Source organism: Apteryx mantelli, chromosome 4, assembly GCF_036417845.1.
Source record: "Apteryx mantelli isolate bAptMan1 chromosome 4, bAptMan1.hap1, whole genome shotgun sequence".
Classification (NCBI taxonomy): domain Eukaryota; kingdom Metazoa; phylum Chordata; class Aves; order Apterygiformes; family Apterygidae; genus Apteryx; species Apteryx mantelli.
In genome coordinates, this window is record NC_089981.1 from 33,772,323 (window position 1) to 33,916,501 (window position 144,179).

The following is a 144,179-nucleotide window of genomic DNA, read 5'->3' on the forward strand; positions in this document are numbered from 1 at the left end:
AATGCCTTTAAAAATTATCATAGTTTTATGCATATGACATGAACCTTTGATAGTCTTCAAGACATTATTGAGCAATTAAATAAAATTAACTACTGCACATGTCCTGCAGGTAGGTGTGTTACCATATATCATGTGTATGTTTCAGTTCATAATTTAGTCAGTCATTCAAGATGAATTTTATGGCTTTCTCAGCCTTTGATATTGTTCCTAATTACTTGAATGAAAACATTTTCACAGCTATATAGATATTTTTCTTGTCTACTAAGACGTGATTTTGAGAGCTTCAGAAATACTGTTTTTCTAATTGAAGTACACTATAATTCAGTGAAATAGTGTAGAGGGTTTTTTGTTTGTTTGTTTTGGGGGGAATTTTTGTTTTGGTTTTAAGAGCAATACTTACTTGGCAACCTGTATTGGAAGCTTAGATATTTATCACAGAGATAATGGCTATCTCATCATTTTTATGTTATTTGTATATTTCTCAAAAAAAATTAAATGCATTCTTCAGAATACTTCGGAGGATTGCTGTCTTCAGTGTACCTCCAGCTTTACACCTGGGCCGAGTATGGAGTGAACATTTTTTACAATGATTTTTATTAACAATTTTTGTTAGAAAGTAGGCCTTTATGTCAAGAGGGGTACTTGTTATGGTTTTAGTTTCTGAACAGCAAAAGGAGAGTCACTGTCAAGAGTTTACTTCAGCAGACAAAAAAGTTTTCTTCCATTTTTTTCCATGAACCATTTCAGTCTTGAGGACGCTTGATCTTGATTTTTTTAATTTTTGTTATTGATCGATTCAAGCAAAATTCTGATAGCTGTTTAAGGATTGTACTCTATTGAGGTACTTATGTTTGGATACCTTGTAATATGCATAATGTGAGAATATATCTTAGCATAAGATAAATATATTCCACATGGACATGAGCAATATCCAGACTAATTTATTCATAGATAACAGTAGAATTCTGCCATTGACTTACGTATGAGCGAGAACAAGGTCTGAATAGCATTTGCTTGAAACGTATATGCTTGTGTTCAGTAAAAACTGCATTTAAAGGTACTTCATTCTAAATCATCTCTTCCAATAGACTTGTATGTTGTAACAATCAATTTCAATATGCACTTTTTTTCCAATACACTCTTTCTGACCAGAATTTTTTTCCCCCACTTCCTCCTTACCAATTAGTAGCGCTTCACCACAGTTCTCATGTAGGGACTATTCACGAGATTAAGAGCTTGCAGGGTCTATCGCTTAACTTAGGAAAAAAATCAGGAGAAAATGTAGTTATATTTAGAGCTGAGTTGCTAAGTGCTTATTGTCCTTTTTGGTACAATTTTGATTTCTAATTTATGGTTACTTCTTACTTCCTTGTAAAATGGATATAGGGTAATATTTGTTGCATTATGTTTGTTTGTTCATTTGTTTTTCAGTATCCAGTAAATGCTTGTCTGTCCATTTCCAAAATGATGGCATGTCTTGGTATCAATATTAAATTGTTATTGAATAAAGTATTGTACACTTGCAAACTGATACCTAAGTCATATATGACCAAATCATATACTTTAACTAAAGAAGCATATTCCTTGGTCTTAGAAAAATCGTCATCCTGAGATGGATGAAAAGTACAACACACAATGCATTCCTAACGTAAGTGCTGTGCAACATAGTCTGCTTTAATCTTTCCCTGCTTGCACCCACAGGTGGGCTGAGACTGTGTTTAGCACTGACTTGTGTACAAGGCATTTTCTTTTGTATATGACATTAAATTTTTTATTATTTTCTGTTCTAATAATGACCTGTACATTTTCAAACAAGTTGGACTTATGAGTCTTAAGTTGCACTTCCCAAAATTATTTAGAAACCTGAGCATCTGAAGGTCAATCAGAAATGCTTTGATTCTCTAAACGCTAGATGAGATCACAGCGTAAGATGGCCAGTTTAGCTTTTTATGCATACAGAAATACAAGGTATGACACAATTAATCGTATTCTGCTGTTTTATGTGAATCCTAAACACCAAAGTGTCACCTTATAATATAGTACCAAAGTTTCTTTTATCTATCATTTGTGTAGCAAATTTTGCACTGGTTATCTTTGTTTGCCACTTTTTCTCAAGAAGTGACTTCATTTCATTGATAAAATAGTACATTGACTGTACATCTGGATCAGTGTTTCTCGCCAGTGGCTTGATTGTGTTCTCATAGATTTTACTTGAAAAGTTCAGCTTAGTGCATACAGCTGGAAAAATCTAGACTTTCAGTTAAAAGCAGTGCTCAGTTATTTTTCTTATTTATTACTTAGCTAAAACACAAATACATATATATAAAATGTATATATGCATTTCTTTGTGTGAGGTGTACTTAATTAAAATGCCAAACAAGAAACCCACTGCATCCCAGTTCCGTATTAGCTACTACTTAAATATGTTTAAAGTTTCTCTTTGTAAACTGCTCTTCAGCCTTGAATTTTTCTCTTATTCTTTAGAACATACAGAACTAAACTTTCTGAATGGTCTGCATAGTTGTTTTGAATTGTATTGTGTCAAATATGGAAGACTTCTGTTCCACCTGTTCTAGATAATTTAAGCGTGCTCAAAGTATTAAAAGCTGAATAAAGATCTGTGAGAACTGGAAGCTGTAGATGGCAGCTTCCATATTGGTTCATAACTACTAGGTGGATTGATTTATTTGAGCTGATTGAAGTTAGTATTTATTTAATATCTAAAACATGAATTGTAAGACTTAGATTTGTTGGCTGTGGTAATTACATAGCTTTCAGGGTTTCTTTGTGATGTACATGCAGACCTTTCTAAGGGAACTATCCCAGTCTGGCCCTTAAAAATGTTTTACTTATGTTCCGTAAGAATGGGTTTAAACACACAGATATGCTTAAGTACTTTCTGGGTTAGAGATGTTTTTAAAAGTGTGTTAAGTATATGTATGAATCAAGAAGAACAAATACAGAAAATACCTGGGATTTTTTTTGTACAGTGCAGTAATAATGAGAAGAGTAAGAGAAATGAATAATGAGAAATCACTTCTGAATAGATTAAGATCTGACTGAAATGGATTCATTTTTATCTAATTTTTGTTATTTCCTGATGCTGTAATATGAAAGGAAAAACAGAGATGTGCTAAGGAAAGATCAGTCAGTGGGGAGAAGTTTGTTTCCAATCTGTTAAAAGAATCATCTTAACTCAAATTCTGAACACCTGTTATGGGTTCTTTGCATGTGAATCATTGTAGCAGTGACATACAGCCATATATGACTCAAGTGGTTTGTTTTAAGTTGCCCAGATATCTTCTGCATCTAGTTTTTCAGAGCTTATCTTAGCATTTGTTATACAAAGAGCAGTAAACCAAAGGTTCAGCTCTCTTCCTTTTTTTCCCTCCATCTTTTGAGTTATACCTCTCTATGCTTCTCTGCACCTGGGAAGAAAGTTGTTTTGGCTGTAATATAGGAAATAGGTACTTTTCAATGCCTGTTAGTGTAACACCTACTGTGAGATTTAACAGAACTTTTAACAGTTTATTTAGTGGTGATGGAAGGAACTAATGTGTGCTGTGTGTGTTGTCCAATAGTATCACTCAGTTGCCTCTGGTTTAGCAGGTGTCATGAACATCCTGCCGTTCTTTAGAGATGCTTTGTCCTACTGTACAACCGCGTTTGGAGGCATACTAGTAAGAGTTGAGAGCGATACCAATAGGCCATCCTTCAACTTCACAACAGCCAGTGATCCTGGACTTAGTTTTTCAGAAAAGAAAATTTCTTTAAAAGTGTGTGGCATTAAATTTTTTTTAATGTCATCTTTGTGATTACTTTCATCATTAGTTGCACTGTTTTCCTTTTTATATATTTTTGCATCTATTATTCTATTTATCCTATTGTAGGAGACTGTAACAATGCATTCTCTTTATTACTCAGAAAGAATAAAGAATGAAAAAGATGTTCCAATTAACATTCAGCCTATCAGATCATTGGTTCTTTTTTGTTTTTCTTCTTTAGCAATAAGTCATAAAGTACAAATTGTTCTTCCTTTGTTACTAACGGTTTGCTGTGATCCAAGCCTATTATTCATATCTTTATTGTCCTTTACTCCTGTAAGGGTTAAAGGACTGGATTAAAGGGAAATTTGCTTTCTGCTGTGGCAGACATCAAGAACTTTTGTCCTCATTACTTAGGTGTTTTGAAGAGACATTTTCCTTAAGTTCTCTTCAAACTCTGTTCTTACCAAGCATGTTGTGGTGCTGACCACCTGCTACTTTCCAACCCACTCCATCCACAGGTTGTAAAGGACAGACTGAAAGACCCTTTCTATTCAAACCAAATTAGATCTGTGGGGAAAATTTCATTCCCAGCCTCAGAAGAAAGGACTGTTCTTCATCTTTTATCTCCTCCTTAGGAGTCATCAGGGTTAGATGGTTGCCTAGGAAGTATCTTCTCTCCAGTGAGGTTTCCTTGGCTCATCTTTTCTCAGTTACAAAAGTTCCTGGATAGGGACAGACTTAAGGGTGAACACCCTTGTTTTTCAACCAGAACCCTTTCAAGCTTTTTTAATAAAGCAAGGAGAAGAAGAGAATGAGCATTGCAGTTATGAAAGTCCTCCAGTCCCATACGCACAAGAAATCAACATGAAATAAACAGCAGAATCAACTTTTTTTTACCTGTTGAGGTTCTTGTATTCTTTTCTTCCTTTTCTATGCAGTCCTAGACCAGCCTCTATAAATGGAATTTAGAGACATTTGTTGAAACACCAAATACCACACCAAATAACTCTTAATCCTTTGTAATTAACTCTGTAAACAGACTAATGCATATGTTATACATCCCAGTAAAATTCTTCCTCTTTTTTTTTTCTTTTTTTGCCTCTGAGCATATTGGAGGTAAAAATTAAATGCTATAATGACAATCAAGGCACAAAGAAGAGTCTTTACAAAAAAGGAAACACTTTAAATAACTCACTTGGCTTCTTTCTCCTCTCTTCTTGTCGCATGATTAGTGTATCTTTTGCAAATCTCCAGAGTGAGGAGTAGTGTTGCATTCCACTTGAGTGGATCAATCCATTAAGAATTGTCTACTTTTCTTCTGAACATAAAATGGTGACACCTTTCAGGACAGCTGTGCAGTCCACTCTGTGCTGTAATGCTACATTATATACTTGCTTTTACTTTGAACAGTGAAATAAACTAAAATGAAATGGTTGTTTGCAAATGACTTACCTATTTAAGATAGATAGGCCTAAACTACTATAACTACCATTTAAAAACACAAGAAAATAGCGGTAGATAACAGAGTTTCTTACTGGCACTTAAAATAGCTGTCGGTATTTAATGAATGATTTTGCAGTGTTACCAGAGTCCACCTGGAATAGGTCTCACAGGAGATCCCTTACCTATAGGACAAATAAAGATACTGAGGGTGTCAGCATTTATATGCTGATGTATGAAGCTCATATAGAGAAAGTTCTGAATTTCATATTGGCCTTGCATTGCTTCAGTGGTTATGCTGGCAACACCATGATGAAATTTTTTCATATTAAAGAAAAATAGTATAAAAAGTACCTCAGCTGTGAAATATAGAAGTTAAAATCTGCAGAATATCTGTTTGATTTAGTGTTAGGCTTTAAATCGCTGAGATACTTTAGAAAATTTTGTTCAGGACTGTGGATAACAATAGACTATGTCTGGTTTATAAAACAGGAAGCCCCTTTATAGTAGATATTTTATTCATTTATTAGTACAGTGCTCTGGAAGTGAACTAAATTTTCAGAAGACTTTGGTGCTACCATTTGCATTATATACTGATAGTTATTGAGTTGTCGCATCCCTCCTTGCTTTCATTTAAGGCAAAGTACTGTGACACAGAGGATCTGTACAGCAAAACAGTAAATGCTGAGGGCCCTCCATCTGCACTAGATGCAGTCAGAACTCAAATCAAAGTCTGGTCTGTGCACTGAATGCCCATTTGACTGGAGCACATTAGCTGTGTTCCTGGAATGCAACTTTCTGTTTGTCTTTGTATGAAAAGAATCCAGTTCATTCATTCCAAGCCTGAGTCATGTGAAATAAAGTGGGCAAAGTGGGAGTGACTGGGAGATTGTCTTCAAAGGTATTTCTCTAGATCTGAATTAAAATTCTAAGGTAGATGCACCTAAATAATGCTTGAGACTTGATTGTTGTTTTATTTCACATATTTAACTTAAATATGTGTGGTTTTTTAGGTATATGAAAACGGCAAAGACACAGGGAAAGCACTTTATATTAATAAAAAATAACTGGAAGATAATTCTGAGAATCAGCCCAGAGCAATGACAGAAAGAGTAAGTAAATGGCCACTTTAATTCAAGTATTAGATTGTTCAGAATTAAATGATTTTTGGTCTTCACTCAGGAACGTCTGACTTTTAAGGTTTTGGTTGTTGACCACTGACATTGCCACAGGGGCATGTAACATAGGGTCTTTCCTCCATTAGAGACTTAACAATATTCTTTGTGCAGTTGGACATTTCCCAAGTAAAGATACACAACTAACTGCACACAGAATTTTGAGATGCAGTCATGACACTGATGAACACAAGTGACAATAGAGTTCAAGCCCTGGTACAAGCTTGCACTGGCATTTCTAGTCTGTAGTTAATGAATATAAGGGCTTATCTTCTATCAATGTGACTTTGACTGAGAAAGCAGTTGATTTATCTCCTGCCGTGTTATCTTAGCTCATTCCTTACATAGCCGACATATTTTTGGCAGGAATAACATGTACAGAATCTTTTTATTTTATTCTTTGTCTAACAAAATTGTTATATAGTATTTTGTTAATTAATTTGAATTTTATGTCCAAATGAGCACATCTGGTTTTGAAAACTGACCGGATTTTATTTCTTCTTCCTGCTAGCAACTGCTTTTACAAAGCTAACAAGTGATTTATGCTTGCGTGATTACTTTAATATTTTCCTCTAAAGTAATGGGAAAATTAACTTATAGGGTGGTTCTGATAGTACTTGCTATTCCGTGTCCCAGCTGTTCTCATGCAGAGAGGTCTTTGTGCAATCTTTGAAACTGCCACTTTGATCAAAACTACAGATTCATTGTCAATAAAGTCTCAAAGCTGGCCAGACTGCATTTTCTGTGTAAATCTCCAGTATTTTGCATGAACAGGTATCTTTCTTTAATCCAGAGTTCATTGTTATGTCTGTAAAATACTCTGACTCCTGGGAAGCTTGACAAAATCTGACTGCCAGTGTGATCTATGCTTAAGTATGGCTTCAAAAAAAAAAAAAATCCAATTTCAATCCAATTACTTTGGAGTTACTGAAACAGCATCATCCACTGAGGATCACTACCTAGCCTAGTGATCGTTCCAGTGATACGACAAAAGTTCGTCCCCTTTGAAAACAGCTGGTTGAAGCTTGGCCTGTTCCTGGAACTCCTTACTGAACATCTCCTTGAGTTAATGACTAACTTATCTTTTTTTTCTGATAGATTTTTTTCAGTGGCAGTCATTCTGGCAAATCACAAAAATTTGTCTAAAACTACTTTTTAAATTGCATTCAGGATTATCTCCAAGGTTCTGTGTAAACTAGTTCTAAATGCCATTTTAATCAGTCATTCTGTTTCACTCAAAGTTTCTGTTCTTCAGCATCAGATGTTTTTGGGTGTCTATAAGGCTAATTTTTAGCCAGAACAAAATACTTGCTTGTTTCTGTAGCTGACAAAAAGTCCAGATAACCTGAAAATTAAATGAAATGTGAAGACTTGCTACTTCAAATATGAACAAAGTACACTCAACAAGATCTGCCTGCATCTCTTTGGAGGGGAAAAAGTAATAAATACACACTCTAGGATATTTCAAGCCTGTCAGTGAATTCAACAAACATTTAGTAACACCAGAAAGAACATGTATCTGCTGCTTCTTACTCTGTAAGAACTCTGTACTCTGTAATCCTTCCCTACTAGGGCATTTTGGTTCATTCTGCTCTTCCTTTCATTTCTTTTTACAGGAGGATGCTGCTTCTTCCTAGTGGAGATCCAGGCACAGATCCCCCCAGTGTCTTTGTAGGAGAATAATCAATTGATAGTTTCCATAAATGTCTCATAGTAGAAGAATCTTGTTTTAATGTGACTTATTTCTGTAGTTTAATTTTATTTCCCCAGTAAATTGAAAGCTCCTCAACTGGTGCTATCATTTATGTCCAAAGTTTATATAAGAACCACCCATGTGAGGTGAAACAGTTCCATCCACAGGTAATGCCTTTTTATAAATGAGTAGGCTAATCCAACAATTGCTTCAGAGAAAATACGTATCTGTGATAAATTCAGGTTGTCTAATCCACAGTTGTTTTTCTGTGAGTGTTTCACTGTTGTTCAGTTCCTGTTACTATTCTTCAATTCTATTTTGCAGCATATTTTCTCCTAGGTTATTTTAAGACTTTCACTAAAGAAATTCTTTAAAATTTTCCCACTGTTATTAGTATCAGTTCTGCCCTATCAATATTGAAAACAGTGAAAATCTATTCTTGCAAGTTATTACTGTCAGGCTTCTTTTAAGTAGATCTGCTCAAAGTCATGTTGCATGACACAAAATACGACATTGTAGATTGTTACCACTATTGACTGCCAAGAGCAGCTGGGTTCACTAGGGCTAATGATAACATTGCTAAGGTCTGCTCATTTAGGCAAACCTGTTTCACACTGAAGAGAAACCCACAACAACCTCTCAAACAACTATCATAACGCAGTTGAAGGGCAGTGACAAATAGCTTAGACTATATAAATCTTAAATTACCCTATCTCTTTGGATAGGGTTTGTAAGTACCTCCTTACAGTGTGTCCATGATGTGAAATTGTTAAGGTATGTTTGTGGATAGAGATATCTTTCACTTGGACACATTGGGATGCTTTTTAAGATACCGTTCTTCATTGTCAGATGTTCATTTCACAGGCTAGAAAAGCAAGAAAGATGCTTAGAATTTATCCAGTAATTCCTGTATAATTCTTTATGGCTGCCTGAAGTGCAATCTTTCTCTTAGAAAGACACCAATCACTTTATAGTTGCGTATTGAAGAATCCCTCATTTTACTGGATAGTTGTTTAAAACAAATAAATATATGCTGCTTTGTTTTTCAAATTATGCCTGATTAGTTCTGCTTTTGTCTGCTAGATTAAACATTCCTTTATATGGGGAGTCAATGCACTACTCAATGTCAATGACGCCCACATTATCTGTAGATGAATGAACCCACGTTTTTACTGTAGGGGTCTTGGGATGAAACCTTTGTTTCTGTTGTTAAAATAACAGGGATTGCTACCTATAAGCCCTTTCGTTCCTGGAATCTGAGAGCTGATTAAAGTTCAAACAAGAGATTGTTTATTTATTTCCTCCACACATAAAAGGCACATAAAACAAGTTGTAAAAATAGAAAAGAACCCCTATGATCTTACTTACACTTTGATCTTTTCTTGATGGTTTCTTGAAGTTCATGTCAGCTTCTTCACTATTCTGTATGTAACATGCTCTATCTTTCCCTGTAAATTTCCTTGCCAGTACGTTTGCTTTTATTGACATACCCATGATTTTCTCTCACTGTTTGCTCAAACCCTTTCCTTTTTTTTACCATTTTAATGCTTAGGATCATCTTCAATTCTAGCTTCAGGGTGGAAAAAAGTAAGCTTTGTTGAGCAGGGGGACAAGGAGTATTTGGGAATCCCATACCTCCTCCCATTGGGGAATTATGTATTTCTCCTCCGATATATATCATTAGGGAATCTGCTATTTCTCATTCCTATTTGTTGCCTCTTTTCAATCATCTTATTCAGGAATATAATAATGAATTGGATGTACCTTTAGAGGTTTAAATGACCTGCCTGGCATTCTAGTCTTCTTCCTCTCAGGTATCATTGCCAATCTTGCTAAGCTACCTGCTAGGTTTGAGAAAATATGGTTTCATTCCCAACTCAGTCAAGGTATACCAGGTTGCTAGTCCCTGCCCATTCCTATTGACTAATAAGGCTTCAGCATTTTCATGCTCACTGGTTCTACAATTCCAAAGAGATTGCTTCTCCATCACTGCTTAAATATTTAAAGATTTTCATGGTCCCAATCTTTGGGCCCATGGCCACTACTGGTGACATGTTTCTTGTTTCAAATGCTAGTGAAAATGTTTGTATTTGACCAGTGTTGACTAAGAGGGTGAAAGGTCTTTTGGCAGATCTTTCTTACACAGTGTTTTTTTATTTTGGGGGTTGTTTGTTTGTTTGCTGTAAAGCATAGTGTTTCTACTCTCCTACTTGGTTCCTGATTTCAGTTTAACCCAAAAAGCCTACCTGTTTTTTTTTTTCCCCTTTAGCCATATATCTCTCAGAAATAATCCTTCAAAATATTGACATAAGAAAGGGTATTTCTATCTGTCTTCCCTGTAGTCTCTTAAATTATTCATGTTTGTTTTGGGACATCTGCAGTCATGGCCATCTCCATGTAGAGCCTGTCAAAACGGATTACAGGATACATTAGGGCCTGTCATGTGATCCCTAAAAGCTGGGAGGAGCGGGGAACTTGAATGTTGCCAGGTAGGCCTCCACTGGTGGAACAAAGACAGCGACAGTCATGGATATACCTTACATGGATACTTCAAAGCCAAAAGCTCCTCTTTGTCAAATAACCAGATGTGTTGGCAACTGTGATTGTGGCCTCTGCACTTAATGTATGTAGCATATATATTTTATTATTTCAGTACTTCCATTGTAACCAAAACAGTCTAATATCCTTGTGCAAAAATATATTTTTCACTGAAATTCATGTAATCCTCCTTACTTGAGAGACTGTGAAGGTTGTGTTTCATCTTTGGTCATCACAACTAAGTATCTAATATAAGCTAGTTGTCTAAGCTGTTTATGTTGTCAAGGAGAGAGATAGGTAACTATGAGAAGGGATTTGTTCCATCCTAAAAACCAATTGCCCTTGGTAGGTGCCTATCTCATTCTGTAGATTATAGGGGAATCCTAAACAACTAGAATATCCTGGGTAACTTAACTTTTAAAATCTCATCATTTCTTCTAAATAAAGCAACAACTTACCTTAAAAGGGTGGCTGAAATAACTTAAATTTGAGTAACCACTAAACTTGTCATGCCTGTAATCCTTCCAGTTCTGAACAGGAGAAAATGCACTATCCCTAGTCCTTTAATCTCTTCCTAGAGATAGATGATATGTAAATTAATGATTCAGCTAAATTTAGAAATGTGCTTATGGAACGAATTCAGGTTTCAAATGTTACTAAAATGCCTTTTTTCTTTATGGTTATAGATTGTTGAACAAGCATGTAAGATGAAGTGGACAATGAACATAATTTCAACTATCAGAGTGTTATCTTTTCATGAATGATTGTTAGACTTCTATCCAAAGATTGATTTGAAGTGATTAATATTCATTAATTCACCAGTATCAGGATACCAAGGCAATTGATGTAACAGTCTGTAAAACATGATTTGGTGTCTAGGGTTCACTTTCAGGATTTGCTTTTCCTCGTATCAACCACAGCCAATGTGTAATTGGATTATTTAAAAATATGGAAGCATATATGTAAAAGAGAAAATGCTTAGGTTTAAATGAGAAGTTTAGTATAAAAAAGCCCTTTTATCTATCAGTCTGCCTAACCCTCCTTTCCCCTTCCCAGATGTATGCTTCTAATGTGCCTCCAGCAGGTGTGATGAAGGCAACTTAAAGAAGTGCTCATCTGCAGTATGTAACAAGTAATATAGAGTGTGGACAGGTAAGATGGGCATGATTACATATACATTTCTTTTGGTGTCAAATCTGCTTAAGCAGTCCCAGTCCTCAGCATTTCATCCGCTCTTTCCTACCCCATCGTATTAGTTGTGCCAATAAAGCCGCTTGTGGGACCATTCAGTTAAAAACAACAAAGAAACCTACCCAAAACCCCCCGCTATTTCTAATTTGGATCAGTTTTCTGGCTTGGTTCATCACATGGCTGCACAAACAGTTATATCATCACAATTGAAGATGTGAAGAGTTTGGGAACAAATATGGGAGAGTATATAGAGCAGAAGAAAGAGGTGAGATGTTACACCAGAACTGTGTAAAGCAGAGGAAAGACAGATGAGAAGTTAAAACAGAACTGAAAAAAAACCCCAAAGTATATGCAACCGTGCTTTGTGAGTTAGTTGTATTTGCAGAGAAAGTGCTTTTTAGTCAGAGTGGCAAAAGGAAGAGGAGTTAACTTTCAGAATAATCTTTACTGTGTGATGAAATGGCAAATTGCAGATCAGTACTACATACTGCACAACTAGATACCATATATTTCTGAAGATTTTCTGACAATAGGTTAAAATCCTGCAAATCAAAAACTTTGCAATGATGTTATGAATCAGCTTCTGAAAAAGAAACAATACAATACACAAATGCCTTATGTTCACAGGCATGCTAATAAAGGCTACTCTGGTTAGGGCAAGTTAAGAGACACCCTTGGAAATTGTTAAATGAGGCTTGCAATATTATTGTTCAGCTATTGATCACTTACGGCTTGGCAGGATGGAGAGGAGCTGTCCTGGTAAAAGTTGAACAAGCTCAGTAAAAACACTAGCAAAATACAGTTTCCAGTGTGGACACGAAAAATATAGCCTTTATAAACACAACTGTTACAGTATGTAGAAGCTAAATGCTTATTCTGTACAACTGTCACGTCTGCTTTCAGTCTCTGTGCCAAAGGGTCAGAGCTCAATCATAATCCTGTTGCACCCCCTGCTGGTTAAAAGCCTGTGCTCATTTTGTTACTTTACACTGAGATAAACATTGCAGTCATTTCACACTTCTTTTAACATTCGATATGAATTTAATTATCATTTGTTTGGACTTCATTTGTTATGAAGTAAAAACAGTTTATTACAGATGTTCACATTGTTAGTTTATTCTTTCTTCATTTTCAGTTATTGCACATGATTAAACAAAGACTTCGATATTCAGCATACTTCAAACCATGAGGCCTCAATCTCCCTACATGGCTTTTTGATTAAAAAAAGGACAAGATATTAAAAACCCACTGTTACTGAAGAATAAGCGAAAAACTTGAGATTCTTATGGTAGAGATTACAGGTGGAAGCTAAGTGTTTGTGACTATGACTGTCAGCAATCTCTTCATTGTCAAACTAACATGAGAGGAAGTTTGATAACCTCCAGGTAAAAGCCCTTTGATTTTTTTTTATTTTAAATTCCAATAAAATTTCAGAGGTCTTGTTTGAGGCAGTATTGTTTGTGGAATATGACATCTCTGTCTCTACTTTCTGTCTTAATGCCTTGTCATAGTTCTTGATGTCTGCCTGTCAGCACAGCAAGAGGGATTTTTTCATGTCTGAGTAGTCACCTTAATGATAGCAGATGGAAACACCACAGGGGGTCCAAGCCCATCACACTGTCATTGTCACAGACTGCCCTGACCTGTTTCCACTCCTCTATTTTTTGTCGCTTTTTAAAGGAGAAATGGATGGTAATTGAAAAGGATCTTAAGCAAGACTTATGAAGCTGCAGACATCATGCATCCCTGCTAACTCTCTGTTTTCACAAATAAAGTCTTAACCTCTTAAGCACCAATGACAGTAGAAAGAAAGCTAAATTGGTAAAGCTTTATAATTTATATTAGCCTACCAAAGCTTTTTCTTTATTTCCCCTCAAGATGCATCCAAGCTGTTACATCCTCATCATGGGTGAAGGTTGCTTAATTTTTTAGACTTATCCTTTCCTGAATGGAATTACTTTCCTAAAGAAAAATGTGTGTGCATTGCTTATTCGCTGCGATGCTATCTGTTGAAACATCATGAAGTTATGTGTATTGACAGGAAACTTCTAGAATCCTGTCTAAAGCTAGTTCTGCAGACTGTTAAATTCATTATTTGTATTAGTGTTTTAGCATTTTTTCATTAAGATACTATAATCTGTTTTATAAAAACTGGGAAATTTTTATCAAGTAGAATTTAAGATTTTGTTTTGTAATTTTTTTATTAAAAAAAAACAGTCATTATAATTGTAAAATTAGAAAGTGATATCACAATGGAATAGTGAAAGAGAATTTTAGCTGTATGTGAACTTTTTGCTTACTACAATATAATATTTTAAATACTTAATATTACCCTAGAAGAAAAACCAAAAGCTGCAACATAACTGGCTTATAACTAACTTAAGAAAGTTTGAAGATTGTGATGCATAACAGTGAAATAATGACTTCCAAAGGTTTAAGAAACCTTTGTATGGTGATTTGAATGTCCTTTCTGCCATGTAGAATTTCTGTTCCTTTTTGATATATTTTAAGAAAAGGTTCTAAATATTTTTTAGCCTGAATACTTTTCATAATTGTAGCTTTTTAGATGTATGTTTTAGCTGCTTCAAAACTATTTACCTATATGTTGGCCAGAATACATAGAATGCATTCCTAACTACTAACAGCTACTGTAGTCTGTTCTAAATATCTTCATTGTTAGTCAAGCTACATAAAAATGAAGAATAGGATCAAGGGTGGGTTAACTTTTAAAATCTTGAATGGAAACAAATTCAGGATGCAGAAGAAATAGAGACGAAAATTATTTCATTTTGTAGTGTGTTCTATTTAAATGGAAATGCCACACTATCAGAACTATAAAGGTTTTTAGGTACTACAAGGTAAGATCAGATACTTACTGTTTTTACAGAATCACCTTGAGATGCCTACATCCCATTAAATTAAATAGATTAAGTGACTAGGCACTGCTGAAAATGCTACTAGGCACCTATCTGAATCTTTAGGTAATGAGTTACATTTAAAAATCTGGCTGCGATCGGACTGTTTGATCATGCCAGTGATCAAAGAAATTGATTTTGAAGATGCCTATGCTAAATCTGTATTCTGTAATATTCTAGGCAAATTCAGAATCCATTGAAGTAGGAAAATAAGCTAAAAACAAAGGCATATCTTGTCTTTGATCAGAAAAGATTCTGACTGAAACATTATTATTTCATTTATTTTACTCACATCTTTATTACTTTATCTATGCTGAATGTGACTCTACATAACGTATCATAAAATTACAGCTTTGGTTAGTCTTATGTTCAGATAACCAGCTTTAAGCCAATAAAACATACTATTTTATAATTTAATTTAGAGGGGAATATGATCTGTTACTGATTATTAATAATGAATATTTATAGTAATCTGATTTCAGAAGCAATTTTACTCTTTTTCTCTGTCAATCTTCTGATTTCCTTAGCAGGGCATTAAGCAGTTGTGCAAATAACATGTTTTATTCTGTACACTTGGGCTGGTGTGTGTTTTTTACTGTGTTATGAAGGTCTATTTTGGTCTGTTAGAGAATTCTTAGTATAAAATGAAACTGACAACTTATAATGTCTAATTTCACCAGAGTTAATTAAAAGTGTTTTACTGAAGTTGATCTGCCTGCTCAATACCCCTACAGTAAAAAACAAACAGACAAACCAAGCAAACCCAGGGAGAAAAAAACAGGAATAAGAAAAATTGACAATGGGAAAATAAATGTCTGTGCAGTGGAAATCAGTTATGCACAAAATACTGAAAAACATACGCAATCAAAAAGTTGAGGGAAAAAGACATATACAAAATTACATTTTTTATAACTTATTTGAGTAATAATTATCCTAGGTGTGATTTGTATCTGAAAATAATCATGTGTTCTTTAAGATGTCTCTTAGAATATTCCTTTTGAATAAGAGACTATTTTGTTCATATTTTTATGATTTTCTAATAAATTGAATGCTTTTAGATATATAATAAGTGTATAATAGATATTCTACCAGTAACAGTTTTCAGTGGATATCTTGGCATTGTAGTTCAGTCAAATAATATCAAAATGTGCTGACAGAAATGCATAATTTGTTAACATTTTATCTAAAGATACCTATAATGGTTAGTTTGCAGTTCATGAACAGTAACCATCACCTTTATTTTCCATGTCACGATGATTATATAGTTCTGATATCTTTCTCTCCAGATAGGTCTTATTTGTGCCAATAGAAAAGTTAGTACTAAAGGAATAATGCAATGTGGTTGGTATCTATAACCTATAGTTTAATAAAGATAAAAAGCTGTCTGCCAAGAGAATTAGTATCTGAGGTGGAAGTATGAGACCTAATACCAGCAATTGGCTGTTAGATTGCTAATTTTCTTTCTAACATACAAAAATGCAATATAGGTGTTAGTATTTCCTCTCTTAATTCATTCTGCAGAACTTATATTGTTATGTTTACTGCCTGTGTACATATGATCTCATTATTGGTTTTGCAGCTGTTTGATTTTACTCAAGAAAGGTCAACTTTGATGTTATTTCCATTTTCAGATCTCCCTTAAATTGTGTTCTGGATTTGACCTTTGACTAAGTGACTGCAGCTGAAAAGGATGGTATCACAGTTATTTATAAAACTTTTCTGTATCCTAATGTTTATCTGCAGATTGGATGTGACAAGTATATTAGCTGCTGCTTTGTCTAAGTTCTATGGAATAATACAATCAGGCTAACAGAAAAAGAGGGGGTGGGGAAATTAAAAAAAAAAAAAAGTTGAAAATCTAGTCATGCAAATTTCCCTAGGTCTATAATAATTCCATTTCACAATATGGCACATCATTACTTTATAATCAGTTCTTCATAAGGTTTCAGTAGGTTCAAAAATTAATATGACTATATCGCATCCTTCTTATATAACAGAATGTGTCCTAAAATAAATAGAAGCACTATCTCCATTCCTGTCTGCAAAAGTTTAATAGATAATTTCAATTCAGTGCTTATGGGAAACTAATATAAAAATGAAGTACCTCTGTTGTAACACTTGTTAAAATATATCTTAATGCATACTTTGTTAAAATTGTCAACATACTAAAACAGAAGCTGTTTATGTTTCTTAATGCTTTATGTACACTCTGTCCTTATATAATCTTGATTCTGCAAGAGTTTGCACATCCAGGTTCCAAGTAGTCAACATTAAATACGTGAGTAACTTCATTTAATTTAAGGAGACTGCATATGTGGCCAGTCTGTGGATTTGTAAATTGTATGTGTTTGCAGAATTAGGATCTGTATTTCCACTATTACATAGACATATTAATTCTAAAATACTAGTGAAGAAAGTCACTGATCCACCAACAGTGGCCTTTTCAATTGATTTCTCTTAAGTCTTTCATTGCTATTGCGCACTGGCTTATTTTTTGAAGGATAATTGAGGTTTGACCAACCAAGTTCTGTACAGCAGCTGTTACACAAGTATTTAATATAATGTTGTACGTATCTGTAACAAAAAGTCACAACTTCCACTTAACTGTAGCCTCTTTCTTTTTTTCCTTATCTCTTCCATGCCCAGTTTTGGTGAGATAAGAGAGAAGATTTGCAATACTTCACTGTGAATGCACAGCTTTTCCTGTGCAATGGCTCACCTGTGAATACAGAATCCGAAATGATTCCATAACAATGAAGACTTTAAAAATGTATCTATCAGGGCAGATTTAATTTATGATTTTATATTGGTATGGGATAACATTCATTTTTCACATGGAAAAAGTAGTAACTTAAAAAATGAAACATACACTATTTGATGTCTATTAAAAAATACTGGGGAAATCCTGCCCTCATTGAAGTTCATGGCCAAATTCCAAGCTTGCAGGGAAACCTTCTAGTTCCCTGGAGATATAGTGCTAGAAAACTGGTTCACCATCATTCTTTCTTCCTCCCTAGAGCTTGTAATTTAGGGGTCATGCTGGAATTATGGCTGAGAGAGAAAACATGTCTGGAACATTGCTATACTCCTATAATCCCTGGAGTCATTATCACTGTGATTATTTGGAACAGCTGGGGGACTGTTTTATGCTACACTTGTGGTCACAGCAAAAATGGAATTAGATAATCTTTTCTTTCATTCCAGTTTAACTGGAATAAAGACATGAAATACAGGTGTCCAGTTTTTGTGGTTTGAGTTAAATTTGGCTTTATGCTGATTATCAATGATGATACTTAATAAAACACTTCTCAATTTCATGTTACAGATATATGTTCATTCTGTTTCTACTTAGTAATAAAATGCCAAAATGAAATTATTATATGAGAAAACATTTGTTTAAAATTTATCCTTGCCAAAGTTTTAAAAGTCAATCTCTTGATGTCTTTGTTTACTCTTAGTTGGGAAGCTTGTACAAGACTCCCAGAAAATTTTTGGTGTACAAACTAACATACACTTCAGAGCTTGACCAGCACTGACATGAGTAGCCATTTTATAAATACAAGGTCAGTATATTCATTTTTGTTTCAGCATAGCGAAACTTCAGTGTTACATAAGGATTATTTTACTACGTATCTGATTCTCACTTCCTATTTTTGCAAGTTAAGATCTTGAATGTTTCTTGTGTGGTTCTGTGAACCATCATCGTGCTATTCCATGTTCTGTTGATTTTTACAAGTGTGCTGTAAATTCTTATCCTGCAAGGTTTAAACACATGCAGCATTTTTTTTCACAAAAGATTTGGAAATGAAAGAAAAACAAAGATATTTATAGAAAAGGGTAACTGGAGCATATCTTTGTATTGTATGTATATTAAATGTGAGTTTAGAATATTATTCTGATACTATAATTTTCTACATAAAGTACCTTAATGTACAATCAATTAACTTATAAAATCAAGTACATTAATAACTGAGTGTTTAGGTATTTAGATGCAGTTCTGAACTTTCTTACTAATGTAAAATAAATAGGCGTTTTATCCCAAAGAGTAAAGTACTGAACTAAGATTCATAGCACATACAGGTTAAGATAGATATCTATATCTGAACTAGTTATCTAGACTCCCCTTATAGTTAACTGAGGGTAATACACATTTCTAAAGAACTATTCATTTCATTCCTAAGTAAATTTCTACATAGATTTGCTGAATCACACTCCATTGGTGCTTACTTCTCTTCATTGGCTATAGAGGTTGATTAGCTCAGATGTGGATACTTAAACTGAGCTCACGTGAACCTCATCCCTGCAGCTATATGACTCAACAATGGACAAACCAGTTTTCAACTTCTTTTTTTGTGTGACTTGTCTGTATTGGAATTTAAGTAATTTTGGCTAAAGGGTCATTACACAGTGCTTTGCCACTGCAGTTGGTCACTGCAATTAGCTTATAAACCTCAGCAGAAAGTGCTGGAACTGCTAGTTCCTGTTTCTGGTGGAACACAGGAATGTTTCACAGAGAAGAATCTGAGAACTGGTTAGCACTCCTGTGACATGAACACTTGATTTGTGCACGACTTTTGGTAGTAGGATAGCAATATGATTAACAATTGTTTCATAACAGAGTTAACTTAAACATTATTTATTCATCACAGAGTGTTTTTTATGTATTATCAGCTTGCAGTGATTAGGCTTCTTTTCCTGGCATATTCATGTTGCAGATATCATCTAATGTCTCTCAAAGCCATTTTATGATCAGAAACATTTGAATATTGCTAGCAATTGTCCTAGTATATTGTGGCTTTGAAGTTTGAAAACAGGATGAAAGAATCCAACAATTAAACATTTGGAATGTACACTATATTGTAAGTTGTAATGTGATACCTTGTATCACATTAATGTAAGTGATAATGTGATATCTTCAAGAGGGACTCTTTAAAGCTGAATTCAGGGTAAAGGTACCAGATACAGTATTTTTGTTTTCAGAAACTTAAAGCTCAGTGAGGTACAAAAAACACTAAGAGGATTACGCACTAAAGAGGGAAGAGGCTCACATGCATGTTCTGGATGCATGTACTTTGAAAATGTCTTCAGATTTAGGTATTAGAGCTCAGCCACTGGCTGTTATTTTTAATCTTTTATTGACAAGTAAAACCTTTCCAGCAGAGTGGAATTCAGGATATATAATCCTTGTGCATAAGCCTGGGATTGTAGCTAACCTTGACAATTACAACCTGTTGTTCTTTTATTACTGTTGAGAAAGATTGGCTATAAACCCACAGGTTGGGATAGATAACCATCAATTGATATCATCTCTTGGCATTTTATCAGGTCAGGTCTTTTGACTAGCCAGTATTGCCATTGTAGAGTTCATCATAGTGTACTTTTGTGAAGGGAGGTTTAGAAGACTTATAATTTTATACCCTTCTGTCTTTTTGAACTTTTGCAGAATATGTGGAGCAATTTAAATTTTTCTGCAAAGGTTACTAATTTTTTTTCCATTCATAATGAGAAATTTTCAGTGCTTTATGGGGAATCCAGATCTCACTTTCCATTCATGTTGTATGTTGTGCATAACCACCCAGTGAAGGCATTTTGAATAGAAGAAAGCACAACAGATAAAAATAATTCTGAGAGCCACTTATGAACTAAACATTTTAAATAGCATTTTAGCCCTTTACTACAAATATTGTTAAACTATAGTTATTTAAGCAAAGTATTCTCAATATTCAAAAAATTATTAGAGGGAAAACTCATACTACATTACAATATTGATTTCACTACGTTGGCATTCTTTATTGAAGCTTTTTCCCCTGATATTTAATTTTGACAAACCTTCATTTAGATAACTAAAATAAATGAACAAAATCCTTTTTAGTCTATAATTTACTTTACACTTTTCCTTTCATTGTGTATGCTTTCACTAGATACATTATATTCTTATTTGGATTTTAAGTTTTATAATTTTATTAAAGGAAAAATTGATATTTTGTTTGTTTTATGTGTATACTTAAAGAAAACTGTTTAATGATAAGTGCAGTAACATGCCATATCTGTAATATATGTGATATAATAGTTTAGTGCGGTGCAATAAAACTATCAGTATAATTTCCTACTGCAATTTGCAAAACTTTGAGTGCTCTAGCTCAGTTATTATCTCTCCAACTGGCTCTCATAGGCTGATAGTCTTGAAGAAAATTGTGAAATATACTGAAAAAGATTATGTTACAGAAAAGAAAGTTAATGGCCACTGTCGCTTCTAAAGATGCAATTTCTTCTGGTTCTGCGTTTTTAACATCATTTTAATGTGAATAAGAAGAGGATGCTGTTGATTCTTTATCTACTGTCACAACTGTACTGTCTTGTATTCCTGGGAGTCGGTCTGTGACAAACCACTAAACTAAATATTAGAAGATCAAAACCTGCAAAAGTAGTAAGAGGAATATATGGATTTGTCATACATACTATACAAAGAGTCACAAGGCAAGAAGTTACTTTTCTAATTCCAGTCAGAAAAAGTTTCTGCTTGACTGTAATGAAACCGCATACAGGCACTTAAAATAGCAAGGCCGGATAAGAGTTCAACCTTTACCTCCAAGTCTCTGGAAGTGGACTAGTATTTGTTGTTTTCATACAGTAACTGTGGGAATTCTCATATATGGTCTGCTTACTGCTGACTAACAGATAATTTGAAATCAAATACATCTATACCATACATCGTGTTTATGTTCTTCTGTTGCTACCTTGCCAGTTTACCTCACTCCATTTGCTTTCAGTGTATGTCTTTGTATTTTACATCTGTGTATTCAAATATTAAATGAATCATGACAAACAAAAAATGTAATTCCAAAGTCTTAATCATTAACCTACTCTATCCTGGATCTTTTAAAGTCAATTCTGTGTTTTATTTTAGTAGATTAACTGCATTTAGGTGATACAAAATTAATTGCTATTTAATCAATAGTATGCCTAAAATAATTTTCGGTCTCCCCCTCTCTTGCAAGGACTAACATACAGGTCATTCACTACAATGGGGCTACTCCCTAATATCCCGTCCTTCATGGTAGCAGCACCGGCATGCTGAGAGGAGAATTGTCCTGCACTGCACAGGTATCCTGCACTCTTAAAGGTATTTCTCTTTCAGATTAAAAGCAGACAAGTGATGGTCTGCTCTGCCCTTGCTTGGGATTCTTGGACAAAACATTGTCAAACCTTTATTATGGTGAAACTATTATATATTCTATTCTAATTAATTAATCTACATTAAAAGGAATCACAGGTATTTCTGCACCTATTTTGCAAATTCAGTAACTCTACTGTATAAAATAGCACATACATAGAAACATAGCTTGCATTGTAAGTCTAGAGTGTTCTTTTTACCAGTTGATGTACTTTATTAATGGAGTAAAATAGTAAGTATAACATTAATTTCTTTTGATGTGTTCAGGCTGATCCCAAGGTCTTTTGTGTCTTTGTTGCCACTGAGAAAATGAACATACCGCTTCCTAGAAGAAGGGCCATTAGAAGCTGTCGGTACCATCAGTGTTATGGCCTCTGGCTAATATATGGCCGATCACTAGATACTGTATTTATAGGGCATGATCCTGATGTCTGCGATTGTGTGAAAAATAGGTCATGAATATGAAGACATGAGATTCTGAACTGGACTTTGCAGTCTGTTGACTGTTTTGAGCTAATTATAAGTTTTATATTTAGTAGGATGATGGTATCACATTAAAAAAGCTTTATGTTTGTCAAAGATTTAGAAGATCTGTATTTGGTATTTTTGCTTGGTTTCCTCAAGGAAGAAAGTGTATTTCTGTTTGTCTCTGTATTCTTGTGGTTTTGCATTCACAAACTGAGTTCAGTGAAATTTAACAGGTGAGATATCGTAAAGTCTTTCAAGTTTCATGAAAATAGATTGGGGTTTTTTTGGTAGAAGGAAAGAATATAACATAAGTACAAGTCTAATTAGATGCTAAAGAATCCACAAAGGGATGGATTCAGTGTCTCAGTAACAGCCGAGCTGTTGAACTGCAGCTTTTACACCTTGCCTACTTGCACCCCAAGAATCCACCCATCCAATCCAAGTCATAAACCCATAGGAAACTAAGCTTCATTAATTTTGGTTTCCCCTAAATATTTGCTGTTTCCTTTCAAAATCTGAATTCTCACCATTAAATAAACATTGCTCCAACATGCAAGTGTAGCAAAGATTTGGCTACATTTAGGACAGTGAACAGGAAACTAGCAACTTGAACAGAAATAGTCTGTTGCATCAGTCTTACAAAGCTGATTAATTCCACAAGCAGATACAATGAAACATCTCATGTTACAATTACATCTTTGCACAAGTGTGTAATGAAGAATTACCCTCTCTGAAGAGGACTCTAATCTTGCATCACAAGGCTGTGGGAGCTGTACCTTCAGGCAGCCCTGCCCTCAGCAAGTATGGAGGAGCAAATGAGAAGGACAGTCATTCTGATGCTTCTGTTGGATGTGGGCTGTAGAAGGTTTGAAAATGCCCGTGAAAGGAGAATAAGGAGAGCTGACTCTTCTTTTCCCTGTGTTTGCACTCTCACTAAATTTTAAGTATGTACCTTATGACAAGAACAGTGCTTTTGGTACTTTTAAAATTGAGAAGGCTAGACTGAGTTGAATTTCAAAGAGAGTTGAATTTCATACCCTGGGAATCAATACCATTCAGATACAATAACCTCTTTGGCTAAAACACGAGCGCTATTATAGAAAAGATATCTTTTAGTTTAATTGTTGTGATCCTTATTTTTTTGAATGTTGCCAGTGTGCAAGTCACCATGAAGAAAAACTCCTCTTAAAAGGCTTCTAATTTAAGTCTGTCATTTTTTCAGATAAGAATATTACTAAGAACTCTGAGACACTGAAACGTATTAACCAGGGGGAGGGGTTGGTTGGGTTTTGTTGTTTGTTTGTTTGTTTTCCCTGTACTCTGATCAAGTGGCAGAGAAGCTTTACTGTGCTTGGAGAGAATTATAGTGTCTAAGCCTTGTGGTCATTAGAGCATAGGCTAATGACACAAGGCAGCCATAAGATAAGTAGACACAGCTGAAAACTGTTTTAACTGATCTATCCTTGGAAAAAGCATGGTTCAAAATAATACCAAAATTTAACGCAGCTCATGAGGAATAGAAAAATATCTGAATATCAAATAATTCTAGAGCTTCAGGAATAACCTATCTGAGAATGCTTGAAAATATCTTATGAATGTTATGTTTGAAAGTTTTATATCTAACTTTAAACTACTTTCATTTCAAATATATTTTTTCAACTATTGAGATACTCAGGGAAATTACTGAGGTTAGTGAGTTTGCATTGATAAAGAGTAAGTCAGTGCAAATTTTATTTGTTTCTCCAACCATCTCAATTTTGGTCAAAATCAGGATTTGATAATTAGGTTTCATTTTTAAGTTTTTTTTTTTCCTGTGTAACTCATCTGTAGATTGATATCAGATGAATTATAATCCTCATATATTTCTTTGGAAAACAAAATACAGATTAGATCTTTTAGACATAATTCTCGCATCATTTAATAGGTATTTTAATAGGTAATGGCTGTTAGCAGTTCCTTATTTGCAGTCTGGAATTTTCCTAAATATCAAGGTGATATTTGGGAACTCCAGTAATAATCTTTGTTGTCAGGAATAAACAAGTTATAATAACCGTGTAGTTTTAATCAGCCATTTTATAGTATGAAGATCAGCTAGTAGAGAGCAATAAATAATTTGAACTTTATAGAAGTCCATAAAGGTTTAGAAAAACACAATATAAGCTATGTAGTTGACATTTAAGTTTTTTTTGGTTATTGAATTGAATTATCTTTATTTTTTTTCTCACTTCCTGACATATTTATTAACTCTACTTCCATTAACTGTTAAATGATTTAAACAAGTCCTCCTAATTGATTTAAAAATACACCATTTCACTGCAGAGCTGTGTGGGAGTGTTATTGACTGTAGAAACTGCCAAATGCAAACTTTGTGCAGAAAGGAACAATAAAGGAAAGGTGTTGATGAAGTTGAGAGACTACTGGCAGGCCACCAGAACAGTCAGGGGGCTGGAGTACGTGCCCTGTGAGGAGAGGCTGTGGGGACTGTGTTTGTTTAGCCTGGAGGAGAGGCAGTTTTGGGCAGACCTAATAGCAGCCTTACCATACTAAGAGTTTACTAGAAGACAGATCCAGGCTCCAGGCTGAGGTCCATAGTGGGAGAATGGGAGACAATGGTCATAAATTGAAACAGAGGAGGTTTAATGATATAAGGGAATCCTCCCTTTGAGGATAACTAAGCTTTGAAATGGGTTGCCAAAAGAGGTTGTGGAATCTCTGTCCTGGGATCTGAATGGACAAAGCCCTAGCAACTAGGTCTGAATTCAGTGTTGACCCTGCTCCGACCAGGATGTCGGACTAGATGAACTCCTAAAGTCCCTTCCAACATGAGTCATTCTGTGATTCTGTGATTTACTCATTTTGTCACCAAAGCCTTACAACAGTATTTTCTTAATGAAATATTTCTTAGAAACAATGGAGTTGATTTGATTCTCCATTTCACCGCAGTCTTCCTACTTTTCTCCAACAAGGCAAAGAGGGGTAAAACAGTTCTTTATGATATATCTTTAATATTAGACTGCTTTTGGTAGTGAAGGGTTATTCCTGTTTTTCTGTTCTCTTAATTGACAGCAGAGGGAGCATATTCAAATGGTAGTTCATATTCATATTCTGGATAGAAGGATAGAGACAGGATCTTTGATATAGCCAAAACCAATTTAACGGCTAGCCCAAAGTAATAGAATCCTGGAAAGGAATAAAACTGTTGGAGACCACGGAAACTGTGGAAAACTATTACCAATTTTTTGTTGCTGTCCTGTTTTAACTTACTCTCACTTAACAATACAATATAATCTAATGCCATAAACTGCAAATGCTAAGCTTTCCAAAGTAATTCCTGAAGGAAGGGAGAAAAATGCCATTTGTACTTTAATGAAAATAAATGAAAACAAATGTATTTAAACTTCTAAAAAGTTTTTAAATGCTTTAGAATATGTATATGTGAAGAACAGTGCAGCTTGAATTAAATAAAATATATATATTTTAAAATACTTCTAGCATGAAATATAGATGCTATTTTAGTATAACATTTAGATAGTTTTGCAATATGCCTTTTTAAAGCCTGTTACATACCAGATATCATTAAAGCCTTGCTTAGACCACATTCGCATGCCAATGACCTATTGATGTTCTGAATAATAATTGCTTCCACCACATTATCTTTGTTGTGAAGCTTCACCTCTTGATGAATGTAACTAGTTGCTGAATGCCAAATCAGCCCTATCAATTTCCAGCCAAAGATCTGACAAGAGAGCCATTACACGCTCATCAAGCATGTGCACGTATTGCTGACTTTATTGCTAAATATGAACTACTTGTACTGTGCAGTACATCTCTAAAAGGAGATGGTGATACTTTAAGTAGCACATCATTCAGTCAGCATAAGGAGTATTTATCCAGTTAGCTGTTTTAACCTGGATATCAAAATTAGTATCAAACTAACAATAGTATTTAAAGTTTTGATTTCTGTCAAGAATTACAGGACAAGTTTAAAAACAAAAGCTAATTCTGTCAGTTAACATATTAAATAAGCCATGTGTATAAAAGTGATTTATAGTGTGAAGTTAAATTCATAAACATAGTTATTTCTGCTATTCATAGATCGGTTTTCTTGCTGATACACCTAAATGGTAACATTCTCCTTGTTCATCCCACATAACTTGTAGCATCTAAAGTCCACTCCTGAAATCTCTGTATGATATGCCTTATCTAAGTTTATTCTTTTTAGTAATATTTTTCCTATGGCTTCCAGGAGAAAGGTTAACAGTACATTTGAAAAAGATAAAAACAAGCTGGATTAGTTCTTAATAAAAAATAAAATTCTTTAATAAAAAGTAAAAAAAGTCTGATAGTAAATCTTACCAAATCTGAATATTGGTAGACTTCTGAGTTGACCTCAGGTAAATCTCTCTTTATTTTACTGCAAAGAAATAAGCATATCCTGAAGCATCTAATTTTATTATCTGGCCAAAATGAATTGAAGATAAATAAAATAAAACGTTTATCATATTATAAACCTGTTGGCGTAAAATTTTGTCTCATAATGCAGTTCTTGTTATAATTCCAAGATATGTGATAAACTATGTAATAACTGTGTAATCTTTATCATAATGGAATATGGACCAGTGGTCTTTGTATAATGGAAGTACTAATTTATGTGATTTAAAAGCCTTTTCTGTTTTTTTTTTTTTCCAAGTCATTTATGTCTCCTTTGCATCTTAATGTTCTGCATAACATGAGGTTCTTCTAATTTTTTTGCATAAAAACTATTTCTTTGAGTTGAGAAAAGCGAAATCTATACTTGAAGCGTAGAACTGGGAACGAAGGTTGAACCTAAGTTGCTCAGAAGCTCAGTTAAGCATAAGGAGGTCTAGAAGCTCCTGTGAATCTGCCTCAAAATGCTTTTGTATGCATTTGTATGAAAAAGGCATTCTTGTAAGACTTCTGGTATTTTCTGCTGTAGTCAAGCTAGCAATACAGTAAAGATGGCTTTTCATACGGTGTTTCAGTTTCTGGTCTCAGGTAGCAGAAGAAACTGCAATGGCCTGTGAAATCTCAAATGCAAAAATTTACCTGACCTTTATCAGACCTTACAACATCATTTAGTCCAATATATGCATATACTGCTGACGTATTTATTTCAATACTTAATTGAGCCAAATAATGTTTTAATGAAATTCTAGTATATGCAGGTAAATCTCAATTATAGTTTGTTTATCTTTTGTTGTTGTGGAGCGTACCATTAGCTAAAACATTTCTGGGTTTTAAGCTTTTGTCATACAGAAGGTTTTTCTTAGAAATTAGAGGAAATAAAACCATTCAAAAATATTCAGTATATTAATCTGAAGTATTCTTAAAAGATACAAGAAAGATGTATGTTTGATCATCAGGATCTTTTTTTGGTGGTAAAGGAGGAATAAGTAGGTTTGAGTTGCCTATTTTCTTTTATCTTGCTTTTTGCCAGCATCCAGGAAAATTTCTATAGTAATTTTCCAAACCAGAGGAAAGGTAGATGAACTGATCTTCTCATACTATAAACCATCTTTACAGACTGATATTTTTATATAGATACATCTGAACCACTGATTAAGAGGTATTATTTAGGTGGTATTGTATTGTACTGTGCAGGAAGATGTGCAACCACAGAATGTTCAGAGAAATATATATGGAAAGACTATCATTATTCTAATATCCCCAAGGCTGTGGAATGTGATCCTAGAAGCCGTAGTGACATTTCCTATAGAGGCTTTTTAAGTAGGGCTGAAATCTGCAATGAGAAAGTACTGACAGTATCTTTTATGGAGCAATTCTTTCCATTCCTAATTTTTTCTTATACCACAATGGCTGGTATAATTAAATGTTAAAAACAAAATACAAGTAAGAATGGATTTATTAATACTATTAAAGTAAATGGAATTTAATGAAAAAAATTTTGAGCTCTTATTTCTAACAAAGCTTTAAGTGATCTGGATTCTGTAGTAAATGCACATGTTTAAAAACAAAAGCAGCTCAAACTACACTTTCGGTAGGTTTAAACTAGCAATGTTTCAGAGTTGGAATAAAACTTTATATTGGCTCAAAGACTACAGATTTGTTGCAATCTTTGCAGTTCACTGAACTTTTTTTCTGTGCATACATATTTCAAGTAAATTCTGTGGTTATAAGTATAACAAGTGACACGTTATGGACCCTAAATCGTTGCACTGTGAAATATGCACAGAAAAAGGACAAATGAAGATATCAAGGGTCTGTTCTATTTTGCACTGAACTGTAAAATGCCACCCTTGTTGTACAGAAGATCACTGGTTCTGAGCAGGGCTCATTGACTGCTAAGTTGTGGATAGTGTTTCACTTTCTGCAACTCTTAATATCCTGGGTTATCCAGGCATAATGACCTCTCTATTTGTGACACATTGTTGAATTTTCTGGTTCTTTTAACTTATTCAACCCCCTTTTTTTTTCTCTCTCTCCATTCATTGGAAGGCTGGAGTGATTCTGAATTGAGCTGTGGTACAGAGCTGCCTAGCTGTTGGTCAGCCAATTACATTTGAAATCAGTGGTGGCATGTCTGTAGATAAATATAAATACAGAAAAGGTATTCATCTATGCTAAATTTTGTATATATAAGATTATATAGATATTTTGGGTAATACTGGAAAATCTGCAATATTGTTTGATTTCAGTAGTTGTTGAATCTGATATAAGAAGTAATGCATGTTGTAACAACCCTTATGTTATAGCTGACATTTGACATTCAAATTCTAACTGGAAGTAAATTCAAATTTTATAACTAGCCATTAAAATGCAATTGAATCATAATACCTGATCTGTTAAATATTTTAAATGCTAACAAAGTTTTGAGTAGTGTAAGAACACTGCCACTTTAAAATATGAAAAAAATAAAGGAGTTGCATATAGTGTATAGCATTTGGTTTCTGGGCCTGAAGGCTATCTCTAATCCTGATCCGAAATTAGTGCAAGTGTATCTCAGGTTATGATCTGTCCCTTTATTTCTTTTCTTCTCTCTTTGTTCCCCATCAAAAGAGCTTGTTTTGTTTTTATTTGCACAGTTCTGGATAGGCACAAGTTTTTTCTGGCCATATTGTGAGTAAGTTACATTTTGGGTGTAGTTTTAGTTGCCTCCAACCATAAGCAGAGTGAGTTTGTGCATTCCTGGAAGATGCCAGATATATAAATATTTTGCTCATCTTCTTCAACATTACTATCTGCCTCTCTTCTGGTATGTGTTTTCTCTGACATACTCCCCAATAGGATCTGTAAATCTTACCAAATTCCACTGAAACAGTGGAAAAATAATTGTTAATTTCAGAGGGTTCTGAAGCCCAGGACCAGTGTAATGAATAGTATGGTGAATCTGTTCTTCAGTACTGCAGCCTTTTGTCCCAATATGCATCTGTAACTGCCTCAAGATAGGACTCAAGGCCTCAAATTTAGACTGACTGTAGTGGCTGTATTGTGTTGGAGAAATATAAAAATATAAAGAATATATCAATATTCTTTAGCAGTATAAAGAATGTAACAAAAACATAAGCAATATAAAGACTATACAAGAATTATCAATGAATAAAGCAAATTGTTAGGTCTTTGGGCTTTTTGAGCTTTACCTGTCTGAGGATAACAGATTTATGAAGTTATAGTTTTTTGATGAAATATGAATCATATTTCATTAGGGAGTGACTGCTAGGAACATCATTATGTAATATTGAGTGAAGCCAGCTTACTTAGAAAATTGGGGAAAAGACTGCTTGAGTTCAAGCAGGTATCTGGAGAACAAAGTGGAAGACTTAAAAATTGCTGACAGCATTTAATGAGCCTACACTGTACTATTTTATATACTACTGTATTGCAATACCCCAAGGCTGATTCTGTGCTTTGTTCTGATTCCTTTCATATCATTTTAATGTTGTAAGGGGCAGCAAGTACAAAGGCAATGAAGCAACGTATCAGCAGCATGAGCTTTCTTGGAGGATACAGAACTGGCTATAAGGACTGTGCTCATTCACTTCAAAGTACATAGTACTGAGTGGATGGGGTAGGAAACTTCTGCAGTCCCATCACACCTCAAGGTGTGATTACTGGCTCTGGAGGTAGCTGTGATTTAAACTGAAGGTTAAAATGTTCCCTGCCTGAGTGGGTCTGGAAATATGGAGAAAAGCAAATCTGATTCAATTTTGTCATTTAATTGAGTGGACAACTCAAAGAGGGTGAAAAATGAAGGTTCTTGCTAGGCTATAGATAGGTGAAGTACACACAATAAAAGATGTAACTATTTGCACTATTAGTTTCTTTCTTTTTTTTTACATCAGCTACTTCAACCAAGAATGACTGTATTCATCTTTTAAAATCCAGGTTTTGAAATTTTTGTGTGAAAATGAACCACTTTCTAATGTGATATGTTTACATGCCTTTCCAGATTCTGTACAACTAATGAATGAGCAGTGGTATGTGCAGAAAAGGGTTTTGTTAGGTGCTACATATAAAGCCGGAGAAGGGACATCTGAAGTTAATAAACTTAAAAGAGCCACTGGTTCCTTTAATTATAGTCAGTGCATTTTCTTTCACCTGAAGTTCTTACAGTTCTTGTAGCTGACACGTAATAGTTTGAAAATTCATTCATGTACATATTTTTAATAAGCTATTGCTTGTGGGTATTGGGTTCATAAATACACAGGTATGATTAATTATGTAATTTGATAAATACAGCTATGTTGTATTACCAAAAAATTACAAGTTAACCTATATTTATGAAACAGAGAAAAAACTATTAAAAACCTTTGAAAAACTTTTTCCCATTACACATTAACAAACAAAGCAGTCTAATTTGGGGGACAATTATTCACTTAATTACATCTATAAATAGGCCATAGTTAAAAGAGCAGGAAAGTCTTATTTTCCAGCTAGTATTAAGAACATTCTGAAGCAAATTCTCCATTGGTAAACTGAAGTTCCTATTGATGTGATGAGCTTATACCAGCAAAGGTATATTTTAGACTTAGATATTGATAATATTCCATATCCTCCAAGAACCTTAAAAGAATCCACGTACATATTTACTATCTTTTTACCTATAAAAGCACCAGTAAATATTTATGATGTTCAGTATTACTAGGCCACCATAGAAAGATCAAGGCAAAAGGTCTCTTAATAGATTTTATCTATTAAGTTGTTCAGCATCAGAGATCTTTCGCTAAGATGGGTATGTTCCCAGTAGCATAGCTCTGAGGGGTCACTGTGCCTTTTATGCCTATACGTCTCAGAAAAGAAACTATTACATAGGTTCGGGTGAATGTTTTGCTAGACCATTGGGCACATTGATTTTTACATTCATGGATATGTAGATCAAATTGAAATAACCTAAAGGGGCTGATGTGATACTCTGGGACTGTTACAGATGTCAAGATTCTTAGTAAGTCTGTATATTTCTGCTTCTTGGTGCTCCCTGTAGAAAAATAGCGTAGGGTGTCATTGAGATCTGTCAGCTGTTGATACTTAGAGGAAAAATATCCCCTATCTCTGCTACACATTCCCAAGACATGTCCCAGATGTATAAGATTGTATACTGAACCTAGTTTTGATTTATTTACATTTAAACAAGTGTTACACAAGTCAGACACACATGATCCTGGCTGGCTGATATATCCTTAAACAACTATCCATATATTGGAATGCTAAGAAGTCGTCGTCGTCGTCGTCTTTCTAATGTAGAATGCTACTTTAGAAACATGTTTTTGTAAACGCCCTGAAACTACAGGGGTAGTTTCTAGAGAAATAAAATGTTATATTTGTACATGTACATACGGATGTATATATAATGTATAGTTAGTGAAATATGGTTCTACTAACAGAGACAAGGTTTCAACTCATTCAAGTCATGCCTAAAATGTGTGGGTTTTGCTGTACATCCATCAGTGATGTGTATTATATTTTAATAAAACCACATACTTAATATTATGGAAGTGTTTTTATAAAATAAGGAACTAATGTAGAATTAAGCCTGAAGTAACGGGCTCATAAACAACAGCTTGTAATAACAATATTTAGAATAGAAACTGGAGCAGTTTATGCCATATACATCTTTAATTCTATTTCTTGAATTGTATTACATGTTGATTTATTATATTTATAAAGTAAAAATACATCTTTATATATATCTCTATCCTTCATGCAAAACGTGTTGCAAGGAGAAGTTTAAAAGACAGTTCTTTCTACTATTATGAATGAATCTCAGTGAGACTCAAAATCCCCAGTTAAAACAGGTCTTCTAAAGGCTAGCACTAAATAACAGCACTGAAAAATCTTTAGCTTCAGGTCTAAGCAGAAAACACCAAATTTAAGAGCAACCTCCCCCCCCCAAAGGAAATCCAGCTTTTGTTGCAATTACATTTTCTGTAATAACATTGAGTTACTGGTTGTTTTGCTTACTCTTCCATGGTTAAAGGAAATAGCCCTTTTGAAATATATTAGTAATTAGAAAATACATTTTTCCTGGGTAAATATGTTGCTGAGAGACTCTGTTCTAGTGAATTTGGTCAGACTGTCTTTGAATGACAACAGAAATCTGGACAGTGTGAGTGCAGTGATCTCCAGAGTACAGCGTTGACAGAGGAACTCTTCTTTGTTTGTGTATTTATTGTGGTCGGGGTTCTCACTCAGCAGCTTGTTTGAATTCTGATATTTTGTAGGTCAGCTGGTTCATACATGTTCCTATCAGGAATCCATGGGCAAAAATGGAAGGGGACTGCGTACTCGCAGAAGGGTCGTCCCCCCCCCCCCCCCCCCAGCAAACTTATCCTCTTTAAAAAAAGTCTGTGTTGTACTAGCTTATCAGTGGGTTATATCCAGTGACTCATTCCTTTGTGAAGATTCGTTCGAATCTCAGAAACAGGTAAAATTTAGTATGTTCAACATAGAACATTTTGAAAATGTTCGTAGAACTGTTGGGGACATGTACAGTGTTAATCTCGTGAAAATTATGGAAAAATACTGTCCAGTAGGAAATCAATACCACACACTCCTCTCTAGCACTGCCGTTCCTTTTTCATCCTTTCATCTGGGCATTAGATTAGATACTGTTGCTCACACAAGTTTAACAGCCTGATAGAATGGAGACACTGTTCCCATTGCCTTGTCTGTTACCTGGAGCTATGCTAGAACACTTCAGACATTCATCAGAAAGTAGTTGTCAGCTGTACTCTTCTTTATTTCATTATGCATACCATTTTTTATTTACTACAATATAAACGTCAATGTAGTTACTATATTATGAAAAGAGAGGTTTTTAAAGTTTCCAATACTTAATGACTCTAGAACACTGTTCACTTCTAGCTCATGCTTCTTATTGTGAATTAGACAGTTAGTAGGTCTGTTTCAAAAATGGTATATTTCTCTCTATATTTCCTATCACACAGAATCACAGAATGGTTGAGGTTGGAAGGGACCTCTGGAGATCATCTAGTCCAACCAATCACATTCACTTTAAGTTGCAGCATATGCAGGCCAACAAAAACTGACATAAAGGAAAGCAGAATAATACAGTGTATTGATATGTGACACATCATTCAGATTGAAAGGGAAGCTTGCTTTATTGGAATTAATAACTGCTACTGACTGACTGTGTTTGCCATTAACTTACTGACTCCTATACATGTGCCCCCCTCCCCCCCCCCGATTTTAGCATAAGTGGTGTTCTATTCTAGATATTTCTAGCATACCTAGATAATTCTCTATACTCTAGAATATGTAGGATGCTCATCTAGATAAGGGAAATTCAAACCTAAGACCATGAACTGATTCAGGCAGAGACAGGGACTCCCACTAGGAAGAAATCTGACCAGAAAACTAGTGATTATTTCAGAGTGGGTCAAAAATTCATGTTGTCTATGATAAAACTGTCCTATTTAGAGCTGTGACAAAAATGTATTTCCACTAGAAGTTTTTGCTTTTTTACAAAAAGCCTTTAATCAAATGATTCCCTAGAAGGTCTGCTTGAGGGCCTAAATGCTATTTTCAGATACTCACATAGTTGGTTTGTACTTAATGAGAGTCATGTGTTTAAGTGATTAACAGTATAGTTCCATAACCATTTTAACCTGTCTTGGCTGGAACTGCCACTGAACTGCCACTGAACTAACACCGGCCAGTCCTCCCAGTTTCCATGCTGTCTGGCCTGCTGGCACAAATGTTAGAGGAGCCACACAGTGAACAGGATTTGAGTACAGATATGGGTAATAACTATCATTTTCCTGGGTTAATTTTAACTTAGGCTAGATCTGTTTGCATTCATTGCATGGCTGCCAATTGCTTTGTGCTGGCACAGAAGGATAGTATGGGGTCAGGCAAAAAGGCTAGAAGGGAGAGAGGAGGAAACCAGAATCACTTTTCTTAGCAGCACTGCTAACTATGGTGAGCATAAACTGCTTGTAGAATAAGAATTTGTCTTATTTTAGGAAATGGAATCTTAGCTCATAATTCATGCAGGCAATTCTGAAAAATTTATCAGAAACCTAGTTTAATATATTAGATCAGAATTAAAATGCCCATGAAGCTATGAAGAAACACTGGAAAGTTCCATAGTATATTGTCCATACAAGGTGATAAACAGCAGGAGAGTTAATATTATTGATTAATGAAGAATCTTTTCCTCAAAAAATAAAAACACCCTACTGTTCTCTGTAGTCATGCTGTTGAACAGATTTATTTTAAAGTAAAATATATTATGTTCCTCAATTGAAAAAGTCTGCACTCATGGGAAAATTCTGACAGAAAGCTAAAGAAAAAAATGATGTATTTGAAGCTAAAAAACTGAACTTTATGATTAGGAATGTCTAGTAAAATTCAAGGTCAAAACAACAAAATCTTTTAACACTATCAAATATTCTTGAAAGCTATGAAAAAGAAAAAGATCTGGGGATGATAACGATGACTAAGCAGCTGAAATGTTAGTGTCTCACACTCAACCGAATGTAATCTTTAAGTTATGTTTTTTTTCTACTTGGGACATTTTGCCATTCTAGCAAGGATCAAAAGAGTATTAAGTAGGTAATTGATCTAATTTGTTAATGAATTAAAGCAGTAAAACTTTTTTTATTTCAAAACCATCAGAAAGCTTATTTCAGTGTATGGTATGTTTTGATTTTGGTGTATGCCATCTTAAGATTTTTCAATAACTTACATGGAAATGCCTACCTAAATATGTCACTCATACTTAATTATATAAGATTACCTAAAGATAGGAATAAAAATTTTTATAGGAATAAAGAATTTTCAATTTGAGAGCAGTCAGTCTTTATTCTTAAATTGGTATGTAACTTTCAAAGATTTTACACATTTTTCACTTAAGATAGAAAAAATCATTATATAATTCTGAATTTGGTAACTTTGTGAAATACAAAGTTATTTACATACAGTAACTTTTGTGACATTGCCTATATCAACAACTTCTTTTCCCATAATTTCTGAGATATTTACACTGTTGTGATTCTGCTGATGTAGCTCTTCATTATTCCCCTGCCTTTGTCCTTTCCTACAGGCTCACCCTGAGTTTGTCCTGACCTACCTAGAGGAACTAAATGAAAGAGAGGAGGTGACCCAGACAGAAAACCGCATTCACTATGGGCCTGGTCTGCAGCTCATCACGAGATAGACAGCAGCTCGGCAGAAGAGGTCACGGTATCAAGCCTAGAGGCAGGTCAGAAACAATCCTTTCAAAAACACATTTTGAAAAGAGAAGTTGACTTCCATGCTGGTATTTATTTCCTTAAATAAATGACCTCACTTGATTTCTTAATTTAAAAAGATATTCATATATTAGACAAATTGTAGCTGTATACAGGATTTTAATAAATAAACATGTATTTCATATATGTTTGTATCTTAGAACAGTTTGGAGTTATACTCTCATTCCATGTGGGACAAATATCTGAAATTTTATATTTTCTGTGTGGAAGAACTCAAGAAAGAAGGAAAAGGAAATGAAATAAAAATCACTACATCTCTCTAGATTTGTGTTTCTTTATGTATATTGACATAGCTATTTATTTCTGACATTTTCTGTTGATCAACAGCCTTACTTGAAAAAGTAGACACACATTATTTTAATTAACAATATATAAATTACATGGCTGTAATCTCTTAGGTTCTGCAAAAAAATGTCAGCAACCCCAATCAGAAACAACTTTCAGGACCTTTGGACGCCCATTTAATGTTTGCAGATCCCCTAGGGGAGACTACACAGCTGACAGTGGCACTGGTGAGGAAACTAGAAGAGAAACATCCTAAGGCCTCAGCTCAAACGTAAGCCACTGACAGAACTGATATTTATTGTTCAATGACATTAGATGTTTTCCTTCAGTTTCATGTAAGATTGATTTCCTGGATATTATTGAAATATCTCAGAAACCCTCTGGCAGATGAGCAAAAAGGGGTTTTTGACCAAAATTAATGAAAAAGGGTGACATTTATGTGCATTTGTTTTCAAAGATTGATGTGTAGAATGAGTTTGATAGTAATTGTGAATCTACTTTTTAATTTTATACATAAAACTCATATCACACAAATTACACAAAGAAAAAGGACTTCTATCAACATTAGAACATGTTTTGTGCCACACAGCTTCAGTTTAAATGCTGAATGCTTTGTTATAAACCTGAAAGTCATGCTTAGCCAAAATTCTAAGTGACATAGTCACTTCCAATATAGAAGTATATTTTAATTTAAATAAAAGGTAGTATGCCTAATCACACCTGTTACAGAAGGCAGAAAACATTGGCCTGATTTCAGGCTTCTTTAGATAACTCTCTCTTTTACTAAGAATAGCATTTGGCTAGTTGTTTCTGAGCTATTGTATTGAGTATTTTTTAGATCAAAACATTAAAAAAAAAAAAAAAAAAGACTCTCCATTCATATGGAAAGGCCAAAGTGGCCAAAGGCTACCAGACATGGCTCATTATTAGAATGAAAGTTGAACTCCTTAATGCTGTTACTGCTGTTACAACAGTAACTCACTGTTGTTACTGGTAATAAGTTAATAGTAGTAATGTACAGGTAACTGCAAACACGACCATAATTGGTTTATCTAGCTTATGTTAATATTTTTAAGGGAAGAATTAGTTATCTATTAGTTATCACATTAAGCTAAAAATCTTTTTTTGCCAAACACAGACATTTGATTAGAAGGCAGTCTTCAGTCAAGATAGACCTTAAGCACTGAACGTTTGACTTTATGCATCTTTTTGCATCTCTTCCCCTGAAAGTGTATTTGTGCAGACCAAAGCATTTTCCTGAACAATAATCAAGTACAGAAAAAATAAAATACATATTAATACTAAAATAATGTTATTTTACTGCAAGAAACATTTGGAGTTAATTGTCTAAATAGCAATGGTAACTAGTTCAAAACTTCCGCAGTCACCTTCCTTATGGAAAGCATGAAGTGATTTAAACTCTTTTGCTGCTATTTTTTACCAGACTGTGATAAATACTGATGTATTCACTTAAACAGCTGCCATATTCCAGTTAGTTGTAGTTTGTAAAATGCTTTCAGTGTCCTTCTGGAAGAGGATGTCAGAAATATGAGACATGATTTTATTTACCCTTTGTGATTTGAAAAGCTGTTCAGTTTTCATGTAGCATGGAAATTTGCTATCCTTTACAAAATAACATGAAAAACTGTCACAATCACAAATGAGGTATGAATTATGGGTTCTTAGAGGAAGCTATATCACTGTGTTTTAGAATTTTTGTTTTAGAAATGGCTCTAGCTATGTGAGCAGAAAAAGTGAAGATTTTAATCACTGTCCCTCCTAAAATGTGCAGCTGTTTTTATGAACTCTCTTTTTGGTTAACTGCCCTGCTTAACGTTTGTATGTTTTGTTAGACTTTGGTTATTGAGAAGGGAACAGAACTCTGTCTCTAAAAGGAACTTAAGTTGCCCAAGCATACGTGTCTAGTGGCATTTTAGGTGCTGAAGAATGGTGCTACTGATTAGTGCTAGTCTCCTGCAAATCCTCTCTTGTGTATGTGAGACCTACGCAGATCCTGTGGATACATTAGCAGTCTCAAATAGCAGCAGGGTCTATTTTTAAGCTTTTGAATTCCTGCCCTAAATGTTTCCTTTTCGGGAGTAGCAGTGTTTTGAGAGGCATACAATTCAGTGATGTCATTATTAATGGTTTTTTTCTGCTTTGAATTCTGTGAAACTGTCACACTTTCATGGTGAGTCATGCCAAAATGAAGTTAACCTCATGTTGAAAGAAAATCCATTCTATAGGTTGATGCAGGAAGAGCTCTGTAAGAAGAAAGGTAAGTTTCAAAGAATGTGGTTCACTGGATTGCAAGTCTATCACCTACATACTGTTTGCAATAACTATCATACAGCTAGATTTTCCTTCCTTAATCATTTCTGCTGGTTGAAGCCTTACCTGCGCACAGTTCACAGTCAGTAGCTCATCATCCTATGATATGTGATAGTGAAGAGGACAAGGAAATGAGCTTGATTCTTTTTGTGTCCTACCTTAGCAATCTCAGCAAGTGCTTAGTATCTTCTTCAATGTCTATTTCCAGTGCTGTTTTTTCAGTGCATCTGATATTTTTACCAATTTATATATTTCCTGGACATGTGACGCCTATGGGATATGACAACCTTAACCTCATCTCTGATTTAATTGACTGAATCCCTGAGTTGCTATATAAAAGGTGAAAAACTCATCCATTCCAGCAAATGCCATTGAGGAAAAAGTCCTTTTCAGTTCTGAAGGACAAATATTGCCCCAAACAATCATTACACAGAGAGGGTAAAAGTTGCTAAGAAGGCATGTCATGTTTAGACTTATCCTAAACAGATAGTGGAGAGGTGAGCTGTAAGAGTGTGATTTATGTTCTTCCCTCGGTGCACAAGAATTAATGACTTTTCCGAGTAATTAACTAAGTAGCTAATAACCTCTGATTTCCTTCCCATCCCTGTTCTCATCCTCACTGCTCAAGTATGGGAAGCAACAAATCCATCGATTCCTTTCTCTCAGAATTCTGTAAAATGGAGACTTTTGTAGAAAGAGACTTTACGTATTTATCTTGACCCAGACAAAGACCATACTAACTTAATGTTTTGGGTGTTACATTGTGGAAATGTAGTACCCATAACTTCTGACAGCATTTTAAGTGAATTCTCTCATTCTTGTATCTTGCCTCACATAATCTTATTAGTTTGGTCCAAAAAGAAAATGTCTTGTATCATCAACTATAACAGATGGTAAATTTCTTTTGATGAGTGGTAAGTCTCTAAAATAAGCAGTTACTTAATGAACTTATATTCTGCGGTTCACCCTTTTTTTCTCTTATGCACATCTCTACAAAGGAGTATTCCGTGCCTGAGGTGGAATATTAGCTGTTCCTTTTATTATAACATTCCGACGTGAAACTGCATTACAGTAACAGGAAGCACTGACTTGAATAAATTCTACTTAGAGAAAGGGGAGAAAAAGACCGTGGGTATTTATTCTGCATTTGTTCTGTCCTGGCAATATATTCAATATGTGAATTGTCCCTTTCAGTCAAACAGCAATAGTCACATTCCTAAAATTAATCACATTTTAATGTATTGTTGGATTCAGGCCTTATTGGATCACTTTGATTATGTAAGTAAGCTTGATTTCACAAGTTTCTAAAGATTTTTGTCTCCAGTACAGACATGCATTTAAGTATGCTCCAAGTTAAGTACATGCTAGGTACAAGTATTCTTGGGTCTAGGTCAGAATGCTTATGACCTTGTCATATTTAATCCTAAGAACAATACCTCTGGGACAGTTAGTTTCATTTTGTTTTTTTCTGAATCAGGTGGACAGATTCAGTTATTACATTTTTATAAGGCTTATTAGTGTAGGAAAAATGACTAAGGAATACCCCTAAGGAGATGGAAATGTTCTCCCACTTCCATCAGTGACACAGCTGTGAACTGGTAAAATTGTTTGTAATAGCTAAGCGAATGTTTGACCTTGATTTTTACAAACTGCTCATTCATTGTAAATTCCAAGTAGGCAAAACACAAGTAAAAGACATAATCTACATCTGTCTTGTAAACTATGATTACTGCATGAACACAGATAAGAATGTGTTGAAAATTTAATTCAGGGCTGTCTTTTGGGTTTTTTTGTATAAGGAATATTTTTTAAATCTACTTATACATGTTCCACTTTAAAAGCAGTCATAAACTGTATTTTTTGCATGTAAAAACAATCTGTATTCATTTTAAATGCTCCCTCAGATTTCTCCTTGTGAAAACACTTTTATGAGAAAAACATCTTTTCACTGAATTGCAAGGCAATTATTCATTATATCTGCAATGTAAATGTTCTAAAGGTTAAATCTTTGAATTGGTGACAAATTAGCTTTCATTACATGGTTTACTAGCATCTTGACAAAATTATTCTATTAGCTGTGTCTGCTACAGGTACAGATTCATTTTTCTGTTCATCACAGAGCGGTAATGTTATATATACAACTGAAAATGAAGGAAAGGTATAATAAACATTACATCCCCATTATCAGAAAGGATTTGATCGTATTTGTTTACATTAGTATATGAAATTGAGCAATTTACCTTTATTTAAATTGAATAAGAACTCATGGGGGGGGGTGGAGAGGACTGTAGCAGCCGACAAGGCATGGTGACCCAGCTTGTCACCCAGTGACCTGTGAGAAGGAAATAATGAACTGTGAGTAGCTGTCATCTTAACTGTTTCTGACAGTTTGGCTATGGGCACATCTGTGTTAGCTGCATGGAAAGGCCTTTGTTGTTTTCCCACTAGTGACTGCAGACTGCTGTGGGGTTTGCTGGCTGCCCTGCTCTTACACTCCCCCCCTTTTTTAGTAGGGAGAGCAGCTGCCACTGATAGAGCTGACATTTCTTTTAATGATTTACTTGGCATTTATATCATTAAAAACAAAAAATTAAATTGAAATAGAAGTCTTGATTATTGTAAGTGAAAATATTGCCTGTGTTTCTGTGAGATCTGTTGCAAGTATGTTTATAATAAATTTCTCTTATCTACATACCTCACAGCTTTATTTTTGTTTACTGCTTGTTGATATCCTTCCTTCTTAATATCTTGTCATACTTAACCATTTTAAGTGAACTACCAAGCCTAGTAGTAATAACGTTTTAAATAATCCAAATATAATTCTACATACAGTGTGCAATAAAACTAGGCATCTTTTCATGATTAAAGTTTTTTTTTCCCCAGAAAACTTATTTGATATCATACAAAACAGTTGTTTCCTTTTCTGGATTAACCAAAGTATCCAAGTCTTTTCTGGTACATTGGTGCTAAATCTTGGATTGCCCATAAAATTTGCCAATAATATCATTACCATTTTCTACTGGGAGACTGTTAAATACAATGATGACTATTTGCATAATAAAGTTCTTGGCAGTTGACTTGTGAAAGACAATTGTTAAGGAAATCATTACTTACGAAAAATGAATGAGACTGACACAATGACTCATAATGTGTAAAGTTATCTACTTTAACAAAGTATAAATGTTTTACATGGTGAATATACATTATTGCTTTTAATGTTATACAGTATGCTTGGAGTGGGTTATTACAAAATGCTTTGCAGGAGTTGGATTTTAAAAAGACTTCACTAAGACTAGAAGTACAGCATGTAGAAGCAGAAATATTTTTTGTTGTGCTAATTATTTTCCTGCTGTAGGTTTTGGGCAGCTTTAATTTGTTTTTTTTATTTTTACTACTATATTTAGTTAACACATTAGTCTGTAAAGAGTTATGAAGGCACTGAGAATGTATATGGATTTGAGAAGTGTTTTGAAATAATGTAACAATTAAATAGCAATACACTTATACAGGATGTCATTCTTTTGGGCTATTTAAAAGTTCAGGAGCTGCATTTGATATACAAGGGAAAGGAAATTCATATTTTAACTCAAGTTGAGGACATAGGTTTCTGACTCAGTTTCTTTGAGAGCTGTTGTTCCGGCATGCAGTACGATCTAGAATACAGGTCGCAGTCCTCTTTCCTCTTTGTGCAGTGCTAGAGCCCTTAGATATACACAATAATGGCTTCCATTGCTCCGTTTTTGCAATTTCCTAGCTGTCCTTCATTATTTAAATTTGGTGCAAAGGCATGTCGTGGTGAACAGGAGATGTGCAGGTACAGCACAATTCTTTACTGTGTCCTGCATAGTTCAGAGAAGCCTTGTAGATACCTTCTGAACACCAGTGTTTTAGGTGAGATCATAGTGTCTTGGGTGCACAGAAAAAGATTATCTGTTCTGGGACTAGACCTGCAATCCCATTGTTTATATATAAAAAACAAACAAAGGATAGAGGAAAAGCTGGCATACAGAGAGGAGGTGACTAGCTAGAGTTTGTGTAGTAGCTAGTAGCAGAATCAGGATGCTGTAAACAGATGTTCTGGTTCCCAGTTTAGTACGTGCTATACCAGTTTGTCTCAACAATTTTAGTCTCCACTTAGCTACAATCTGTTAAAAATTCTCTCATGCCTAAATGTAGTATCTGTCTCCTGAATATGAAGAAAGGGTCAGGATGCATTGTACCCCATTTGAGTTTTGTAATCCCTTATCGATAAGGCACACTTCACAAACTGAGAAATGCAGCAGTGACTCCTACTAAACTAACAATTATTTAATCATTTTTTTCTTATTATTCAGTAAATATGCAGGTCAGTCCACATGCAACATACGGTATTTCTCTGTATTTTATGAAGCCATTAGTCAGTTCCTTAACTCTGCGTTGAGCTAATCTTTTTTCTTCCCCCTGTTCAGCTTAAAACCAGTTTTTGAAATTGAGGTGAATGTACTAACAAAAGACTAAAATGATACATTCTGTTTCCTGGTGGAAGTAAAGGAGAGCTGTGCAGCTAAGAGCTGTCTTCAAACTCACTGAAGCTTGTTATTTCTCTTAACGAATATTAATGCTTATAAAGAAGCTCAAATATTGACTGAAACCATGGAGTTGCACAGAAATATCCACCAGTTTCTAGAACTTGCTTGTTCTTTGTAGAGACACTGCTTTGCTGTCCTGTGCATGTATACAACACCAATTTGTGGTATAAAGGCATTATTTTTCTCAATTAGCTCTTCTTACAAAAATAATAACGCTGTATGAACAGATACTACAAAGTTGTTGAGATAGATCATGCTTCAAGAACTTTTTCTGAAAAACTTTTACTATCTGTACTATTTAAAGTACATATATTTTGTTTCTACAAGTAATGCCTTCATCACTATGAATATCAAGATAAAACAAAGGACTATGGATCTTAAAGGACTTTGGGCTGAGACTTTCTGGGATTCAAATACCTCATCAGAGAAGTGAGCGGTGTGGGATCTTTAACTGGAGGAAAGGATTTCTAATTCATCAGTCCTCTGAGTTATGTACATCCTCCAAAGAAAGATTTAATGAAAATTAGTCAAAAATAATGTAATCACTGTCTTACATGTTTCCTTTTCTAAGGTGAAATTCAGAACTGATTTGGCTAGGTAGTTTCCAATACCTTGGTAAGAATCCATGCTTGGTTAGTACATTCTTGCTTAGCTAGTGGCAGATTTCCAGGTTTTCTCTAGTTCTGATGAAAGACCAGACTTGAATTTGAGGAGAAATTTGGTGTAAGAAATATGCTGATTGATGAGGACGGAGGACTTTGCCTATTTAGAGCACAGAGCAGCCAGAAAGTATGGGGGTAGTTGTTGGGAACTGTCATTTTAGAACTTGCATGGGATTCAAGCCTGTTCACTATTTGTGTTGGCAATTAAGAATGAGGAATTCCCTTATAATAAGTCTTTGTCTAAAGCCTTACGTCAGTAAGGAGTTGAATGGTAAATGTGCATCTTGGTAGTGGTTCACTTCGAGGCCAAATCGCTTCTTTTTCAGATCTTGTTAATATTCTTTTGGATTAACAGTTCAATGGACTTATCCCTGAAACAAGAAATGTATTTTTAATATGGTTTCTTAATATGAGCAATAAGTTTTATATAGATAGTAAATTTAAAGTGAAAATGAATGGAACTTTTATTTGCTGACTAGTTGGAGGCTCACTTGGACAACTTCTGATGCTCATCGCTTGAAACCACTGTTGCGACAAAATACTCTTAGTTAACAATCAGTTATAAAATATTGGCTATTTGAAAAGCAGTCAACTGATATTAAATTCCCAACACAGTGCAACAACTACCTCTTGTTTGACAGAGGGTATGAACCATTCAAGCTAGCTTTAATGTAAAGAGTTACAATAGTTATTAGTTAAACTTGAAAGTTTAAGAAAAGGTTTTCAATTAAAAATTTATGAAGGTGCACATTTTTCAGTAAAAATGGACTGCTTTTTGCATTAAATATATCCATTTCACGTAAAGAGCCAGCTTTACATTTTTCACATATTTCAAGGGAAGTTGCGAAGGAAGTGAAATCTGAGGTGCTAAAAAATTTGGAGGGTGAAATCATACAAAAGACTGTCATATTTAACAAAGTTAAATGTGTTGCATATGTAGCTTATTTTATTTTACAGGATATAATATACCCACAGATAAGTGTATAAGTTTATATTAGCTGAAATATGACTTGATTTATAACTTCTATCTACTAAAGTAGCAATCCATTTGTTTTAAAGTTTGAAGTATTTTTAATGACATTTTTGTACACAGAGCTCAGTTATGTTCACAATGAGTAGTTAACAGATAATTTACTTAAATCATATGAAATATATTTACTATACTTTTATTTCAAACTTGCTTAAAATAGGTAAAGAAATTCTTAAAAAATGTAAGCCTATATAGGTAGCTTATACTTGAAAGCACGCATCTGTCTTCCTCCAGGTTCATGTATATATCAAGTGCTTATTATCAACCGATAACAAAAAACAAATTGAATGAGTTAATGAACTTGATCACGGCCACGGCAGGAACTGAGTCATTGACAACGTAACTGTGGTTAGCAAAGGTTGTAGCTTTTTTAATGCTTAGCGTATTGGGGTAGGAAACTGGAGGAGGGAGGGGAAAAACGAAGAAAAAAAGCACTTCATAGTCAGCCGAAGTGTGGCAGTATAAATTGAGCCATCATAATCCCTGCTGATTTGTCAAAACTGGTGGGACATGCTGTTGTTCCTCCAGTGATTGTGGAATGGAAATAAGCTAACGAACGAAACTAACTGTGGTCTTTTCTTCCATTTGTGGGTTATACACTCTCTTAGGCCCTGCTAGTCAGATTTCAGGATCTGAGTTTTCTCTCTTCTCATCACTGCTCTAGGATTTGAGGTACTTGTTACACAATAACAGCAATACATCGTTATTTAATTGCATTTAAAGGACTCTTGCTTTGCCAGAGTAACTTTTCCAAAGATAGGGAAAGGGCAGAGAAGATACTGAACTGGAAGGATTTAATTATGAAGGATGATTGGAAGTACAGAATACAAAAGTAGTAAAGAAATTTAAGAGCAGTATACAAACTCTCCTCAGCTCTCCTGTAATAGTTTTCGAGGATTATTTGATTTTTTTTTTCCCCAGATCAGAATGTAAGTTTGTTTGTAGGTGAAGTGATGTTTGTGGCTTGTGTTATGTAAGTGTGAAGAGAGAATGGAAGCATTTTTCTTCTAATGTTTCTTTCAAAGTGAAAGTGTTTGTGTGTGTGTGTGTGTATGTCTCTGTATGTATATATATATATGCTCGTATAATCTAAATCTCATATAATCCAAATACAATTTAATTAATAAAGGTTTAAAAAATGAAAATTTACCCTGAATAACATGACAAAGTAATTGATATTAGATTCAACAATAGTTGCATAATCCTGGTTTCTTGCTAAAAGTATATATGTCTGGAAGTCATGGTGAAATTATTTTATCTGACGAATTGGACTGACTGTCTTCTGAGATTTGCTTTTAAATGCAACACATGGGGGCTTTTTTCTTCTTTTGCAGGGAGGCGGGGGGTATGTGGAAATCCTGAGTCTTTTAATGGTAAATTGATATATTGTCCATTTACATTAGAAAATGACAGTGAATATGAAATGGGGAGGATCTGACTGACTTATAATACAACATGTGACAGAAGAACCTCAAAAGAAAACTTCATGCCAGTAATCCTGGTGTTACTGAGTAGTGCTAGGATATTAAAACTGAGATATGTTGTTTTCCTTGCACACTTATCATATTGAGCATACAACCCCCTGACAAAGATAAAAGTGACGAATGCATAGCCAACCTTCTCACTCCCAAGAAAAGACAAGAAGATTAGCTCGATATGCTGTTGAAGTGTGACTCCAGGATTTTGCAACACTAATAAAGATTAATTTGTGGTTTTGTGTTGTCCCCTACTCCTCTGGCCATCTGTAGATGATGGAAATGGTTGTGAATGGCAAGAACAGGGAGGCTAGCAGGGAGGAAATCCAATGACATACTGATATTTCCTTCCATGCTATGCATGGTCTGTGTTCTTGCATTCATATTCATAAAATCACAGAAATTAGAGACTGGAAAGACGTAATAGGTCATATTAAAAAACTTTCAGCAGGGACAGGATGTTGGCTACAGTATCTTTTTTTTTTCTTGTGCATTATCTAATTCATTTTTAAAGGACTGAAGCGATGAGACTTCTGTCACTTCCGTTGAGGGTGTCTTTTCTACAGTATAATAGTCCTCTGTTAGGAATATTTTTTCTGATATTCAGCCAAAAAATATCCTCTGCTCAATTTACTCCCATCACTCCCTTTGTACTACATAGGTTTGCACCTTTCCAGATTTTTTATAGGAATTTATCCCACTTGATTCAACTGTGAAGTTTAGTTAAGTCATGCATGGTCAGCCTATACAAATGAGGAATATATTTTTCTTAATTTCTCCCACTTACTTTTTCTAATTTCAGTTCTAGAGAAATCCTACATGTCATTACACCAGTGCTTAGCAAGAAAAAGGTTTTGTCTTCAGAAATACTTTGCTTACATGTTTCCGTGCACTCTGAATAATGTATATTTCTTTACGTTGTTCATATTATAAGCCCATTTGAGAGGTGATTTTGGCATTTAAGAGCCTTAACACCATGTGCTGTTTTTACGAAGCTTATGTTCAAGCTTTCAAAGATGCTTAGACAATGTAGGATCCAAAATTCTGTTTTCAGAATTGGCTTGAACGTTTATGTGCACAACTTTCCTGAGCTTTCAGTGGGATCAAGATAGCCTCTTAAAGTTTATATTATGTTGAAAGTAAAAGGTAAACTGACTGACAACACTGGTAAATACTTCTTATCACCTCAGCTTTTTGGCTCAAAACCTTATGGAGACTGCTGTTGCTCTTCTGATTTTAACTCTTTTGCGCTGTAAGATCACTTTCACTTGCTCCATCTGTTTAACCGCAGGTGTCTTTTAGTAAGACTGGGCCCATACATCATTGCTCTGATGCAGTATGTTAGCAGGAAAGATATGCAGTTAATATGAAGCATATGTTCTAAACACATTTAGTTTTTCAGTCAATATTACTTTATTCCTGAGAGTAGTGTCCTATAACAGCAAAGTATTCCTACTCTAAACCCATTTATATTAACTAAAGCTTTTTCTCAACATAGTAGCTTCCATTTCCCCCTAGCAAAAGCTACTGTAGTGAAAACATATTTTCTGTTCTAATGTAAACATTGCTGTGTTTATCAGATATCCTACTTTTTCCCACTTTTGAGTTATTGACTGTGCTGGCAGAACTTTGTAGTGTAGATGTAGCCTTAAAGATCACAATGATCACTGTTTTTGGTACAGTGAATAGAGAGTTCTAAGTAGCACTTGTTGACTGTCTGACAGGGGACCAAATATTGAGTCACTCTATTACTCACTACATTTTTTTCGAGTAAAAGCACTCAGAGAAAATATGAAGTCAGTGGATAGATTTTTGCTACGGTTTTATTTTTCACATCTCTATACATTTGCCTGTATTAAATAGGTAGTCAAAAAACTAAAGAAGTTTTGTTACACACTTTCAGTTGAAGTCTGCAGCCCTTATGTTTAATGATAGAAGAGCAACTGCATTTAGTTTCCAGACTCAATGTTTTGAGAACAAAATCCTGAGGCTTTGTTTTTTTTAATTCTATCAATAAAGTATCATAGATTTATACCAAGTTACTTACAGGAATTCAGCATTTCTTTTTTTGTTGGTCCAGGTCATTACAGCTGTTTATAGTGTGCACTCTGAGTTCTGGGAATATCAAAGGTTAAATAGTGCTTTGAGATGCATTTTTATTTGAGCATTAGAATATGGAATTGTATTTAGAAGTTAATATAATGTTTTTAGCAAAAAAAAAAAAAAATCCAGAAGCCTGATACCAAAAGATTCACCAGATGTACAATGTGGTGTTTTAATTAAAAATAGCTTAGCTGTTAAAAATATGTAAGTGTGTGTACATGTTGGAATTTCTGGGTGTATGGGTGAGTGTGCATGTATAAAGGTGCCTGTAGACTGATGGACATTTTTCACCTTACATGGATTGATCAGAAATGAACCTCAGCATCCTGCAGGAGTTACTAGCATCCTGCAGGATGTATTGTTCCTTCAGCTGCTCATTCCCTTTATTTTGTCATTTTGGAGACGATGGCATAGGGACCATATTTTGCAAGGCTATGCAAAATGTGTGCACATCTGCAGACCCTCACATCTTCATGAGCAAGCAAGGACATGTAAATACAAATTACAATCCTCTAAACCAGATTTTTAAATTTAATTCAAGGTTTCCTAGGATGTATGGAGATGTACAAAATTTACATACATATCTTCCATTTAGGCCTTTGAAATCATTTCCATCTGATAAAAATTGAAATGGGTCTCATTAAAGACAACCAATGAGGTATTTTCAAAATATCATGATGGCACCTGAAGACCGTAAACTTTTCAGGAAAATACAGTTTGCAGTTTTCATAGAAGATTTATCCCTAATAAGTAGCATATGTCTCAATGTTTCTGTTGATCAGGTTCATTTTTGTTCTACACCTTTTTTCTGTTGCCTTTTTGTTGTCTTCCCCGACTACTGAAGTTCCCTCTTAACTGTCAACTTGCACTGTTTCCTGCTCTGCATACTGTAGATCTTTCTCAACACATACCAGCCATAATGATGACTGGTGTATTTGCTGCTTATATATTTTATCCATGTTTTTTCTTCTTTCAGCTTAGTATTATGGACTTCAGTTAATACTACTAATTTTTGGCTTTCAGATAACAATTTGGAGGTTCTGACCTGAATTTATTGTTCATTGTGTTCATTCATTTTAGATCAAATTGCGCGCTCCAAATTTTTAAATAATTTTCTTACAAACTCAAGCACTTGTTAATTAATAACCCACTGCCAATCCAAAGAAGGGAAATTAAAATTTTAAAATGTGACAGTTAAGAGCCACTTCTACTTGGGTTGCAAAATGCAAAAATAAGGTCAGATAATTTTCACTCAGAATTATAATCCTTGACTTTTATTAAACAAAACCACATGATTTTTTAGTAAGATACAGATTTTATATTCTAATACATTCCTAAGGTGAATTGATAATAACATATGAAACTGAACCAGAAATATTTTTCTATTTTAGGACCTCCATAAATCCCTAAGATGGATGTAAAATAAATTTTTATTAGCTAAATAACAAACTCCGATCGGAACTTTGGCTGGCTTTCTGAGTTCTACAAAAGTTATTTTTAAAATATACTATTCACATTGCAGCTTTTATTTCTTTTTCATTTGACTTTGCCAGTAGGGACCTCTGTTCAGTGCTTCATCCAAAGACGACACCTTTGACAGTGTGGTTGCTGTCTCCCTACTAGCACTGTGCCTCCATGTCATCACTGAGTTAGAGCCTAAGTTTTTATGTTTTCCTTCAATCCCTGACCTTCTGGCCTGAAGGCAAGAATATTACTAGCACAGCTATACTGAGACAGAAAGCAGTGAGCATGCAAAGATGAACTAGAGAGAGGAACCAGTCAAACCTAACCATTTTCCTCTTCCAAAAACACAGGCAAAACCCTCTTTCTTTTAAATTTTTCTCCTGAAGCTTGAATCTGTCTTTAGGCAGCTTTAACTTTCACTGACCCAGGAACAAGCACCATTATCCTATTAATACCCTGAACATCAGATAACCATACCATGACAGTCTCTTGAACTACACAATATAGATATGTTTTGAGGAAGCTGAAGATAATTTGTTTCTTTGGTTTTCTAAGGGGTGTTTTTTCACAGCCACAGTTCTGATTATTCCAATCCATTAAAATAATAAAATGTCTTACAGGGTATACATAATGAATGCACAGGCAACATAGTAGAAATGATTTAGAAGAATATAACAGTCATGTGTTAGAACATGTATGTCTTTGCATCTGTTTCATATTGTTGAAATGAACTGTTAAAAAGATTTATCTATCAAACGGTCATCCCTCTGTCACTTCTCCATGCTGATTTAATAGATGTCTATCATATGACCTATCATCTCTTTCCAAGCTGAAGAATCGTATTCTGCTTTATTGCTCATTGCACAGAAACCTTTGGTCATACTTGTTGCCCCTCTTTGCACTTTTTCTAGTTTTGCTATATCCTTTTTCAGATGAGGGAAGCAGAACTGCTTGTGTCTTTCAAGATACTAGTTCTTTGTGGATTAATACAGTGACATAAGGATATTTTCTTTTCTTGTTCAATACTCCTTTCCTAATAATGCCTGAAATAGGATTTCCTGTTCTGACAGTGATCGGCTGAAATTTCCATAGGGCCTTCTGTTATTGCAGTATTTCATTCTTCACTGGGCAACTGGAGTTAAATAGTTACAAAGCTGTAGAGAACATAGTGAATAAGGTAATGTTCCACAGAAGTGTAAACCTCATGAAAGAACAGAAACTTCTTTTTTTCATGTAGGTGTGAAATCTGTCCTGGTGGCACGTCTGGTCTAACAGGGATGATAAATTTAGGTGAACAGTGCAGAAAAAGTATCTCCACACTGTCCAGTCAAACTAAAACTCTGTGATGGCTTTCTATATGCTGAGGTGCAAAAATGCAAGGGTGATATGAGATATTGCTATAAGGATGCCTTTCTGTTTACAGCCTCTCAAAGAGACTGTTGAGTATTTAATGTTTTGGAAATACTTCAGTCAGATAAGCAGTAGCAGACTTCTAGAACTTACCAGGGCAATCTCCTGGAATGCAGGTGCTCCAGCACATTTGAAGTGCCAGAAAAATGTATATTATGTAACTTAGGAAAACAATACTTAAGTAATCAAAACATCTGGACCAACCTTATTGTGGGTGTGTTTCAATTGATTGGGAGGACTTTGTCTTGTTCACCATGAGAGCAGCTTAATATTAGTCATGTAAAGCAGAAGAACCGATAGTGGGAATACAGATTCAGCCTTAGCTTCCTGTTAATTGTGTAGTTTTATTTTCCAAAATACTCATTTTTTCATAGACTGTAGATGACACTTTGCATAGTAAAAACCTAATTTTCACCTTACAAAAATTTACAGTATTGCCATATTAAAGCTAAAAGTCAAGACCTCAGTCCTTCTCTTTCTGCTCCAGCCTAGTCTGGTAGTGTAAAGCAGTTGTAAAGCAGGTGAACTTTATTCTTAATGGTCTTCCAACATTGCTTGGCACATTGGATATTTGTATCATGACTATTTCATCATTTTACCCCTGTTCTGCAGTATAGCTTGACTGAATTCAAGGAACTGGGCATTGGTCTTCAAAATGAAATAGATAAGTGGCAGTGAGATGAAGAGAGATGAGGCCCTCTTTGATTCCATTCTAGTTATTTGTCTCAGTATTAGCATGAGGCAACAGTAAGCTAATAATACCAAATGCGTAAGCATACCCCATAGTTTTATCTTAGGGTTACTATAACAAGATTTATAATCTCCTTTTCCCAGCCCTTAGCAAAGATTGAATTCCCGGGGAGTTCCTTTCCTCCTTCCCTGATTTTTGCTTGTTTTGGACTTTGCAATTATGACTATATTGTAGCAATATGTTTGTGATAGAAAAATTTGGTATTAGAATGCTTATTTCCTAATCTTAAAGAACTTTTATTTTTCATCCTTCTAATTTGATTGTTTTGGGGAACAGGAGGTTGGGATGAAAGGGAAGCAAGGAAAGGGAGGCATCTGTTTCATTTGGTCCTGGATTTCAATGTAGAGAAAGAATTTTTCACAGTGAAAAATTAAAAAAGATTCCCCTGATTCCCTGTTAGATTATGGAATTTCAAAATTGAGAACCATCAGTAGTTTAATAAAACATTTATCAAATGTTATATTAAACATTGAAAATAATTAGATGTAAAAGAGAAGAATAACAGGGGAGTAAAAAATGTTTCTCTTCACCTACGTTTATACAACAAAAATCAGAACAATGCATTAACTGAGGAAGAAAAGAAATATACTTAGAACTTGCTGTAGTTTTATACTCTGATGCATAAGTTCTGAATAAAGTGGAATTGATTACAGTTCCAATTCATTATAATCAATTTCTTAAATTTATTTCCAAAAAGACTTTCATTTTACATTTTGCTTGACTGTACTTTTAAAAAAAACTCTGTGGAATACATTCAAAAAAATCTTTAAGCCTAGTGTTTGAATAGATACACTTTTATGCGTACTCTAAAATTAAATAAAGTTTCAAGTAGTTTTTAAAAAATTACTTATATTTGAGACAATGAAAAAATAATCTAACACTTCATTGTACTTTTTTAGTTTGTATATATAAAGGACTGGTATATTTTACACTGTAATGTTATTTCTGTTCAGATGGATAATTTGCTGGAATGCTACAACTCCTTACGTAGATTGTCCTATTAGTTCAAATGAAAATTCTGTGTATCATATAATCTTCTTATCTAAAACGTTGATGGAAATGATTTGCTCAACCGTTATGACCTTTATCCTTATGAAATGTATAGTGTCTAAATGATTAATCTGAAGCCACATCTCTTCTGCATATTTCTGTTTTTACATTGTAGCAATGTAAATGCCTAGAAATATGAGCATTCCTGCACCGGTCATTGTTTTTAATACAAGATATATAACATACACACTGTAAGACTTTTTTATACACTTACTTTCTATATATGTCTTTTTCTTGAAAAAATAGTGAAGAAAGAGGTTATTTCCTTATTGCATTATCCTTAAGAACTCAGTAACACCTCATTGTACCTTCAAGTTTAGTTGGAAATAATATGTAGCCAGCATAAACAGTAATTATTTTTATGCATAATAAAAGAATTAAATAAAAAGATCAGAAGAAAAATTACCTCTGAACTACTACAGTTTAATTTTGTTCCAGTGTAGTTTTGAATATATAGATTACATCAATAGTTCAGGATTTAATGGCAACTTAATAAAAATAATTGTATAAATAATTTGGATTCTAGGACCAACCCCCCCTTTTTTTTTAATCCCACAAGTTAATGTTACTTCTGAAAAACTTACTAACCCCAATATTGATCTATGGGTTTTATATTGCAAGGTTATCAGCATTTTTTTCAAATCAAGTAAAACCTCTATGCATCTAGTTAAATGAATAGCATTAATGTCTGATTTTAGTGGTACTTTTCAGATGCACGCATTTGCTTTGCTTGATTATGCTGGAGTATCAAACACTCTGTGTAGGAATACTGCCTCTGATTTGTCAGTGTACAGAACTGCAATATGGAAGAATACTCGAACTATGTGGAATTTCTGTCTACAGAAAACAATTCCTAGGTCTGCTGCTTTTCTCATATGCATCCACCTTTATTTGCCTAGTTTATCCTGGGATAAATTAGAGGAGCCCCAGGTTACATCTTTTGCTATGTTGCCGACATGGTTTTCCATTATGGAATGGTCACAAGTCTTGCATGATCCTTCTGCATATTAAATATTTGTCTTTGTTAATCAAGCAAGTTTTCATACATTTATGTTGGATGTCTGATGGATTTACCTCTATATTCATATCACTGTCAATAGAACACCTGCTGTAGGACTAAGATTATCTTAACTTTCAATTTGTAAGAACAAGCACATAACCTGCCTTTCCTAAGTATTGGTAGAATTGAAATAGTTTTTATGGTATGTACATAAAAGAAGGTAACGAGCTTTTCTTTTAACTAATGCTTGACAAATATGATCAATAATCGTTTTTTAAGAGAGACAGTGTTGTAATATTATTCTTATTCATAATGGACTCATTGGTATGTCAAATGAATATGGAAGTAGGAAGGAGAGAATCACATTTTACATTTTTAATACTCAATACATTATCATAATGTGTTATAATTTTCTTTTACTTAAGCTCATAAGAACACAGGTAAAAATAATGGTGTTTAGAAGTAGTTTACTCTGTTTAACAAGATTCCAATGGGGGAAATCTTAAATTAGGTTTTGAGGTTTTCTTCCCCTTAGCGAACACACAGCTCTTTATGTTAGTCCCATTAATGTTTAGTAATAAGTTAGTCTTAAAATATCAATAAGATGATGTAGTCTTGATGGAAGTTAAATGTCCATAAATCCTATGAATTGATCTGCAGGAGCTGTTTTCCGCATGAGTGCTATCTTCACCCAGGCATACATCCGCAGAACAGTGGAGGTCAGGGTGATGAAGGAGGAGTGGGCTTGGTGGCACACATGCACTCTATTCCTGACAGTGTCTTGCTTCAGCAAAGGGAAGTGAAGCGCATATACCATGCTCAGTGGCATTTCCAAATGCAGCTCAGCTGGGGGCCTGTGCTTATTGCATCAGTGGCACATACTGAGAAAAAAAGGAAATACATAATTTTGTCAAAGTAGTAGATCACAATCTCCCCCTCCTCCTTCAAAATCATCACCAGCACACACTAATAGCTCTAATAGATACAGATTTTATGCATATTTCAGTCACAGCAGTATTTCTAATGCATATGTGAAAGGGTCCTTAATTTATGTCTACCAACTGTGTGGTGCCCTTCTTTTGGGTAATGTCATCATCCTAATGGTGTTTCTATTATACTCAAAGGTAGCAAATGAGGCTTATTGCAGGAAGGTAATTGATTTTCACTGAGTGAAAATGTAAATAGCCATAAGAAATCCTATGAAAGACAAGCAGTTCAAAATTGCCAGAAAAAATTATTCATATACATTACTTACTGGTGTTAGTACCTGTAAAATGTTTCTTATTTTAAGATACCGACAATGACTGTATTTCACATTATTTTATTTTAAATTGAAGTAAAAATTGGAGAATTTAGATGATTTTGTCTTTACCAGTTTGACTGTGAATTTTATGAAAATTACTATCCTGTTCAGTAAGGGTGCTTCATTTTGTCGGGTTTCTCTCAAGTGGAAACACTGTGAATAAAATTCCTGATGCAGACGTGTAAAGAAAAATGATTCTTATCTGGGATTTCAGTAGTAAGAGGTAGTCATTTAATATACCCTCTTTGTGGATTGTCAATGTGAGCTTTCCTTGCATCTAAAGGGTTATTGGGGATGCTGCAGTTTACTCAGACCTCAGGATTTCAGAAGAATGCATGAGCTAAAAAGAAAACATGCCCTTCATGTTCTAGCTACATCACAGCTACCATTTCAGGGAATTGTTTTAGGTCAGTAAAAATAGCCACATGTGGTTACAGTTTTCTGTGTCTTGTGCAAGATTTTTTTTTTCATTTAGAATATTGTCTTCCCATTATTTTCACTATCCACAGTATGCTCCTGATTGCCAAAGTGATACCTGCTACTAATGGCAGAGCTGATCAGATGCACATTTATCTCCTTCCTTTTAATATTGCGCTGGAAGTTCTATGTGTTTTATGATCAAGGACTGATGGCAATAAGGTTCTTCTCTCCACCCTCCCCTCCCCCAGTGAATAAACCGATTTTCAAATTTTCCAGTGAGTTAATGAACAGGAAATCCTGCACATTTCAGTCCCTGCTGGCTACATCCATTATCTCCTAAGCCATAGTTTTGTCCCAGGATAATTGTTTGGAGATTTTTGCCTTGTAATTATTATTTTCATAACAAAAATTCACTTAACAAGTAATTTGTTTAGAATCAGAATGTTGTTGACTTCTTCACTAATGAGTATTTATCCTTCTGCACTATCCTTGGAGGAAAGTAAAAAGCCCAATAAAGATTTCACCTAAACTTTGGAGTTGAGAATGTTATGACAGTTTTAATATGGAATAACAATACTGGTGTTATACATGAATTTAAAAGGTCTCATATTCAAAGGGTCTTAGAAAGTTACAAATGAAATTATTATTAGTTCCTTTAACTTTAATTGGCCGGTGGACTTAATATCTTACTGTACATCTGTTTATGTGCTCTGACTGGTGTATATAAAATGCAGGCCAAGCTTTGCAACTTGTGTAAGTGCAATGTAAATCAGACAGAACTCCTTAATTTTGTAATAACAGAGAAAGCAAAATTTAGCCTTTTAATATGTTAAATACCTGTCTCCAGTTTTATGTAACCATTTGCTTGACTCTTGAGTAGTAGTAATAGCTACAGGTTTCAGTAAATAAATCCATTGTTGCTGTCAGCACAAAGTTGCTTTATCTTTAAAGCCAAAAATTGCATCTTTATTATCAGAAGGCTTATACGACCAACAGTATAGCAAGTTTACTTTATATAGACGCAAACGGCAGTTTAACATCTCTAGATTCAGAGTACCTGCCTGCTGTCTGTTTCAATTCAGTATTAACCTGTAAATAGTGTTGTTTGATAGCAAAATAAAAAAAATCATGTATGAATGTTCTATAAATCTTCATATGTGGTGTCACAAAAGCAGTGAATCTGGTGCGTTTTAAAAATATTTTTACAATAAATCTATTTTTCATCTCCAAAATGGATCTGAAGATTGTCTGACTTAAAAAGCAAATTAAAAAGTAAACAAGTTTAAAATAAAATAAGAGTATATGGGGGAACAAATCTGAATGAACCATTCTGTCTCTGTAGGTCCTTGTAGTGGGGCCTATTCGGGCCAGTCTCAGGGAGTTCTGCCTCTAGTAATTTGAGGACACAGTTAAAGTTACCGAAGTACTCAAAACCTAACAAAAGGAAAACTTCTATTTGTGCACAGAAACATTCCACTTTTCAGTGGGGAAAAAAAGTAAGTTATTTTAAATGAAAGTGAAAGCAGTTAGTCTCAGATTTGCAAATATTTAGCCAAATGCTGTGTCCATCCATTCATCACATAAACATATAGCTGTATTGTATAGACATCGTTTTCATTGCTCTGATTATTACAATCTGACAATAAATTCTGATTTCCTATATATTTTTTCTTAAAACTTAAGAATAGCTTGTATAATACTATAGCTGAGATTTGAATCTGGAAACTTGAATACTGGTAAACTGAGAACATTTGAAACTTGAATCCAAATGCTTTTAAAAAATCATGCCATTTTTTTGTTTGACACTAATTTTCACCCCAGCATATATTAGCAATGACTGAAATCAGCTCCCAGCGAATTATAGTTAAGCTGTTTTATGCTATCTGCAAGGAGTTTTTGATGGCAGCACTGTCTGTTTTTTTTTAAATTTAATTCTCTGTGAGAATTTAGAGCTCATGGAAGGTGCTGAATTTAACAGCATTGTAGACCTCCAGCTTCACAGTTGTACCTCAATAAGGGCATTGTTAGTAGTCTTCCACTGCTACAGGTCCTATAGCACTGACATGGAGATGCAGATTCACATTCCAAGCTGATATAAATTCTTAGTTTCACTGGAGTCAACTGATTCAATGAACTGAGAGTTTACTACAGGTGAGGATCTGACCACTGGCTCAAAGCAGAAGTGGGCTTTATGGGGTCACGGGCCTCATAAATCATGACCAGGACAAAATCAATGCAGGTTAGCCCTTGACTTTTGTGGTACCAGTATTTTCCCCTTCATAACCTTTCTGCTGAATTGTTAGGGGTAACAGGAATGTCAGCAGTGCCAGATCTGATTGCAGGTTTCATGATTCACTTGTTGGAGGAAATTGCGCTGAACCTATTTATCTAACCAAATCCATTCTTTATATTTAAATGACTCTTACCAGGTAGTATCTATGTACTTCTCAAGTATTAAAAAGTACAATTAAAGCAAGTGTTTCAGTTACATCATTTAATGTTTCATTACTACCAACCAGAGTTAAATTGCTACTAGGTCAGTAATATCAAGCTTAGCTTCTGCAATTAAATTTTTTTTAGCCTTAGGCTTCAGATGTTTGGCATTTCTGTAAAACTGGCATGTACTAAGTGCTTGTTAGTAGATGATACTTACTGTGCAGTAAATATATTTTGAACTATATTGCATCTTGTGAACTAATAATTTTGTAATGGATATTGAAAATATCAGTATCTCTTGGAAGACAGAAGTGATTCTTAAGCTTTGGACATGCTGGTTTTTATCTCAGAAATTTGAATCTGAAACATGATATAAAATTACAAAAAAGTTCTGTGTTTTCATATCAGCACCTTTATCAAGCGAATGAATCTGTAGTGGGAAGACAGAGGCAGTATTTGACCTTCCCCAACATTCTCCACCCCTTATAAAAAAAAAAAAAATTACGGTAGTTAATTAGTATTCATAAGCCACCAAAGAGATGATTTGCCTTAGAATAAATATGATTGAATTAGAAATGCACATACTGATACCCTGACCTCAAGTAAATGGGTTTCTTATTTATAAAAATATGCCTAGATATACTTCTCTGTTAGTCTATAATTGTCTCTGTATGTTAAGAAAATATGTAATTTGATTCCAAACTTTAATTGAAAGGTTTTATATAGGAAGGTGAAAGGGGAATGACAGTTCTTTCAGATTTTAGAGGAAACTGATCAGAATACTCTGAAGGTTGATATATATTCGCATTTTAAAATAAGGAATGTGTCTGCTTTTCATAGACTAGATGTATCATTTTTAGGACTTTATTAATTTTAAAATGCTGATTATTTTAATTTCTCATAAGAAATTGATTTGTTAAACTTTAGAGATACTTTAATATTGTTCTTCAGTTAACACTTCTAAGATCTGAAACAACTGATGAAGTAGTTGAAGTGAGTAAATAAGTAATAAAAAGCACATCAAAGTAGTTATGATGAGACAGCCAGATGGCAGAGAATTGCAGTTCTTGCTGTAATTTTATCAAAATTACTATTGTCATGGCATGTTAGTTTTCATAAGAGTTTGTACAGTCACTGATCTTATACAGACAAATTAATTTCAGGTTCTCTCGTGTAGTCACATAACAGCTATACTTGAGCACGCACAAAGGAAAATTAAATAATCATAGTCACATAAACTTGAAAAGTGGCACAATTTCTTAAGTTTACTATTCCATAACGTCTTGGGATCAGTGATCATTTTTCTTACGGTAGACTCAGTTTGATCTACAGCAGTTCTACCATTATGTAGTTTCTGCTGCATTTAATCTTCATTATGAAAAGATACAGTATCATCTAATAGGGCAGAATTATTAGTAATGCACAAGCATTGTAATAATTCCTAGGAGTTATATCATTTTACAGAGTTTCATACTTTTTTCTCTCAAAGCTACTGGGATGAAAATAATTGAACCATTTAAATTTCATAAATACATTATCATTATATGTTGTCTTTTTTAGTAAAGGATACCCCATGTCCTATGAAGGCTTGCAGAGGAGAAAAGATTGAGAATTACATACAGTGAGAACATAATTGTATTTTGATTTGAATCCTGTGTAGAATAATGGCAGGCTTGAACCTGTTTGTTTCCCACCAATGTTCAGCCCGAAGCAGGAGCCTACTGTAGACCAAAAGGGGATTCCTCTTCTTGAAGTTGGGCCTTTTATGCAATTGCCCTTGCCAACTATTTCTACTGCTTTGTGTGTCAATGTAAACCCTGATCCATTAAGAAATGGTGGGTAAAATTGATCCAGAGACATATATTATTTAATCTAGTTTTAAAAATTCAGTTAGTCTGACTACAGTAGACTTTTATAGTATCTTTAGTCAAATTAAGGCAGTGTAACCAAAAAGTACTTTTTTTTTTTTAGTTGCTAGTTCTGAGGCTTAGGAGTAATGTTTTTTATAGACTCATATCCTTCTCAGTATTGCAACGTGATCTCCTCATTGGAAAAGCTGAGAAACCATACAGAGAAATTAGCAGGCTAATGCCGATAGACCTTTTATGGTACAAGAATCTGGGCAGCGGTCTTAAAGTCAGTAATGCTAAGAAAAGTAACAGAAATAGAGGAGCCTGAATTCCGTTACAACATTTTTACATCAGTGAAATCCTATTGACTTCAGTCATTTCTGAGCTTAAAGTAGATTATCTAAAAATATTTTCATGTTGTGGTGGAATTTCTAAATTAGAACTTTTAACTGTTTCTTTGAACCTTAAATATCTATACCCAAGTTAGGTTTTTATCCATGTAATTTTTATTTTTGTAATTTTCTAACTAGTATAAAAGCAACTCAGTGCAAGAATCAGTTATTTAATGTGATGCTCATAGCACTTGGCCCAGAAAGCAGCGCTGATGAACTTGAATTTGTGGTATCTTGATATAGATTATGGCATGCTGACAATATGGGTATAGAAATTTGTCTGCCTCATAAATCCACATTCTGTTTGTCTGGTTTTTTAGTTGCATTTTGCTAACTCCTCCTGTTCCCATTGCTTCAGAGACATTCTCTACCTACAGAGATTATTGTGTTTCTTTGAGGCTTGACTGTACAAAAGGGAAATGATTGAGAATATCAGCAGGTCTCTTAAAGAATTAAAAAACTGCTCCAAGCAAGCATGAAATATTAACTAAAACCAAACAGAAGTGTGGTTATCAACAGATTATTCTCAAAGCAAAAATTTTGAAAGGTAAAAGAAATGTCTGTATCTATCTATCTGTATATACACACACATATGTATTTGAAAGGTATAAGAAATACATATATATATATATGTATACATACCTCTCTAATGCTTATCATGTAGTTATAAATTAGAAAATGTTATGCTGTTACTCTAAGTGTAAAATCAGTGTAAGGATCTAAATTTAGTGTTTCTCTTTGAACAGGTTTCTTTTTCAGTCTCTGTGTAGCTCCCCAATTATAAAAACTTCTATCTATACAAATGGTCTGGTTATATCCTGAAATTTGGGCATATGGTTCTCTTTGATGTCAAACATACTCTAGTATTTCAGTCAGTGAACTCACGGCATTTGGTAAGTTCCAATGGCTGCTTAGTGAATGTGTCTTCACAAGGATATGTGACAAAATACAGTGAAAGCATATTGGAAAATCTGATTGTGTCTGCATAACAGTTTGTTATCAACACATCTGAGAGAATACATTTGGTATGAGAAATGTTTAATTACTCGTACAATTTTAAGAGCAATTGCAATATGGTGAGCAGATTGTTTTAGTCCATGACTAACATCACTTGTGAAACGGACCAAGTGCCAGTTCTGCTAGACCATTACAATACTGCAGAGTCGTACCTTATTACTGGCTGAAGTATGAAATGACAGGAAGTTTACATATGTAGTCTTAGGCATAAGCTAAAGAATCAGCCGCTGTATGGATCTTCCCACGGCTATGGGGCTGAACTTGGTTTTACAGAAAGCAGTTGTTTTTGTCATATGCCTGGTGCAGTTTGTTATACATTCTGTATTTGCTTGTTTGTGGTGTGTACTTAACATTAATATGGTCTCTAATCTGCATATCGCTGGCAACAGACATTTGTAAAGTCAGAAAAACTATTTGCTACGTTATTGCTAAGCCACTCTCCATCATCTTTGAAAGGTCATGGAGAACAGGAGAGGTGCCTGAGGACTGGAAGAAAGCCAATGTCACCCCAGTCTTCAAAAAGGGCAAGAAGGAGGACCCAGGGAACTACAGGCCAGTCAGCCTTACCTGCATCCCTGGAAAGGTGATGGAGCAGCTCATCCTGGAGGCCATCTCCACGCATGTGGAGGAAAAGAAGGTGATCAGGAGTAGTCAGCATGGCTTCACCAAGGGGAAATCATGCCTAACCAATCTGATAGCCTTCTATGAAGGAATGCCTGGCTGGGTAGATGAGGGGAGAGCAGTGGATGTTGTCTCCCTTGACTTCAGCAAGGCTTTTGGCACTGTCTCCCATAGCATCCTCATAGACAAGCTCAGGAAGTGTGGGCTAGATGAGTGGACAGTGAGGTGGATTGAGAACTGGCTGAATGGCAGAGCTCAGAGGGTTGTGATCAGCAGTGCAGAGTCTAGTTGGAGGCCTGTAGCTAGCGGTGTCCCCCAGGGGTCAGTACTGGGTCCAGTCTTGTTCAACTTCTTCATCAATGACCTGGATGAAGGGACAGAGTGCACCCTCATCAAGTTTGCTGACAATACAAAACTGGGAGGAGTGGCCGATACACCAGAGGGCTGTGCTGCCATTCAGAGAGACCTGGAGAGGTGGGCGGAGAGGAACCGCATGAAGTTCAACAAAGGCAAGTGCAGGGTCCTGCACCTAGGGAGGAATAACCCCCTGCACCAGTACAGGTTGGGGGTTGACCTGCTGGAGAGCAGCTCTGCTGAGAAGGACCTGGGAGTGCTGGTGGACACGAAGTTAAGCATGAGGCAGCAATGTGCCCTTGTGGCCAAGAAGGCCAATGGTATCCTGGGGTGCATCAGGAAGAGTGTTGCCAGCAGGTCGAGGGAGGTGATTCTCCCCCTCTACTCAGCCCTGGTGAGGCCGCATCTGGAGTACTGCGTCCAGTTCTGGGCTCCCCAGTCCAAGAGGGATGTGGCACTACTGGAGCAAGTCCAGCGAAGGGCTGCAAAGATGATTAGGGGACTGGAGCATCTCTCTTATGAGGAAAGGCTGAGAGAGCTGGGCCTGTTTAGCTTGGAGAAGAGAAGGCTGAGAGGAGATCTTATCAATGTGTACAAGTATCTGAAGGGAGGGTGTCGAGAGGATGGGACCAGACTCTTTTCAGTGGTGCCCAGAGACAGGACGCGAAGCAACGGGCACAAACTGAAACACAGACGCTTCCATCTGAACATGAGGAAATACTTTTTCACTGTGAGGGTGACAGAGCACTGGAAGAGGTTGCCCAGAGAGGTTGTGGAGTCTCCTTCTCTGGAGATATTCAAAACGCGCATGGACGCAATCCTGTGCAATATGCTCTAGGTGACCCTGCTTGAGCAGGGGGGTTGGACTAGATGATCTCCAGAGGTCCCTTCCAACCTCATCGATTCTGTGATTCTGTGATACCATTCTTAAAGCCCACAAGCAAATTCAGAATGAGAGTAAATGTTAATGTCATCATTATTCTTTAATATAAATTCCAACAATATATTGATTTTGAACTGCCTGTATGTTTTCTTGAGATAGTAATCAATAGATAGAAAGCTGAAATTATACTGTAAAATGAGGCTGTGTTCGGCTACACGTTAATCTCATGTATATTTATGCAAAAAACAACACCCTAAGAGGAATGATAATGATCTGATAAGATTAGTTTAATTCAGAATAGCAACAATAAGTAGGCAAAACCTACAAACATGATGGAAACGATTCCTACTTGATAATTATAGCACAAAATAGAAGAGTTGAAAACTAGCATTGAAACACCTGGAGGGAGGGAAGATCGAAAGAAAAAAGGAAAAATTAAGCAAGTAATAATATGAGCAGCTGGAGACAAAAAGAGGAAAAAATAGCAGTTGATGAGAGAAAGAAAAGAAAAAATGAAGCGTTTTGTTGTAAACCTATTATTACCAAAAAACAATTTTTAATGTGGCTAAAAAAGCTTGTTTAACAACAAAAACAAAACTTAATTCATTCTAAAGATACCCAAGAGCCATGAACTGCTTTTTTGGAGGTTAGAGAGAATAATTTTTAATCCTTTGCTTTTCTGTTAAGCTTGTAAAATTGAAGTAACATCTATTTCAAACAAATGCTTAAGTGTATCAGTTGTGCAGTGGGTGGGATGTTAGCAATCTTGGAAGAAGAACAGTGAACAAAATAATCTTCATAGCCAGTGAGAGAGAGGCCAAACACAGTATCCCTAAGATGTTCAAATGTTTAGTATTTTGATTGGCCTGGTAAAATTTTTCATATATTCCACTTCTCTCTTCTGTTCTTTGCATCACCAATCTGTTGTTTCCTGAGACTGACAATACATAATGGCTTTGCCTCCTTTAAAGAGGAGATGTCAGTGTGTTGCAATTCCTTCTGAAATTAGCAGAAACAAACTTAACGATAAGGTAGAACACATGCAGTGTACTTTGAGATCTGAACTAGAAATTTACTGCTATTTCCTATTGAATGGCTCTTCATGGAGAGTCCACATCCAGTTTGGAAGACTTCTCAGGGAAACCTCTTGGTCTTTCCTCTAATCTCTTTTTTCAAAAACTCTTTTTCTTTGCTCTCTGCGAGTCCTAAGTATGCCTCAGGGTGAGTGGAAGATACCTTGTATAACTGAAATGTCTTTGTGCATCACTATTCATTAGCTTAGCTATGTTCTTGGATATTTATTTCAAACATGGAGTATCCTCGGAACAAGTAAGGGGATCTGGGTTCTTGCAGATACCTGACTACATGGTGTCTGAATTGGGGAAAATTTCTCCTAAGAAACATATTGTTTAAATAGGGGAAACACTTCTGAGAGAAGTGCATTTGGGGGAGGGTGGGAATTACTAGTCACCAGGTAAATCTGAAGCTTGACAAATTTTATAACAAAAGCAATTGTGAGTTGCAGAATTGGTGATGAACAAGAAAATACTGCCTTATACAAAAGATATTTTACTTCTGTAAATGTTGAACTGCTCGTGTGTTTCTAGAGAAGTAGAATTTGTGGCCATCGTTTATAGAAATTACTTTGTATTTGTGAGTTGTCTGCCTCTCAGCTCCCCTTTAAGCATTTTTGAGAGCAGCAGGGCAACTGTCAGTGATGATCGAACTTTCTTCAGGAGAGGCTATGCAGAGAATCTTATGTTCACAAAATGAACAGCAGGCTTCTGCCAATGCAGAGTGCCCTGAAGGAGAGCACGTGAGGTGGCAACAAATAATGCCAATGATAAGCTAAGGAAACTGGAAAGTGTGTTTTAACAATATTGCTTTTTGACATACTTTCTGCCAGAAAAGTATATAGGCAATTATCTCTATACACAACATATACTAGCTTCTATATGATTTTTGCCTTTTATATTCCTACATGTATTTTTCCTTGTCTTTCCCAAGTAGAGGGCTAAAAAAAGAAATTCTAAATGTTCCAATTTTGTTTTTTTGAGATAGGACTGCCTAGGAAAAAAGCCAGATAAAATAGCTTTTTTTATTTCAAAATGACTTTATTTCAAAATGGATACTGCTTTGTTTAGATACATGAGGCACAATATCGAGTATTATTTTTCAAGTACGGAATAATTTTCCAATATGTTAGAGCTTTAAGCAGGAGCCAGAGACTATACCAATGGACAGTGAGATACAGAGGCAATCCTCACTGTGTCTATGCATTATACTTTATCAGTCTTGTGACCAGGTACAGAGTTTATGGCTCCTGTTCCTTGGGGAAAAATATTTTTAGATATGTTAAATGAAGCATACTAGTGTTTTTTATTTTTTAAAGCACCGTAAGTACACGTTGCACTTTACAAAATGTGTACCAAAGCAAAGTTCCTGCCCTTGTAAGCACCTGATGCACAAAAAATCCTTTAATAGTATGGATTGACTAGCAACAGACTGCACAGAAACAGCAGAGAGAAAAAAAACTTACTCTGTTTCATCAGTTACACTGAAATTAACACGTAAGTAGTGTGATAAATAAAAAAATAGTGGAATGACCTGTAGTAGGATCAAAAGACCCTCTTCTGGTCCTTGTGCTTTTTTTCTTGTACAAATAGAAGAAGAAATTTAACTCTGTAGACTGCAAAGGAAATTGGCCATTGAATTACTTGAAACAAGGAATTTACCAACAGATTAAGAGATAAATCATGTATATTTTCATGTGCAGAGACAACATCCTGAACTAATCATTTATGAGGAGGCCATATCATCCTTAAATAAGATCTTCATGCACAGATATGCACTCCAGCATATAGAATACTTTTTAAAATCTTATTTTAGATGTCATGAGTACCTGGACTGACCCAGTTGTGCTGCTTTATAGCCTGTGTCACAGCCCAGCTCCTGGGCCCTTAGGCAATCCAAAAATACACTTCAGACAACTGTTTATCCTTAATTCACTGACAACAGGGTCTTTTTCCTAGAAAGTCCCCAATCAGTTGTTTAAGCATTCAGATCTTAAGTTTGGTATTTCTAACTTTAAAAGGATGATGTGTTTTTTTTTTTGTTTTTTTTTCTGAAAGTGCCTGAGGCATGTTAACGTCTGAGTAGAATGCTCCTGGATATGCAACATCATCTTCATTTGGAGTCATGAGACAGCTACAATAAGTCTCTCTTACTGCCATGATGATATGCAATGATGACAATTTCTAAGGGGTCCTTCAGAAATATTTGTCATACTATATCTACAGTATAATAAAAATCTATACCATATATTTTTCTGCATGTTTGCAAATTGGTTCTTCAGTCATTTATTTTATTGTTTTCATAAATACATCATACTTTATTAATAGATGGTATTTTCCATTTGTTCCGATGCTTTTATACTGATTTTGCAGTAAACACTAATTGTTTCCTCAGTTCTTTTTACAAGAAAAGAAGATATAGGCATACTTTTAGACAGTCTACAGAATTCAGTATGAACAGATTCCAAAAAGATTCTCTTATGCCATCTAGCCCTTGTGGGCCAACAGAAAAGACAAAAGATCAAGAAAGCAGATGAATGTGACTGGCAAAAAGTTATTTAGAATTGGTAGTTTTCAGAAAAGCAGGCACAAAACCTAAAAGTGGTAATGAGGCTACAATTCCTGGAAGTATTTTAAAAGCAGTTATGTATTGGGACTGCACGCATGTTCATCCAGTAAATGGAAAATTCCTCCCAAGCCTAACCTACTTTTTCTTTTTGGCAAGAACAAGCTATGGAACTATTCTCTAAGTTAGTTCTTAGAATTCTTCCATTTCTGTTTTACAGTGAGACAGCCAGATTCTTTTTAAACTATGGGTCTCCATCTCTGTGGTTTCTCTTTAAAATCCCAAGATGATAAATATATTTTAAGGATATATACAAATATGCTATAAAATATACTTGAAAATAAAAAGAAAATTATTTTCAGGCTTCTTACCAACTTTTATCTGTTTGACAAAAGAAGAACAGAGATCTTGTAGTTCAGGGAGCATTGAATCTGACATGGAAGAAAATGTCCATGGATTTGATAAAACATAATCTTCACACAGAGCCTTTAGTAACTATTGTCCTCTTTATATTAAAAAAGTTCAAGTTATCAGGGACTCTAACCAGTGAATTTTAGGAAACTTGCCAGAGTGAGTTATTCAATACAGCACTACTATTTTCTTCACATACATAGCAGTCTGGATTCTGGTGAGCTACAGTACTGGCAGACTCTGACCAGGCAAAGATCCAGTCCTTGTGGAAACCCTAATCAGAACCAGTCTTTTGAAGTCAAAGAAGAAATGATTGGATGAATACATTTTTCTTCCTGCTATCTTTAGTGAACTGTGTTTAAGATTTTGACATGTGAGGAAAGGATGGTGTTGTATACTCTTACCAAATATCTATCATCTTTGCTCAGTTTCTGCAAAATGCTCCTAATTGCCAAACTTGGAGAGACCCTCTTCCAAATGCGTAAGAAGTCTGACTTGCACAGCTGTCCAATGGCTTCCTAAAATAACTGTCCGTGTGTCAAAAGAGGGCAGAACTACTAACTTCTCTTCCAAAGATCAGGATGACAAAGTAGAAGACAAGCTAATTGCTGAAGCAGATTTTTAATCCTACTGTATGTTTGGAGTAACCTCAGAGTATCTGAGTCACTGGGCCATAGCAGTAATTTTCTTTTGTAATTTCTTTGTAATTTTCACTTCTGTTGTAATTTTCATCCTTCTGTGAACATTAGCTTCCTGGCTGGTCACATTAATCAAGAAGACTTCATGATGTTCAGGCACTCGTGATATAATGATTTCACAGAGACCAGGCAGCTCATTTGATTATGGAAAGAGTTTATTATTATTTGAATAAGTCATCCAACCATTCATTCAATTTGAAAGGTCCAAAGCCTAAGTGCTCTCAAGTTTAGGGTCTGCCTGGATGAATTAAACTGTATACCAAGTTTGAGGTACCAAAGTGGAATCATCAAGATTTTGGTTAATTTTCTTGGGTGTGATTTTCTTGTTCATTTTCTTTAATACAAAAGCTGTAAAGATTCTGTTCTTCACAGTCTTTTGTGTTAAGCACATCTCATCCCTCACCTTTCAGACTGTTTGTTGATTCCTCTGGTGAAGATCCAGAGAGTTTGTCTGATAAATTGGGAAAGAACTTGGCAGGAGAATATATTGCTATTGTAAATGACCCACTTTCTGTTTTTGCTACTTCAGACTGCATTTTAAAGAAAAAGTGGAGCGAGTAGGTCTTTCATAACCTCAGGCAGGACACTAAAATCTATGTACCATGTGCATATCAAAGTATAACTGCTTTTAAATTGTTCGTAAACTGTATGACACTACTTTATCAGTCAACATTACCTTTGAAGATGCTGAGTAAAATAGCTGTAATATGATAGACCTACATATAGGAAGCACAATTACATTAACCACACTTTTAAGGACAAATAATTAACAAGGAACATGATTTCTCTATAAAACATGTTAGGATAGAACAGGACAAAATTCCAAAAATAAAAATTAATCTCTCTGCACAGTAATAAACCGTGGGTTAATAAACCAAACCGTTTGGTTAATAAACCAAATTTCTTGAAGAGCTGTATAATTGGGACCTCCTACTGATAGTATCTTAATTGTAGTCCCTATAAATATCTGTCTTGGACTATTATAAAAAAGATTTAAGTACTTTTAAAAATGATATAATTTAAGTTATTGCCTTGTTCCAATGTGTGAGGTATCTCATCCCAAGCCACATAATTTTTTATTTTCACTAAAGCCAAGATCTTACACACACTTCAGTTAAAGAGTGCTGGCAGTAGGGGATGCTAAAGATTAACTCATTCCAACATGAAGATACTCAAGTAGATTTTCCATATTCCACACCACTAGTTTTCTGATAGAACCTTAAATGAAATACGTTGCAATAGTCATTTCAGTGATGACAAAGGTAGAGATGATTGCTGCAAATCTACAATGTTGAAAAAAATCATTAACATCTTTAGCAGAAAATATTGAAGGGAGAAATAGAAATGTAACAAGGGTCTGGAGTCCAAAATAACTTTGGCAAAGGGTGAACATGCTCTGTCTGTAATGCTTGATGCTTCTTGTTTATCCCATTTACAATCATCTTTATTTCATCTGCGGTAATCGTCAGTCTGTATTTCCCATTCTGCTTAAAGGAAGATTTAGAAATGAATGCCTCATTCACCTTCCATGCCTTGATGATGCCACAGGGTAAGGAAACATGCTTCACATTCTCAATTTAATTTTTAAGGCTGGAAAATACTGGCCTTCTGCAAAAGAAAGAGATATTTGTAGTTGTAGTCAGTAAACACCAAAAGCTTCCCTACGGGTTTTCACGGGCCATTGGGAGCAAATGCCCAGCTTGCAGGTCAAAATCTGTAGCACTGCTAGAACCTATGTACATAAAATCTGATGTGCTCCACTGAACACTGTATCTCTCCTGTCTTGTTTTGACATTATTCACAGTAAAATAGCCAAATCAATCTGGATCAATTCCATACTTTCTGGGTGGAAATCAAGAAAACAGTTCAAATCTGTTACTTTGCAGAGATTTGTTACATTTAAAGCATGCATATAGTTTCCTTTAACCTGGAGTTCATGACTATTGTAGAGGAAGGGCAAAAATTCTATTTCAAAGCTAATAGCCAAGTTCTCTGCTAGGATTCAATTGATGCATCTCCTAAAAAAGTTTATTTTACAATGGAAACGATATAGCCAGGTTGTATCTTTTTGCAAACTTTCTTGTTTAGGGTGATGTGACTTCTCTAAAGCTTCCAACATGGTTTTGTAAAGCTAATTCATGACACAAAATTTTATTGTGAAACTGATACCTCACATGTATAAACAAGTTCCAAGTGTTTAGGAAACTACGAACGATTAGAATAAAGTGGGACAATCTTATGCTACACATAGATAAGCAGTAGCTGTTTCTTAATACCTCCAAAGAGAAAACAAGCTTATAAGAACTTGCTAACCATTGTGCATTGAGCTGTCACCTTCAATGTACCTTTGAAATGCTGACTTTTTCTTAAAGGGGAAGATGGGAAACAGAAAGTGTATAGTTTCATTCGCATAGACTTTGTCAGAAAGTGCGGCTGTGATATGATTTCTGTCAGAAACAATCTGCTTGAGATTTTTCTGTTTTTACTTTTGGACACGGAGTTGCTTGTCTGTATTCTAACCCTAGGTGATGGGATCTGCTGCCTTGTCAGATAAAATTTGAGTTCACTCACTACCTGCTTGTTGACTAGAGCACAGACTTACTGTGGTGGCAGGGAAAGCCTTAAGGCTATTCAGCATCTGTCTATTCTTGTAATTAGCTGCAGCCTTGTGTACAGAGCAAAACAGAGAATTTTTTGCTGTGGAAGAGTAATGCGCATAGACAGGAGTTTTTAAACCGCAAAAGAGTTTGCTAGTGTTTGTCATTCTTCTTCAAGATGAAATGGCTTTCACCTGGAGATGGTAAAGAGTTGACATCGTCTTTTCAAATTACAGAAAGGGCATAGAGAGATACTGTGAAAGTTTACCCTAATTATTAACTTGAATAACAAGTATTTCTATTCTGATGGAGAATATCCTCTCTTTCGAGAGAGGACATTGGTAATTATGCTTCCTTGACTCCTGCTCAAGTGATTTTGTTGTCCCATGTAAGAATAAGTCTTACTAGTAGTCAGAGGATTTGCATATTTTAAGCAACCAGCACATGCTGTCTTCACTGAATCCTACTTAGAAAGGCCTTTTTGAAGCAGTATTCTCCTAAGAACTTAGTAGAGGAAAAGACAGTTTTGAATATCTTGAATGTCTGTTTCTTAACATCTTAAGAAGACAGCTGAATAGAGTTAGCAAGTAATAGGCCTAATACAGGTGTATTAATATTAATTACTGGGATTTACTGTCATCTGCATATAGTATCACAGTTAATTCAGAGTCTTCTTCACAGAACTGTTACATGTGGTATTTCGGTACAACAGTGGGGTTAGATTACTGATCACATGGTTAGTCATTGATAATGACGTTCATGGCTGAATTTTCCAACCTTTCTTGAGTTTTGGATACAAAGTATTGTTCTTTCTTGCAGATTAAGCACCAGACCAGTTTCAGAATTGTTAAGACATGCATTTGAAAGGATGCTTGAACTTTTCTGAAGAGATTCACTGTTTCCTTATAAAGTATCTTGCATAATACTTAAGGCCCTAGTTGAGCCATGGAATCGTATGGACCTGATACAAGCATCAGGTCTCAGTCCTTCAGCATGGATAGGGAAAGCAGCCTGATGGCAGCACAGGACAGCTGTTGTCTTTCCCTTTTGCTTATTTTAGCAAGCACGAGAGTTATGCTGTTGTAAAATTATAAGAAGTCAGATACTTGACCAAAATATCATAAGTGTAATCATTCTCACTGACTCTCAGCAATACTGGTAACTCTTTCAGAAGTCAGTTCTGTATCCTCACTCAAGCAGTCAAAGCTGGCAGAGAGTTTGCTGTGAGGAAAAAAAGGGATCCAGAAGAAAGAACCTCCTACTAAAGTGAACCTGAATTATTTATTGATGGCAGTGATTAGAAGTATTTTATAATCACTCCTAGAAATATTGCAATAGAACCACATGTAGATGTGACATTTAATTAGAGTATAGGAATGAGGAACTTAGCATAAAAATAGAACACAGTTATTACATACTCTGGATTGTTAGAAAGATTTGGTCTATTGCTGTATATTTGAATCAGTTACACCGTCATATTTTCTTTTTTTTTAATGTAACAAAATTGTCAAGAAAAAAAAGCTGTGAATTGTTAGAATATAGGTAATTTAAAATTTAAAGAATAGATGAACAAGAGCTCACTAATGAGTATAAACCATCATGCTTCAGAACATAAGCCATCTCTAACTGATAAAGTTGGAAGCAAACTTGGAGAGGCAAGTTACTCTGTAATTGCTTGTTGCTGAGTCTTTTCTGCAGCAACCATCATCAGTGATGGGATTTGTTGGATCTGAATGTTCTTGTGGCAGTCCATAAATATATGAATTTTAAAGACTTTATTCTCATCATTAATGGTAATAATGGTTATGACAATAACAAGATAATTACATTTCTTCCATATTACACTCTCTAACATGAGCTGTAAGTTTTGGTACTTTCTTTGTTACTTTTTATGCTGATAGGAATTGGTGCAATGTCATTGGGTTTGGATAGGTAATATTAAAGCAAACACATTATTTTAAAAATCAATTTTCACAGATTACAATATGTCATAAAGGTATTTTAGTTTTATTATCCAGTATTCTCTTTTAGAGATAAGCTAGATTTTTTTACCTAGAATTTTGAGGTAAATTAAACTACATTTTTGATGTAGCACAGCAAGTACAAACATGGTTGATCTCTAGATGGCACTGTATAAATACCAGGTTAAATAATTTTAGTTGTACAAGAATAATAGAAAGAAGAAGCTGGGTGTCCTTTTAAGATAGTAGGTGACGTTTGCTAAGTTCCTTAGAACTTAATGAGTGTTTTCAAAAGGTGACTTAGGCATCTAGGAGCCAAGACTCACCTCAAGTCAATGGGAAACAGTGGAGAGTTTTAATCTGTATTGATTTTCTACTATGCTCTGTAAATTTGTAGCGCTGCTAGCAAACTGATTAGAAAAATGTGGCTTTATGATTAGAAAAACAGGTTTTCAAACAACTGGTTGTGATGCCTTGCCTTTTCTATACTGCTAAGTGGAAAGGAGATCCACACTAGGTGTGATGGAAAAATGGTTTCCAATGCACTGAGGATTACTCAGTTAGTGGCATATATTTATTTCTTTCAGTTGTGTTACTAGATAAAGCCCTTTTCAAAAGCAGCTGTTGAATCTAGATTATTTTGGCAAAGACTACATGTTTATTCTTCTAATTCAGCTCTGTTAATTATGTGAAATTGATTTAGTGGTACTAGTCTGATTTTCACTGGACAATTTAAAAAAACAGAAGTCTCTGCAACATGTCAGAAATAGTGCTGATTGACATATGCAATCACAGACTTCAGAAAAGGAAAAGTATCATTTGTTCACCCGTCTCCCTGTCCATTTTCAATTTCTTCTGTCCTGCCTGTATTTTCCTTTTAGTTTATTTTCTGTGGCTCTATCCTGTGAAGTTCATCCACTTTCTTTGGGAAATCCCTACACAGACTTACTAAATTTCATTATCAGGGTTTTTTTTATATATATATATATATATATATATATATATAAAAAAAATATTATATTATATATATATATATAATCAAAGGAATGTATATAATATATATATACTGAATTTTGACATTCCTTATTTCAAGTTGTTGTTCCTCATCATACCCCATATGCCACTTCAGGTAATTCTTTGTGGTTGTTACAGCCTTCAAAGATTGATAGATTTATTGCCTCTTTTGTCATCTCTGCAAGAAGCCTCTGAGGAGGATTGAATAGGTAGAGAAAATAAATTCTGTTCTAGTGTCTGCTGATCTGGAGAGGCACATTGGCAAATGGGATGTTACACAGAACTGCCCATACTGTACCTTCTTCTGGAGCTGCTTCTCTTTTTTTGTAGATTATGTAGTACCAGTTAGAAAAACCCAAGTAAATGCGTACCAGAACTCGAATACAAGAGGATGCTGTATCGGTAGTGGAGACATCCCTTGGCTAGCTGATAGTTTTGCCCCAGTGTTCTGCTTTCCAGACAGCCTGAGATCCTTGCCCACCTAGCGCTAATAACTAATGCCTCCGTGAAGCTGGTTATTACTGCTGGAACAGATCCCCACATTAATAAATATATATTTTTTCTTTGGCTAGCTAAATGGGAAAAGAAAAAAAATCAAAACTCTGAATTGTGTATAGTTTACTCTGTACTTGTTGCATAAATGATTTTTTTTTTAATATGACTTTCTTTAGAGATATCATACCAATATTTCTGGTATGATACTCTAGGCAAAATACTTTCTCGGCAAAATGACTGTATGAGACTATATAGTTAAAACTAAACATGTAAAAAAAGATAAATCTATACTTTCACTGACATTTCTTCCCAGTATCATTCCATTTTTAAAATATAGTCACACAGCTCTTTGCCATATATTGTCATTTTGTGTCTTCCTCATTTCAAAAATAGTATTTGTCGTATTATGAATATTCATTTTATCTTGCTGATAGATTTTAACAGTAATACTTCTATAGAGCTTTTCACCTGACAATCACAAAGGACTTTACACATCAAGGTGCCATTTTCTTTTTACAGATGGGAAAACTGAGGCATATGTATATTAAATGATTTGTCAAAGGCTAGCAAGGAACAGAATCCGTATCTCATAACTCAGAGCCTAGCACACTCTGCAGATGTCTGCACAGAGGAATCTGCTTGGAAATTAGGCAGAATTTGTCTTTCTCGTATATGAAATTGTCTTTATTTTACATTTATTTTTCCAAGCTATCTTAGTTATAATCCAGAGTCAAAGAGTACATACTTCATGATCGATATAGTAAGGGAATAAAGAATAATATATTTCTTCTCAATTGTCAGTAAACTCAATTTCATCACCAAACACTTTTCCCCTTTCCTTCCCCCTGTCTTTTTTTATTCTTGTATCTGTTCTTCCTTTTGTGGGTAAAAATACTTTTTTATTTGTCCTTTAAAATATTGCTATGAATAGTACATAAGAAAATTGAAGAGCCCTGATATGTAGTATGTTAAATAATAGCACTTATTGTGCACTTTGAGCTTGAACTGACAGTGCATTTGGAGAATCCAGAGGACTTGGCAAAACGCTATCATGAAGGGGACTGCAGAAGCAGGGGAGAGAGTACAAAGGTCAGTTCAGATCAGGTGCAATTAACTAAAGAACATGAACTACCTTCAGGTTCTACATATACCTTCAGAATCAAAGTTTATGATAGGTTGTGTACTGGTCTCCACAACATGCTAGTTGCATCTATTTGGAGATCCTTCAATAACATATCTCCTATAAAGTTCAGAGGTAACACAGTAGTGCAGGTAACATGTAAATTATACTGTTATGCATAGACTATCAGTGTAAATTTTACTTTTCAATGTTCATACTCCCTTCATTCTACTCCCTGATAGTGTTTATGCTCGTATCCTTATGGAAAAGACACAAAGTGTAGGTTTAGTAAGGTTAGTTTCATTATGGCATTGCAGGAATAATTCAAGTGCCTAAAGACAGAAATCTAGTGTGTTCTAGATATCATAAGTTGTCCTGACAGGCTTCTGGCTGCTGCTGCAGAATGGCATTGAGTCTCTCTCAGATCCTGAGTTACGTTTTCCAACCTAGTGCAGATGTCTTTGCACAACATACCTATGTTTATGCACCTCAATTACTCCCTGCATGTTATTCCTGACCACAAAGTAGTTCTAACAGCAGTATGTCATTTTATGATCTTCTGCTGCAAGAATCTTTGTGCATATTATTACTGAAAAAACTAAACCATCTAAAGCAGTGTTTTAGCTCCCTCATATTTTCCATAGACTACAGCCTAATAGAGAAGTATCACTTAAGTTTCTCGATCTGAAAGTAGTGTTAGTTATTCTTAAAATAACCCATGACTTACGGTTTATTTAATGGTCTGTGACAAAGAAGATGAGTCCTGGAGGATTATACTTAGCAGTTGTCTGCATGGATTAGATTTTGCATATAGTTATTACTTCCAGGTCATTTTGGTACGTGTTGGTCTTAGAAAATATATTGTTGTCTAAATCAGCATTCACAATATATCTGAGAAGTGTATCCCCCACAGAAGTATATAAGGCTGCCCATCAGAGTCTGATCATAAGAATTTCTTATTTGTGACATCAAAACTAGCTGAAGTTTCCTACCTTAGGAGGAATCTGAAGTTTTGAATCTAGTTTGGAATCTTCAAGCCTTGTTTGACTGATGGAAGTTTGGAGTCATCTTTGACTCATGTTAAGTGAATGAGGGATACTTTGGCTTGGGGGCCTGATTTTGCAGTGCTAGCATGTATCTGGTAACCTCAGTGATTCTGCATTGAAGGAAGTTCTGGCCCATTTTTGGAATGCACGTAGGTCTTGCCAGTGCACTTTGTTGGCAAATCAGTTCCAGAGAGGATAGGGAGATGGAACAAATGTGTTTTGATTAGAGTTGAATTTGTAGTATAGTTTTTTGACATTTGAGAAAAAGATTTCTTCAAAACTATTTTTCTTGAAATTGACCTAATTCTGTTTTTCAAGGGCAAAAAGGGGGAAAAAATGAAGCAACCTGAAAACATCAGTAAACATTTAATGTCTGGTCATACAGAATGTTTCAAAATGACTTTTGCTCCATTTTATTTAAAGAAAAATGAAGTTAACCCCTAATGATTTTTCTTCCTAGTTTTTCAGTATGACAGCCAAACGAAGAAATCACTTGCACAACGCAAAAGTACTCTGACAAATCTACCATACTAGCGACAACAGACGAACCTCATTATTTTCTCCTCATTATCTTGGCTGAGCCCATGAGAATGTCTGTGCATGCAAAATCTGTTAAATATGAATAATTCTGCCAATGCAAATATTTAAGACTCTAGGTAATAGCAGCATAAAGAGTTCAGAAAAATGTGGAAAGGAGCAAAAGAGTAATAGTTTAGGCTAATATTTATCTCAGTAAGAATTACAAGAACATGTATTTTTAGTCCAAATTCATAGTCCCATTACTAAGCAAGTTATTTCTGTTTATTTTCTCTAACTAATATTGTACCTTGGTTCCAAAATCTTTCCCTCTCATGATACCCATAATTTTTATAAGCGTAAAACCTCAGTTCCTGCATCCAACACAGTAAAAGATATTTTAAAGACATTTAAGTCTGATCCTCTGCTTCTGGGTCACTACGTGCACACTCAGAAAGGAATGTCTGTTGTTGTCTTCCATGCAGCATTTCCCTTTGAGCCTTGTGCTTTTAATACACAGGCCTAATGCCAAGGTTGGTACTGCAGCAGCAAAAATGGAGCAACTTGACATGTGACTTTGGGAAGGAGCGATGTGTCACGTGATGTTATTGCTTTGTGCATTTCCTTTTCTTTCTCCTGTTTTTTTTTCATTACTTTTCCATCTGATGTCTGTCTTCTTCTGCTGTTAAAATATTTTTGTATTTTTCAAAACTTGTTCCTTGTGCTTGTTAAATCTGCAGTTGTGGGAGCAGTGCTTCCTGGCAGTGAATAGGTGCCAGTGTACTACTGTGAGAGAGAGACTAATTTTTCTTTGAGGTGGCAGTTGTCTGACTTCAAACAGCAGCAGAACCAGTTGAAACCACCTGAGCTGACAACCCTGTTGATGCCTATAGTATGCCTTAAATTACCTGTTAGCAATTTCTCTTCCAAACCCTAGATTGCCTAGAAAGGGACCTCATAATCCGTATGTATGTGTATAGGAAATCCATATATATATTTGATTATGCATTTGCTTTCACTTAAAAGATACATGTGGACTTCTTTTATAGGCTGGAATATACTGAAATATTTTTGCTTCTTTATGTTTATCACACTTTTTTGGAACTGGGAATACAGGCATTCCTGTTGAAGGAATGGGTTTTTTTGTTTGTTACAGCACTGTTTTACACTCCCACAGCAAGTGTGAAGCACCAGTACAGCAAGTGTGAAGCACCAGTAAATGATCTTCCAGAGGAGATGTATGCATACATTGTATTTCCTAATGCTTCCACTTTTTGCCCTAAACTGTATGCAATATGATTGCATCCTATTAAACAATTGATATTTTCCATCTTAGGATGCGTGCCAGCAGCTGGTAAAATAATCTGTTTATACCTCTCTTACAACCTACAAGATTATTGTGATAAGTATGTAGAATGAAACACCAGGATATCACTTCTAACATTTTCAGTTGACTTAAAATTCTCCTTTTAAACTGCTACATAGTACTTTTTTCATATATTATTTATTATAATAGCAGAACTATTTCAGTAGGACATCATGAGTACAGTTTATAAGAAATTGTATGGGCATCAGTGATACAGAGTAATATACAGAAACCTTCCATGTAGGGAAGGTATACTTGAAAGATATATTATTGCATGTATATATTAATGCAGTCATAGAAGATATTTTCTGCAGAAGAATCTGATGCTAAAGCTTGCTGAATGGCAGTGAATGGTGTTGCTATTCTAACCTTGCTTCCATTTTGTAGGATTCCAAATGAGTCAATTTATCTTTTTAATATTTTAAACAATTTTTGAAAATAACACCAGTATTTTTTGTGTTGTTTTTGTAACCTGGTCTTTTTCAACATCTTAATTTTTTTCTCAGAAGATCTTAAAAAAAAAGCCTTTTGTTTTAAATAATGAACTGCCTTCAGTTATAATGCTTTCGTTTTCACAAGTCTCTTACTGAGTAGCTGAATTGTATTGTTTATATAGTCACCCTATTAGATATGATCCAAACTTACCACAGCACACTCTTTTTTCAAAACTTGTAATGGGGGGAGAGAGAGAGGAATTAATATAAATATTAAAAACAATGGGCCATATTCTGCTTGAATCTGAGGGATTTAAGAGCATCAGTTGTGGCTTTCTTGTGTTCAAGCTGCACTGGTCTTAAAAGACTGGATGGAGTTCTGAATTTATTGAGGACAGTGTCGGAACTGTTGCTGACTTTGCTACAGTCATGATTTCACCCATTCCGTCAGGAGTTTAATAGGTGATGAGGACCTTCAGTATTTAAGGGGAGAGTCTGAGCTTATTCATATGAAAATATGTCTGCATGCTGCAAACATATTATACTGTATATGAAATAATGTACATTCAGCTGTATAGTTTAATAATCTAATGAAAGGTAACTCACAAAAAGTGTGGGTTAATCAAATCTTTCTATAAAATTACGGCTTTTGTGTTTGTGATATCATCTTTTGCTGTAATGCCATAAGTTTGTCTAGTACATGGGCCTCTTCTTTTAAATTCTAACTGATAAAGGCTGTCTTTTCTCCAGTGTACATCATATTTAATCTGGTGAAATTAGCTTTAGGGATATTGAATTGTGTAAAGACTTGCAAAAAGAACGAACATAACATATTTCAATTTTCAGAGCGTAGATTTCTGAAGAGACATTGCTTTTCGAACTTAAGTGTCTTCATATGAGAACATTTTTTATGAGAAGTTCTTCTTATGCCCATATACAAATTTGAAGTGCAAATTAGAGGGACAAGCGTTCGTACTTCTGACCACTATTTACTTTTCACAGCTGCAAAAATTATAATCCTAGCTGATAATATTGCCTTCTACTTTAATGCCATAAAGAAACGCTTCTGTTACTTTCAACAGAACAGAAAGAGAAATAGAAATCTGTTTTAAAATAAATAATAGCATTAAGGTTTTTCACAATTACACTTTTCAGTATTCATATCAATAATTATAAAATGTCCATTAGTGTTCTACCTGCTAATCTAAATTACCCTTTACCTTAATTGCCATCCACCTGCTAATCAAAATTATTTTTAAAAGCCTGTTGTTTAGAAAATTCTTAAATTTCCACATTTATGATAGGCAAGCATGTACATAGAGACATATGTATAGATATGCACAGTAAGGCAGAATTTATTCATTTGCGAACAGAATTTATGTATTTGTATGTGAGTTAACACCTTTTATTCTAACCTTGTAAGTTTGTTTATATGTAAGACCTGTTCCCCTATAGTATACTGCTGTATGATTTCTTGGATTCTATCTAAAAACATAAATAAAATATTTACCTGAAGTTTGCCAACCTATACAATTTTTTTCATCACTAAGCAATGCATATTTATTTTCAGGTACATTTGTTGTATTCTGACATTGGAAAAATCCCCTTATGTAGCTTTCCTATAGTCAAATGTTTACAAGGGCATAAGGAATATAAAACAAAGACAATTTTTAGGATTTTGTTAAGATTCATGTTTAGCTCAGTGTGGACAAAAATGCAAAAAGAAGCATTTTCTTATGTATTCCTGTTACATTAGAAAAGTTCATGCCCTGCTCTTAGCATTTTCCAGCACAGCTGTAGAGTAGTTTAAAGCCTATTTTTTAAATAAGTGATGCTCAATTTGTCTTTGATGATCCGCATGATTCAGGTGAGATGGGAGCACGGTCAGGCCCTTATTTGCATAAAAATTAATCACAGAAAAATGTAAATTGATAAAATTTTGCCTGGCTTTTCCCCCCTGTTCAAGAACCCATGGATGGCTCCCAGAAGCAATCATCTCAGTATGGTGCCACATTGGATGCTATACAAATGATCACATTTGTGTTGAATACTCACTCATTTAAATGTCAGCACTGATGGGGCAGTACATCACTAGAAAAAATGAAAAATAAATACACAGCAGCTGAAGACTATCAAATCTGTGGGCACTCTTTAGAGATATATGATCTAATGTGAAAAAATTGTAGATTAATTATCCTTTTTCAAAATGGTAATTGTTTTAGTATCACATCAGCAAAAAATCTGCAATTTATTTGGAATCAAACAAAAAGCAGTAATGTTAAATACGTCATTACATCATTGTATTTAATAGAAGGCTACAATTAATTCCTAAGGCTCCTTTCATCTCCAGAACTGCATAAAATTAAACAAAAGAACATTGCTATTCATTTTCAAACACATTCTAATCCTGCAAATAATTTACCAAACAAAAATAAAGAAGCAACAATTCAGAAAGCACAAACTCTGTATTTTTATCTGCAATATATTATTTTATTATTTTTCTAAACTATATACTTGTATGACATTACTATATCATCTCACAAACCTTAATGAATTTGCCATGTTTTCAAAGGACAGAAATTACTATCCTTATTTCATAGATATGTAAATGAAGCATATATATTGTAAAAAAATTACAAAAGTTCCTGAGAGTAGGCAGTATAGAATCCAGCCCCTTTTGTAATTTTATTTTAAAGAGCAAACCTTGCTTCTGCTTCCTTATGGTGCAAATTCATACAGGACAGTAAGTAAACTGGGTACTCTGGTTATGGCTCCAATTAGTACTCCTAACTGAGCTACATCCAGCATAAAGACAGAGGAAATGGTAGTTTACATTTTTTTTTACCTTCTGGCTTCAAGAAGCAATCTCTGGAAAATTATAGCAACACAAGGATTTCTCTAATTTATAATCATCTGTAATAGGTCGGCTACAGTGCATTAGATTAGTGCATTAGATCTTCAGGGGCTGGAATATAATGTTTCAGCAATGTAGCATGAGTCTGAACAGAAAGGACAAATTTAAGAAGCCATTTGTTATGCTTGCATTGTAGAGCTTTGAATATTAGGTAGTTTTCACTATCGAAATAAGCATTGTAGCTAAATAAAATTACTTTGTTTCCTTTTTTATTTTTTAATTAGAGGGACCTGGCAGTACTTGCACATGTGAATTCCAAGGAAGTACCCCACATTAATTCACATACCTTACCTTCCATACTTTTTACTGTGGCATTCAAAAATGTATCTAATACAGTTTGAAAAAAACTTTCCATCATTTCACAAAACTACATCTGAGTTTTCACAACTATATTAAATGCAGAGCAACAATTTACGTATAGATAGAATAATATCTTTTTTATTTTGTGTCTTTTGTTGTTAAAGTCCTTGATTCAAATCCTGCCTTCATTGAAATCAATGGGAGTTTTGCCAGTGATTTCAGTACAGCAAGGATTTCACTAATGGTATGTATTATTTATTTTCTGAAAATCTAAGGTCAAAGTTTTAGTTTTGCATGTGAGTGTAATTGCATTTATTTATTGTAAATGATGCTGTGTGGGAAGAGAACATATGGCTGATAAAGAAGGTTTGTACAGTATCTGAAAATTAGGCATATGTGAGAATGCTGACCTAGTGACTTCTGTTGTTGTTTGGGGGGTTTGAAAAGATTGTATTGATGGAAATTTAACATGGCCAGACTGGAACTGAAGATACTGGAGGGTTGGGGCTTTTGGGGATTATTATCCTTTACAATGTTCATGTGTATACCTGTCAGGGTTGATACCTTTGTTGTATCCTTATTTTTCACTTTTCAGTTGAGCACTTATACCCTCAAGATCTCTTTTGTCCCCATTGGTCTACTGGACATTTAGCTGCTCCTCTTCCACTCCTACTCCACTGTATAACAACCATTCTTCCTTTTATCACATGCCTAGATACCATTCCCATTATGTTTCTGTTTCTTACTATCTTCCTGCTACATTCAAGTCTTAAATATTCATTGATATCAACAAGTCAGCTACATATGTAATCTGGGAATAATCTGCAAGGAAAAACAGTTTGGACTGTATACAGCGTGAAGGGGTACCTGTCTGTGAAGGAACACAGTGTGACCAGGAGCAGGAATATGACTGTGTGAGAAAAATGTGGTTAGCATATGAGTGAGACATCGATAGCATATGCACCACGCATAGTTGACTTGAGAATATCTGTGCCCCAGATAGCTACTAGAGGTTCTGCACGTTGGTTTTGTACTCCAAACTCTGTCAGTTCATGCTGTTTGATAACTGCTTTCATCCTTATAAAGGTGGGTACCTTATGACCCCTCTTGCGTTCCCCCCCAGCCTTAATGCATCTTCTCATTTCTTCCACAGAGTTTCTTCTTGTGCCTCTTTATTTTGATGTTGATGAAACATGTAGGAATTAGCTGACATGAGGCAAATTTATCTTGGGAGATTAATCCAGGTAAGCTATGATTGTTTGAGGGTCTCAGCACAGCAGTGATAGAAAGGCTGCCAACACTTTGTCAGCATCTTTGGGGGAGTCCTTGATATGCTGATGAGTCATTAAAAGACTGTTACTTCCTTCATCATTTTAAAACATCTGCTTGTGCGCCCAAGAAGCACTTTAAGTACTAACAAATGTCCTTACTCCCATTGCTGACTTATACTCCATGAAAAACATCTTGTTGAGCTCCTCAGTAGGCTGGAAAACAGAATGGGGATGGGAATTGCACCACACAAAGGCTTTGCTGCCTTCTAAAGTAAACCAGGAGTGCTAACCATATCATCACTTCTAAGATGCTTAAAGAGCTGTACAATTCAGGGCAGTGTGAATGCCACTTATCACTGCATATCTGCAACCTTATGCTGTGTTTCACAGCCAGCTGTATACGTTGTCTTTAATGAAGGTTATTGTATAGCAATGGCAAGGAGTAGAAGAAAAATCTCAAAATGTAATTTGGCCAGTTTGTATGGCCTTTCTTAAAGATTTTCTTTGTAGGTAAAAGAGAAAGGATTTTCTTTTTTCTTTCATTTTCCTACAGCTCCTGCATGTAAAATCCAAAATACTTACTGAAGCATTTGGGGAGTTATTTATGAGCAGCATTAATACCAAAAATGTACGAAACTTGTGGCTTACAGTGGAAGGGAAATATTAGTGTTTCCATTAGTTTTCATCAAACTACTATATTTTATAAATATTAAACATAGCACATAAATTTGAAAAATGGCCTGATTCTAATGTAGTTTTTTTAGTACAGTCTATACTTTCAAGCCTAGTGCAAAAAGTGACTGGATTTTCCAGAGTTCTAAGCACCTATAGTTCCTGTTGATTCCTAGGTTGCTCACCATAGAAGCTTTGAAAACCTGACTACTCTTAAACATGGAATTCAGAGTGCGGCTTCAAATACCAAGTAGTTTACTTGGTTAAAAAACAAACAAACAAAAAAACCCTTTAGTCTGAAGCTGAACACAAAAAAGTTAAAGGCAGAAAAGGAAAAAAATGTGCCCTGCTGTGTGCAAGCTGAGCAACTGAAGAAAAAAGTTTGTCCTTGGCAGTAACAGCATGCAAATCTGTTAATTTTTTTCTTACCTGTTTATTTAAAAGCATGCTGATTGGGCTACTTTGGGTTCACCAAAGTAATTATTACATACAGTATCATGCTCAAATTATATACCATACAACGTTTTGCTTCATTGTAGTGTTAGAATATAATTGTTTCTTAACAGAAGATGGAAAGGTCCTTATTTTATATTTTAAAGGTTATTTTTAATCCTTTATGTCATCACTTACTTTCAATATAAAAAATTCGTGTTGTTTTCCCCATGCAAGGAAAACAAATCTTCTCAGAAAATATGCATCTGTTTTTTAAAGCAGTTACATTATTCCATAGTTGATTTTAGAAGAGTTCACCCTACCAAATGAGCATAGCTACATCTTATTCAGGGTGCTTAAGCTCAAATCACCATCAGAAATATAGCTACCCTGAAATTCATTCCATCATCACCAAAATCAAGTCCAGTGCATGTAGTTAGCCTGATGCTTTTCATAACCTATAGATTCCTGGATGGTCTTTTATTCCTGCTTTCTTTTGGTTATTGTGATTACACATATGCAGCACTGCTTGTTGAATTTTTTATTATTATCAGGAAGACAGAATATATGTAATTACCTCCTCCTTGAAATGAAAGATAGCCATCATTCATAAACAAGCAAAGACAAACACAAACTACCTAGTCTAATAGGGACTCTGGCAATGCAAAATCACTATAAGTGAATAAACAGTGCAGTTCATATGTACCAAAACACTCACTAGGCTTACAGATATCTACTTCTTTCCCCAAGCTACACAGTCCATAATACTTCCACCCCCAAAAGTAGACCCAAATTCAATTTTTTCAGTAATATATAGTCCAAATATATGAAATATGGAATGTATGAATGAGTCATCAAAATATAGAACTAAGAGAAGAAACTAGATTTTCTGTTCATTTATTGAGCTTTGAAGACTAAAATGTGCATAAGCTGGTGGTAAAATACACTGGAAGGATAGCCTGGAAATTTTTCAGTATTCATCACAAAAAAGCTATAAACAGTCATCTTCCATCCTCTTATTAGTACCCTCAGAAGTCCTCTGTGGTTCATTTCATATGTTCAGTTACACTTAGGCTTTTGTCTTCAGGTTAGACTTCAGTACTGCTAAAATGTATTAAAGACCATGGTCTCATAAAAACTGGTACGAGCCTTCTCATTTCCAAAATAGCTGGAAAATCTCGAAATCCTGATTAGGCTATGAGTAGTTGCACTGAATCAGATGGAATCAGATAGAAACACATGTTAATGTAGAAGTTCTTTATTTCTAGCAGCAAATTGTATTATAAATCATTTTGGTGAATGATTACCAGAGAGGTCAAAGTACATTAACTAACCTCAGTCACTGACTTTCTGACCCTCAAACAGCTGGCACATCAATGCCATATAGCATCCAAAGTCACCAGCCACTTCTAAAATGTTAGGCTGAAACATCTGGAGTGTGATCTCTTGGCAGTTGTTTGGTTGCATATAATTATCTTTCCCTGTTGGCTTTCTTTCTCAAGTATTTATATCATTCTTTTATCCTTCTAACTAGTTCAAAACAACTTCATATGAAGTTAAAGAAAAGGACAGAGTATATGGTATCAGTCATTATTCATGACTGACATGTGAAAACCCTGCAGCTGCTAACTGGGAGACTGTTCTGTGGTAAGGACAATCAAATATGCTATGGCAGGCCCAATATATTGGGGTCATGTGAGGAAAGTAAATTAACATATGTGAATTTTTTTGTTTATTTCCAGGACTTTCAAAAAGATTCATTTGTTTCAAAAAGGCAGAGGTGCCTGTTTAATCAAATATGAGTAAGTATTTTCTAGTTAAATGGTGACGTGTCAAAAAGTAGATTTAAAAGCATGAGTAAGGATGTTTCTTATGGCTCAAATAAGAATATAGTCAGAGCTACAGTTACTAAATAAATTTCACATGTATTAAGCCAGGAAATAAAACTCTGATACTTTGTTTATAACTTGGCACGAGTTTCGTGATTTACGTATGCATACATGTGTGTGAAAGAAAGATTCAGGGAGACCTGCTAGCTACCCAAAGCATGAGTAATTTTATTTTTGCTTTCTTTGAGAGAGCTACTCAAAAAACAACTGTAATCCTGTGGTCTGTAATACACTGAATAGGGAAATGAAATAATGTTAGCTGGCTATAACTATGGTGTAGCAGCTAGGAAAAATGTCTGTTAGCAAGCGTTGTGTGAATCACTGTCTCCACCTAGTGCTGACCAAAAAATACTATACTTCAAAACCCGCAGTGATAGGTGACACTAGGAGATAGGATTCTGTAAGGATATGATTTATTTTTTGCACATATGCAGTTATTACAGATGCAGCCATTAATGCCATTATAGCTGAGAATGTCAGCTTTTCAGGGTTCATAAGTTGGCTATAATAATTCACCCTGTGTTGAAATTTGGCAGCCTAATAGCACTTTCTACAGACACCTTTTGGCATATGCTGCAAATGTTCATTAACAATAACACAGAAAACTTGGCAGAAACTTCACAGAACTGCAGATATGGTATTGAGTTTCTGATTCAAGAGCCTCTTTATAGTACTGTTAGGAATACAATAAAAATAAAGATAAGGATCAATTTTCAGCCTAGAAAGTATGTAAATTAATGACTGGCTGATACATTATAGGCAGTGGTCTGAGTCAGGAGAAATGTGTGGCGGTGCCCAGCATAGTTCTAGTAGTTAAAACTGATATGATTATACTACCACAGTTCTGTAACAGTGAAATAATCTACAAAGTCTTTTTTTTATAACATCCTTTGCGCTAATACCATGTTAAAAAACTATTGCAAATTGTGTTGCCTACGTTACCTCCTTTGCATAACTGAGGAACTTTCAAACCTGACAGAAAATTGTTTGAGGTAAAATTCTTTCTTATGAAAGAAGCATCCTCAAAGCATAACTCCTACTTCAGCCTTATTCTTAGCTTAAATGATATTTTTCTTCCACGATACCATAACCAGTAGAAGTATGAAGGTAAACTGTGACATCAGTCTACTGCATGTTTTAGAATCTTAAATACAGGATCAAGGCCTGTATAGATTCTCTCTGAATATGAATTTCAGTCTGGGTTCCCTATACTGAACCTAGCACCTATCCCAGCAATGAGCTTTTCCCATTTTGAGGAATTAGAGGTGCATTCTATGGCATATAACTGTGACTGTTGGACACCCCAAGTGAATTTCTGTGAATTGATGCATAACCCAACAGATCCTATTATTTGGAGTACAAACTGCTATGAAATATTATAGTGTCTTAAAAGACTCTAAAAGAGACTAAGCTTCATGGATTTTTGGTGGGTAGACTGTAAAATCATTTTTTTGCACTGTGAAAATAATAATAATGAGAACAATCCATCACAACTATCATTTTTATCTAAACCACTTGTATCTCTTCAGAAAATTTTAAACCTATGGTTTTTTTTATAATAAACTGTAACTAATTTCTCAAAATAGGTACTGTCACATCTCAACAGTTTAGCAGGCCAGCTTGTGAATTCACATGTTAACAATCAAATCAAAATTAAGTTATAGTAAGTAGCTTAAATAAGCCTAAGGGTTTTTTTGTCATTTGAATCAGACTCATTTGGATGTAGTTTTAATGTATTATTATATATCAGTATATAAAATACATGTATTAAGTGAAAAACTTTTCTCTGTATGTTATCCATATATCACTCAGAGACAAAGAATTTGGGAGTTCTGTTTCACTGAGTATTGGCTCTGCCTGATCACAAATGTGTAATATAAACCTCTGAGTTATGTTAAGTCCTTTATTGCATCTTCCATGCCAAGACAAGTAGGACAATAAAAACAATTAGCTGTCAAAATGAACATAAATTAAAAACTAATGTAATATTTTCAAATAATTCACAATAATCTACAATCTTCATTTAAATCCCTGAGTTTCCTGTACTGACGTGTGGACCTTTCGATTTCTTCAAGACATCATCACTAATGTTATCAGATAATGATCAATCCATTAGTCTTCATTTTGTCTTGGCTGGGGATGCAGCAGAATCATGTTGTGATTCTTGCAAGCCTTCTAGAGCAAAGCAACTGGATCAGAGACCCTTATTATATTCCCTTTTCTGGGATTTAAAGAAAGTGCCACTTTTTTTTTCCATAGTATGTTTGGGATAATATCCACAGGACTATACCTTATAACCATGTTTGTGGCCACTGTTTCCTATTGTGAATATGTACAGTGTCAGAGTGGGGGCAGTTTCCAGCAACCCACCTCATACCTAGTTACATTTCTTTTACCTTAACTGACTATTATGTCTGTATCTAAAAGTGCTTAGGGAGGCTGACGTGAAGATCACTTCAGATGCTTCAGCACTTCGATCTTGCAGATATTCTAGTCACCATACAACACCTTCTTCCAGGCTCATGGACTTTATATTCTTTGATGATTGAAGGAAAAGGGTAACGATGTTCACTTCCTTTTATGAAATGCTTTGTAAGACTGTCAGTTAAGAACTCTCCTCTAATTTTAGGCATTTTGAGCTCCAACCTCTCAATCAGAAGAGAACCTACAGATTATTTCCTGAACTGCTACTCATAAAATTGGAGTGACAGTAGCAACAGATGTGCTTTAAGAGAAAGCACAGTGTCAGTGTCCAAAAGCATGATTTAGATATCTTAAGCACAGGAAGCTCTTTCAGGCTTAACCCCTGTTTTGTCTCATGTAGGAGTTTAAATACAGGTTAAAGACAAAGATTCAGTCATGCCCCTTTCTCCTCCATTTTCTTTTGTCTGGTATGGTGAGTACTAAGTGTAGTGATTGCTATAAATTTCAGTCTAATAATCTAACTTTCTGCCTTTTTGTATATTGGAAACAAAGGTTTATAAATTAAAATCACCTAAGAGAAGTTAGACAAGGCTTCTCATGTCAGTACCCATCCAACTGTATTTAGTACATACAATTCCTTCCTTTGGAATTTGTGACCAAAGTTCTCAAATAGTTCTCAAAAAGTAGCAGTTTATTTGCTACAGTAGTAGTAGGAATGTGTAAGAGAAACGATAAGTAACGATAGGTTAATAGTCTGTCATACCAGGGACTTATGAACTGATGACAGTAACATAGGCAAGAATAGTTTCTAAGAAACTTCAGTAAATGTGTGTGTACAATGTACAGGAGTTGTTCTTTGATATTCATTAGCAGAAAGTATTTTAATTGATATTTTCTTAAAAGAGGATCTGAAGAAAGGGATATTATTTTAAGCATGAGATGATGTTAAACTACTTAATTTGGTTACCATTGTTTGTTCCTCTACATCTTTGTAATAGTTTTCTTTTAAAATTTTGACTGTCTGGTATCACAGGTAAATTATATTCTGATTTGGAGATCTTACCATTCCTGAGGGATTCAACTGAAATTCTTATATATGTGAATTATATTTCACTGAAGAAAAGTAAGACTCTCCAAGCCTGTAGAATTTTACAGAAGCTTATGGAAGACAAGAAAACCTCTCTATTAATACAAAACATATATCTTAAAGAAAAATATGCTTCAACTTAAGCTTAGATTCCAGGGATTTCGAAGTGTTCTAGGATGAGTAATTGAGATACATCTAATATTCTATAAACTTTTATGAACCTGAAATTATATAGTAAAGAAGCTAAGAAAAACTCTTGAGATGTTGAATATATCTGTAAATGGTCAGTGTAGCTGACATTATAACACAAATCTAGGAGAACATTCTATTAAGTCACTTAAGCCATAAATGCAAATCTAAATTTAAGTGCATACTTGAAATGGAATATATACTTATGAAATTTTTAAATAAGTTCTGTATTTGTGTGTTTATGAAAAAAGGGGTTGGGTTTGGGTTTTTTTTTTCACCTCTTTTAAATAGATACTGTAGTTGAAGTACATTAGTGGTACTTCAGACTCACAATACATATCATTTGATCATTTTCTTTACTATACAATTTAACATTTACTATTGAACATTTACATTAACATTTGCTGTTTAACACATTAACAATTATTTTAGCATGCTGTGCATTTTCTCATCTCAGCAGTCTATAATCTCAAGAAACTACTCAAAGTGAAGCTCAAAAATCAAAGCTTGAATATGAGGTGTATTCCTGCAGGTAAGTTTCAAGTGCACACAGTCAGTTGCAGAATCAGGTCTTTTTACAGTTCAGATCATACTTTTGAGCTATATGTAGAAGGTGCGTCTGAACACCTCCTTCAGAATGTAGTACAGACTTCAAACCTCAGAATCCAGAATTTCAACTCAATCAATTGTAGTTTCACAATACAACATCTACTGAAAGAATGGAAGAAGTTTTAGTTTAACTACTTAAAAATCATCTTCAATTGTAATTGTCTAATTGTCGAAGAGATTCTAATGATGGTTAACTGTATTTTTCAGATGGGCCATAAAGTATGAAGGGACAGCTAAACCCGGCCAGTGGAAACATTCCAAAGTGGAGGATCCCTTGCAGAGCAAGTTAACATACCTGTGACCTGTCCTTCCAAATGGAGGACTTAATGTGGTAATTGTAACACAAGAATAAATAGCATATGTAGCAGTTTGTGTAGTTTACAGTAAATCTAACAAAGCAGAGCAGATGTAATATGCTGTGCAGACATACCATGTGAAGGTTGTCATTTGGAAAAGAATAAAAGAAAATGTGGTAATGTGGTTTTAATAAATCATGATAAACATGAAACTTCGGGATGGTCTGCTTCCATAAAAGTATCATATTGAGTGTTTAGCTTTTTAGAGACACTTGTTTTCCTTTTTGTTTTCATGGATTATTTCATCAATGTTCATCTTTAAATGATCAATAAAAGATACATTTTTAGCACAGGATGAACTTAGCCCACTGATAGTCTTCAGGTTATAATTCATACCTGTAGTAGATATTTACCTTTTTAACGTCTTTGTAGGATTTTATGTATACTCAGTAATCTGATATTATAGCTACAGGAGTTTTACTGTTTAAAGAATAAAAGCCCATTCTCAGTCACACTGACATACTTGTTTTGAGTAACAACCGGTAAGTATAACTCAGAGTGTTTTAAGGTTACATAACTGAACTCTAAATGATGAAATTATACAACTGTATTAAATCTAGACTCAATAGATTATTTTTGCTCAATAAAATAATCAGGAATTGAATCAAAAGTTGTCTGCTTCAGTAGGTTAGTGTTATCTGTCAGGCTGTGTAGTTTTATTAGCCTTCAGTGACTTCAGTGATTTTGGAACACATTTATTTTGTTCATAGCAATATAAGTTTAAGTGTTTGTCTCCTTCATTACATGTATATGTAAGAATTTACAGCTTAAATTAGTAAAGGGAAGTCTCAGAAATGTTGGAGAACAGACATTTATATATGCACTTACCCAAGCAACAAGAAGAATTTGTTTTAAAACTTAAAAAAAAATCTTCCTTCTGAAATTGCACAGTATTTCCAAATCAAAGAAATACCACCCCAAAAGTTAAACTAGAAATTTCTTTTCCAGTGGTAAAAAATAGTAGTCATGAAATTGAGTAGAAAAGAGCCCAAACTTGTTTACATGTATCTCAATATTGAAGATACCACTTTCATCATAAAATGAGAAGAGCTATAAACATACAAGGAGAAACAAAATTAAGATACACTGCTTCTTTCATATCCAGAGTTCTACATTAAATAAACAGTGTTACATGGTACTGTTTTGTTGATATCTGATACCTAGTAGTTTATAGAAGGTGAAAGGACAAATGTTTTGCTAAATTCATAAATCATGTTTTAAGCTTTGAGCATATAGAAATTGTGAGTGATCTGTAGAAATGTGATGAAATTGACAAGTACAGTTTTAAATATGAATGCACTGTAAAATTATTCAGCTTGGTATATTGCAAACTCTGTAAATTTAATGTGGTTCATAGCTTGTACAAGCCAATTGCCTCTAAATTTTCCTTTTATTATTTTTCTGTTAAGTAGTCACAGAGGAAACTACCTTACAGTTTCAGTTTTATGAGCAACATTAACTTAATTAACATTAACTTTGGAAGAGCCAAGGAAAAAGGGAAATCAGATTGACTGACACTATGTGTATTCAAACAAAGGTGACACAACTATGTAAAAGGAATTAAAGGAGATGATAATACTATATGTATGGTTAATACTTATTGAAAAAGGTGGAATATGCAAATCATATCAAACACTGTCTAAAATAGCCAGATCCTTTCTAATAATACTTTTTGTCTGATTAAAGGGATATTGTACAGTCATTTCTGATTGTGAAATTAGAAGGAAAAATCTTCTCAAGACAATGAAACTCTAACACTGAAAAGATTTATAGTTATACTTAATTTCTGCCAGTGGAACCAGTGGAACATGGTAGTGATATTAAAAGGTGTTTGCTGTGTTTACAAAATGACGGCCAAAGATAAGATGTAGTAGATGAAGCGAAATACTTCTTTTGAAACTTTAAGTATTTTTTCATGTTCTTTGCTTGAAACATTGAGAAACTTGCAACATTGAGAAGCAAATTCCTTTGTCTGTTAGTCTGTGTGTTCTTCTGCATCAGATGTCTTTGCTGTGTATAAACATTTCCATGTACTTGAACGAAGTTAACTTTAAATACATAACACATTCTCTGTAACATGCTAATACGTCAAAGCAGAAATTGAGAAGATCTGTCGAACCAAATACATAAAATTCAAGTAATAGCTTGATTTTCATTGAAAGGATTTTGACTAGCTACTTGAAGGACTGCTGATTCCTGATAGCCCTTCTCTATAGAAGCCCCCAGGCAAGAAGTTTTACTGCTTTAGGCCTGTGAAACTGCAAGTTTTATGCAATGGAGACAGAGACAAAAACAAGGCCATCAGTGGTTGTTGGAGGAGATATCACAAATATATTAAAAAGACAGTAAGGAGGCAGCAATTTCATTTGAATTTTTTCAAACACATAGTTGACTTTAACTTGAGTACATCTTCAACTAGAAAAAAAACACTTAAGTGAATTATCAATAATTTAATCAGAAACTTTCTTCAAAAGCCACAGTATCGCAAATCACCACCTTCCTTATTATGTAGTGACTTTATTTCTCAGTTCAAACAAACACTGAAAATTACTCTTCAAGCATATCTTATATTGTCAGAGGTCTGCATGGCTGTAGTCTATTTGGGAGTCCCTTGCGTTACTATGTTCATTTCAAAAGTAACTTTTGGACTTTTTCTAACTTAGAATCGATGCCTTCCTTGACATGGAAAATGCAAGCTACGTAGAGCTTGGGAGAGGGTTTTTTTTTTTTTTTAATCTATTTCTTGCTCCATTACATAGCCAATGATGGTGAGTCAGGGGATATGGAAAATAAAAATGTCCAGTCTAAGACTGTCAACAGAGTCTTCTCCATTGACGTAGCTCTGTTCCTTTTAGCAGTTACTCTTTCAGCTGCTACGGTATGTCTTCCACACCGACCTAACCCACCGGGGTTAAGTCTGCAGTGGGGTTAAGAGAGTCCTGGCTCTATATCCGTGATATTTTAACCAATGACACCCACTGTGAAAATGCTTTTAGAATGTTGCTATTGATCCGTGTGGGCAGGGACTGAAACCTCGCGTGAGTTGCAAAAGAAACAACGCTGGACAACAGTGTTGGAGCCACTGGCTTGAGAATGAAAAGCTGTGTTTCCCATTCACGGCTTTTGGACAAATACTTACTCATGTCTAGCTATCTTAGTCAAAACTAAGACCGCATGACTGTTATTATGTTAGTAGCCCTGAGAAAGATTAAAAAGGACAAAATAGAGGTCCACATGATGGTTTTATTAAGATCAGGATTTGATTTGAACAGAACATGAGAAAGGTGTTCAGAATGCTTGCAAAAGCACCTGAAATACTGATATGGCTGTCCTTGCCAGCAACTGCCTTATTCTGTACTAATTAACACTCTGACAAATTGTTTAATGACGACCGTGAGCACCATCCTGTCAAAGGTTTTTCAATCCAACCATTTAAAATACACATCAATTTGTTATTGTTATTGTTATTTAAACATCTCTAAGCAAAATGTAGAAAAATTATTTGATTCATTATATATACAATATTTTTAATCAAGGAGATAGAAAAAACATTTTATATTTTAATTTTATGTGACAAAAGGATAACTCATATACCTTGGAAAGCTTTGATATAAAGAATAAGTTAAGTTTTCTCTTATTGTTAACAGAGATGTTACCTTTTGACCTTTCTTTTGAGATTTTTAGAACATTTGATGCTTCTGATAATAGTTTAATATTACTTTCTTCACATTGATTAAATACACTTCATACATCACTGAACAATGAGTAACATTCGAATAAGGCTGTCCACTGAACTGCCTGAAAAAATGATAAAGTAAAAAATTAATCTTCAAAGTAAAGTCAAGCCTGAAATTGAAATCTTTGACGCATACATTTCATAATTAGTTCATTCTGCTATATCTAAAATGCAAATATAGTGCTCTTGAAATAATTCAGATCTTCTTGCATGGAGCATTAACAAATTGTCTTAACTTCTGCACCTCTGACTTTCACATATTCTGGAGTCGTTTGAATTTATTGTTGTTTTTATTGTTAACAGTTGTTGAATTTTCTTTTTTATAAGGCTATTTAAAGCCATCCTCCTTATCCCTGGTATTGCTCTAACATTTACTTCAGTCAATAGGTCCACTCACATGTGAAGAGAAAAGAATTTCACAGAATATGTAGGTAATCAAGGCCTAAGGGTATGGTCTTACACTAGTTTCTCCTGTAGCAAAGCCAGCTGAAAAAGGTGCCCGCGTTCTTCTGTCATTAGTCACTTGTTCCATCTTCTGTAACAGTTTGCAACTGTCTGGCTGTCTGAGGACTGTTCTCTAAACTAGAGCAGTGAAGTTAACCTGTTTTAAATGAAAAATTTTCAGGAATTTTTAGCTTCGATCATTTTCCCCAAATAGTTTACTTGGCAATCATGAGCATTAAGCAGAGAGAAACAGGTTTTTGAGAGTGGGGCAAAATCTTGTTGCCACACAGTGTGTTATTGGCATTCTTATGGTAGATACAATGTTGTGTTTGCATTACTGAGATAATCTTGGGAGATATTTTCTATGTATTTTGAACTGGATGCTTTGTCGAAGAGTGACATTGAATATGATTTAAATTATGTAACCTTTTGCTGAATGTAAATGCTATTTACAGGCATACCTTGTTTTATTGCGCTTCGCTTTATTGCTCTTCACAGATACCGTGTTTCTTACAAATTGAAGGTTTGTGGCAACCCTGCATCAAGCAAGTCTATTGGTGCCATCTTTCCAACAGCATGTGCTCACTTCGTGTCTCTGTGTCACGTTTTGGTAATTCTCGCAATATTTCAAACTTTTTCAGTGTTATTATGTCTGTTTTGGTGATCAGTGATCTCTGATGTTGCTTTTGTAATTGTTTTGGGGCGCCACGACCTGCACCCATAAAAGACGGCAAACTTAATCGATCAATGTTGTGTGTGTTCTCACCGCTCCACCAACCGGCCACTCCCCCATCTCTCTCCTTCTCTTCGGGCCTCCCTGTTCCCTGAGACACAACAATACTGAAATTAGGCCAATTAATAATCCTACAATGGCCTCTAAGTGTTCAAGTGAAAGGAAGAGCCATACATCTCTCACTGTAAATCAAAAGCTAGAAATGATGAAGCTTAGTGCAGAAGGCATGTCGAAAGCCGAGAAAGGCCAAAAGCTCGGCCTCTTGCGCCAAGCAGTTAGCCAAGTTGTGAATGCAAAGGAAAAGTTCTTGAAGGAAATTCAAAGTGCTGCTCCAGTGAACGCATGAATGATAAGAAAGCCAAGCAGCCTTATTGCTGATATGGAGAAAGTTTCAGTGGTCTGGATAGAAGATCGAACCAGCCACAACATTCCCTTAAGCCAAAGCCTCATCCAGAGCCAGGCCTGAACTCCCTTCAATTCTATGAAGGCTGAGAGAGGTGAAGAAGCTGCAGAAGAAAAGCTTGAAGCTAGCAGAGGTTGGTTCATGAGGTTTGAGGAAAGAAGCCATCTCCATAACATAAAAGCACAAGGTGAAGCAGCAAGTGCTGATGTAGAAGCTGCAGCAAGTTATCCAGAAGATTTAACTAAGAGAACTGATGAAGGTGGCTACACTAAACAACGGATTTTCAATGTAGATGAAACAGCCTTCTTTTGGAAGAAGATGCTATCTAGGACTTTCACAGCTAGAGAGGAGAAGTCAATGCCTGGCTTCAAAGGACAGGCTGACAGCAAGAGAACTAGAACTGACAGCAAGAGAACTAGAATTAGAAGCAGAGCCTGAAGATGTGACTGAATTGCTGCAATCTCATGATAAAACTTTAAAGGATGAGGAGTTGCTTCTCATGGTTGAGCAAAGAAAGTGGTTTCTTGAGATGGAATCTGCTCCTGGTGAAGATGCTGTGAACACTGTTGAAATGACAACAAAGGATTGACAATATTACGTAAACTTAGTTGATCAAGCAGCAGCAGGGTTAGAGAGGATTGACTCCAGTTTTGAAAGAAGTTCTGTTGTGGGTAAAATGCTATTAAACAGCATCACATGCTACAGAGAAATCCTTTGAGAAAGGAAGAGTCAATCGATGTGGCAAACTTCATTGCTGTCTTGTTTTAAGAAATTGCCACAGCCACCCCAACCTTCAGCAGCCGCCACCCTAATCAGTCAGCAGCCATCAATATTGAGGCAAGACCCTCCTCCATCAGCAAAAAGGTTACAACTTGCTGAAGGCTCAGATGATGGTTAGCATTTTTTAGCAATGAAGTATTTTTTAATTAAGGTATGTACATTTTTTTTGGACATAATGCTATTGCACACTTAATAGACTACAGTACAGTGTAAACATAACATAGCTTTTATATGCACTGGGAAACCAAAAAATTTGTGTGACTCGCTTTATTGCGATATTAACTTTATTGCGGTGGTCTGGAACCGAACCCGCAATATCTCCAAGGTATGCCTGTATTTCTTTAAACACTGTTAATGTCTCATTTAATTCTTAAAAGCTAAGTATACACAGATTCTGTATTAAGAAGTCACATTCCTGTTTGCTTTTCTGGAATCAGAAGATCATCTGTCTTCTTCAATATAACCCATCCATAGACAGAAACTTGTCACAGTGAATTTCTTCACAAATTTAAGCACAGATTTTGCCAGTGTTCATTAACTGTGTGTTAATTCAAAACAAAGAATCAGAGAATTCCCTATTACTTACAGTCTCCCACCTAAATGCTGCAAATGCTGTGCATAAGCAAAAGATTGACTTTATTGTTGTTAGAACAGGTAGATCTTGTCTTATGTTAGCTAAACCCTGTGCCCAAATGGTGATTTATGAAAAAAAACTGCTGCATGTTTCAATGTTAACATCTTGCTGCCTTATTGCAAGAATTAGATCACCACTAGGTAATCTTTAAGGATGTATGATTTCATTTTCCACCATTGAGAGGGAAGAAGAGTATTTTCTTCATCTCTTAACTCATATCTAAATTAATTCTTTTATTCCACAAAAGAGTATCCCAGTGGAGTACATTGCATAGCGTTGCAGTTTTGGTCAACCAGGGTTGACTGTTAATATCAAGGTCTTCAGAAATATTTTTTATAATTAGTAACAAATGCGTTGCCTCCCTGGCCACTTTCAACACTAATAGGAATTTTCATGGTGCCTATGATAGATAACAAATATTTTATATTGATATAAAACAAGTAATATGATTTTATATACAGGATTAGCATCACATAGGTCTAAGTTCAGTTTCTGTTCCCAAAACAGTCTTCAGAAAATATAAATTAGTGGTTTTGCATCTTCCATGTACAGTTGCATGCACAATAATACTTTATTGCTGCTTTTGATTTCTTGTGAGGTACCAGCAGCTCAAAACTGTCAAGACTGAAGTAGCTGGGAGCAGCGAAGCAAGTGCAGGTACCCGGGGAACTTTAAAGTAAGAAAAAGGACATATTTGTAGTCTTTTGGCTTCTCTAGGCTTAACTTGTGTGGAGGTTTTCAAAATCAAGTTGTAGACATATGTTCCTAAATCTCATTTTAGATGTCTGCATCATCCTCTGGATCTGGCTTTAGTGTTGTTCTTGTGTGAAAATACTGATTAGTTATCAGGCTAAAACCCTGCAATGCTCTTGGTAACTGAAAGGTGAAGTCATTGATGATAGTTACTATTTTAACAATAAGCAGACAGTAACAGTGTTCATGTCTCACTTCTAAGACAATAAATCATTACATTTCAAGGGTAACAAAGACTTTAAATAAATGATGCAGTTGCAATGATGAGGAGAGGGAAAACAAACCTTTTATTTTACCTCAAAGGGTATGACCTTCTTCACCATGTAACATAAGTCTTCTGAAGAAAACGTTAAGATTTAGTAAATGATAAGGTATTTGATTCATAATGTGTGATCTGAGCAAGAATAATTACTAAAAGAAATTCTTAATACTTATGAAACGTCAGCATTCTCTCATATATCCTGAGAAAAGCCATGCATAAACTGATTAAAGCAAAAAAAGATCAGACTTACATTCAGTTTTGCTACAACTATGCTATGTTACTGCTCATGTCTGTTTCTTATTTACCTTAGCTGTAAATGAACATTTATTTCACAGATGCTCACCAGCAACTTAACAAAACAGTGTTCAAGATCATAGTTGAAACTTATGCATAGGAGGTGCTATAAAAGTGCTAGTCTTTCAGTAAGAGAAGAGACAAATACACAGAGGCAGCAGAAAATCAGAATGAAAAAATGTAGCAGATAGATGGATAAAATATATTCAGATCTCACTTGTAATGATGTACATCTAGCATAATCCTGTAATTTGGCTAGCATCTGTATCTCAATTAGCTTTCAGGTCTGGGTTTTAGGATATAGACAAAGGAAAGAAGGTGCAGTCATTACATTTTAAAAGTTTAGAAAGCATTCTGGAGAAGGTGAAGTGGTTAAATGTTCAGAATTGTTAAGCTCCCATCAATGAATAAGTTTTTATTAATTTTTATACAAAAATACCTGTTCTTTTTTGTCAGTACTCTGGCAAAGTTTTGTGACTAATCCTTCACAATAGTAACAAAATAGTATCTAGTGACAATTTTATGTATCTTTGTATTCATATGTAGTTTTAGAAGTACAAGGCAAGTACAGCTGGAGCGAGACTTTCTGTGGACAGATGTTCTACTACTTTTGAAGAATAAAAAACTAAAGGAGCTGGAGGAAGAAGCAGAAGAAAAAAGTGACAATAGAGAAGATGGTTTAGATCATTATCTGTAAGTTATCCAGAACAGTCATATTAACAGCTGCAATGCATAAATTTTAGCATAACAGAAAAATCTATATAAAACGCTTCAAAGGCAAATGCACATAGACTGCATACCATCATGGTATTTCTGCAGTGACTGTTCACAAAAACTAGCTTTACTCTAATGAGGTTTATCTTCCTAGACTCCTTCTATGGCTAATGCAGTAATTCAGCACCCTAAAATTATGATTCTACAACGGACAGTCTGTAATGGGAACCCCTTTTTTGCTGGCTCTAGATTAGCCTCCATAAGCTTAGCCTTTGTGGATAAAAGTTTTGTGAGCCACTGCTCACAGTTTTTTCAGCTTCACTGCTGAGATTGTGCTGATCATTTTTTTAAGTAAGGGAAATACTATCAGAATTTTGCTCGTGACTTTTGGAAATTACTTGTTATCAACCAAAAATAGCAAGTCCAAGCTGGCATCAATGTTAAACTATTTGTAGCTCTTGCATTCTGTCAGTTTCACATGCTAAGTGATATTATTTGTCCAGTCTTCAAGAAGTTAGAAATGAAAACTACAGGGAATGAAATAAGGTATGATTTGGAGTCAAAGAACTAGGAAGCACAGCGGAAGAGTAAGAAAGAATAAAGACGAGGATGGTAGAGTTAAGAATGGAAGACATTTTATCAGAACTCAGAAGAGTAAGCCAGTTTTTATCAAAATCACAAGAGGAAAAAGTGCTGTTGAGGGAATGAATTAAACTTGCACACTGATTGCAGATTTTTGTTTTCAACTTGTGAAATCTAGTTTGCACCATGTCCAGTCAGTTGTGTGTTTGTAAGAATTCAAAAGCAAAGTTTCAAATGCAGATAGTTGAGTTTGGGTCTAGGCAGGGAGGTCTATATTCAGCTCTGGCAAAACAGAGGCTACTGGTTCCAGAGGAAGCAAAAAAAAGCCCTGGCCTCAGTCCAGGACCAGGAGGTGTGAGGAAGAATCAAGATGAAAGGAACAGTGTCTTGTGCTTTACAGCTGAGGGTGCAGGTGTCCCCTAGCAGTATCAATAGCCATTTCTCACCACACCTCAGCAGCAGGCCTGGCTCTCTCTGCAGCTTTGTCCCAGCACTTGCTCTTTCCCCTCCTTGCCTCATGGCAGCAACCACAGCCAGACTTGGTCCCTTGGCCTTCCCTCCTCCCACGCATGGCAGGCCAGGAGCACAGCAAATCTGGCAGCATCCGCTCTGAATTTGTGAGGGCAGAAGGTGTGAGGCAGGAGGGGGAAAGGCGAAAATGTCCTTGAATAAGAAGGCGTCTGAGGACAGTGTTCCCATATCTTGAGATCGTGTTGCCTCAGATTGGGGAAAGAGAAGAGAAGAGGAAAGACCTGCAGTCCATTGAAATGCAAACAGGCTTTTCTAGCCCTCTATACCTTCATACACTACTTGCATGTGACTTTTCTTGATAAAACAAAAATACAATACAGCTTGACTTGAGAAACTAAAAGTGTGCAAATTAATTTGAATAAACTGTGAATAAAGTAAAAGACTGTAGGGACCATACATCTTATTTAGGGTTGAAGGATTTTTGTTTTGCTTGGGATTTTTTTTTGCTGGATTTGTTGGCTATTAAAAGATTAAATGGTGACTCTAATGTCTGAATGAAATGGACAAAAAGAAACAGGAAAATGTTATTATATAAAAACATAAAAACTTTTCTTAGACATGATGTATTAGAAGTATACAAAGAAATCTGTACCATCTAATAAGAGCATGTGTTAGAATAAGATTATTATTCTCCACAGATTCTTCTGTATTGTAAATTCTTAAGTGTTTACACAACAGTTATCTCAGGCCGTTTGTTTCATTATAGCATCAAGGTAAGAAATAAGGATTTTTAAGTAACAGTGACAGCACTAAGCGCATTGATTTTTCTCATCAGCCTAGTGATTAGCTATCCCTATAGTTAATCTTTAACAATTAAAAAAATCACTCTTTGTTCAATGACATAATTCCCACAAATCCTAACCAACCCCATTATTGAAAAATAAAATTATTATGCCTGTTGCAACATTTTGCCATGTAAGTTTATTGAAATCCATGAACCTACTCTTATGCAAAACAGGAATAGCCCAGCTTTTCCTGAAAGCAATTGAATAGTGAATTCTTAAAACAGCAGAGGTATATAGAGGGCTGTAAATTCACTGAAGAAATACTAACTGTAGAAAGTGGCCGCATTTACTGCATAGAGCAATAGATGGCGCTATTTTCTTAACTGTTGGGACATGGAAATACGGTATTTCACTATAAAAATAATTATAAATCGTATATTGACAGTTACTGAAATCCTGCATGATAGTAGTTTTTATAAACTCAGTGCAGATGTCATTTGTGGATAAATGTTTAGAAGGAGATTATACTGTAAAACCATTAATTTACATGTGCAGGATTTAAACATGAAAACATCCTAAAACCTTTCCCTGATAAGGTCACTCCCTGAGTTTAATTACTGCGTGGCTTTTGAGCTCAGAAGATGGCATAGTGTGAAAGACTCCCAGACAAACAGGTGTTCTCCAAGCAACATAGCTAATATGAGGGATTTTACTTCTTTAGAGAAGATGCAACACACAGGTCTGTGGAAGGTGAAGAGGCTAATTTTGCTACTGGCTAAAAAAGACTCCAAAATTTCCTGTGCAGCCACTGCACTTGTAGTTGACCTTTGCCTGTGAATGCAGGGAGGTAGCTCTTTGCAAAATGAAAGGCCCAGCACTGACTGCCTGGATGATAGGGCCAAGCACGTGGTATGCCAATATAAACACATGGCTTTGCAATACACAGGAGAGCTGCAAGACCATGACTTCCTGGAATGTTCAGTGGTAGGTACTCATGTGAATTGCCATAATTTCTGCTTGCTGTCCATAAAGTAGACAAACTGGGAAATCAGTCTTTTAGTCAGTTTTTCTCCAGAATTCATAATTAATAAAAAGTGAGCTTCTCCTGTCTCTAAAAGAAAAAAGAAAGGATAGTAAATCATAAGTGGCACTCTCACTATGGCATAGCCTACTTGCCGCATCAAAAATTTTATGCTGGGTTCTAGTTTCAAGAAAGGCGTACTTATGCATTAGCATACTACTACTGGGGAAAAAAATAAGTGTGTGTGTATATATGTATGATGAAATCCTGAGTGTACTATGGAGAATGAAAAACTTGCCATTCGCTGTAGTAGAATACATATTTCACCTACATTGCATAAGATATGAATATTCCTTTTTTTCTTCTTTTTTTTAGCACATCACATACAAAGTCAAACCTTAAGCACATGCTTGTTTTCTAAAATATAAACACTCCTGGCAAACCAGTGTTCATGAATTTGATGAAAAGGATGGATCCCCAAAACATGAAAATGAAGAATCATTTAAAGATGCAGAACTAATAAAAATCACAGGTCAAGTAATTAGATTTTTATATTTCCTAAAGACTAACTTTTATATATAATACTCAATATTTTAAGTTCACAGAGCATTTTATCAACCTAAAATTGAGTTCTTTCTTCAGACCTCAACCAAAACTGTCTGCAAGATTTCAGAAAGTGCAACTTGAGCAGTTTGAATTTACCAGCAAGCATATAAATCATGCATTTCCACGTCTTGTTTGGGGAGTGTGGGATTCTGACCTGTGTGTTAGAACTGAGGTTACCTTAGTGGAAGGACACCTGATGATATAAATTGCACCAGATATGGAAAGCACTTGACAAGTGAAAGTGTTGGCTCATGTTATAAGGCTCAGTGTTATAAGGGGAAACTTTCTTTGTTGTTTCTTATACTATAAAGGCAACCTTATGGATTGTTGTCCAGCTGTTCATAACCTTTATTGTGTTGGAGAACAAACTGGATTTAATGCTTTAATAGGCTTCAATGTTCTATCATTTCCTTGCTTTATTAGCCACTATTTCCTGCAAAGAATCTCGCAAATGAGTATGAGGAAGGCTAATGTGCTAGTCTAATGACAGGTTGCTTCCCAGGCTGACAACAAGGTTCTTCCCGCCCAGTGAAAGATTCACAGTCATTCCATAGCGGACTGTTGGACAGCAATGTGAAGTGTTCTTTGCCCTAAAGCTCACCTGACATAAGGAATGATTTTAAGATCAAAATATCATCAAATAAAAATACATGATAATGTTAAAGGCTCTCAGACTAATGTTGATATAAGAAACCCAGACACTATGTCCTTCAAAAACAAAGGGAAAACATCAGCACTTATGCATCATTTGCCTTTAATCATGGAGACATACTGAACATGCTTGAAATGCCAATAGTTTTATAGATTGTGCAGTTCACTACTCCTCTCTTCTTTCCCTTAAGAGATTAAATCCATAGCGGCAGCATGACAAAAGATACATTAAACCAGCCAGTGGACCCATGAAGACAGAAACCACATCTTTCTGTAGTAACAACATAAATTCAAAGTAGGTGTCTTGAATATAGAGAAAAGTGTCTGAGTCCATCATACAAAGAAGATTTGTATGTCCAACCTCAGACTACGTTTTCAAATTTTTCTATATTTTTCTGATAAACTGACTTCTTTTCATCATAGCTCAACTTGTGCAGCCATTTTGCATCAAAATTCAAATCCAAAGAAAACTTACCCTCTCAAAAATAGGACCACATACTCTGTCTTTGTTTTTCTATAGGGTCCAACATCCTTTTGTTTTCATCGTATGCTTTGTGTTTTAGAGACAATGCTCCATGGCTATAATTACCAAAATACTTCATTTTAAGCTGACTGCAACTGTATGAGTTGTGTGGAATGGGATTTATATATTGTTTATGAAAGTAAGGCATGCACAACTTTTCTTCTTTGGTTTTGCAGTCATTTTTTGGAGTAAGTAAATAGTAACTGGTAGTGTGCAAAGTATGACAAATTTTCTTAGGGAAGAGAGATTGTTCTGAGAGGTCAGTGGTTTTTGTGAAGTTGAATAATTTGAAATAACTGATTAACGCAAAGTGTACTAATAGAGTATACATTACTAGACAAATCTGAAACTCTGAGTGGATACTTGGGATAATGGAACCAAGGTGTTGGTGTCCACCTGTAGATAGATATATGATACTAACAATTCTATGGAGGCTTCTGCATAAAAGTAAGCTGTATTAAGGCATTGCTTAAGTTCTTCATCTGTAAAAAGCAGTTGAGAAGAAAAGCATAATCCACTACATTACCAGAAGAATATTTATATTTTAACATAGCACCACTTATATTTGTTCGGACATTTCATCAAATGAGTGATGTAAACCTTGTGTTAGCAGTATCGATGCCCAGGAAACCAACTGTGTATGAAAAGAAAGAAGTGAAAATGCAAAAGCGTCCTATTGTCGTTCAGGTAAGAGGATGGTGAATTTCTTAAGGCAGAGACTGTCCTTTACAGTATATATTTACATATAGATCCTTGTCCCACTTCTACTCTTTGAAGTAAATACATTCAATATGAGTTTTATATCTTTTATATTCTTTGACCAATATTTTATATATTTTATAACAACACTGAAATTCCAAATGTTGCTTCTGTTGCAAAATTTTTTTTTAAATAAATGCTCAATGAAAAACATTTAAGTTATATTCCAAAGTTTGGAAATGATAAGCTAAGGCTTCACATGCATTAATTTTAAAATAAGATATGTTTAAAGTCAAATGTGAAAGAAGCATATAAATATCAGACTCTTAATCTGTTACCTGACTGATAAATACATTCTACATTTTCTAGTTCTGAATATTTACAGTACCAATCACTTTCCTCAGTTTTTCTTTGACAGCAAGCAATGTGCTGTAGGTTAATGACTGATTACATTAGAAATGTGTTTGCTTTTCAAGTACTTGGTATATACTTCTACTTTTTCATTGCAGCGGTTAAACCTGGCAATTACTGATCTGAGTAATACTTCTGTATGTGAACAGTCCTGTTTCTTTCACAGAGACTAAGTTGCACTGTGAAACCTTTGTAAAACTGTCCCTTAGTTTGTGATTAAAATAGTTTAAGAAGAATCATGCATTATAATAAAAATGAACAATGTTCATCTGACTGGGCTCCTTCCAGCTCAGCCAAACAAAGGTCATTATATGAGCCAACAGTTTTCAAAAATGCTGTCATTGATTTACTCACTAAATCAAATGGTAAAGGCTCACTTACTCTCCCCTTTGCTTTCAGCCTTTCACTGAGCAGAGACATTATTAGGCATTGCAGATCTTTAATAGAAATCCTTACTGTGCCTCAACGTTAGGAACAGGTGAGCTTGTTTTGCCTGATTGTAAATGCTTTTATTATCCTGCACTCAGAGGGTTATTTTCAGTAATAACGTAAAAGTATTTAGAAATACTAGAAAATACTAGAAAATAGAACATAAAAATGGATGACTGAAAAAAAAATTATGCTGAGAACAGGGAACAGAGAAAAGAATATTGAAAGGAATCCAAAATTTAAGCTACTGTGTATTGGGCTGCCATTTGAGCCAGCCCTTTTCTTTTGGGGTTTCTATTATCCAGCACAAATGAAGAACATTTTAGAACATTTTTTTCTGATTTGAATTAAGTCCTTTTAAAACAGTCTGCTACATTTTGCAATAATATCTAAGATGACATAAAGGAAACTCCTTCCCTTTGATTTCCCTATACTGAATTAGATTCTTTAGGCCTACATAGAGGTTGATAAAGGTGCATAAATGACTAAAATGTTGTAATTTAGATGTCAAATACCAAAACAAAGTGTGAGAAAATGAAATGTAGAGTGTGCCTGACTTTAGCTTTTAACTTCTCACATCCTTCTGTTATCTGCTGGCTCCAGTAACAGTTATTTTCTGACCTTTTTGCTATGGAAGGTATACTAATTTAGCTTCATTTACCTTCAGAATAGTTGATTAAATTCAGAAGATGTTTGATACATAAATGTGGATATGAAGGAGACCAGGACATCTGTTTCTTATGACACACCTGTTCAGGATGTGGTACAGCAGAATAATATAAGCCAATCCAACTTAAATAAACTCCCTTTAGACTCATTTAGATTTACCTGTGAATTTAACCCAATGATTTTTAAATCATGGAAATGATTCATTAACTCTTTTTTTTTTTTTTTTTTACTCTAGAACAGTAGGTTGCATTTTGCAAAGTCCTAAATTCCATATGGTTATCTATTCATATTTCACAGAACAAGCTGCCAGGCAGGATGAAGGTGTCATTCAAATGGCTTTTTTTGCCTTAAGGATCTGATGTTATTTTGAAATGTGAACTACATCATCTTATACTCTAATATTTTGTTTAATTTCTCTTATTGTATAGTACTTAAAGAGTGCTTTCCAGAGTAGAAACAGACTCCTCTACTACAGTGTAAAATACTGTGTTTTTAAAAATTTCAACTGAGAAGACCAAGAAAAGAATAGCGATGTGATGTGCTTTTTCACTACACTAATAGAATATGGTAAGCTATGTCTACTGCTATTACATAGGGACATAGAGACCGCGATGATTATTTCCTTTTCTTATAGTAGTGTCCATAAAGCTATCCACTACTTGGTAATTGTGTAAATCCCTGGACACTGTGAAGATCTGTGACCTTCTGGGAAGATTCAGACAGGGGACATTTTAGGCCAGAATGTCTTTTCAGTATTTGTTCATTACATCAACAAACTGTAATTCCTTCTAATCCCTCAAATTTATAACTTACTGACATTTTTACATTATCCTTTTGTAATCAGAGTGTATTTACTGTAGGTAATAGAAAGAAGGCTAATTAACTTGGGGATGAAGAGGGAAAGCAGTATGTTTAGAGGTATTCCAGAACTGCATTTTAGAAGCTCACTTGTCCATTTTAAAAAATATAAGCCCCTATTACTGTATTATTCAGAGTCTCCGGAGTCTAGCAATAAAGACAAAACCAAAGATGATGAATACTGGTCTTACACTTACAAAACAGATTTTCCCCTAAGCCACATTCTGTAGGTTCTCCCCTACATCTAGTAGTCATCTGAAGGACAAAAAGCATGAGAGAAGTGCGTGTGTGTGTGGAGAAGCTTATCTGTTGCTAAAGACAAAGATGCATGTTACCACTCATTTTTGCATATGAGGTTGTATTGCAGTAATGACCAAAGCCTAATGACAACATCTTCATGTCCATTCAAGGGTTGCATGAATGTAGAATTCAGAATTATTTCTGTTTTTAAAGAAAATACTTCAGCTGAAACAATGAGAGCTTTGTTAGATAGCAGATTTGGTTTTATTTTGTATGATACCAAATTTTTTTGTTCTTTTCCTCTTAATTGTTGTTTTCCCCTTAATATTAAAATGGATTGAGGTTAGAGGCATACCAGCATACTCTCCTGTTAATTGCACATGAAATTCTTCTAGTATTAGCTGTTTAATAAACTAAATAATGGTAACTTTGTGCATGAAATAAGGGAGAATATGTTGTGAAAGCTTACTCAACTTTATGCAGACATACATATAGGAACATTCATTGAACTTTAAAATGGGTATCTCATCAGGAAAAGATACCAAATTTTGCAGGACTGATACCTCCTATCAAATTTTAAGAATAGCTAAAATCATGGTTCCTAGATCACCAATTATATCTAGGTGCACAGCAAACATTAATACAGTCAGTAAATTTCGATAGATTGTAGTTTTGACTGAATTAATTTTAAATTAAATTTTGGGCTTCATTTTTAAAGTTTACTATTTATCTGTCATTGAAATTACAGAATCTGGAGCTTGATCGGATTTCCTTCTTTTCTTTGTTCAAGACAACTTACACCCTTTGAAAGTTGAAAACACCTTGCACCATCTGCAAGAAGTTCTGTTCTCTTTGTAGACTGAAGTCTTCTCACAGACTATATCAGAATAGATCTCTGCAGCTATGAACCAGAAAGCAATAAGCAAAATTTCATACAGAAATGGAGTTGGCTACTGAAACAGGCAGTTCATCTTGACTAAGGCATTCCCTATAGTAAGTAACAATCTCCAAAATCAATCATAATGACTAATCACTGCTGCTACCTACTCACTCCCTATTTTTCCACGTGCTTACATAAGCCCTCTAAAACTTTTCTATCAGACTTAAACCTAAATAGCTGTATTATTGCTGATAAGCCGACTACGGCAAAATGCACACTCTGTATTGAAGAGCTTACTAGCTCATCCCTCTCTGGCCAAGCAATGGAACATGGCAGTTCAGAAAACTGACTTCAAGGAACCATGCCTCTGAAGGGCTTACCTGCCTTTGAGAGTGTGGCATGGTTACTTGACTTGGTCAGGAATAGAGGCTACACAGTACTTTTTAAAACCCTGATAATTTTATGGGATTGTACAGAAACGGAGCCAATCATAGGTGACTCACAGTAACTTGCAATAACTCACAGTGACTTTAACCTATTTCCTGGTGGCCACTTGTCTTCCTTCCAAAAAGTCCATGTCCTGATTCCTCATCATAAACACCAATTTCATGGTTTTAAAAATAATTTTCTAAGTAGGAATTCATTATAAGGCAATTTGGGGATATCTATCTGAATATTTGGCAATTTCTGAGAGGTATGAATTGTCCCGTACTTTCCAACAGAACATTAAAGGCTAGAGAGAGTACTTTGAGTGTCAGTATGTCAGCTAACTCAGTGCTAATTACTGTAACAACCATGTCAAGCATGTGTGCTTCTCCCAGCTTGTTGAATATAGAGACAGATATTGAGCTGAGTAGGAAAAGCATTGGAATATCTAGTTACGAAGGCTTACAAGGCAGCAAAAATGTAGAATTTAACTTCTCTTTGATGATGGCCTCTTTCTCAATCAAATAGACTGGTAGCTGATACCAATAATATTATTATGCTTTTTCCAATATTCCAAATGCCTAATCATTCAGTCCTCTAAATATATTAGAAATGTGAATGGTAGAATAAAATAGAATGGAATCTAAACATAAATTAACAATAAAGCACAATACATAAATAAAGCAAAGGGAAAGCAGACTCCTATATATTACTGAAGGCGATTCAAAAATAAGAATTTAATTGCTTTTGCATGATTATTATTCTTTGCTAAGTCCTTTAGCTGCTTTCCATGTGTACAAGACAACTGGAGCTTACCAGAAAAACTTGCAAACTGTACATCAAAGGTGGAACACCAGATTTAGTCTTGTGGGCTATAAATGAGCATTTTCAACAAAGACATTTGGAAGAGGAATGTGAAGGAAGAGCTGCAATCAATGGCGCTGCTGAAGGAATGACTGTAAAAGATACAGCAGGTAAAAAGATGATCTTAAAAGTCTTTGTTAAATCCTGTTTTGTGAAATCGTATGTAGATTTTTTTTCATACAGTTATCCTGTTTTGTTATGGAGCTAAAAGAAGCCTCTTTGCTAATTGTCTGATTTGCTACAATTGTGTTTATAGATTCTTTTCCTTGATTTTCATTTTCTTACAGAAATATGAACAGTATTAGGAAATAAATTAACATTGGAAAAACATGCTCTTTATTTTGTATTTTATTAGGATCTTTTTAGTTTAATCTTGCCTGGAAAGACAGCTCTTTTAAACTGAGAATGAATTGTGCTATATATAGATACTACTTTGAAACGTTTATGAAAAGTTAAAGGGAACACACCTAGAAGGCCAGAATTCTACACAGTCTAAAGCAATAATGTGCCTAATTTGAAAGCATAATTGATGTCACTGTATGCACAAATTATATGAGTTGCTGCCTAACTGACCATTACTTTTACAAATTTTTAATCTATGTACACAATTGCAGTAAGTGCACAGGTTAATTAAATGCTATTGAAAATCTGACTTGGTGTAAAGGTTGTATTAAATAAATATCAGAAAACTGAAAAAATATTAATTGGTCAGTGTTATATGCAAGATGATACACATTTTGTAGTGGGCCTTTGAAGTGTTTTAAATGATATTACTGTTAATCATTTTTATTTTACTTGCTTGATACATCTGTTAGTGTATAAAGATTGATTGTTCTTAAACATGTATAATAATTATAAAAAAAGAGTATTGAGATTGTGAATGCATTTTATGTATTAGTCTATCAAGAAGGTAAGAAAAAATATTTGAGGGGCATTAATTTAAAGATTCAAAAAAAAATTTTTTTTATTATAAAGGGATTTGATTTCCTTTTCAATTCACAATTATGTTTTTGAATATCATTACTTATAAGATGGATGTCAGCCATGTAAATTCAGATTAGTTCAGAATTATGACTATCCCAAATTATCACTGAATTTAGTTCCTGCCCTATATTTGGATTTGTCTCTAATAATTAAAATATATTTTTATTTAAACTGGTAAAATTTGTTGGCTTGTATTTACATCCGAGTTATTTCTCTGAGAATTACAAAGGTATAAACAGGAATTTAGCTTCCAACACAAGATGCAGAATGGGCAATGTCATACATAAAAATTGTATGTTGAACACAGCAAGCTGACTGGAAGTTTTAAAATTGAAGTCATGCAATCAATACACATACTGCAAACAGATGGCTCAAAAGTCAAAAATTAGCACCCTGCTTCATTCATTAAGCCAATTAATTAATTAATTAAGCTTAATGCAAAATGTATAGACAGTCTAAGGGAGGAAGACACCATAAACAATGTTTTTCCATCTTTGCTAAATACATAATTGCTAGGTGGCAGAAGAATAATTTTGTTGTTGTCTCTTTGTCCTTATCAGTTGTACATTTTTAACTGTGTAATGACCTGTTTTCACAGGGAAACTGATGGGATTTCTGACCTAGACTGTGCTCTAGTTTGTATTTTAAGAGTCTTCTGAGAGGGGGATGAACTAGAATCAGACTCCACAACTTCTTTAATGAGTGTTTTAACAACTAAGCTGCAATGTTAAAATAGAGCATGTATGCTGCCTATCATATTTTTGAATTAAAAGTAGTGTGGCTGTCTTGCCACTGCTGTTTGTGCTCTCTGCTGGCCATTTGTACAAAGCATGCTGAGATGTACTAGGACTCTAAGCACAATGTGGAGATTAGACATTATCTCAGGACTACAAAAAAGCTGAGGTGGAAGTTAGTTCAATACACATATTGGAGCCAAAGAGTAGCTACTTAGGAAAAATGTTGCTCTAAAAGATACACACTGAATTAAATCAAGTGCCTACCAAGTTAAATACCCAGTGAAAAGTAGGTCACTTTCTTGGATTATAGGTTACTTCCTCGGTTTTAAATGCCTTCCATCCTCAGTCCATTTTTATGAAAACCAAAAAGTCCAAACCAAATGAGAATACAAACCTTTAAAAAAAGTGGAAAAATAACAAAATATATTTTTGTTTTAAAATTTTAAAATACTCAAAAGTTTGTCTGGCATTGATATGTTGTATAAAATGAATGCAAACTGTATTCAATGGTACTTCAAACAAAAATGGCAGCACAATTTTCAAATTGTAAGTTTCACTACAATGTTTTAAGTGTTATTCTGCATATTAATAGGAGACAAATCCTACAGACAATAAGGACACATGTAGTATGTTACTGCACCCTTTTGGTAGCAATAAAAATTTTTCACTTGTATTCCAAATGCAAACCTTTTCACAACCTAAAAGAACTTTTAAGACTCTTTAATACTGTATATTAATAAAATTTTGAATTCTACATAATTTAAAAATTAATTGATTGATAAGACACATTCATGTACTGGTGATCCTTAAGCCTTCTGTTGAAATTCATTGTATTAGCCTTCATGATGTGGGACTTCATTACTTGAAATACCTTGTTATAACACAAAAAATATAAATTTAAGATAAGATCATGCTGGCTTCTCTAGGATTTTCTCTTAACTCATTCTACCAGAGCTACCTCAGCTATGGTTTAAGAATACAAATTGCAGAATTGACCAAATCCTGGAATTTGTGTGCTGAAGACAAGATCCACAATTTACTGTTGATAGTATGTGTTGTGGATTTGGATGATTGTAGTTGGTTGTAATGTGTTTGACCTACTAATTTGTATAGTTAAATGTTTTTTACATTTCTTTGTGCTAAGCATAATCAGAGAAAAAGCAGGCTTAAAAAATTAATTCCTGATATCTCCAGTTTTGTTTTAAATCTTTTATTTCGGTGTTAGTGTAGCAGTATCACTGTATGAATTGTTGAAGTAAAAACATTCATATTTTGAGTGATTCAGAACCACGAATCAAAAAGTTAGCTCTAGTTAAAATAGGGAGAAATTAAATCTTTTAATCTGTTTTGGTGATGTTAAAGTTAAATTCTTAGTTTCATTAACACAGTCAGGGAAATATGAAATATTGGGACATTTGATGCTTTTACATTCTGATGTGCCATTCCGTAAGTCATACAATTTTAGCCATACCATAACCTGAGTTAAAATGCCAAAAAGCCATTTATAGATTTAAAAGCTGCTGTTTTCCTACTATAAATAACCACTGCTGTCACTGAAAAGTAGTAGATGAATAAATCTGAGTCTTTTAACCTCCCTATTGTTAAAGCCAAGGTTTTAAAACAGTGTTTACCTGGCATTATTATGTCAAATGTTCTGTAAAAAAAATCAATTAGAGATTACTGAACAATTATGCTTCCATCTACCTTTATGTACTTAAGACAATTTTAAGATATTAGTCTTGGTAGTTTGTTGTTAATAAAGAAAATCCCTGCACTGTGTTTGAATTAAGGTTGCTAGGAATATTGGAAGTGAAATTGTGATCTTGTTGAGATCCATGGAATCTTCGAAACCTAAACAGCAAAGAAATGAAAAGATTTGGCTACCAATAATATCTTTCCTACACTGTGTACACAGAGCCACAAATACCCCATGTGGAACACAAGTATATTGCAGAGAATACACTATAGAAATCATAGACACGTTGTTATTTGCCATCATCATCCGCTAATGAAATCCATGATTTACTACCAGAATAGACGTGTTCCCAAATTATGTAATTACTCCCTTATTGGGAGTGTACACAGTGGAGTTCGGAAAGGCAGTGCTGAAAAATTGTCCTTTGCATGAGGTTAAGAAAGAAGCATGGTCCATTCCTGATTTTAGAGATGGGGTCATTAGTGAGATGTGAATATGTAATGCTGATGTTCTTCAGTTTTCAATTTCTTACTCTTCTTGCCTTTGCACTAAGTGTAGTATAACCAGAATAACCATAATGAATGCACAGTTGAGTGATTTTGGATGATAAATAAATATGTTCGTTTTATAAAATACTTAACAGTGATTCAGGTTCATGTATATCAAAGAAACCCATCATCGTTAGGACCTCAGGGCAGATGAAGAACAAAATGGCTGAATAGTTTTATGGAGCGTATGAGAGAAAAGGTAACTTTTTTCCTTTGTTAAAGATCCTCACTGTTGCCAATTCTTCAGCTTTTTCCTAGACAGGTTTAATAATTTCCAGAATTTCTTAGTTTTTCCTGAGGTAATTTCTGATTCATCAAAGACCATCTTCATCTAAAAACTAAGATTCATGACCTTAACAAATCCATTCTCAAGGTCCTTCTGTGGTTTCAGACAACATTACTGAAGGCATGTATCAAAACAGAGTTCTGTATTCTAGCCCTAATCTTTTCAAAAGATCTTAGAAGTTTTTTGCAAAGAATTGTAGTAATTTTCCTTCTGGTAATTGACCAAATAATTATAAAATGCTAGAGAGAAAATAAGATTTTCAGTATACTGTGTATGAAATTTTGCTTTTCTCTTATTTTAGTTTAGTTTAAATGGGTTTCAGTAAAAACTCAAAAAGGTTGTTTACCCAAATTTTAATCTCTAATCCTTTAAGACTCAATAGTGCATCTTCTTTTTCCTTCAGTAATAATGGCCTAGACTTGATGATATTTGCATTCTCCTACACAGCTCCCATTTAATATAAAGACTGTCTTTAGACATCTATACAGAGAGAGGTACTTTCCCAATCTTACTTTTCTTTCAGCGTGGATCATTCTGTAAGGTGTAGCATTACAGAATGTGATAGTGTAGTACTGTTATTTATGATTACTATTATCTTCTTGTTGATGTAACTATTATAACTTTTTATTTAAATTGTTATTTCTTAATATCAAATTTAATAAATAAAAGTGTATGTGATTTTAAGTAAACCAGTAAGATCAGAATAAAATCTAATATGACAGGAACTTTGTTATTGCTTCTCTCAAAATATAAGAAAAGCAGATAAAAGGAGTGAAAATAAAATCACCATTATCCTTGATGACTCCATGCACTTTGAACACAATAGACAATTCTTCACTTGTGTACATCTTCAGAAAGCCAACAGAAGTCTAGGTTTCCTATGGAGAACTTTTTTTTTGTCTGAATGGCATGCGTGTGCTGTACATCCTTCCCTCTCTGCACAATACAGAAGGAAAAGATGGGGCTGGAACTACCCTTCTGTTAGCTGGCTGGCCAGTGACAGGCCACCTGATGGCTGCCCCTGGGAAAGGGTCAAGCATTGCATAGTGATTGCCTTTCCTCAAGGGAAAATCTGGGTCTGTCTCATCTACCCTATGCTCATTTTTAATGTAATTTTAGAAAGGTAATATACCTAAATCCTTTCAGATTAGATTGAAGTTGGCCATCAGATTTGAAAGATACTATGGGAAGGATCAACAGATGGACAAACAGACTTATTACACTTGCTTATGCCTTATTTCCGTAGGTAATGAGGCTATAATTTTCTGAGAATTTTTATTTGTAAGATTTTTACCTTTAAACAGGGGGTACATGTTAATAAGATGGCATAATGCCATCTTCACTGTCTTAAAAAAGTATATAATAATAGAAAAGTAAATGTAATAAAAACTTGTTAAATCAATGAAGTTTTTTCTGTCTTCACTTTCAAAGACTTTTGTAAAGCTCTGCATTCTTTTGTAAAACCTCGTTAGGACACTTAAACCTTTTAATTCTTTGTCTGTAACTGAATCTGCCTAATTCATCATTCTTCATCTTTTTAAAGGGTATTTCCCATAATAGCTCTGATTATACTAACTAGTTAGTCATAAATCCATATAAGTCTATTACTGCAATCATTATAAAGAATATAAACAGTAGAAATGTTTACTTTATTACAACTTTAGAAAAAAAGGCAAAGGAGACAAATTTATCTAGAAGACAACAGATTTTTGACTGATCTAGATGCCATGAAACACAAAAGGTAACAGTTACAAGGTTGATATTACTAAAAATTAAGCAACATGCTGTTATCTGAGGTATTTATGGTACAAGGTATTATGTGCTCTAAGTATTTTTGCACTTCCAAATTTGTTCATACAGTCCAGCATTTGAGCGTGTTCATTTTTTTGACTTAGAAAAGCTTTGTGTTATATGAAGCTCTGCCCTTATAGATATCTGGCAAAAGGGATGCCTTAACAGGCATTTGAAGAATAGCATTGTCTTTTTTGAGGAAATGTGTTATTAGAAAGCAAATTAAATTACATGTTTTAACAAATAAGGTATAATGCCTAGGGTTGGAAAAAACTGGCAAGCAGTTAATATTAAACTGTAGTAGATATGCCTCAGTGTGAGAAAAGAACAGCAGTTTAAAAATTACTGTTAAATATAGCTGTATTTAATACTATGTGTACCAGCATGGTTGTCCTATAATAGCTACTCTCCACAGATAATACTAGAAAGCAAGCATGGGCAATATAAAGGAAGTCATTTGGTGTTATTTTCAAGACACCTAATCCACTTATCCAATGACATTGACACTGTAGGTTCTATTTTTTTCTAACATCTAAACAGAAATTTTGTGCATATCAGCCCTTGGACTAATTCAAATAGAAATCTGATTAATAGATGGTTTGTTCCTTTTCCTCAGTCTGAACAGAATGATATGTCTGGATTTATTAGAGATTTATCTTCCTCAGTACTTGTTTTAGTCTTTGCCTTACAAATCATTTTTTACTATTTCAGGTTTAATAGCCTGAAAGGTGTATTTTTGTCTTGAGGAGATGAATAATAGCCTTTAAACCAGATACACTGGTTTCTGTGAGAAGCCTTAACCAGCCTGTGGTAGTGAAAGGATAATGGACTAAAAGAACTCATGAAGAGATGAAACTCATTGACATTATACAACATACAGAGGTACTTCAATACACTATGTGTGAATATTCCACAATTTTAAATATTATTCATGTTGTTCAATAACTTTATCAAAGACTTTGATTTTTAAGCTTTCCAGTGAGATATTGATCAGATGAATTAAATAAATGTTATATTACATTCTTTGTAAAGGCCTTAACAAGATACTCTAATATACTTGCAATTTAGGCATAAATATATTTTGACTGAGAAGAACCCAAGAATTATGACCTTTACAAAGAAGATTAAAAAATAGCCCTGTGGACATATGCATGAATAATTACATATAGGATAGTAAAACAGGCTTGGTAGTTTTAGTGCTAATAACTCCTAAGGGTAACTGTCAACACATGAAAAGATCAAGGAGTGGAGTACTATATAGTTAGAGGCATTCAGAATTTGAAAAGTAATTTTCATCTGTACGGATAAGCAGTCAATATTTTAGTACATACTCATGCAGAAGATCAGAGCTTGAGGTTTAATATATGTTACATAACTGGAGGGGATCATTTTTTGCCTTTGGAAACATTTTCATCAAAACTGCTTTGAAATGACATGTTTGAAAAAAAAATGGTGCTAATAACCTTAATACTATGTAGCCTGTTGATGTGTTATGTAGCTTGCTGATGGTGTTGACATTATGAAATAAGGCCCAGCTGAAGATAACAAGTAGTATTTCGAGATCAGATTGGAGAGATTATCTAAACATATGTTCTACAACATAAACTGTGTAAAATACATGTTTCTATCCTGAATATGGAAGACAGAGGGAAAGCAGCAATTTTGTAACTGAGCATTGTATCAGGAGTAGCTGTTTTCTCCAATATAAGATGTGTAAGGAACTAGCCACAAAATATAAATGAAAAATAAAATATCCTAACTATAGGTAAGCAATATTTGGACCATGTGTTAGCCATAATCAACTCCTGTCTCCACTGAATTAAAAATCACTCAATAAGATGCATTCAGTAATGCATATGAAGCTTGTTTTTCAAAGATACTATGGAAATACTTAAAATGGATTGTTTTATTTATTTACCAAGCCTAAAATCCTTTAAGAAATCTGTGATAACTTTTTTCCCTGAATATTTTTCATTACAGATATATTACTCAGAGTTGCAATTCAAAAGAAATTCTTCATTATCACTTCAACTGCCATCACCCAGGGATGTCTTTATGATCAAGCAACTACAAAAAGAATTGGGCTTATCTGAATGGTTATAAACCTGACCAACGAGTTTATGCCTCAGGGAAAACAATTGCAGAGGTAAAGATACTAGAAAAGAGATCTGACTGTCAAAAGATGTGCTTTGTGTGACAGAGCAGCTTACAATAATCAAAACCCTTTGGAAAAACATGGAGTTTCAAGGATCAGTTTCTCTGCTAGATTACACAGATTCCCATAGTGCTGTTAGATTACTGTGAATTTGACCAGAGAATCAGTGTTTCTAGCTTTGTTTGTTCTTTATAAACAGTAACAGGCATAACAACTTTATAAAATTGCATATATACATTATATATATTATATGGTATATGTGTTTATTGTATAATTCAGAAAAAATCAAAACCTATTTTCTCAATGTAGCCTACTTGGATTCATTTTGTACTTCTTTCATGCGTACAACCTATCAGTGACCCAAAATGAATAAGGATGTAATTATCAAACCAACAATGAAAAAACTCTTTAAGTATCTTCAGTAGTATCATAGAAACAATTGGGGCTAAAATATTGCCTTCAAATAGGCGCCAAAACAGCGCCTATAGTTCACCAGTTTAGAAGGCCTACAGGCTTCTCAGCATGCTAGGCTTGCTTGTTGTTGACCCAGACGTGACTTGGCAACTACAAGGAGTTTAAATAAGTTGCTCCAAGTACTCTAAAGAAACAATTTAAAAAGAACTTAAAATTTTCAAAAAATATTAACTATGCAATACTGCAAAGAAATTAATAGTAACACACAATAAATATTTCTTAACAGACAAATATTTAAGCATATTTTAAAATACATTTAATAGAAATAGGTTTTTTTGTTTGTTAACAGAAACTGCAGGAATGTTCCCTTGAATCCAGGGTAGAGTGAACAATAAGATACAGTCTCTTAAGTTACTAGTATAAAATTCTCTTGCCAGTATATTGTCTATTAATTTTTTTCAGGATCGTTCTGTCTGTATGATTGTGTCTGGTACTATCTCGTTGCCTTGTTTGTTTGTTTTATGTTCTTCCTACAGCTTTTTGTCCTCTCTCATCCATTTATTAGGATATGTTGAGTAAAATTTCTCCAGAGTTGAAATTGTTCCTATTTGAAGATATCTTTGTTTACTGAGAGTCTGCTGTTTAGAATGTCTCATTTTACAAGGGAGGTTAATGACTCCTTACATTTATCTTAAATGAATATCAGTGCTTGCACCTTCTCATTGCATTTCAAAGAGGTTGAGACCAACCTATAATAGTGTATTTTTATTCATTTTGTTTGTTAAAAACTGTACTGTTTTATATATTTGGTTTAATATGTTATCTGAAAGATTAAAGTAGACTTTTAAGTAGCAACATTCTAATTGCAATAGTTTTATATTTTAAAAAGATTTTAATTATACCACGAGCAGGATTCACCCACATGATCCAAAATATAAGACAGTGATAAGCTGGAATTGTCTGTTAGAAAAAAAATAAAATAAACTAATTACAACTTTTTTTCTGCCTTGTAGATCACCTCTAGTTACAGTACTCAAAAGTGGGTTAGTTCCCCAAAGTTGTGTTAGAAAGCAAGTATGACTGCTGGCTGGATATACAAGATAAAACTGCCCTCCACCAGCAGACCACCCCTAGTGCAATGAAGCGGAACAAGAACAAACATTTGGTGCTGTGTACATTGCATGTAAATCAAGTGAATTGTCTGTAAGGTTATCATCTTTTCTGACATTTTGATCACCTCTGTCTTTTACATTGTCATATCTCCCAATTGTTTATATTTATTCACTTTGAGGATTTTTGAAGGAGAATCCTAGCCTTTCTCTTTAGAATGTGACAATTTTAAAATATGACAAAACCACAGGAGCAAAGGTCAATTTTTTTGTGTATGTATCAGAATGAAATATTATCTCCAAGATTTGCTGAGTTATTACTGTATTTAATACATATATCTGAGGCCTAGGTCATCCGGATCACCTAGATTGTCAGAGTCACATATAACTACCCTTGAAATCACTGCTGTTTTCCTCCCACATAATTTACGGTCTTGCCCTGATCTCCAGCTGCCTCCATCTCCTTTCCTGAATTACTATATGCATTGCCTGCCAACCAGCTTCCATTCATTGTCTTCTGATCCATAAAAAGTAACCCCAAACCTGGCAATAAAGTTTTTTCCTTCTGTTCTGATATCAAAGAGATTCATGAGAATAGTCTCCCGTCATGCCAAAGTTTCTCTCCTGGCTCCCTCTATACTGCCTGCCTGCCCCAATGAGCAGCCTTTTGGAGTTAGATTAACTCTGACAGAGGACTTGCAGTCGACTCCACAGATAAATGGATTCTTTTCAGGTCCAAAATAATACTTCTGCATGTTTGCCACAATCTATTAATTAGTTTGACTTTATTTAATATTTCACATCTAATGCCTGTTAGGAATTATTGAAAACAACATTATAAAGCAACTTTATGTAAATGTGTATGTGCATGGACCCTCACACACATCCACAGTTTAAGGGTTCTCTGCTTGTCTCTCTCCTGAATATAAATTTCATTAATTTGGGGGGTAATGTGTGATGTTGCAAAACTATGGTGACACATTCCTGAAATTTGTCAAGTAATGAGCTAGATCACTTTTTAATCCAGAATGAACTAGGCCAAAAAGTCCATATGACTATAAAAACATTCATATTAATATATGTTATTTGAAAAATATTTACTCTTTAAAAATATTTTAGATGACTCTTTCTACAGTGGTAATTGTAACAGAATATCCTCAGTGATTCCTGCTGATCCTACTTCACATGGATCAAATCCAAACCATTTTTTTACCCAAGCTCTCATTAACAACTGTAGAAGGTTCATGTAAGGCATTAAGTGTGGGCCTCAGCTGAAAGTCTGTGGCAAGAGGTACTGTAGCATTTCTTTTACTGGAGTGTATTTTATTATATATATATATATTTATAGTTTTTTATATATATATATAGTTTATGGTATGTAGAGACTTAGTTTTAAGTAAAGACTTTATTTTAAGTCTTTACATCATTGCACATAATAATTATCTTCGTATTTTCTTTATTTCAGTTGTTAGATAGCTGCACCTTCCAGCTAAATGTGCAGCAGCCTGCTAAAGCTCTATGTACACCAGAGGGTGAACTGCTCAAGTCACATACAGAGAGACACGGTTCTGTTTGTTTCTTCAGAAAAACCTTTTATGAGCAGAGGAGGTAATTAATCAGATGTATCCTTCTACAAAAATTGAACAAGGTGCCAAGTCTTGCCAGATGGCCAAAGCATGTTACTGAAAAAGAATGCACTATGACTTAACTGTACACAGTGGGTAAAATGCACATCTTTTTGAAGCTCAGACTTCATTTAAAATATCAGTAAAACCAATCCACTTTTGTATAAAATTCTCTTTTTAATAAAACCTTTTTAAAAATTATTTGGACAAAAATTATTTTAAAAAAATTTGGTTTAAGCCATTGAACTTCTCAATTTTTATTTGACCTTTCTGTTTTCCTTTAATGCTTATTTCTGAGATTATTGACATTTGCATGATCAAATATCCTTATTGCAAGCTATTTATCAATTTGGCTGCTGGTCTCTAAACTCCTGAGTTTCTGTTGCCTTCAGCTGGATTGAATATCTGATAAGACAGACATTATAGATGAAGGAAGCTGTTTACTGTATGATTCTTTAGCTTTTGAAAGGCAATACCATCATTCATCAATTTGGATATCCTTGAATTATATTGTAATTTGACTTAATGGAGAAATAATGAGAAACTGAGTGTGAGTAAAGGATGCATGTTAACCCTGTTAAATAAAAAATATGTATATATTGGAATTAAATAGGAAGGGTCGTAGAGATTGTAACAGGTTTCATTGATGACTTTTTCTCTAATAAAATGAAATATATTTCTTGTAACCGAAATGCGGGTGGTAATCCTTGTCTACCTTCTGCATCACCAATCCTATTTCAAAGGACTACTGTATGAGATTTACCCCCCAAAATAGTGAATTAAATGACTGGATGTGAGGAGCACAAACAGAATTTACCCCCCCGCATTTATTCAAGACTGAACATAATAACCAAGGTAAACTGGTGTAGCTAACCACTTCTGACTTGTGTAAATTGATATGGGATGGAGCTGTCATCTGCTAATCAGATTAAGTCCTTTCTTTAGGCCATTTTTAATCCAAGTTCTACCATGTGGTTTTACTTTAGGGGAAAATAAACTTCTTGGTATTCAGCTACTAAACATTATTGATTTAATAAAATGACAAAAAGATAGTCATCCACTGCTAACCAAACATTTTAGTTGTAGCATGTATTTTTGTGAATGCCTTTTCACTTGTCCTTTACAATATTTTGGATAGTATAAGTAAAAAGGGAACCAATCAACTAGATTGTTTTAAACATGAATTTAATATAATAGTGTGTTTGTTCTTTTAAATTGCTGTGGTACAGTAAGACTTGGAACATACTAATTAATAATGCAGACACACACATAGATTGAAAGCTAATTCTTATTAGATGCCTTACAAGGTAGCCTCTGATTTAAGAGTAAGAAAAGATTACTGTCCTATTTTGCAAATGAAACTGAAGGAACCCATACTAGAAAATGTAGGAAATGCAGTAGCAATAGCTACAAACATCTAAGAAAATGGACTGATGTTTACCGTGGTCAGTAACTTCACTGAGCTTTACATTGTACTCAGACCCAATTTTTAAACTTTCACTCATCCTAAATTATCAACAATAGTCCTCAATTATCATTTCACTGCTATGTTACCCTGAATTCATATACATTCTTGATTCATTATGGTTGTCAGCATTTTTCTGAGCTCACTGCTTCATACCTCAATTACAGTTTTATAGCTCCCTGTTTCTTCAACCTCTATACCTTATAATATTACAATCCCCCTTATGCAAACTTAAATCTACCGAATATCCCAATAGGGCTTGAAATCTAAAACCTGATTATCCTTCCACTTCTGCAGGGGATGAAATGATGATCCTCTTTTGAGAGGTGATGAAGGAGCAATAGCAATAATCCTAGGTTCTTTAAGACTCCACCAGAGCTCTGTGCAGTCAGAGGTCCCAACATTTTGGAAAAAAGGGCAAAATCAGAACAAACCATGTGACAAACTATTTATTTCTGAAAGTGATTTCATACAATCTAGAAGATGTTCAAGCAGCCTGCCATGTTATCTGTGACATGGATATCCTCTGGTCCCTCTGTTGTAGCTGTTTTGCAGAGGTGATTAGTCTTTGGGAATGGCATGACTGACCTTGTAGGAAAGAGACGCCACAGAATTGTAGGGTAGGGCCAAACAACACTGAATGCCTTCACGCCTAAATTTGGGCTACATTTCTATCATATATGGGATGAAGAGCCTTATCTCCTTTCCTTTTCAAGTACCTCATATGTGAGAATACAACAATCTAGAAACTTCAAAAGCCAACTCGATCTGTTTTTGTAATCTTCTTTTCTACTATGATTTATTTCTCTTTATGCATGCAGTTTTCAAAAAATACAAAATTGGTTAATATTAAAATGATCAATGTGAGTCACACTACCAGTCTGAAATCCTAATTCATTTTCTGTAAATTCTACAGCTGATTTTAGTCTGTAATCTGCAGGCTGAATCTGGATAGTTTATGTTAAAATGTATTGTTGATGTTTTATCATTTCCTCTTCCTGTATTTTTCTCTACGTAATGATACATGTTATTGGACGGAATACAAACTCATGGCATATTATAAATGCAGCTCTTTTATATGTCTTGATTTCAAAATGTACAAATTTTAATTGTGTTTTTTTTTTGTAATGTTGCTTACAGCCATTAAGCAGTAAGTAAAAATCAGTTGTTTATGCCAAAATCAAAAAAGCGGCAAGATCCAGCTGCCACAGATATTATTGTGTCTTCTCCAGAGAAATGTTAATATTCAGGTTGTATGATAGAGACATTTTACACAAAATCTAGGAAAGATATGTGGTTACTGTTTTATTTTTTTAATTAGAAGTGATTTATTTCATCATTGTGGTACATCAGTGGTAGCTTTATGCAGTTTATGTGCTATACCCTCTTATTTCACAAGGAAATACAGAATTGATCTCTAAAAGAATTAAGAAAGTGAAATTAAATGTTTGAAAAGTTTACCCTCAAAACCCAGAGTAGCACACCTGATAATGAAAGGTTTTTCTTTGATTTTTATTAGAAATATGTTTTTCATTCTGTAAAACTACCAGATGCTTCAAAATTTTATATGCATGATAACATCCAATCATTTCTTCAGCAGACTCCAGTAAATGTAAAGAAAATTTCACTGATAATGTTTTGGAATTAATCAACCTTTGTGTAGTTCTTCTACTAACTGTCATACTGTCTTGTCCTCCCCTTATTGTGTGTCTTAGGAACTTGTCTTTGTCAACTACCCTGTGACTGACTCCAAGGGACTGCTGCCACTTGCAATATTTTTATTTTAACGCAGTGTAGCCAGGCTTCACTTCAGTAAGAATTAAGGAAAAAAACCCTCAAAATAAATACAACACAAGAATCAAAGAAGCTCTTCAAATAAATGTATAAAGGAATCTGGTATCCAGTTTCTCAGAACCATATGTGAAACTGAAAATGCATGAGAAACTTGCTTTTAATGCACTAATTGATTTTAAAAACATGTAAATGGGGAGTCATAGTGAGTTAGTTCATTGTCCTTCTCTTCCCTTATTTTTTCACCTCATCCACAAGTAAATTGCAGGCCTGCTGAATGGATCTCATTTAGCCAGAATGCTCACTTACAACTCTGATTTACTTTCTCAGATACACTGGAAAATAACATTACTGAAAAGTTTGGTTGAACTAGACTAAAATTTTGTGTATAAATGAAATCCCCAAACTCTCCCTCCCTACCCATCCCCCAAAACATGAGCTGTGGTAATTCCTGCTTTGGTAATTCCTACAGAATAGCATGCAAGTATCTCTCATTTCCAAATTCATAACATCATCCCGGCTGTATGAAATAATACTTCTAGGAAGGAACCCCAGCCTGCAAGATAACATCTGTTGGTTCTCCTCACTGAAATTTTCTAGTTTCTTTAAATTTCCTGTTAATATTCAGAAATGAAAAACGGAGGAAAAATGTTTGCTGTATGCTGTTCTACTCTGCCCCACAGTTAAGCAAAATGTAATTCTGCCTAACTCTCTAGTATATTATCCTCTAGGTAAAAAGAAAAAGTATCATCATAGTTCAATATTTGACCAGAAAGGTGTTTTGAATTAGTTTGAACAATCGGGCTTCCATAATGAAATAGACAAACGTAAAGGTAAGTTTATATTCATTCTTAAGTGAATACTTGTTAAGTAAGTTACATTTTCCTCTCAAATGCTTCAGTTCTTTTGGTGGGGAAATATTCCCTTTGGTTAAACTTTACATTTGTGGTCATGATTGCCAAACACCACAGCTTTTTATCAAAACTTGTAATTTCTGGAAGGCTTTTAAAAATTTCGATCAGCTGTTTCAAAGCCACAGATCAGATTTCAGTATTTTTAGATGAAAGAGAAACCATGCTTATTGTTAAACTAGAAAGGTACCAACATCTCTGAACTTGACAGCATCCCATGGAAGATATATTTCCTGCTGCTACAGAAACATTAAGGTGATCCAAAGGTAAATCAGCAGTGACAGATCAGTGACCATACTGCACGCTCAGCATCCTCAAGAGAGCCGTGTTTGTCTGCATAACTCATGCTTTTCTTGTCTAAACAGTTTTCTTATCCATAATTAACGTGAGGATTTGATAGCCATAAAGTGTTTATTTGCAAAGTGTTTTCAAGCAAAATAAAAAATAGCTCATGCTGTGACTGCTTCTCTTTCTGTGACTGGTCTACAAGTTTGGACAGAGTGGTATATAAATTGAAGTCTCTGACATTTTAATGTTGCTGTAGCAGCTTCAAAACAAAATACATTTAAATCAATTACAAAAGAAGCCAAGATATGCTTTGCAATATTGCCAGATATGCAAAATACACCTCGGGAGTTGATTATTTCTCTTATCTCTGTGTGGACTTTATATGCTTGTATTTCTACTGATAGTAGTAGAGTTGCTCCATATTTATACATAAGCATAAAAATTATTTGTAATTATAAAGGGACTTTATGGGTAGCTTTATGCCATGGCCTTCTTTCTTCAGATTCTTTTTAAAGAGACTGTATGATTACATAAAAGGGGCAGAAGCTGTTCTGTTTCCTTAAAAATCATATGTGTTTTGGGATGGTTTCCAGTAATAAAATGCTAGCATCTACATGTGCGCTGGAATAATATTAAAGTTAAGAAAATAGTCTTGTTCTAAACTACTGATTTCTAATTTTATTTTAAACAATGTCCATTTTAGGAATATGAAAAACATTTACTACTGTTATGACATAAAAATGATTATTATCATTTTCCATTAACACCAAAACTCCCAATTTACTTCTGGCTCTTACTAGCACTGTCCATCTCTGCTTGAAGAACAAGAGAAGCAGCAGATGAGACCACTGTTTGTGACAGATTGCTCGATATGTGATTAGCCAAAGAATTGATAGCTTTCAGAATCTGTGCATAAAGTCTACAGTAATTTTACTATGCTTAGTATCATATTGGAAACAATAGTTGTGAACAAAGTTCAGACAGAATCAGAAATGGGTTTGGTAGAATGATTATCACATACATAGCAGCTATGATACAGTCCACAGCATACAGGTGATAGCAACATCAAAACCACTATATTCTCAAGGATTTGATTTCCATGATATCAGTACAGAGGAGGGCTTTCTCTGTAACTACGAAGCATGTTCAAACTTGAGAAGGGGAAGGGAGCTGCTCAGTGCTGAGGCCCTCATCTAGCAAAGTTGTGTTTCCATTGTGCAGCACAATAAAATTAAGCTCACATACTTTCTAAATTAAGAGCTAAGCCTATTACCACCAACTTATATGAGCAAGTAAAAAAGCATGTTAGATGCAACTAAGATAATAATCATCATAATCATATTAAGAAGAAGAAGAAGAAGATAGAACTATAATGTATCTTTTTACATCCAGGAAAAACAGGAAAATAAAAAAAAAAACCCTGCAATAAAATGGTTGTATAAAACCGGGGAGGTTCATATACAGTTTACAGAACATATCTTACAACAATCACTTCGCTGCCCTCAGAAGAATGTATCTCAGAATTGCTTATGATCCTACATAATTTCTTCACAGATTTTTTTCCACTGAGGGAGCTGTGAGTCTTTAAGTAGTTTATTTCAGTGTTGATGACCAGGTACCTGTACACTGCTGGAGATGAAAAATGGTTACAATGCAAGAAAACTGGTTGGCACTGTAGATACAGCAAAAGTTGAGAACTTCTCAGAATTTCTGAGGAAATATTCTATCTTTTCTAGCTAAAAAAAACCCTGTCATACTCAGAGTCAAGACATGATCCAGCAGAATCTTTAAGAACAGCTGTATCTTTAGCCAGCTTGAAATTCCAGTTGTCTTCACTGGGACTGTTTTCTGAGTTCTCTGCTCAGAATAGAGGAGATACAAATCAGTATGAATGACCCACCATATACTTTTTCGGAATGAACTACATTTTAGGAATCTTCCCGAAGTAATATTTGAGTTTCCTCTAAAGTGAGGAGGATGTCTGTAGTCATTCTCTGCAGCTGTTACTGACACATCAGTCTAAGGAAATGGTTATCTCTGTGCATGGATTGTTTAGGAGGATAGTAGGGGTGCTATAAGATCATTAATGCAGAGCCTTTTTGACATGGTCGTCTGTGCATCTAGAGGCCAAGTTAAGCCAGACAGAACTCTATCCACACATTCACCAGCGGTAACGCTATTGCCGAAGAATCTAGGACAGATGTTGCACCTGATAGAGCAGTCCTAAAATAACAGGAGCTTTTCACATTGTGTTCTCTCCTCTCCCTCCTTCCCCTTCTCCTCAGATTCTCCATATCTTTAACAGGACTGACTAGACACAAGGTGTATTCTGTTCTCTATGAAGAAGGGCTGGGATATGCTCAGGTGAAGTACTATGAATGAGAAAAAAAGCTAAAAGAAATCTTGTTTGTAACCTCCCTTTTTTAGGGGTATTGCAGCAAAAGAATCTACAAAAATGCTGTGTATTCTTATGCAAATATTAGTGGTATCACTAGAGGACAATTAATTTTAGCTTCATATTTAATTAAAATTCCAAACCCTCCCAGTATTCTCTTGTGAAGGAAAAATTTGATTCCAAGGTAAGTTTTATTTTCAAAAAAACAGAAAGAAAGAAAACTTGACATTATCCCCTTTAAGGATTAATCTTGCTCTTACTCATTAATATTAGATCCTAAAAAAAAAAAGTAAAGATACTAAATTAGGTGACTTGAAAGGATATAAAATACATCAGTAGTCTCTTCTTCAAAGATAAGAGTGAAAAAGCTATCATGATCATACCTACAAGGAAAAAAAGGTATAACACTAAAATGTTACCAGTTAGAATTTTTACTTGTCTTTCTTCCTTTGATGGACAAAAACCTTTTGAGATGAATATAGACTTAAAAACCCTGAAATTACTTAAGAAATATAGTAGAAGACTTAACCTTTTTGACTTCTGCCAAATGTCCCAAAACCCACTGAAAATGTTCAAGGCAATTCAATGAAATGAATTCAAAGCACTAACATCTCATCTGCAACTATGAGTTGATATAGGCCTTTTATTTGAAAAGCTCTTTCTCGTTCCATTTCCCTATTCCTCCTCTTTCTTTCTATGACTTTGTATTCTGTCTCTTCAGTTATTTCCCACATCTTTGCTATCTGTCATTGTTCTTTCCTTTGGGGCTGAGTCAATCATTTCTCAGCTGCAGTTCCCAACAGTAAATGAGGAAATTTTGCTTGTAGAAATGCCATGTCAACAGAGGATGGGACTATTCGAATCTTGGAAATGCCACTGCAGTAGAAGATGAAAGCAAAACACGATCAACACCACCCCAAAAAAGATTCTGTGCCCATTTTGTGCCAATTGTGAATACCAGTATGAATATTAGTTATTGAATCTGGGAGGAAAGGCAATCTTAAAAAGAAATTCCTCGATTTTTTGAGGTAGGTACTGACTGGGAATTTAAAATTTGGAAAAAAAGGTGAACAGCTCTGTTAAATATTATACCTTACATTTGCCTATCAGTCGTGAACATATTTAGGCTATCACAATTACAAATAGTAGCATAAAAATTTGCTCAAACTCTCAAATAATAATATAGAGTGAAATAAAACTGTCATATTTTTCCATTCTAATTATTAGAGTATCACAGTTAATGAACTGAGAGCAGTGTTTTCAATAATGTCTCAGCTGAAATTGGAACTCCAGTGTTAGCCACTATCTATTTACAGTAAGAAACTAGTTCTGCCTTGAGAAGCCTACAGTATAAGGGCATAAACATTTTTTACACTGAATTTAGTGGGTGGGAGATGAGAAGGAAAAAGGGCATACAGCAGCAAAAAAAGTACTTTGGTGTACATTAAACCTATGAGCATTTAATGAGGAAACAAAAGATTAACAGATGTTTACTGATAATCAATTACTGATAACTGTGTTGATGATATTTCTTACAAAGAAGCTGTTATCTACAACTGGATTGAATCAAACTCAGTTATTATAGGCTCTAAAATATTCAAATAGGTCCAAATACAATTGATTGGGTTACCATTATTATAGCTTTCACTTTAACATAATTTGAGCTAGTCACCTCCTTGTAAAAGGCTTTCTAGCCTATCCCCTGGGCCTTTTCTTGGATATACAGAATAGATTTTAAATCTGTCAGCAAAATAATTAAGTAAAAACATGTGAAGGAAAAATATTTGGGGGGATACAGAAGAATGAAGGTCAAGACCTCTCATGAAAGAAGAATAAACCAATTCTGTAGTTCAGCTGGATCCAGACTTCACCTTCTTTCATCCACCTTTCAACTACTGAGCACTTCAAAAGCATGTAACCCATTTCCGGATGTGCTCTACAGGTAACATCTGCAAATAACTTGGGCATCACTGAAAAAACAGCTATGGTTCTTTGTTGTGTGCTAACTGCAAAGAGTTTCCAATTAGGATTACAGCTCATCAAGACAGTGCCAGCAGCTTTCTGGGTGGTTAAGCCTTCAATTTTAATTGAACTGCCTTTAGCTGGTGATAATATCTGTCTTTTTAAAGAGGTAAACTACATGGTTTCTGCAGCATGTTAAATTCAAGTTGAGTTTCCATTCAGTATAATTACATGGACTGGGGTCTAATTGATTTAGCTGAAATGTATATTTTATTCACCAAAGTGTTAGAAAATGTAATTCTTTTATTTAGAGTATCCCCTTTTCCCTTTCCTATTTACCCCCCCTCATTTTTTTCATTTTTTAATCATCTTGTTCCTTTCATAATATTTAATGTGTGAGGAATAAGACAGGAGAAGAGTTCTCTGGTTGAAACAGAAGATGCTTCAGACTTTCTATACATATGAGAAAGCTTAAGGGGTGAACTTATTATCCATCTTATACTGCAATACAGCTGAATGCCATACATTTAGCACAGTGTGAAATTCAGAGAAATTTCAGGAGCTCCCTTATATTGCACTAATTTAAAAGACAGTAATACCAGAGATCACTAGAGGTTTTTCCAGCCTCCTATGCTACAAAAAAAGGAACCAGGAAAATGTCTTTTTCAAAATACTAAGTAAAGCATATTTTTAAAACAATTACTCTCCAAGAATAGCATGACAGTCTCTAAAGAAAGGGGATCATTCCACTGTAAGAAACACATAAAGCAGTTTTAAATGGAAGTATAAGATAATCTTTGGAAAAATGCAAGTGGTATATTCTTTAAATCTCATCACGTGAATGAAGCTATAAGTATTAATGAAATAAGCATCTTAATTAAAGAGGTAGTGTGAGGATACCTTTTAACAATTTCAGGTTATTTTTAAAATTCACAATCATTGGAACAATATGAAACTTGCCAGAATTGCATGTGGTGTTGTTAATGCTATTAGTGTTAAGAATTCAGTCTATCCAGCAAAACAGGTAAGCACAACTTTTACTTTAAGTAAAGTATCTCCTCAGATATTTTTACCATATCCATAAAGAAAATGGTCTCCAGAGTGGAGATAAGCAAAAAAGTATGTTCTGCTTTCTGTCTACATCACTGTGCAGGCATGTCTGACAACAGAATAATCTGCCTGTTATATTGAAGTTCATTGGTCCAAGGGGTGCCATTTAGTATGGTGAGAAAGTAATTATTGATCTTCACTTGCATAAGCAATATTCAGAACAAGAAAAAAAAGATTTTTAAGAAATGCAGGAACAAAAACTATCAAATTCAGCAAAAATAAATAATTCTGCAAATTATGCATATCCTTTATCAAAACCATTTCAAAAATCAGATATTTCTATCCAAAATAATCACCAGTTAAAAGTATGACTGATGATCCAGCTTCCAGCAATCCGTTGTAATCTTCTCAGAACAGAAGTGTTTAGGGGAGGTACCCACAAGTCAGTCTGAATGCACATGACTAGTATACAAGAGAGTTTCTTTTTTTAGAATCACAGTATCCTTTCAAAGTTCTTGCCTCAGATAATAGAATATCCGCCACTCAGGATTATCCCAGCATAAGGAGAGTCAAACTGCTTTTACAATCCTTTTGCAATGCTAGAGGAACCCAGAGTTAAGTTGTCCATTGTAATAATAAATGAGAACAACAAAACATTGAAGTTGTCAGACAATATATTGTTAAAGATTCCTAAACTTTTTCTTGACTGTTTCTTTTCTTTTGTTTGCCCTTTTTTTGCTAACAGTCAAGTTTGATGTTAATGAAAAAAAAAACTATTATTCTATGAAGAAAAAGTGAATGCCCTCAAGTGGAAAAGGAAGACTTATCAATCAATTTTCAGGTAAACCTTGCCTGTCTAACACTTTGCAGCAGAGGAATGAATTTTTATTACTTGATCACATAGTTCAGATTCCTTTTCATTCTTAGTAAAGACCCTTTTTATAACATTTATAAAACTTTATCACAGCTATGAAAATAAGATTAGATTTCATAATTCACATCAGATCTTCAGGGAACTGCATCTCTAAACTTTAAGAACATTATTAAATGTTAATACGCCTATTCTGATAAATTGTGTATTTCTTCTAATTTGTCTGGAATTTTTACCTTTTTTCCTTTCCTTGAACAGGTGAGATTTTCTTTGGCAATCATTAAACAAGTTATTTGAGAAAATTTTTTAAATATACAAATTATAATTAGTTGATGTTATAAGTCAGTTTGAATTTACAGGCACATTTGTCCAAGTGACTTAAAAATGAAGGTAGATCACTGCATAGTTGGTGCCTCCTGAACTCTTCTGTACAATCCACAGGTTTTAGGAAGCTAGTTGCTGTTCTTGTGCATGTATACAGAGTAACTATAAACAGGCATATATTCAGTCTATCTCAATAAATAGTTGTGAATTGTGTATGTTCTGAATTAGGTGTACTAAATTTATTCTAGAGATTTCAGAATTAAACAGTAGTAAGAGACTGGAAAATTAGGAAGGAGGTATTCACGATACTTAAGCATACATATCTGCCTGAGGTTCAATTGACAGAGATTCCTCCAGAGGGAGATTCAGAGTTTGGAGTCTAGTTTAGATTCTCCCAACTACCCCCTGGGGGATCCAGTCTCTATTTACTGTACATACAGCCTAAAGACATCAGCCTCATAAATTAGATTTTTCAATTTGCTACCTAAACCTAGGTGGTAAAAATATCTCCTTACAAAGAATTTTCAAAGAGTCATCTTGCAAATCCTGTCTAGTGTTTTGAAGTTGATTATAATCATTTAAATAATCTATTCTAAAATACATATGTCTTCTGAAAAAGTTCTAGATTGGAAAAATGCATGTAAATTAGGATGAATGATGTAATTTACCTAATATTCAGAAACTTCTGTAATTAAACTTGGTTTAAAATCTTTTGAATTACTTTTGAACTACTATTACTGTTGGACTAAAATTCACAGAGACAGTCTTATGAGAATCAATGGTACAGTTTTTACTCCTGCATAAATACACCATTGTTTTTCTTGAGCTAGCTAAAAAAGTCTAAATATCTGAAGATTCAGTGGCAAAAAAATGTAAGCATATTCTTGCTTGGAAAGTTAAGAAATGCATTTCATTAAAGTTATAAAATAATCAAAATCATGTCCAAAAGAGTATTTTTAAATTAGAGATACTAGGGAAGATTTTTAGGTGAGGTAAATTAAAAATGCTCCAATTAGGTCAAATATACTATTACTTTAAACCTTGTCATTAAAGGAAGAATTTGTTTCAGGCTGTTTTTCTGTAATTAGGTTTCTCTATTATACAGATTCTAGGATCTATTTACCACAATATTCTGAAAATTTCCTTCTCTTCAGATTGTCTCTGATTTTAAAGACTCTTTTTCAAACTCAAATTATGACTCATCAAATGATTTTTTTCTTCTTTCAACTTTCTGCTATTCACACTTTGGGTTTTTTCCAGATACCTGCTTGTCATGTTTTCATGACAAAATCTTACCTCCAAAATTAGTAAAATCATAAGGTTATATGAAATGGATTAAGGGCTGTTTTTCTGTTGAAAACAGTGGAAATCCATTAGTGTTTTTGAGAACAGATTGTAGCCAAATTCATGTTGTTCTGACTAGTTATGGGTTGCTTTTTTTAATTATTTAAGATAATTTTTCAGTTATTATCATAGATAGCATCATTTAATCATTGAAGCTATATATGTATTTATGGTACCACGGGGTCCCAGCAACAAATGCAATCTTGGAAATAACTGTCAATTTACAAAATTCATGTTCTTGTTTTCTCAGAAGTAATTAAAAGTTTACCACGGTCCTTAGCATTTTGTTAACCGCAGCTCGTAGGTGAAGGTTGCACAAAACCAGTTATCCAGGGGGGATATAAGGAGAATTATTTCCATAATCCATACCTGAAGTCATTTGTTCCCCAAATGGGACTGGCTATTTTAACTGAAAAGTTACAGCTCAGGTTCATAGTTATGCCAGCTTCCTCCATTGCAAGTTTCTTGAAACACAGAGAAACAGTGTAAGATTCTGGATAGGGATTATCCAGATCAAAAGAAAGAACAAAGAACTAAAAAGGTAGCAAAGAGGAACTTCTCTAACACGTTTCTCTACTGTGTGAAAACACACTGAAGGAGAGCATATCCAAGGGTAAGACTGAACATTAGAATCTGAAAAACCAGAATACACATCCCCTACATTTCTGGATGTTCAGATGTACCTACTTATAACTGGTTTCAGATCACAGACTATTTTCCAGTTGTAGTTCAGTATTCTTTATCTAATTATTTATTTTTACCAGAATACTGCAGAAATTGCTACAATTATATTTTCTTCTTAAATTATGAGTTCTCTCAAAATCCTCTATTATGAGAGGAGAGTTTTCCAAGTGTAACATGATACCCTTAACACCATACTCTGAAGAACTGCCTCCCATTAATATGGCAAATTTCACTGTTGTGGATAACATACATAGCTTTTGAGAAGAGAACTGAAACGTGGTAAGGGAATAGCCTAATTGATTTTATGCATTAAGAAAAAAATGTTAATATACTTTAATGCAATTTTTAGCATAGGCTTGATAAAGCTTTTCTGAATACACAAAAGACTTGGCTGGAAGCTATGATTCTTCAGCTTGGGTTATTTAGTATAATTTAAACAGACATAAATCAATAGGCTAGAAATGTTGTGTTTTAATTTAAGTAGTTTTGATCTCCTTAGTCTAGATTTTGGTAAAAGTTTAGAGGGTATATTAGAAAAAAGCAATCCCACGGTGACAAATAAGTTCTTGAAAGTTACTTTGATTCTTAACATGTTAGATCTCGTTGCTGAAAGGATTAGAAGAGAATTTTTTTCTTACAGAAAAAAGTTAAACTTGATGCCTGCAGCGTTCTATGACGTAGATAGCAGCAAGTGGACAGTGGTAAGTCTCCGATTTCATACTACTGTAAGATAACTGAAGTTGATGCAGTTATTCTAATGTAACTGAGAGCAGAGTGTGGCCCAGTCTTTTGAACTGTCTGTTTTAAAATCACGAATGACAATAGTTTTAATAAGCGGATTTTCTGTAATGAAACATAATTTGGATTATTCCAGAAGGTTGGGCACACCGATAGACAAGATATTTCCTGAAATTTCCTAGACATAAAACTGTAAACAGTATATAGAGGTGTTAGGAAATGTGGCATCCCATTTTAGAAAACTGGTAGTCTCCTACTCTCTTTAAAAATAATCTCCAAGTAAAAGCATGGGTAGAACTTTAGAGTCAGTTACTGCCCTGAGGTGTGGGCAGTGAAGAACTTGGCACACTCATACACACACTCAGGGGTCTTCTCCATGTATTTGATTTACATCAGTTAACCAAAAATAGGTAAGACAATGACTTCCACCAGAAAGTGAATACAGGTACATGTATTGTTTATGTATGTCTGCCATATGCCACCTAGACTTGTTTCAGAATCTAAAGACAGAGTTATGTCTAGCTTTTTTTTTAGTGCTACATAAGACAGAGTACTGAATGTAATTTTTTTGCTACAAAACTGAATTCTCTATTTGTTATATCTTGATTACCTGATTATTACTTCTAGTGAAAATTAAATTTGGCATGGATGCAACAATTATTTTGTTACTTATACGTTATACTTTATACTTTGTTATATACTTTATTTTTTTAATTTATTTATTTTTTCTTTTGAGATGGAACCTTGTAAAGCTTAGGTTATAACGCCTTAGAAATCCTACGACAAGCTATAGAAGAATCTTATCTAATTCCTGTTAAAATAAATTGATTGAAATCCCCTACAGATTTCAGGGAAGTTGATTCTGGCTCTAAACGCAAAGTATACAATATTTATAGAAAAAGTAAAGAGAAGTGATAGAGTGACAGAAAGCACTTGTGTCAAGGACCTAGCAGCCAAATCATAGTTGAGTCAACCTGATAATATGAGTCTGTCTCACACTTAAGCAATCGTTTGTACCCGGTGTTACCTTAATGCCCTTGATATAGGGAAGTATTTTTTACACAAGCAAGTACTGGATTTGTTTGTGTCCAATGAATCAATGAGAACGGCAAGATCAGAAGCTTGCTGTTAAGCGTGTACCTATCTGGACTTCAAGTGTTTCATAAAATTGTGGTTCAAATGCAGGATCAGGGCCTCTGTCAGAAAAGACTTACAGATCTGATTAATACTACACACTAACACTATACACAGCCTGGTGAAATAAGGGGAGGAGGGTGTGCTAGTGGTTTGTGGGTTTTAGGTCTGACTCCAGAAGCAGTTCCAGTGAAATAAGTTCATACTGTGTGAAGCATGTGCATATGTCCTTACAGAATCAGGGTCTGAGCTTGAAGCCCGAATCCTGAGTCAAACAAATTTTGGATAGCTACCTAACTTTCCAATAATACCAGTGTACATCTCAAAATCCCATCTCAAAATCCCTTAAGTGCAGTGATTAATGCAGGAGCAGTGTTAAAATACAGGAGTCAGTGCAGCCAGGAGGCAAGGTGTTTGACATAATCTGTCGGATTTTAATACAATGTGTGCTTTTACAGTATTTGACTACTTTGGGAACACTAAATTCATGCAAAATCTTAAATGCAAAGAAAAGTTTTATGCCATATGAGGCCATGGCTTCTGGTGCTTCTTTTTTCTCTTACTTAAACCATCAAAATGATTTATTTATTGGGTTCAAGCAGAACTTGAACCTTTCTTCATCATTCCAGCTACTCTGATTTAGTGTCTGATTCTTCAGCTCTTTAAAGAAATATAAAAACCTTAACTTACTGTCATGTTTATACATATTTGTGATGTTTGTACATCTCTATGTAACAGAAATTCTTAATTTTATTTGGCCTGTATAGTAGCTTTAATTCTAAGCTGCAATTAAAACTTGTTTCTGATCATAACTGTGGCTTTTTCTGTAAGAAAAAAAGAAGAGCAGGCTCTTGGTTAGAGTCCTGGTTACCTACCAGGAGCTGGTAAATTGTACCAATTCCTTGCGATATTCTTGCTACTTCAATTGGAAACTTTGGAAATGATGCCTGAACAGACAGAGATTAGTTCCTTTAACTCCCTTCAGAGGTTCTGCAAATCAGCAACTTCCTGGATTGGGCTCAGGAGGAAGATCCCAGGATGAAGGTTAAAAAACTGGGGATTCTAAATCTCCCTCAAAGATCTCTTTTTTAATTATAAGGAAGGGATTCACAAATGTGTATTAATTTTACAAACCCATCAAGGCAGGTCAGAAGTTCAAAAATGCTTTTACGCAGCTAGGATAATCTTTTTACAGTCTGGCCAAATTCTGTCTTTGCACCTTTGTAGCGCACATAGAAAAGAATATGGCTTAGTATATACAGCTGTAGAGAAGGCAGTTTGGAGTTGTATCAGTCCATAAAGAACAACGCCAATTTGCAAATTTCCATATAAGATCCATTTTTCTTGGAAGTTAGAAGATACGTCAAAAAGTAACACCAACACTTTCAGAACAAGAGCACTCCAGTCGGACGCTGCTGCGCCTGCCTGCCCGGCGACCTGCGCCTCGGATCGGGGTTTCTGCGGGCCACGAGGCCTCCCGGCCCCGCTGCCTCCCTGCCCTCGCGGGGTGCCGCAGGCCCCGCGCCCGGGGCCGGGGCCAGGGCTTCCCTGTGGCCCGGGTGGCCTCGCTCGCCTGCCCCCCGTCGCCCCTTCCCTCCACCCCGCCTCCGCGGCAGCTCTGCACCCACGCCGCAGCCCCCCTCCCACCTCCAGCCCCCTCTCACCCCAGAGCCCCGCCTGCCCTGCTCCCCATCTTGCCCCAGACACCCATCGCAGGTTCTTATTTTGTGTTGTGAGTTAGCTTCATAAGCATGGCAGGAGGCTTGAGCATTGTTGGACATGCGGGGTGGTATCAGCCTAGGAGGGGTTTCACACCTGGATTGTGACCCAAATGACTGATGCCGACTGCTTCATCTTGCAGGTAAGTTATGCTGCTCAAGTTTAGCAAATTTTAACTGTGAGTTTCTGTGTCTTTCCAAACAACTTTCAATATAAAGGCGAACACAAACATGTGCTTGCTGTGTTGAAAGAAAAAAAAACTTTAGCTTTTTCTGACTGGAGAGTTTGTGAGCATCCAATTTGTGATCTGAGCTGCTCCCTTTTGTGTAAGCTCCTACAAATCTTGCATTACTTACAGTGAGTTGTGCAGTAGTAAGGGTAAGTAGAGTGTTGCAATAGAGATTTATTGCATTCACCTGAGAAAATACTTTGCTTTTAGATGCTTGATAACACCTGCCTGTACTTAACCAGAAGACTTGAAGTATACGAGTCTACAGTTCATGTATGCCAGTTTGCTTTTTCTGACTTGTCAGTTATGTTTTTGAATGCCCTGCTAGATTTATCATAATTGTTCCCAAATGCATAAATATTGCTCCTCTAGTAGGTGGGTACATGCTCTTTGGCATGAGTCTAGTCCAGTGAACTATGTAATTCACTTGAGAGGTCAGCACTGCCTATGGGCTGTGAAAGTGCAGAGGGCAGAGTGCACAGCATACACAAGCAGGTAAGCAGCAGCTCCACTGGCTTATTAATAAAGACTTTATGGTTTAACATCTTTTCTGTTGAAGTCATCGTCTTCTTGTTGTGCAGAGGACAATATTTTTCTATCTCAGTATATGGTTGCACTAAAGCTTCCATGACCTAGATTTGTTTCAGATGTGAGCTCATTAGCTCGTTTGCATACAATGAAAAATGCAGCAATTATATTTATTTCCATGGTTTTACTTGTGGAGCAGAAAGGCTGGAGGGCACAGATAGACTGGGGTATTGATTGTGGACTGATTATATTCATACATCAAATGCATATTTCAGAAGAAGTGGCTTATTTCCAAGTGGTTATGCTGTTTGTTGTGGCATTGTTTTTGTTCTTGGAAAAGGAAGCATCTGGTAGTGATGTGAGCTTTTCCTTAAAAATAATACATTTGGGGCTAGGGATATGGTCCTGTTACAATCAGCAGAGCCAAAAGAAGTCTATGTATTTCTGGGCTGAAGCAATGATGAGGAAGCAGGGAGCTCAGATGAATATTCTCCCTTTATGTGATGCTCAGGCATTCCATTTTCTTAATTAACATGTTTTCTCTCTTTTCTCTCTCTGCCTGTTATAGGTTGCGGAAATAGTCTGTGATCTGTTTGTATTCTGTGAGTGTTCTCCATTGAGTGAAGCATGGTCTGGTCTTCTACTTACAATTCCTAAAAAAGTGAATGTATATTTTTACTCGTTTGCACTGTTAAAGTTGTCAGAGTAGGTGTCTTTCTCAGATCCCTGTGTTCTTGGTGTGACAAGACCTTTCTTTCTCTTTGCCTCTCAGGCATACCTAAGTTACTGGCTATGGGTAAATGATATCACTATTCCATGCGAGTCCTTTGAAAATCAACCAACCAAGGAGGAAGCCTTCTTATGGAATTAAGAGGCAAGTACATCCCCTGATGTACTTCTCATAAACCTAATTTAACTTCTTGAAGATGGGGGGAATTTAAAAACAGCTATTTTAAATAGCTCATTGCATTTAAAATATTGTCATTTAAGCTTTGTGTGTGTGAGAGCTTCATTGGTAACCATATGAAATGTTAGATTGTTTGTTGACCATAAAAATATACCTTTGCTTTTTATTTTTCATGCATTTAGTCATTTTTCACATAAATAAAACTTGAGATTAGATCAACTAGTGAAAAGGAGAATAACTGTGTTGACATCAAAATAGCTGTGCTCATTTGTACCAGCTGAAGATATGTCCCTGTATGGTCAAAATCAACATGTATTTTATTTTTAAGTAGGGGAGAAGGTGATATAGGATTAGATACAGGATTGGATTCATAGTCAGGAAATGAAAACTTTGTTTCTACTCTGGTCCTGACTTCTTGTATAACCTGCAGCAAGCATATAATTTCCTTACACTTTGTCTATAAATTGAGAACAATTCTTGCCCTTTTCACATGGGTATTATTAAGTTTAATTTAGTGATGTATAGAATGGGATAAATACTTAAAGTTGTTATGCAGAGGGTCAGTCCTAATACAAAAATAAATACATTTTAAAGCTATGGGCCATCTCAACCAGGTTAAGTTGGAATGGTTTCATTAAACCCCTGAAGACATTTGGGTTCATACAAGCTGAAGGTCTGATCCATACGTATTTTTTGAGAGGTCTTCTGTAGTTCAGCCTATGCAAGAATATTGAGTTTTACATATTGGAGATGATGTGAAGTCTGGAAGGAATCTGTAAATGTTACTTATTAATGGTCTCTATTAATAGATGGAAAAGAAGCCAGTGTTAAATTTTTCAGATTGGCAATGCATTTCAAATTGAAGTAAATTTGATTCTGCTGGCTGCACATAAATGAAATAGATCACCATCACTACTACTCTGGTGTTTCCCCCCCCCCCTTCCTTTGATGGCACATTGCAAAGCTTGAACGTAAAAATTATACACAGCTCCAGTACACTTCCTTTATTTAAAAAAAAGAAAAAATCTGTGTTATGTATACTCTGAATGAAAGGGAAGAATAAAGCCAATCAAGCACCAATATATGTGCAGGCTTCTCAGTTTTGGTAAAAAACAAAAAAACTTAGAGTTGAATTCATATATATTGTGCCTTGACCACGTCACAACATGTAAGGTGTATTTTTTTTTTTCTTTCACTGTGATGCTGGGTGACCCATTTATTTCTGTCCCACATTCATGCTGAGAGAGTTAATATTAAATGGAGAGGGGGATGAACACAATCTCCAGTCAAATATTTCACTGTTCTCCAAGGATTTTTATCCTTGTCAAATATTCCACAGCTTCTGTACATGGCTGAGCTATTCTTGCTAGATGTGGTCAGATGAGGAAATTAGTTTTGGCCCATGCCATTTAGGCTTTTAAAAGAAAAAGCCTGAGGGGAAGATTTTATTCAATAACCCTCTACACCCCTGCATAGCAATCAAGTGCTTTCAGTGCAGCCAAAAATGGATTTGTGCAGCTGTGAAAGGTATTGGTTGATTTGCGAAGGACAGTCCAGCTCAGAGGTAGATTAACAGTGGCTCAGCCCTTTAGTCCTAGGAGAGGTAGGAGTGGATGGAAAGACTCTTCGGCACTTCTGATCTGGGGCTGGGCCTTGATCGCACACTGCAGATACCTTTGCAGTTCTGTGGCTTTTTTGCCTGTCACACTTTTACCCATCTCAGGGCAATGGGTGCTATTTCATAATCTAGTATACTAAGATGTTTGTCTTGAAAGATGGATGCCATTCAGCAGTGTGTTGAGTTTCAGGTCTAAGTTAATGCTATATACTTATGCAGGGTATCTGTCTATTTATTTATGTATTTTATGTTCTCTGTTGTTTCTTTATGTTTGATCAGTCTGCCTGGCTTCAGTCAACAAAGGATATCTGGATGACAGAGTAATGGATATCATTTGCTTTCCAAAACTGTGCTGGCTATTACTAACACAGGCTACTGATATTGCAGACATCAGAGTATGAAGAGTGAATGATGAAAGAGGGTGAATACACTCAATTTTCGTCAACTGGTGGATTGTGTTGGCATGAAGCACTCAGCACTCTAGCTTTAGGATATCAGTGTTAGAGTACATATAGCAAGAAGATGCTATCTCTAAGCATCTTGTCTATAGGCAGACATTGGCATCAAATGAGGAAAGAATATGAGGGAGATTAAGGTGAATGTTGCAAGTCTGTACCAAGCAATAATATAAAAGCATGTACTCTATGATAATTGATAGTCCAAGAGAATCTAACTTTTTTCCTTTCTGCCGGAGCTGATGAGAAACAATGATTCTGGTTCTATTCCCCTGGTGAATACAAGTTTACTTTCCCCCCGCCTCTGTTCTTTGTTTAGTCTATTTGCAGCTTTCTCAGATATTTCACTAGAACTTCTATTACTTCTCTTCTATCTGTATATATTTTTATCTACAGTATTCTCATTTTCCTTCCCTCCAGAACTGATGCAAATTTGCTTATTGCCAAAGTTTTTGCTATATGCTGGTTGCTTTCCTTTGTAGAAGGATAAGTTTGGATTAAAAGAAAGCTACACCTTTGTCTTTGTGCCTTCTCCTATTTTCTGTCATTTTGTTCTGCTAGACAAGCTATCTTTGATTTAGTAGTGCTGGAGTATAAGTGCATAATAGGTTATCTGTCACAGGACCAAATCAATCATGGTTAACAGTGTATCGACAGAGTATATAGCAAGTATCCTCGACCTGAGGTTGAAAATACCTGTTATCAAGATCATGTAGTTCTTGCTGCTCCTTGGCATGAACTTTGAGATATAATATTCTTAATCAGCTTTTTTCTTCTCAAATATGCACTAGTTTTCTCTCTGAGCTTTTTTTCCATAACTAATATAAGCCTCCCTATTCATTTGTGAAGCATAGAAGAATCCAGTCAGGCATGTCTCAGGATTTAAAAGAATAGAGAGAAACTCCTGTGCTTCAAATAAAAGCCAATCTTTAAATATTGAGGATACAATGAGATTTTTGCTATATTTAGGCTGCACTTTCCTTGCCCAGCTCAGGGTTTGTAACATATTCATCTGTGGCATCTAATACTGTATGTTGTTGGAGGGAGAATGTTGAATTGGTCTTGTCTGTTATGGTGGTTCCTTTGCTCTTTTATTGTTTTAAGCATTTGTGCTTAAGCATTTCTTTTACACAGCCCTAGACATTTCTAGTAGAGTTTTTCAATGTTACAGCAAAATTTTGCTGCTGTTCATTGTGTGGCATCATACAAAACACCTCTTTAGTGGGGGTGTTTTGGTATCTGCCTTGTGATTTCTGTACAGACAAGGGTGCTTAGCTACTTGCAAAAGCAGTGAGGAGGTGACAGAGTCAATGTGACCCATTGCTCTCAGTTGCAATGAACAGGAACGGTATGTGCTCAGTGATAGCTTGTTCACAATGATACTGTTGCTTATGTCTGAATTCAGAAATCAGAAGGGTAATTGTATTTGAGTGTATGAACAATCCAGCTGAATTTACTGGTACTTAAGTTCAACATATGCTCAAATGCTGTGCTAAAGTAGGAGCTTATTTTGGGTCTGTATGTGCTTTACAAAAATGAAACAGGGATGCAGAATAAGTAAAATAATTACTATCAAGTGAGAAATAAAAGACTTGAAGAAATATTACTGATGTACTTTGCTACTTCAAGTAAAATGAATTTGGTAACCTTCCAGGCAAGCAATTTCTTTGCTCTAGTTTGGCTTGCAATTTATGGACAAATAAAAATATATTCTGCTGATAGACAATTTAACTAGATCTTCTTTATCCTGCTTATCAAAACATATATTGGTGCAAGAATGAATCCCTATCTTGTCCTGCATTTTTCACAGTGTTAATGCTGAGGTTGTATAAGTAGAAGAAACTTTAAGGAGCTTCAAACACCATCAGAAAAGGACCGCAGACTAGTCCTTTTGCCAAAATCTAATGAATGAATGAATTCAGAACAAAACATCATGATAAGTTCTAGTCAAGTATAGAATAGTTGAACTGAAACCACAGGTAGAGAAATTGCATTTTACCTAGTTAATGTGGAATATTCTTCCGTGACAAGAATTTGAAGATACCCATTTGGGGTTGTAGTATCCTTGTGTTCCTCATGTCCAGACCAGTTGAACTGAAACAGGGACCTGGCTCTGTGTGAGAGCTCTGTTGGATTTTATAACTCTGTAGCAAAGTTTCAGATGTCTAGATGCCAGACCATATCCATTTCAGAAAAAATAAGCTTACAGCATATCTACTGTGTGCTTTGTGTACGAATCGCACCTACAGTCATTGTGTTCAGCACACAAGTGATGTATTTCTATATTTTGCTTGGCTCAAGTCTGCAGGAAGTCAGGTTACAAGAAAGTGTTTAAAAGTTTTTGTTAATGCATTTGTGATAGTCCAGTATTCCACCTACCTGTTGCTACTAGCCCTGAAGGAGCCCAAACTTGACAACAGTTCTGTGACATCCAAATAGTACATCACTGATTTCACAAGTGGATATGAAAGAATTCAAGTGGAGAACACTTAGCATTGTTTATAGTCAATATGAAATAAATAAGCTGCTACTGGAGAGCAAAGAGATAACATAGTAAGAAATGCCACTGACCTTTGTTTTGTTATGGACTAAATAA

At 34.9% G+C, this 144,179-nt stretch overlaps 1 long non-coding RNA gene across 1 annotated transcript; it reads left to right on the plus strand.

The window, feature by feature from the left end:
* The first annotated feature begins 18,187 nt into the window (after positions 1-18,187).
* Positions 18,188-91,068, plus strand: LOC106498167 (uncharacterized). The gene is made up of 10 exons (XR_001294902.2): positions 18,188-18,282; positions 21,718-21,823; positions 35,905-36,063; positions 36,511-36,668; positions 82,193-82,272; positions 83,182-83,272; positions 85,938-86,050; positions 86,146-86,205; positions 88,720-88,850; positions 90,809-91,068. It is a non-coding gene; the product is annotated as an uncharacterized lncRNA (long non-coding RNA).
* The last annotated feature ends 53,111 nt before the right edge of the window (positions 91,069-144,179 follow it).